Genomic DNA, 144,179 nt, shown 5'->3' on the forward strand with positions numbered 1-144,179 from the left:
TGCGAGGCCTGGGGCCTTCCGTGCAGGCGGCGTCTGTGGCCCAGGAAATGGCTGCCCTCTCACAGGAGGCCATGAGCCAGTGCCAGCGCCAGATGGCAGAGGCGCTCAACACCATAGCCCAGTCTCTGCAGGCCATGGCCCAGTCTCAGCAGGCCATGGCCCAGTCTCTGCAGGCCATGGCCCAGTCTCAGCAGGCCATCGCTGAGGGCATCGGCGCCAGTGGCCATGTGCGAGCCGGCGTCGCACTGTCACAGACAGGGTTGGCCAACCCCCTGGGCTCCATGGCTGCAAACCTGCAGACCCCTGTCGATACCAGCACGGGCCTCCAGGACTGGCAGCGCCAGATGTCGGGGGGGCGTCGGATGGCCAGTCCGTTCGCATCCCCCACCCATGTAGAGGCCTGGGGGCCATCGGGCACCCCGAGGGAGGAGGAGGTGGTGTGGTCCGTCCCGGCTCCCTCTGTAGGGGAGGTCCCGGTACACCGCGACACCTCGGACTCACCCCCCCCCCCCTTCCGTCCCAGGTGCATCGGGTGGGCAACGGGCAGGACAGGCTGGCAGCTCGCCATCCCAGTCGCCCGGGCCGCAGCCTGGCCCATCTAGGCCAGGACGCCCCAGGAAACGGCCGCCAAAGGGATCCAGTGTCAGAGGGCAGGAATCACAGGAGTCCACCTCCAGTTCTGCTGTACCATCTGGGGAACCACGTAGACGTAGTCAAAGGGCCCGTAAGGCCAAACAATTAGACACTGAGTAAGTTGGCACGGGTGCAGGGCACAGATGAGTTTTAGGGGCTAGGGCACGTGCATGAACTCCTTTGGTTATTAAAGTCAATGTTACACCTACCGAAGCTGCCTTTGTGCTCAGTCCAAAGTGTGCGGGCGTGTCATGTACGTTGAGCGCAAGTGTGTGTGTGAGGGGTGGTCTTACCTCAGCCCCAGGTGAGTCTGCCCCCTTCCCCCTGGGCCGCCATCAACATCCCCCGGGCAGAGGACGGGACCGTGCGCTGCAGTGTCACAGCCGCATGCAGGGATGGTCCGGGTGGATGGTGGTACTGTGGCCATGGGTCAGACACAGTCCAACGATGTAGAGCCAGGAGCTCATCGCAGGGCGGGTTGTCATCATCCTCCATGGCCTGCGATAGACACGCGTCCACCCGCAACTGTGAGAGCCCGGCCCGTTGTGCCGCCGGTGGATCGGCAATGGGGGGTGGTGTGGTGTGCATGCGGGTGGGGTGGGTGGGGTTGGGGAGGGGGGTGAGGGTGCTGGGTGGGTGGATGGGTGGGGGGTGTGGGTGGTCGGCTGTTGCCATGGTGTGCGGTCTGTGGCCATACTACCCGATTCCCACGCCCATCTAGTCAGTGAAGCGGGCGGCTATCAGTCTGTCCCGTGCCCGCTGGGCCAGCCGGTAACGGTGGATAGCCACCCGCCTGTGTCTACCCCGTCTGCCCTGACCATTGCCCCCATCCCCCTCATCTGGGGAGGACTGTGCCTCTTCCTGCTGCTCCTCCACTCCGCCCTCCTCTGCCTGCGGCACATCGCCCCTCTGCTGGGCTATGTTGTGCAGGACGCAGCACACCACAATGATGCGGCCGACCCTATCTGACCGATACTGGAGGGCGCCCCCAGAGGTCCAGGCACCTGAAACGCATCTTCAGCACGCCAAAGCACCTCTCGATCACTCCCCTTGTCGCTACATGGGCATCATTGTAGCGGTTCTCCGCCTCATTGCGTGGCCTCCGTATAGGCGTCATCAGCCACGATCGCAATGGGTAGCCCCTGTCGCCCAGCAACCAGCCCCTCAGCCGGGGATGTCGTCCCTCGTACATGCCGGGGATGGATGACCGCGACAACACGAATGAGTCATGTACACTGCCTGGGTGACGGGCGCAGACGTGCAGGATCATCATGCGGTGGTCGCAGACCACCTGTACGTTCATCGAATAGATCCCCTTCCTATTAGTGAACACGGCCCTGTTATCTGCAGGTGGCCGCACGGCGACGTGCATCCCATCGATCGCGCCCTGGACCATGGGGAACCCGGCCACGGCAGAGAAGCCCACGGCCGGGCATCTTGGCTGGCCCGGTCCACGGGGAAGCGGATGTAGCGGTGCGCCATGGCATAAAGGGCATCTGTCACTGCCCGGATGCACCGGTGCACCGATGTCTGCGATATGCCGGACAGGTCCCCACTCGGTGCCTGGAATGACCCCGTTGCATAAATGTTCAGGGCCACCGTAACCTTGACGGACACGGAGAGAGCCCCCGCCAGTGCCACGCGGTGACAGGTGTGCCAGCAGGTGGCAGATGTGTGCCACGGTTTCCCGGCTCATCCGGAGTCTCCTCCTCCATTCCCGGTCCGTGAGGTCCTGGTATGACTGCCGGGGCCGGTACACACGGGGCGCCCTCGGGTGCCTCCGTTGCCGTGGGGCCGCGACGTCCTCCTCCCCCTCCTCGTCCTGTCGGTCAGGTGTCCCTCCAGCCTGGGCGGCTGCCGCCTGCCCCTCTGCGGCAGCCTGCGCCGCCTCTCTGGCACGCTCCTCCTCCTCCTCATCCAGGGTAACATAGACATGAGCGGCTGCCACCACGGCGGCCAACATCGCTGGATGATCTGAAAACATGACGGCCTGGTGGGGGGAGGGGAACGACGACATGTCATCATTGCCCATATCCCCTCCTCCCCCCAGCCAGGTGGCATGGACCGCATGGGTCCAACTGTTGGAGGCTGGCACCTGGCCAGGTGGACCAACTCATTTGCCCTCCCATCACCCTCCTCGGCACGGACCCCCTCCCCAACCTCCACCCCAGCACGGACCCCCCCCCCAACCTCCACCCCAGCACGGACCCCCCCCAACCCCCAACCTCCACCCCGGCACGGACCCCCCCCAACCCCCAACCTCCAACCTCCACCCCGGCACGGACCCCCTCCCCAACCTCCACCCCAGCACGGACCCCCCCCAACCCCCAACCTCCACCCCAGCATGGACCCCCCCCCCCAACCTCCACCCCGGCACGGACCCCCCCCAACCCCCAACCTCCACCCCAGCACGGACCCCCTCCCCAACCTCCACCCCAGCACGGACCCCCCCCAACCCCCAACCTCCACCCCAGCACGGACCCCCTCCCCAACCTCCACCCCGGCACGGAACCCCTCCCCAACCTCCACCCCAGCACGGACCCCCCGCAACCCCCAACCTCCACCCCAGCACGGACCCCCTCCCCAACCTCCACCCCAGCACGGACCCCCTCCCCAACCTCCACCCCAGTACGGACCCCCCCAACCCCCAACCTCCACCCCAGCACGGATGCCCCCCAACCTCCAACCTCCACCCCGGCACGGACCCCCCCCACCCCCAACCTCCACCCCAGCACGGACCCCCCCCAACCCCCAACCCGGCACGGACCCCCCCCCAAACCCCCAACCTCCACCCCGGCACGGACCCCCCCCAAACCCCAACCTCCACCCCAGCACGGACCCCCTCCCCAACCTCCACCCCAGCACGGACCCCCTCCCCAACCTCCACCCCGGCACGGACCCCCTCCCCAACCTCCACCCCAGCACGGACCCCCCCAACCCCAACCTCCACCCCAGCACGGACCCCCTCCCCAACCTCCACCCCAGCACGGACCCCCCCCCAACCCCCAACCTCCACCCCAGCACGGACCCCCCCCAACCCCCAACCTCCACCCCGGCACGGACCCCCCCCAACCCCCAACCTCCACCCCGGCACGGACCCCCCCCAACCCCCAACCTCCACCCCGGCACGGACCCCCTCCCGGCACTCCCCTGGAGCCCAGCCTACTCTAACCACCCCCCCCCCCCCCCCCCCCACCGCACACACACATGCCGAGACACACCTCTCCTCACGCAATCAGTCTGCGGCCACGCCATTTCCTGCCCAGAGCCAACCCCCCAGGCCGTCACTCACCTCCTCGCTGGTCGGCGTGAGCCTGGAGCACCGGGTCACGCCGATGAAAAGGTTTGATTCACGTTGACGTGAACGGTCATCACGTCGACGGGACTTCGGCCCATCCGGGAGGGAGAATATCGGCAGGCCGAAAATCGGCTGCCTTGCGCAGACCCGTGACATTCTCCGCGGCAGCGGCGCCATTAATGCCCCGCCGACTTTTCTCCCTTCGAAGACTTCGGCAACCGGCGGGTGCGGGATTCACGGCGGCCAACGGCCATTCTCCGACCCTCTGGGGGGTCGGAGAATGATGCCCAACTTATTCCTGTCAGGAATTCTGGCTGTATGTCTTCAATAGCTGTTTCAACTGGCTTGTTTCAGCTCTCCCTTGTCCTCAGACACATCTGCACTACTTTAAATACTGTTAATCTATTTTAACTAACTTAGTGAGAGAAGAACTGTTTCACTGTGCACAGCTTCAGCCAGATCAGAACTGAACTGAAAATGCTTTCTCAAAAAGCCGATGCCGGACCTCCACCCACCAAGCTGAAAACAAATTAACTCCCCAGGGAATCTCCTTAATCAAAACAAAATGGCATTAGCCAAGCTTTTTACAATGGTTAATTGCACCTCTGGCTCCTGAAAGCTTTGTTATCTTTCAACCTAAGAATCTTTTAAAACATGACTTCAACAGTCAAACACATTCTAACCCAAGGCTTTTTCCCCCATAAATTTAGAGTACCCAATTCATTTTTTCCAATTAAGGGTCAATTTCGCGTGGCCAATCCACCTACCCTACACATCTTTGGGTTGTGGGGGCGAAACCTATGCAAACACAGGGGGGAAATGTGCAAACTCCACACAGACAGTGACCCAGAGCTGAGACCGAACCTGGGACCTCGGCGCCATGAAGCAGCAATGCTAATCACTGCACCCCTAACCTAGGCTTTTAACCTTTACTTCATCAAATACTTATAATGCAATATATCTGAAATGCCTACATTCATCACACTCTCCTCCGGCGAGCTGTACGGCTTCGAAGGGAAGGTGAGGGGGAATCACTGTAAAACTACAAAAACTAGGCGGAGTTTACATAGTATATTTCTGCTCATGTTTTCAACCTAAGTTTTACATTTAGGTGGGAGGCCACTTGTTTCTATTAAAGGGACCGTACACCTATTTTAGATCCCTTGGCTCCATCCCTTGTGGAGGTGATTGCTATATGCACTGCACAGGCTGTCAAATTATTTCTTGTCTGTAAAGGCCCCCTGTGGGACCCCCGGAAAAGGCGGCTGTGGAAATGCGAGCCCCCTCTGGATCAGCTCTGACCTGCTGCAGTTATGGTGAAAAAAATCCTGTTGCCGCTTGCAGCGTTAAGGCTGGGAGGTCTTTGAATTCAGAAATTCAGAAGTTAGTTCTGGGAGTAGGGTGAGATTGAGGACTCATTAATGTACAGCTCGTTCTGCAGAAGACATTAAATTTCAATTCACATCAAGGCTAGAATTGCGATGGGAAGATCGGGCAGGTAATAGTAAAAGACAATTTTTAGAACGGATAACTCTGACCTATTATCAACTTTGTTCATTCTACTTAATGTTTAATATTTGTACTTGATTATATTTGCTTTTCCCCAATTTTAGATTCCTACCCATCTCCAATTGTCACTTCACTACGAGTGGACATACCTTCAGCTGCCAAGGCCATAAGCTGTGGACTTCCCACTCTATAACCCTCTTTGGCTCCCTTGAATTCTCTCTCTACAAGATGCTCATTGTAGCTTTCTTTGGCATAACGTTTGGTCATTTCCCCCGAATATCTCCTTAAGGCATCGGAATGTGGCGAACGAGGGGTTTTCACAGTAACTTCATTGCAGTGTTAATGTGAGCCTACTTGTGACAATAAAAGATTATTATTGTGCTCAGTGTCAAATGTTGTTTGATAATCAGTCATTTGAGATGTTCTGCTACATTGGAAACACTGTACACATGCAATGATGCTCATCAATGGTTCAAAGCTCCGTGATTCCAATTAATATTTTCATTTTATTTGCCTCTACTCGTATATTTACCAAAGGCAAAGGGAATGAGCAGAGTTGAATGAGATTATGTTTAACTTACTAAAAGGGTAAAGTCATAAAACGATTAATAAAAAGTCACTTCTACTTTTGTTCAATATCACAGGTGGGCCAGACCAGGTAAGGACAGCAGATTTCCTAAAGATGTTTTTTTTTTACAACAGTTGACAATGGTTTCACAGTCATCATTAAACTTTTAATTCCAGCTTTTATTAGATTCAAATTTCACCATCTGCCATGGTGGGATTCGGACCAGGTCTCTGGGGATGGTGATGGGATGGCAGATGGTTACTAGTAATGACAATATAACTGCACCACCATCTCCCATTCATTTGTGTTTTAAATTTTTTTTAGTTCACACTGCCAAGCTCTCAAACGGCTTGGTGAGCTTATTCAACGAGGGGCTCCATATATGTAGTATATATAGTTCAATGATATGCAGGTTAGGTGATTTGGCCATACTAAATTGCCCTAGTGTCCAAAAGCTTAGGTGGGGTGTGGGCCAGCGTAGGGCCGGTGCAGATTCAATGGGCCGAATGGCCTCCTTCTGCACTGTAAGGATTCTATTCCATGATATAGACCATGAGTAGCTCTCACTTGATTCTCTGAATCAAACTAACCCCAGCCAGAGCTGGGGAGGGGGGAAAGGGAAGGTTCGCAGTGTTTCCAGTTCTCGATTACCATCCGGTGACTCCAGCTGGAAAGCGGAGGATGGTCGTGGGGTGACTCTGCTGTCTTTTCCCACTGCCAACATGCCATTCCTCACTGCTAAAGACCTTCTCACCGACAAGGGCAGTTGGGTTGCTGAGGGCCCAACTGGCAGCCACAGAACTGTGTAAGGAGTTAACGCCTTGAAACCCAAAGAGAAATTCCGCAGAGTGAATCGTAAGAGATGAGGTTAATAATTCCTCAAGGCCACTGGCTTTTCTTAAATAATCGTTAAGGACAGAGAGGCCTGAATTTGGCTGGAATGGAATCAGGAAGTGAATGTAACCGCATAGTGGTCCAAGCAGGTGGAATTTAATAGGACGGTGGGTGGGAAGAAATCAATTATTCAGAACAGCTTTTTATTGTAGTCTTGTAATAACTCACTGTTATATTAATCAGCAGAACCTCTCTGACTAGATTAGGATTTAAATCTGACTGCAAGGCAAATGAAACCATAATTAAGTCAACGTTTATTGGATGGGAGTAATTAATTTTACACATGTACGTGATATTATCATCAATGGAAGAGGCTGTGATTTATAACTTGAGACAAATGCTATTTTCAAGGATCATTAGCGGCTTAGCTCGCAATCCATTGCAACCAGATGTCCAGATCGTACTGCATATGAACTCTCCTCCTCACTCTCGTGTGTTTATGTATAAGAACATAAGAACTAGGAACAGGAGTAGGCCATCTGGCCCCTCGAGCCTGCTCCGCCATTCAATGAGATCATGGCTGATCTTTGTGGACTCAGCTCCACTCTCCGGCCCGTACACCATATCCCCAAATCCCTTTATTCTTTAGAAAGGTATCTATCTTTTTCTTAAAAACATTTAAAGAAGGAGCCTCAACTGCTTCACTGGGCAAGGAATTCCAGAGATTCACAACCCTTTGGGTGAAGAAGTTCCTCCTAAACTCGGTCCTAAATCTACTTCCCCTTATTTTGAGGCTATGCCCCCTAGTTCTGCTTTCCCCGACCAGTGGAAACAACCTGCCCGCATCTATCCTATCTATTCCCTTCATAATTTTATGTTTCAATAAGATCCCTCCGCATCCTTCTAAACTCCAATGAGTACAGTCCCAGTCTACTCAACCTCTCGTCATAATCTAATCCCCTCAACTCTGGGATCAACCTAGTGAATCTCCTCTGCACTCCCTCTAGTGCCAATATGTCCTTTCTCAGGTAAGGAGACCAAAACTGAACACAATACTCCAGATGTGGCCTCACTAACACCTTATACAATTGCAGCATAACCTCCCTAGTCTTGAACTCCATCCCTCTAGCAATGAAAGACAAAACTCGATTAGCTTTCTTAATCACCTGTTGCACCTGCACACCAACTTTTTGCGACTCGTGCACCAGCACACCCAGGTCCCTCTGCACAGCAGCATGTTTAACATCTTACCGTTTAAATAATAATCCATTCTGCTGTTATTCCTCCCAAAATGGATAGCCTCACACTTGGCACATTGAATTCCATCTGCCAGACCCTAGCCCATTCACCTAACCTATCCAAATCCTTCTGCAGACTTCCGGTATCCTCTGCACTTTTTGCTTTACCACTCATCTTAGTGTCGTCTGCAAACTTTGACACATTGCACTTGGTCCCCAACTCCAAATCATCTATGTAAATTGTGAACAACTGCGGGCCCAACACTGATCCTTGAGGGACCCCACTAGTTACAGGTTGCCAACCAGAGAAACACCCATTTATCCCCACTCTCTGCTTTCTGTTAGTTAACCAATCCCCTACCCATGCTACCACTTTACCCTCAATGCCATGCATCTTTAGTTTATGCAGCAACCTTTTGTGTGGCACCTTGTCAAAAGTTTTCTGGAAATCCCGATATACCACATCCATTATCTACTGCACTGGTAACGTCCTCAAAAAATTCTACCAAATTAGTCAGACACGACCTACCCTTTATGAACCCATGCTGCGTCTGCCCAATGGGACAATTTCCCTCCAGCGCTATTTCCTCCTTAATGATAGATTCCAGCATTTTCCCTACAACCGAAGTTAAGCTTACCGGCCTATAATTATCTGCTTTCTGCCGATCTCCTTTTTTAAACAGTGGTGTCACGTTTGCTACTTTCCAATCCTCTGGGACCACCCCAGAGTCTAGTGAATTTTGATAAATTATCACTAGTGCGTTTAAAATTTCCCTAGCCATCTCTTTTAACACTCTGGGATGCATCCCATCAGGGCCAGGAGACTGGTTTACCTTTAGCCCCATTAGCTTGCCCAATACTGCCTCCTTAGTGATTACAATCATCTCAAGGTACTCACCTATCATATCTTTATTTCCATCAGTCACTGGCATGTTATTTGTGTCTTCCACTGTGAAGACTGACCAAAAAACCTGTTCAGCTCCTCAGCCATTTCCCCGTCTCCTATTATTAAATCTCCCTTCTCATCTTCCAAAGGACCAATATTTACCTTAGCCACTCTTTTTTGTCTTATATATTTGTAGAAGCTTTTACTATCTGCATTTATGTTCTGAGCCAGTTTACTTTCATAGTCTACCTTACTCTTCTTTATAGCTTTTTTAGTAGCTTTCTGTTGTCCCCTAAAGATTCCCAGTCCTCTAGTCTCCCACTAATTTTTGCCACTTTGTATGTTTTTTCCTTCAATTTGATACTCTCCCTCACCTCCTTAGATATCCAGTCGATTTTTCCCCTTTCTACCGTCTTTCTTTTTTGTCGGTATGAACCTTTTCTGAACACTGTGAAAGATCGCTCGAAAGGTTCTCCACTGTTCCTCAACTGCTTCACCATGAAGTCTTTGCTCCCAGTCTACCTTAGCTAGTTCTTCTCTCATCCCATTGTAATCGCCTTTGTTTAAGCACAAAACACTAGTGTTTGATTTTACCTTGTCATCCTCCAACTGTATTTTAAATTCCACCATATTGTGGTCGCTCCTTCCAAGAGGATCCCGAACTATGAGATCATTAATCAATCCTGCCTCATTACACAGGACCAGATCCAGGACCGCTTGTTCCCTTGTAGGTTCCATTACATACTGTTCCAGGAAATTATCCCGGACACATTATATAAACTCCTCCTCAAGGCTGCCTTTACCAACCTGGTTAAACCAATCGACATGCAGATTAAAATCTCCCATGATAACCGCTATACCATTTCTACATGCATCCGTTATTTCTTTGCTTATTGCCTGCCCTACCATCCTGTTACTATTTGGTGGCCTATATACTACTCCTATCAGTGACCTTTTCGCCTTACTATTCCTGATTTCCACCCAAATTGATTCAACCTTGTCCTCCATAGCAACAATATCATCTCTTACTATTGCCCGGATGCCATCCTTAAACAACAAAGCTACACCACCGCCCTTACCGTCCATTCTATCCTTTTGTATAGTTTGATACCCTTGGATATTTAACTCCCAGTCGTGACCATCTTTTTAAAAATAATATATTTTATTCGAGTTTTTTGGCCAAACATAACAATACGTAGTGTTTCTTTTACACAACAATAAAGCAATATAAATAGCCGTGGCCAGTTCGAAACAAATAAATAAATAATATATATAAACAAAAACAAAAGAAAAACAAAACTAAATGGCAACTGCCTTGTCCAAAATACATACTCTCCAAAATTACAGTCCAACAGTCCAATATACAATTACATATACCAAATACCTATACATGTACAATAACATCCCTGAGAGTCCGTCCGATTCCTCCTTCCCCCCCCCCCCCCCCCCCCCCCCCGGGTTGCTGCTGTTATCTACTTCTTTTCCATTCCCTCTATCTTTCTGTGAGGTAGTCGACGAACGGTTGCCACCGCCTGGTGAACCCCTGAGCCGAACTCCTTAACACGAACTTAATCCGTTCTAACTTTATGAACCCTGCCATATCGTTTATCCAGGTCTCCACCCCTGGGGGCTTAGCTTCCTTCCACATTAACAATATCCTGCACCGGGCTACAAGGGACGCAAAGGCCAACACGTCAGCCTCTCTCGCCTCCTGCACTCCCGGCTCTTCTGCAACCCCAAATATAGCCAACCCCCAGCTTGGTTCGACCTGGACCCCCACCACCTTCGAAAGCACCTTTGCCACCCCCACCCAAAACCCCTGTAGTACCGGGCATGACCAGAACATGTGGGTGTGATTCGCTGGGCCTCTCGAGCATCTCGCACACCTATCCTCTACCCCCAAAAATTTACTAAGCCGTGCTCCAGTCATATGCGCCCTGTGTAGCACCTTAAATTGTATCAGGCTTAGCCTGGCACACGAGGACGATGAGTTTACCCTACGTAGGGCATCCGCCCACAGCCCCTCCTCAATCTCCTCCCCCAGTTCTTCTTCCCATTTCCCTTTCAGCTCATCTACCATGATCTCCCCCTCGTCCCTCATCTCCCTGTATATGTCTGCTACCTTACCGTCCCCCACCCATGTCTCTGAGATCACTCTATCCTGCACTTCCTGCGTCGGGAGCTGCGGGAATTCCCTCACCTGTTGCCTCACAAAAGCCCTCAATTGCATATACCGAAATGCATTCCCTTGGGGCAACCCATATTTCTCAGTCAGCGCTCCCAAACTCGCAAACGTCCCATCTACAAATAGATCTCTTAATTGTACTACCCCAGCTCTTTGCCATGCTCCAAATCCCCCATCCATTCTCCCCGGAACGAACCTATGATTGTTTCTCATCGGGGACCGCACCGAAGCTCCCGTCCCTCCCCTATGCCGTCTCCACTGCCCCCAAATTCTCAATGTAGCCACCACCACCGGGCTTGTGGTGTATTTCTTTGGTGAGAACGGCAACGGCGCCGTCACCATTGCTTGCAGGCTAGTCCCCTTGCAGGACGCCCTCTCCATTCTCTTCCACGCCGCTCCCTCCCCTTCTCCCATCCACTTACACACCATTGAAACATTGGCGGCCCAGTAGTACTCACTTAGGCTCGGTAGTGCCAGCCCCCCCCTGTCCCTACTACGCTGCAAGAATCCCCGCCTCACTCTCGGGGTCTTCCCAGCCCACACAAAACTCATGATGCTCTTCTCAATTCTTTTGAAAAAAGCCTTCGTGATCACCACCGGGAGGCACTGGAACACAAAAAGGAATCTCGAAAGGACCACCATTTTAACCGCCTGCACCCTACCTGCCAATGACAAGGACACCATGTCCCATCTCTTGAAATCCTCCTCCATCTGTTCCACCAACCGTGTTAAATTAAGCCTATGTAATGTACCCCAATTCTTGGCTATCTGGATCCCCAGGTACCGGAAGTCCCTTGTTACCTTCCTCAACGGTAAATCCTCTATCTCTCTGCTCTGCTCCCCCGGGTGCACCACAATTAACTCACTTTTCCCCATGTTCAGTTTATACCCTGAAAAATCCCCAAACTCCCCAAGTATCCGCATTATCTCTGGCATCCCCTCCGCCGGGTCCGCCACATATAGCAACAAATTGTCCGCATATAGAAATACCCGGTGTTCTTCTCCCCCCCTAAGTACTCCCCTCCACTTCCTGGAACCCCTCAGTGCCATGGCCAGGGGTTCAATCGCCAGTGCAAACAATAACGGGGACAGAGGACATCCCTGCCTCGTCCCTCTATGGAGCCGAAAATAGTCAGACCCCCGTCCATTCGTGACCACGCTCGCCATCGGGGCCCTATACAGCAACTGTACCCACCTGATATACCCGTCCCCAAAGCCAAATCTCCTCAACACCTCCCACAAATAATCCCACTCCACTCTCTCAAATGCTTTCTCGGCATCCATCGCCACCACTATCTCCGCTTCCCCCTCTGGTGGGGGCATCATCATTACCCTTAGCAGCCTCCGTGTATTTGTATTCAGCTGTCTCCCCTTCACAAACCCAGTTTGGTCCTCATGAACCACCCCCGGGACACATTCCTCTATCCTCATTGCCATTACCTTGGCCAGAATCTTAGCGTCCACATTCAGGAGGGAAATGGGCCTGTATGACCCGCATTGCAGCGGGTCTTTTTCCTTCTTTAGGAGGAGCGATATCGTTGCCTCTGACATAGTCGTGGGCAGCTGCCCCCTTTCCCTCGCCTCATTAAAGGTTCTCATCAGTAGCGGGGCCAGCAAGTCCAAATATTTCTTATAGAATTCAACTGGGAATCCGTCTGGTCCCGGGGCCTTCCCCGCCTGCATGCTTCCAATCCCTTTCACTACTTCCTCCGTCTCAATCTGTGCTCCCAGCCCCACTCTCTCCTGTTCCCCCACCTTAGGAAATTCCAGCTGATCCAGAAAGCACATCATTCTCTCCTTCCCGTCCGGGGGCTGCGCTTCATATAATCTTTCATAAAATGCCTTGAACACTCCATTCACTCTCTCCGCTCCATCTCCCCCTCCTCATCTCTCACCCCCCCTATCTCCCTCGCTGCTCCCCTTTTCCTCAGTTGGTGGGCCAACAACCTACTCGCCTTCTCCCCATATTCGTACTGTACACCCTGTGCCTTCCTCCATTGTGCCTCTGCCTTACCCGTAGTCAACAAGTCAAACTCTATATGTAGCCTTTGCCTTTCCCTATATAGTCCCTCCTCCGGTGCCTCCGCGTATTGTCTGTCCACCCTCAGCAGTTCTTTCAACAACCGCTCCCTTTCCCTACCCTCCTGCTTTCCTTTATGTGCCCTAATAGATATCAGCTCCCCTCTAACCACTGCCTTCAGTGCCTCCCAGACCACTCCCACCTGTACCTCCCCATTATCATTAATTTCCAAGTACCTTTCAATACACCCCCTCACCCTTAAACACATCCCCTCATCTGCCAATAATCCCATGTCCATTCTCCAGGGTGGAAGCTGTTGTTTTTCTTCCCCTATCTCCAGGTCCACCCAGTGTGGAGCATGATCCGAGATGGCTATAGCCGTGTACTCCGTCCCCGTCACCTTTGGGATCAGTGCCCTTCCCAAAACAAAAAGTATTTTCACAAATAGATTTTTATGTACATAGGAGAAAAACGAAAACTCCTTACTCTTAGGTCTACTAAATCTCCAGGGATCTACTCCTCCCATCTGCACCATAAAATCCTCAAGCACCCTAGCTGCAGCCGTCCTCCTTCCGGTCCTGGACCTCGATCTGTCCAGCCCTGGGTCCAGCACCGTATTAAAGTCTCCACCCATTACCAACTTTCCCGCCTCTAGGTCCGGGATGCGTCCTAACATACGCCTCATAAAATTGGCATCATCCCAGTTCGGGGCATACACGTTCACCAATACCACCGCCTCCCCTTGCAGTTTGCCACTCACCATCATGTATCTGCCCCCACTATCTGCCACTATAGTCTTTGCCTCAAACATTACCTGCTTCCCCACTAGTATGGCCACCCCCTTGTTTTTTGCATCCAGCCCAGAATGAAACACCTGCCCCACCCATCCTTTGCGAAGTCTAACCTGGTCTGTCAGCTTCAGATGCGTCTCCTGAAGCATAACCACATCTGCCTTAAGTTTCTTTCGGTGTGCGAGTACCCGTGCCCTCTTAATCGGCCCGTTCAGCCCTCTCACATTCCACGTGATCAACCGGGTTGGGGGGCTCTTTACCCCCCCCCCCCCTTGACGACTAGCCATTTCCTTTTCAATCCAGCTCCTCACCCGGTTCCCACGTAGCTGTATCCCCCCCAGGTGGCGCCCCCCCGCCCCGACCCCCCCCTCCCATACCAGCTCCCCCTTCTCCCAAGCAGCAGCAACCCAGTTAACCCCCCCCCCCCCGCTAGATCCCAAGCTAGCGTAATTGCACCCCCCATGTTGCTCCCAGAAGTCAGCAAACTCTGGCCGACCTCGGCTTCTCCCCGTGACCTCGGCTCACACTGTGCGAGGCCCCCTCCTTCCTGCTTCCCTGTTCCCGCCATGATTACCATAGCGCGGGAACAAAGCCCGCGCTTCCCCTTTTGGCCCCACCCCCAATGGCCGGCGCCCACAGCTCCTCATCCTCCCTCACCCCCTCCCCCACGACATGGGGAAGAGAGAGAAGTTACAGGGTCGCAGGTTTAACAATCTGGGAAGTCTTCTCTTCCCCCTTTTCCCCCCTTCATCCCACAAATTCACCCCCCCCTTTTGTCCCAAACGTTCTTTTTCTTCTGGCCCGCTCACTCCAGCTTCTCCCCGACAATAAATGTCCACGCTTCGTCTGCCGTTTCAAAATAGTGGTGTTTCCCTAGATGTGTGAGCCACAGTCTCGCCGGTTGCAACATTCCAAATTTGACCTTCCTTTTATGCAACACCGCCTTGGCCCGATTAAAGCTTGCCCTCCTTCTCGCCACCTCCGCACTCCAATCTTGATACACGCGGATCACTGCATTCTCCCACCTACTGTTCCGAGTTTTCTTGGCCCATCTGAGGACCATCTCTCTGTCCTTGTATCGGAGAAATCTCACAACTATTGCTCGAGGAGTTTCTCCAGCCCTCGGTCTTCGCGCCATAACGCGATAGGCTCCCTCCACATCCAGCGGACCCGTCGGGGCCTCCGATCCCATTAACGAATGCAGCATCGTGCTCACATATGCCCCGACGTCCGCCCCCTCTGTGCCTTCGGGAAGACCAAGAATCCTTAAGTTCTTCCTCCTCGCATTGTTCTCCAGCACCTCCAGCCTTTCCACACATCTTTTGTGTTGCGCCTCGTGGATCTCCGTTTTCACCACCAGGCCCTGTATGTCGTCCTCATTCTCAGCAGCCTTTGCCTTCACGACTCGAAGCTCCTGTTCCTGGGTCTTTTGCTCCTCCTTTAGCCCCTCAATCGCTTGTAATATCGGGGCCAACAGCTCCTTCTTCATCTCCTTTTTGAGTTCATCTACGCAACGCCGCAGGAACTCTTGTTGGTCAGGGCCCCATATTAGACTGCCTTCTTCCGACGCCATCTTGCTTTGTGCCTGCCTTCCTGGCCGCTGCTCTTGAGGATCCACCGCAATCCGGCTACTTTCCTCTCTTTTTTCCATCTGTGTCCGGGGGGGATTCCCTTCTGGATTACCGCACAGTGTTATTTGCCGTTAAAATTGCCGATGGGGCTCCTATTAAGAGCCCAAAAGTACATTCCACCAGGAGCTGCCGAAACGTGCGACTTAGCTGGTCATCGCCGCACCCGGAAGTTCCGTGACCATCTTTTAACCATGTTTCAGTAATGGCCACTAAATCATAGTCATTCACGATGATTTGCGCCATCAACTCATTCACCTTATTCCGTATACTACGAGCATTCAGGTAAAGTACACTAATGCTGTTTTTTATGTCTTTGTTATGAATCCTAACACCTTGATCAGTAACTTTTTGCAAATTATTTTTCCCCTTACCCTTTCTCCTAATTTTCCTTGTCTTTGAACCCATATCTCTACATAATAACCTGTCACGTAACCTGCTGCCTTGCTCTCCATTAACCATTATACTGTCCATAGCTTTACCCTTCCCTTGCCATGATCATTGACCATGTTCCCTGGGCAGCTCAGTTTGAACACTCAGCTGGTGCGTTTGAACTCTGATATACCAGATTAAGATTTCCCACAGGCACCTATGCTCAATACATCCTTACTTGATCAAATTTAAAGAGTGCAAGTGATGAGGACAATGATGGTGCGTTCTGTGACATTGTTCAGTCTCTCACTCTTGCCTCAGCCAATTTGCCATTGAAATCCTCATGCATATTTTTATTCCTTCCAGGTGTGATAATTCCAATGCCATCCTGACTGACACCACCACCAGTCACTCCCCTCTGCCCTGCCAACAACAATTTTCCTCCTTCCCCAATCATCAGCTCATCCAAAACTACTGCCTGTATCCTGACTCACACCGAACCTTGTCCGCCCATCACCCCAGTGCCCTCTGACCCACATTGGCTCCTGGTTCACCAACATCTCTTCTCTTTTTATTAACTTTTGTTCTCATGCTCAGACCTCTCAGGGCACTTACCCCTTCCCCAATCTTAAATCCCCTCCAGCCCAACAAACACTCTGCATTCCTCCAATGAACTCTGCATCCCAAACTACATCTGGCCCATCACCGTCCATCGTGTCCTCAGCCATTTTGTCATCAAGCTCTGGAATTCTCTTCTTAAATTTCTCCCGTCCCTTCCCATCCTTAAAATCTGCCTCTTTGAACAAGCTTTATATCAATCCTCCTAATAACTCCTCTGATGATGCTCCGCTGAAGCAAGTTTTAAGGATGTTGAAGGCACTAAATGCAGAATGGTGTATTCCTTCCTCTACCTTTCCCTCTTCAGCTGCCACATTGCACCCATTCCAAAGTCTAGCAGATGTGAGGGGGGCATGCACCGAGTATCCAATGGAAGTTCAGAAGCCTTAACCTGTCAACAACTAAGCGTGTTCCAGAATCGGAGCTGCCTTCTTATTTAAAACACTCTGGGAGGTGGGAGCTCCCATTTAAATCTTTCCAAAGTTTCCAATCAGTTCTTGTCTCCTGACTATGGCTCAGTGGTAACACTCTCGACTCTGAGCCAGGAGGCATTGGGTTCCAGTCTCTACCCTGGAGGCTTGAATATGTAGTATTGATGGAGTTGCTGCGCAGTCAGGGCTGCTGACTTACAGAGGAGGAGTTACAATGAGATCTTGTCTGCTCTGTGCATAAAAGATCCCATTTTGAGGAAGAGCAGGAAAGCTGTCCCCACTATCTGACACAATATTTATCTCTCAGTCAGTGGCTAAAACAATTATCTGCCGTGCTCACAATTTTCTGTACCAGAGACCTTGCTGCCTGCACATTACAACAGTGATTTCACTTCAAAACTGGCTGCAAACAGCTGTGGGATATCTTGAGGTTGTGAAAGTTGCGACAGAAATGTAAGTTCCTTTTCTCTCTGGGTGGCGACACTCAAGTGCGATGGTTCCCTCTGCCAGCTGAATCCAATTATAATCTCGGAAATAAAAACAGCAGAGGGGAAGATCTTCATACTCACGGACAGTAGCAAACCCCCCAGCACGGAGCAACCAGGGGAAATCTCACTTCCACGGTCACCTTATTTGAAGGGTTCAGCCCCAGAGGAGGAAGAACCTCTGGATTTGCAGCATATTGGCTAAATATGCTCTCCCATCCTCACGCTTTCCCTGCCAGCCATATGGGCATGGGATATTATCACATAACCAATCCTATTTATTTTGGGAGAGGATAGGAAAGGGAATTTGAAAATGAAACCCAAAAATCAGCAGGCTCACAGACAAAGCAATTGCACAATACAAATTTAATGATGAGACACAATGTAATCTATGCAGGTCACAAACAATTATCATACACAATAAACAGTTTTATGTACACACAGCCCACTGACACACTGCAGTACGTGCACACAATGGCCAGTAGAAGGTTAACTCTGAGTTTTAAAAAGCCACGGTTACTACTCTTTGAAAATTTTAAACTGTTGACTGTATATATCTTGGCAGGGAGATCTTTTCAATGCCCTGTGGAAGCTTCAAACCCTTGCAGATCAGCAGCAAAGCTCCCTCATAGTCTGGCCTCGGGCCCAATGTCAGGAAAGAGCCCCCAGTTATAACCGTTCAGGCATTTCCCCACACCAGTCACCCTCTGTCACGCTGTCCTTGCGCCCACTGGCAGAAGAAATATCTTTCACCAGCTCGTGAAGGTGATTCATTTTTATCAATTTGGCTTGAAAGGACCATGCACTAATAATGGGCCACATGGCCTTGACTGATCTTGTTACCCTCGTGGCATCACAAGGGTCTGGTTTACCAGTCCACACGATTTGCTGGAGTGGTTACATTATCAGAGAAAATACTGTTGTAATATCTAAAGGAGCACTGTCATCCTTCAATGAGCATTGGGTGAACTTTCATTTAAATGAACACAAACACATAAATAGGTTGTCAATACTATTTGTAGAGAGAACTCCTTTTCAGCTTTTCTTTTTGAAAAACACAAATCCTTTCAGTATTAAAATAATCTTGAATAACCGTTATCATTAATTCCAGGCTCAATATTTAACCTCCTGGTGAAGGGAATGGGGTGGAATTTTCTATATCCCAAGCCTTCACTGCAGTCAAGATGAGTATCTTGGTTGATTTGTATGGGGCATTATCAGTGAATGTGCAAAGTAACAAGTGCTCTCTAAGGGTTTTATTTCAGGAGCTAATCTAACAGTTAGATATAATTACGCATGGCCGTAACGGGTTGAAGTGTTGACTCGGGTTGGGTGGTTAACATCAGTGTCACATAACTCACAGTTGTACAATATTTACAGGCGGTGCTTTGCTGCATTTAGAAGTGGAGCGGTAGCTATCTCAGCATCAGCCTTGAATTTTCTATGATAGATTAGAAGGGGGTGGGGGGGCTTGGGGAAGGGGAATGTGCTACCCAGTTACTCACCATTCCTATTCAGGTAAACATAAGGGCATCAACTGTGGCGTTCATGGATTGAACTTTCCAGCACCTTCTCCCACCCATTCTTATCCAGCGTCACTGTGAGAGGTGATAGATCTTCCCTTCCCACTGAAAGAATACTGCTGGCGTCCATCTTCTTCCCCGCCTGAGGGACAGGTGTGCGCATCCAGAAAATAACACTATCTGGAATAGTATCAAAGGACTGTGATGCCCCACATTGTGGTGTCGGATAGTTGTTAGCTTTGCACCAAACTCCTAGTTTCAGTAGCAGCATGGAGAGATGAAAGGAAGGAATATGAGGGAGAGAGAAGCAGCAAAAGAGAGTGTTGCATGGGGGGTGAAGAGTGAAGACGGAGAAATTGCGAGAGGGAGAGAGATGCAGGATGGAGACAAGCAGCTCATGTGAATCAAAGAGGACCACTGAAGAGAGAGACGCAAGGTAAAGGACCTTTAAGGTGCAGGGGGTTAGCGAGGAATGTACGTGTTGGATAGGATTGAAGGAATTACTTTCTCACAGCCCTGAAATGATTTACCTCGGGGATTAAATCTGACATATGACCCCATCTATATCGTGAATGTGGTCACCTGGTGCGTAAAGCTCCTTTATCCTCCAATTGCGCCCCTCTGATGCACCTTAGGATGTTTTTCTACATTACAGGTGCTATACAAATGCAAGCTATTTACACTAATTTACGGTCATTTGATACTAACGAGGTTAAAACGCAGCGACAGGGAGACCTAAGTGGCTGCGAGCGTCCATTCGCCTCAAAAGCCAGACTCGACGCTCAGACTCCTCCTGTTGACGTGTTCGATCTTGCCTGTGATATAGTTATCAAAACGAGTCTGGTACTTGGCTAACATCTTCAGCAAGGGCCGCACTCTCAGCCACCACTGCTCCTTCGGCATCCGATGCCTGTTAGGAGAAATGGGAGAGAATTAAAAGGGTTAAACCTCGCCGTGGCGTCGCAGAAGGCAAACTCCAGCCCAGTGTCTTGAAAAAATTTCAAAAGATTTACACCCTGATCCCCAACAATCTCCACCCACCTCCCTAATCTCCACCTCCATTCATCAGCGTCCTTGTACAATAAGTAGCCTTTTATCCTTCATAAGATCCTTAAAAAAGGATGTGAAGGCAATAGAACGGGTGCAGAAAAGACTTAAAATAATGGTTCCATGAAGAGGAAACTGCCGTTAAGTAGATAGATTGGACAAACTGGGGCCGTTCTCCTCAGAGAAAGGTGATTTAATGAAGGCACTCAAAATCATGAGGGGTCTGGACAGAGCAGATAGGGAGAAACTGTTTTTAACAATTCATTTGTGGGATGTATTCTCATTGGTGGAAGGATTGAGAAGAGAGAGTCACCGATTTAAGGTGAATGACAAAAGAAACCTAGCTGGCAGGGGGAAAATGTCTTTATGCAGCGAGTGATTAGACTGAATACACTGGGGGAGTGTGTGGTGGAAGCAGATTCAATCATGGCTTTCTACAGGGAATTGGATAACATCCGAAGAGAAAAGAAAAATTGACAGGACTTTGGGGAACGTGCAGGGGTGTGGGACTAGCCGAGCTGGTTGTGGACATGATGGGCTGAATGGTCTCCTGCTGTACTCTAACTTTTCTCTGATTGTATGAAAGGGTGGCGAGCGAATTTATTTCCAGAACTTAACCAGGGCTTAACCTGAACATTATAGTTAGGCTTATGGTGTTGTCAACAAATTATTAGCGAAAGGGGACTGGAACCCTGGAACTCTCTCTCCACCAAAGAGCTTTTGAGATTGGGTTTCAAAACTAGGCTGATCGATTTTTGTTAGGTACGAGTGTTAAGGACATGGCATCAGCCGCAATCTAACTGAATGGCAGAACAAGCTTGAGGGGTTACATGGCCTTCACCTGCTGTCCCTATACTCCTCACCTATTTAATGCCTTCATCAATGATGTACAGGATAGGATGACAAGTTAAAGTAGAGGCATGATCCAAACAAGGTCTGAAAGTACCGGAGCACTTTGTGCCAATGATGACATCAATGATGCCGGAAGACTCATTTCTGGAGCTGAGGGCCAATTCCAAACTTTGGAATTATCCATTGGGTGAGCATGGGTTCAGAGGAGGTAGACAGCAGTGCCTTCCACACTCTCTGAGCGTGCCTTGCACACTGGAGTGTGGATCATACTCTGGTGACGTCTAATCACCATGTTGAACAATGAGACAAGCTGGTGGGCCTATTGTGCTAGTCTGGCCTTTCGCACATCACCAATTATTTTCACTCACCCATGGCAAGCTATGCTTTCAAGATTCCTTGGCCCCAAATTCTGGAATCCCCTCTCAAAAATGTCTTCTCCCCCCCCACCACCACCACCTTCCTCCTGCTTGCTGACTAAGCATTTGGTCATTTGTCCTAATATCTGCTTATGTGATTTGGCAACATTTTGTCTGATTACTATCTTGTGACTTGTCTTGGGATGCGTTATGATGTTGTATGAAGTGTTTTATTATTCATTCTCAAAAAATGTCAGGTTATAGATTTACTGGGTGAAAAGGGAATCTTTCACAGACAGTTTTTTAAATATAAATTTAGAGTGCCCAATTCATTTTTCCAATTAAGGGGCAATCCACCTAGCCTTCACATTTTTTTGGGGTTGTGGGGGCCGAAACCCACGCAAACACGGGGAGAAATGTGCAAACTAAACACAGACAGTGACCCAGAGCTGGGATCGAACCTGGGACCTTGGCGCCGTTTCTGGGACAGTTTTCACCGCACCCCCAAACCCCATCACAGCTGTGATTTATTTGCTTTAGTTCTGTACTTCCAGGGGTGAATGACGCTTGATGTCGCAGCAGTGTTACACCTTGTCCTATTCACTCCTCCCCCACACTCACCCCCCCAACCCCGTACTTACTCAAAGTCCGTTTCTGCCTTCAGTTCGGTAACTGGTCGGAAAACCAGTGCCTTCCTGTTCATTCCCAGGACACAGGCCGTCTCAGGAGAGTTGGCAAAGACTTGCCCTATCCAAGAAAAGGAAACAGGGTTACAAAAAGGGCAATGAGAGTGGATACCCTTTTGAAAGCCCTGCAACCCCCGACTTCTGCCATAAAGAATGTTGCTGGTCATCCTGCAGACTCCAGCCACCTCGTCTTTCTTTATTGGGGCTGGAGCAATATACTGCTCAGGGAGTCTGAAAAGCACTTTCCAAATTTGGTGGGCACGTCAAAGCTACTCTACTCCCAGCTTCAAAACTATCAAGGCCTTTTCACGCCACCCCAATGTTTCAGAGGGCTTGCCTGAACGCCCCTTTCTCTCAATCCTTTTGAGATTGACGAGGGTTTTGCTCCCTCCCCAATTGTTTGTGCAGGATGTCTTCCTCATTCCTCACTAGCCCAGTCTTCTCAGTAATTCTGACTCCTCAATGGGATTACAAGGTTTGGATTCGGATTGACTTGGGACAACTCTCCCCTGCTTTGCTGATCACCTCTTGAAGTCCCTGGTCCCGCACTCTCAGCTCCGACAGCATACCTTTCCTGTAGGATTCCAGGAGTTTCTCCGTCAGCCACTGAACAGCCTTCACACCCAGCTTTGTCCCAAAGTTCCTATCGAATGGTGTTGGCGCACCTCCCTGGCAACAGAGTGGAAAGAAAGTTAATGGAGTGGCTTGTGTGTGAAGCAAGGGATTCAAAAGCGTTAAACTACCAACTCTGATGGGACATAATGCCACAGTTGTAACTCCTTCCCACACCAGTTGCACGGTCAAGATCGGAGCCCGGGATCCACAACGGTCAGGATCGGAGCCTAGGATCCGCAACGTTCAGGATCGGAGTCTGGGATCCGCAACAGCCATGATCGGAATCCGGAATCCACAACGGTTAGGATCGGAATCCGGGATCCACAACGGTCAGGATCGGAGCCCGGGATCCACAACGGTCAGGATCGGAATCCAGGATCAACAACGGTCAGGATCGGAATCCAGGATCCACAACGGTCAGGATCGGAGCCCGGGATCCACAACAGTCAAGATCGGAATCCAGGATCCACAACGGTCAGGATCGGAATCCAGGATCCACAACGGTCCGGATCGGATTCCGGGATCCACAACAGTCAGGATCGGAGTCCAGGATCCGCAACGGTCCGGATCGGATTCCGGGATCCACAACAGTCAGGATCGGAGTCCAGGATCCGCAAAGGTCAGGATCGGATTCCGGGATCCACAACGGTCCGGATCGGAATCCGGGATCCACAACGGTCAGGATCGGATTCCGGGATCCACAACGGTCAGGATCGGCGCCCGGGATCCACAACAGTCAGGGTCGGAGTCCAGTATCCACAACGGTCAGGATCGGAATCCGGGGCCCGCAACGGTCAGGATCGGAGCCCGGGATCCACAACAGTCAGGATCGGAATCCGGTAGCCACAACAGTCAGGATCGGAATTTCGGGATCCACAGCAGTCAGGATCAGAACCCGGGGCCCACAACGGTCAGGATCGGAATCCGGGATCCACAACAGTCACGATCGGAATCCGGGATCCACAACAGTCAGGATGGGAGCCGGGGATCCACAACGGTCAGGATCAGAATCCGGGATCCACAACAGTCAGGATCGGAATCCAGGGTCGACAATGATCAACAACGGAGTCTTGCGTCTGAGTGTTTAGTCAGTGCATTGAAGTCTATCGGAAAGCCCCTTTGTGTTTCACCCTTGTTCAACCTTTACCTGTGACTCCCGAGTCTGCCCAGGGTGGCTCTTACCTGCTGCATATGGCCCAATACGTTAGTTCGACAGTCAAACACACCCTTTCCTTCAGCAGAGTACAGGTTGTACAAGAATTCGGTGGTGTAATGTTGGTGGCATTTTTCATTTCTAAAGAGAGAAACAAATTTCACCTCAATATTCATGGAAACATGACAGCTAATGGTCTCCTAGATCTCACCCAGTCCTCCTAAGCAGTCCTCTGGTGAGGGAACGCAATCCTCCTGCTCTCCCCTCTGTGGCAAATTCTTCCCCATTGCCTCATCCCCAAAGCCAAGATAGGCAACACACTGGGAAATGATTCACCGGCATAGTATGCTGGAGCACTGACTGGGCAATAATCGGGCCCAGTGTGCTGGAGCACTGACTGGGCAATAATCGGGCACAGTGTGCTGGAGCACTGACTGGGCAATAATCGGGCCCAGTGTGCTGGAGCACTGACTGGGCAATAACCTGTCCCAGTGTGCTGGAGCACTGACTGGGCAATAAACAGGCCCAGTGTGCTGGAGCACTGACTGGGCAATAATCGGGCCCAGTGTGCTGGAGCACTGACTGGGCAATAACCAGGCCCAGTGTGCTGGAGCACTGACTGGGCAATAACCAGGCCCAGTGTGCTGGAGCACTGACTGGGCAATAATCGGGCCCAGTGTGCTGGAGCACTGACTGGGCAATAACCAGGCCCAATGTGCTGGAGCACTGACTGGGCAATAACCAGGCCCAGTGTGCTGGAGCACTGACTGGGCAATAACCAGGCCCAGTGTGCTGGAGCACTGACTGGGCAATAACCAGGCCCAGTGTGCTGGAGCACTGACTGGGCAATAACCGGGCCCAGTGTGCTGGAGCACTGACTGGGCAATAACCAGGCCTTTGTTGGAGAGGCAGTGGGGATAACCTCTGCAGTAAGTAATTCTCGAGAATCCAGTGTGTGAGACTCGAGTTGGGAGCTGTGCTGAAGCAATTAGACCAGGCGATGTTGAGTTAACTGATCTTGCTTTTTGGGAGTGGGGTGTTTGGCAGAAAATTGCGGCCGCTTCAGACAGCAGAGGAGCCGCTGAGACAATGATAGGTTTTTGACGAAGAAATGAATGGAGACGGGAGGAAGGGGCTGGAAATGTCTTGCCAAAACCCGATTACTGCCAGTAAAATCTGCCGGTGGAAAACAGCTTTGGGGAAGACTGGTCACTTTGTCAAAGGGACCAGTCTGTAGGAATGATGAGAGCAGCCCTGTCCCTGGAACTCGGCAGTCCTTTCATCTCAGGTCTAAAAACAGAAGACATCTGTCACTGAACAGGAAGAGACAAATGCAGCACAATCCTATTTAAAAAAAACAAGTAAAATTCCCGTGTGGTGAGTTACTCCCGAGGTGAAACAGAGGGAAGCACACAATTCCTCGGCAGCTCACTGGCATCTTCTAGTGGCTAACTGGAGAATTGCACCAGTGGAGCCTGAGTGCAGCCACACCATTGCTGGTGCTAATGTGGAATTCAGGTTTCGCAGCAAGGCTGAGAGCTTAGCTTAACGTTGGAGGTGGGAAAGCAGCTTTGGGAGTTTCACCGACTCATTCATAGTTTAACACCGGGGAAAAGGCCCTAGTTTAAATTGCAGGTTTGAGATCATTACATAGACATAGAATATGTTTCACCGACTCATTCATAGTTTAACACCGGGGAAAAGGCCCTAGTTTAAATTGCAGGTTTGAGATGTCCGAGAGCCGGTTGTCTCACTCACCTCTCAGCAAAGATGGGCAGAGGGGTAGGGTAATTCCCTGTCCATGAAGAAAGACATGTATTTATATAGCGCCTTTCACAACCTCCGGACACCCCATAGCACTTACAGCCAATGCAGTGCTTTTGAAATGTGGTCATTGTTGCAATGTAGGAAACACGTCAGCCAATATGCATTCAGCAAATTCCCACAAACAGCAGTGTGATAATGGCCTGATAATTTACTTCAGTGATGCTGCTGAGGGATAAATATTGAGGAGAGTCTCCCAGCTCTTCTAAGTGGTCCCACGGGATCTTTTACAGCTACCTGAGGGCAGGTGGGACTTTGGTTGAAAGTATCATAAAAAATGAGAGCCAGAGTAGGCCATTCAGCCCATCGAGCCGGCTTCATCATTCAATAAGATCATAGCTGACCCGACTGTGGCCTCCACTTCACATCCTTTGACTCATTTGTTGGTCAATATTCTGTCTAACTCAGCCTTGAAGATATTCGATGATCCAGCTTCCACTGCTCTCTGGGAAGAGAATTCCAAACACTAACGATCCTCCAAGAGAAGAAGTTCCTCCTCATTCTCCATCTTAAATGGCAGACCCCTTAATTTTAAACTGCGCCCTCTAGTTCTTGATTTCCCCACGAGGGGAAACATGCTCCCAGCATCTCACCTGTCAAGACCCTCAAAGTCGGCCCACTGAATATCGGCCCACTCTGCTCAACCTTTCCTCATAAGAAAACCCCTTAATCCCAGGAATTAGCCAGTGAAACTTTCCTGAACTGCTTCCAATGCCTCCTTTTTTCCTTAATTAAGGAGACCAAAATTGTACACAGTACTCAAGGTGTGATTTAATTAATGCCCTAATTGTAAAAATTGTAAATTTATAGGGAGACGTCCCTACTTTTATATTCCATTCCCTTTGCAATAAAGATCAACATTCTATCTGCCTTCCTAATTACTTGATGTACATGCGTGTTACGTTTTTGTTATTCATGTATGAGACACCTGGATATCTCTGTACTGCAGCTTTCTGCAGTCTCTCTCCATTTATATAATATTTTGCTCGCCTATTCTTCCGAACAAAATGGACATCACATTTTTCCACATTATACTTCATCTTCCAATTTTTTGCCCACTCACTTAACTTATCTATATCCTTTTAAGAGACTCTTTGTATCCTCCTCACAACTTGCTTTCCTACTTATCTTTGTATCATCAGCAAATTTGGCCAGAGTAGAATCAATACCTACATCCAAGTCATTATATAGACTGCAAATAGCTGAGGCACCAGCACTGATCCCCATGTGGGATTCCATTAATTTACAGCCTGAAATTTGACCCAAGTAAACTCGGTTTACTTTTATCATCCATAGAATCCCTACAGTGCAGGAGTCCATTCAGCCCATGGAGTCTGCACCAATCCTCCGAAAAAGCAGTCTACCTATGCCGACTACACCGCCTTATCACCATGCATTGGTTGTGGCCAATCCATGTAACCCGCACATCTTTGGACACTAAGGGGCAATTTAACATGACCAATCCACCTACCTACACATCTTTGAACTGTGGGAGGAACCAGAGCACCCGGGGGAAACCCTTGCAGGCACAAGGAGGACGCTCAAACTCCACACAGTCACCTGAGGCCAGAATCGATCCAGGTTCCTGGCGCTGTCAGGCAGCAGTGCTAACCACTGTGCCACCGTTACTTTAATTAGCCAATCCCTTATCCATGTTAATCTATCACCCCAACACCGTGAGCTCTTATCTTGTGCAGTAACCTTTTACTTGGCATTTCATCAGATGTTTTTTGGCAATCCAAATACATTACGGGCTGGATTCTCCGTTTTTGGGACTATGTTCCCACGCCGTCGGGAAAACTGTGGTCTTTTACACCAGGAAAACTGGTGTCAAAAGGCCACAGATTCCCTGTTTTGCTGGGGGCTAGCAGCCGTAGAACTCGCAGCTCTAGCTGCTGATACGGCCCCCCGCATATCCAGGTAGAGGCCATGCACCATGGCGGACCTGGACCGGCGAAACAGTGCACCGCTTCGGGCACTTGCGCGCCCCGGACCGCCCGCACACATTGCCCCAGCCTCAAATGAAGCCCCCCCCAGCCCGCCGATCGACCCTCCCTCGACAGTGGTGACCCCGATGAGTCCGCAGCCGGACTGAGTCCACGCGAGGATCACGGACGGTGGGACCATGTTAGAACCACGCCGTTGGGAATTCAGCTGGTCGGGGACGGAGCATCATGAAGAGGGCCTCAGGCAATGGCCTGAGGCGGTGGATACTCGGCGCCGATTTTTGGGGGGCGGAGAATTGCGAATCTGCCCCCGAAAATTGGTCCCAATTTTGTGCGCCAAGGGGAGGAGAATCCAGCCCTATATCTACCGAATCTCCTTTATCTACACCGTTTATTACATCCTCAAAGAACTCTATTAAATTAGATAATCAAAATTTCCCTTTCACAAAACCATGTTGACTCTGCCCAATTGTATGATGATTTCGAAATATCCTGCCATGACTTCCTTAATATAATCCCCAATGATTATGTTAGACTAACTTCCTATAGTTTCCTGCTTTCTGTCTACCTCCTTTCTTGAATAGCGGTGTTACATTTGTGGTTTTTCAATCCGTTGGGTCCTTACAGAATCGAGGAAATTTTGGAAGATTACTACAACCAATGCATCCACTATCTCTGCAGCCACTTCCTTTAAGGCCCGAAGATGCAGGCCATCAGGCCCAGGGTACCAGCCTTTAGCCACATTAATTTTCCAGGTTATTTTTCTCTGGTGATCGTAATTAAGACCATAAGACATAGGAGTGGAAATAAGGCCATTCGGCCCATCGAGTCCACTCCACCATTCAATCATGGCTGATTTCAACTCCATTTACCCGCTCTCTCTCCATAGCCCTTAATTCCTCGAGAAATGAAGAATTTATCAACTTCTGTCTTAAAGACACTCAACGACCCGGCCTCCACCGCCCTCTGTGGCAATGAATTCCACATACCCACCACTCTCTGGCTGAAGAAATTTCTCCTCATCTCTGTTCTAAAGTGACTCCCTTTTATTCTAAGGCTGTGCCCCCGGGTCCTAGTCTCCCCTGCTAATGGAAACAACTTCCCTACATCCACCCTATCTAAGCCATTCATTATCTTATAAGTTTCTATTAGATCTCCCCTCAACCTCCTAAACTCCAATGAATATAATCCCAGAATCCTCAGACGTTCATCGTATGTTAGGCCTACCATTCCTGGGATCATCCGTGTGAATCTCCGCTGGACCCGCTCCAGTGTCAGTATGTCCTTCCTGAGGTGTGGGGCCCAAAAGTGCTCACAGTATTCTAAATGGGGCCTAACTAATGCTTTATAAAGCTTCAGAAGTACATCCCTGCTTTTATATTCCAAGCCTCTTGAGATGACAACATTGCATTTGCTTTCTTAATTACGGACTCAACCTGCAAGTTTACCTTTAGAGAATCCTGGACTTGGACTCCCAAGTCCCTTTGCACTTCAGCATTATGAATTTTGTCACCGTTTAGAAAATAGTCCACGCCTCTATTCTTTTTTCCAAAGTGCAAGACCTCGCACTTGCCCACGTTGAATTTCATCAGCCATTTCTTGGACCACTCTCCTAAACTGTCTAAATCTTTCTGAAGCCTCACCACCTCCTCCATACTACCTGCCCCTCCACCTATCTTCGTATCATCGGCAAACTTAGCCAGAATACCCTCAGTCCCGTTATCTAGATCGTTAATATATAAAGAGAACAGCTGTGGTCCCAACACTGAACCCTGCGGGACACCACTCGTCACCGGTTGCCATTCCGAAAAAGAACCTTTTATCCCAACTCTCTGCCTTCTGCCTGACAGCCAATCGTCAATCCATGTTAGTACCTTGCCTCGAATACCATGGGCCCTTAATTTACTCAGCAGTCTCCCGTGAGGCACCTTATCAAAGGCCTTTTGGAAGTCAAGATAGATAACATCCATTGGCTCTCCTTGGTCTAACCTATTTGTTATTCTTCAAAGAACTCTAACAGGTTTGTCAGGCACGACCTCCCCTTACTAAATCCATGCTGACTTGTCCTAATCCGACCCAGCATTTCCAAGAATTTAGAAATCTCATCCTTAACAATGGATTCTAGAATCTTGTCAACAACCGAGGTCAGGCTAATTGGCCTATAATTTTCCATCTTTTTCCTTGTCCCCTTCTTGAACAGTGGGGTTACAACAGCGATTTTCCAATCCTCTGGTACTTTCCCTGACTCCAGTGACTGTTGAAACATCATCACCAACGCCTCCACTATTTCTTCAGCTATCTCCTTTAGAACTCTAGGATGTAGCCCATCTGGGCCAGGGGATTTATCAATTTTTAGACCTCTTAGTTTCTCTAGCACTTTCTCCTTTGTGATGGCTACCATATTCAACTCTGTTCCCTGACTCTCCGGAATTGTTGGGATATTACTCATGTCTTCTACTGTGAAGACTGACGCAAAGTACTTATTCAGTTCCTCGGCTATTTCCATGTCTCCCATCACAAAATTACCAGCGTCATTTTGGAGCGGCCCAATGTCAACTTTTGCTTCCCGTTTGTTTTTAATGTATTTAAAGAAACTTTTACTATCATTCCTAATGTTACTGGCTAGCCTACCTTCAAATTTGATCCTCTCTTTCCTTATCTCTCTCTTTGTTATCCTCTGTTTGTTTTTGTAGCTTCCCAATCTTCTGTCTTCCCACTACTCTTTGCCACATTATAGGCTTTCTCTTTTGCTTTGATGCATTCCCTAACTTCCTTTGTCAGCCATGGCTGCCTAATCCCCCCTCTGATAACCTTTCTTTTCTTTGGGATGAACCTCTGTACTGTGTCCTCAATTACACCCAGAAACTCCTGCCATTGCTGTTCTACTGTCTTTCCCACTAGGATCTGCTCCCAGTCGATTTTCATCAGTTCCTCCCTCATGCCCCTGTAGTTACCTTTATTTAACTGTAACACCTTTACATCTGATTCTACCTTCTTTCTTTGAAATTGGAGATTGAATTCGACCATATTATGATCACTGCCTCCTAAGTGCTCCCTTACTTTAAGATCTTTAATCAAGTCTGGCTCATTACATAACACTAAGTCCAGAATGGCCTGTTCCCTCGTGGGCTCCATCACAAGCTGTTCCAAAAAGCCCTCTTGTAAACATTCAATGAATTCCCTTTCCTTGGGTCCACTGGCAGTATTATTTACCCAGTCCACCTGCATATTAAAGTCCCCCATGATCACTGTGACCTTGCCTTTCTGACATGCACTTTCTATTTTGTGGTGCATCTTGTGCCCCTGGTCCTGACCACTGTTAGGAGGCCTGTACATAACTCCCATTATGTTTTTTTTGCCTTTGTGGTTCCTCAACTCTACCCACACAGACTCCACATCATCCGACCCTATGTTGTTTAGTGCTATTGATTTAATTTCATTCCTAATTAACAAGGCAACCCCGCCCCCTCTGCCCACCTCTCTGTCTTTTCGATAGGTTGTGACTCCCTGGATGTTTAAATGCCAGTCATGAACCCCCTGCAACCATGTCTCTGTGATGCCTACCACATCATACCTGCCAGTCACAATCTGGACCACAAGCTCATCTACCTTGTTCCGTACACTGCGCGCATTTAAATATAGCACCTTTAATTCTCTATTGACCGTCCCTTTTTGTTTTCTTAGTGTGGTGGACCTTGGTTTACTGAGCCTTTCCATACACTGTGTCATATTTTGTGGGATGGGGACTATTGTAACCTCTCCTGAGTTCTGTCTTTTTGTGCTTTTTTGTATTCCTAAGCAGCTACGCTTCCCACTGATTACTTCACCTCTGGGTTCCCTGACTTTCCCTTCCCCCCCAATCTTTAGTTTAAAGTCCTATTGACCACCCTATTTACTGTTTTCGCCATAACACTGGTCCCAGCTCGGTTCAGGTGGAGACCATCCCAACGGTATAGGTCCCCCCACACTCTGCAACTGGATACTCGACGTTCTGACCCACTGACCACAATCAGTAAGAATACACAGCACCTCTTTCACAATAGTCCTCAATACCGGGGCCCCGCAAGGCTGCGTACTTAGCCCCCTACTATACTCCCTGTATACACCCGACTGCGTGGCAAAATTATGTTCAAACTCCATCTACAAGTTTGCTGACGATACGACCATAGTGGACCGGATCTTGGATAACGATGAGTCAGAATACAGGAGGAAGATAGAGAACCTAGTGGAGTGGTGCAGCGACAGCAATCTACCCCTCAATGCCAGCAAAACTAAAGAGATGGGGCGCGAATCTCCGACCCCCCCGCTGGGTCGGAGAATCGCCGGGGGCCGTGTGAATCCCGCCCCCGCCATGTCCCGAATTCTCCGCCACCGGAGATTTGGCGGGGGCAGGAATCGCGCCGCGCCTGGAATTGTGCCGGTCGGCGGGCCCACCCCCGGTGATTCTCCGGCCCGCGATGGGCCGAAGTCCCGCTGTTGTCAACCCACGCCAGCTGGCGTGGATTGAACCTCCTACTGTACCGGCGGGAGCAGACGGCGCGGGCGGACTCCGGGGTCCCGGGGGGGGGGGGCCCTATGGTGGCCTGGCCCGCGATCGGGGCCCACCGATCCGCGGGCGGGCTTGTGCCGTGGGGGCACTCTTTTTCTTCCGCCTTCGCCATGGACTCCACTATGGCGGAGGCGGAAGAGACCCCCTCCACTTCGCATGCGCGGGGATGCAGTGAGCGGCCGCTGACGCTCCCGCGCATGCGCCGCCCGGCGAAGTCCTTTCGGCGCCGGCTGGCGTGGCGCCAAAGGCCTTTCCCGCCGGCTGGCGGGGCGGAAATCACTCTGGCGCGGGCTTAGCCCCTCAAGGTGAGGGCTTGGCCCCTAAAGGTGCGGAGAATTCCGCATCTTTGAGGCGGCCCGACGCCGGACTGATCCGCGCCGTTTTTGGCACCGGGTAGCGGACATTGCGCCGTTTGCGGAGAATCCCGCCCCTGGTCATTGACTTCAGGAAGCAAAGTACTGTACACCCCTGTCAGCATCAACGAGGCCGAGGTAGAGATGGTTAGCAGCTTCAAATTCCTAGGGGTAGACATCACCAAAAATCTGTCCTGGTCTACCCACGTCGACGCTACCACCAAGAATGTACAGCAGCGCCTATACTTCCTCAGGAAACTAAGGAAATTCCACATTAACTCTTACCAACTTTTACAGATGCACCATAGAAAGCATCCTATCTGGCTTCATCGCAGCCTGGTATGGCAACTGCTCAGCCCAAGACCGCAAGAAACTACAGAGAGTCGTGAACACAGCCCATCCATCACACAAACCTGCCTCCCATCCATTGACTCCATCTACACCTCCCGCTGCCTGGGGAAAGCGGGCAGCATAATCAAAGACCCCTCCCACCCGACTTACTCACTCTTCCAACTTCTTCCATCGGGCAGGAGATACAAAAGTCTGAGTACACGCACGAACAGGCTCAAAAACAGCTACTACACCCTGCTGTTACCAGACTCCTAAACGTCCCTCTTATGGACTGACTTGATTAACACTACACCATTGTATGCTTCACCCGATGCTGGTGTTTATGCAGTTACATTGTGTACCTTGTGTTGCTCTATTATGTATTATGTATTTTCTTTTATTTTATTTTCATGTACTTAATGATCTGTTGAGCTACTCGCAGAAAAATACTTTTCACTGTACCTCGGTACACGTGACAATAAACAAAATCCAATCCAATTCAAAGTTCCTGCCGTTTTCTTGTTTCCCGTTATTAATTCCCCAGTTCATCCTCTAAGTGACCAACATTTCCTTTAGCTCCTCTCTTTCTTTTTTATATACTTGCATAAGTTTTTATTTCTGTTTTTTTTATTTCTGGAATGATTATTCCTATACTCCAATTTGTTACTTTTTAGTAATTGTTCTCTGATTTCCAAAATGCTCCCATGTCCTGAACTACTACTTATCCTTGCAGCATTGTAAATTGATGAATTCTCCTTCACGCTACTTTTACCAATTTGATTTGTTCAATCTATATGAAGATTAAAATCTCCTCTTATCTGAATGACAGCACCCCTGACACTGTAGCGCTCCCTCAGCCTAGATTGTGCACTCAAGTCTCTGGATGGGATTCAAACCCATGACTCTCCGACTCAGAGATGAGAGCTACCTACTGAGCCATGGCTGGCAACTAAGTAGGTGAGCAGGACAGCAGAGAAGCACGCCCGTTCCTTGGCATCACCAGCCCCATACCCTCCTCTCAGATTTTCCAGTGAGATCATACCTCAGCACGAGACCCCTCTGGATTGTCGTCTTCATTTTCCCAGTTAGATGCTCCACGTTAGCCTGCAGTTACAAAGCATCAGATGAGGAGCAAGGAAACTGAGTGCTTTCCGACAGATCCCCCTCCCTGATGGCGCAGCCCAGATGGGAAAACCACAGAAGTTTGATGGGGTTTTAACAGAGTCTTGGGAACAACTGCTTCCACTGGCATGAAGGTTCGCAACCAGAGGGCACAGACTTGATATAATTGGTGGAAGAACCAGAGTGTTTTTGTTTTTAACATACTCCAACGAGTTATTCAGATCTAGAATGTGCTGCCTGGAAGGATCATGGAAGCAGATTCAAAGAACAAAGAAATGTACAGCACAGGAACAGGCCCTTCGGCCCTCCAAGCCCGTGCCGACCATGCTGCCCGACTAAACTACAATCTTCGATTGTATCTTTCCAAATCGAACAGAATATATACATAAAAAGAAATCAATATTCAGGAGTTATGAGGCAAGATCAAGGGGAGTGGGATAAATGGTAGCTCTTTCAAAGTGTCAATCTGAGCAAGGACTTTTCATGAAATTGGGTGGGGGGCAGGAAATGGAGAAACTACAATTTGCCACTGGCGGCTAGAAAGGTGAAGAAACCATCATGTAGGGTTTTGTCTCATTCGCAATCAACTGAGTTCCTGATACAAATGCCTCAGTGCTGATGTTAGGTTGGCTGTGATGCCTCATGCAGTCAAATAGTTTTCTATCATAGCATTGCCACTCAGATGGTGTCGCAGATGGGAGCGGACTGTAGAGGGTCTACAAATGTCCTCAGGGGAAGATACAGCAAACACAGCAGCAGGTCCAAAGGAATTACTTCACCCTATCACATCTCTTCCGCCTCCGTCACCACATACCTCTTCACCCAGTCAGGTTTTGCATCTCACAAACGTACCGTCAGGTCATGAATATTAATGGGGTCTTCGTAGATGTAGGCGGCATCAGCTCCAACAGTCAGGGCAGTCGCGGAGGCCAGGTAGCCACAATAACCTCCCATGGTCTCCACGATGAAGACTCGCCGCTTGGTTCCTGATGCAGACTGCTTGATACGGTCACAAGTCTAGCGAAAGACAAACATAGATCAGTAACACACAGGTCAAGAAGCTTGGACCAGACATCCTTCAGATCCAGAATTGATTCAGCTCTTCCCCACTGCCCTACATTCTCCCTGGTTAACCCTACTCCAAATGTTTACCTTCTCTCCCTTTGAAGGGTGCAATGGGATTTCATTGGGTGAAAAAACTGGCAGCAACTCAATCCCCTTTAGATGATAATATCAGGCACTTGGATGCAGGGAGCCACCACTGCAAGTGGCAGGTAATTGTGTGAGCACAAACATATCTGGTAGATGTGGTGGGGACTGAACCCACCATGTACTTTATCCCAGTTATGATCCTTACCAGCTCCATCCCAACTCTTTCCAAGGCTGTGGCGATTCACTGCATTCTCCATCCCTTCAATCCCAGGCCTCGTTCCCCCATCCCTCCAATCCTAGGCCTTGTTCCCCCATCTCTGCAATCCTAGGCCTCATTCCCCCATCCCTCTAAATCCAGGCCTCATTCCCCCATCCCTCTAAATCCAGGCCTCGTTCCCCCATCTTTCCAATCCTACGCCTCATTCCCCCATCCCTCTAAATCCAGGCCTCGTTCCCCCATCCTTCTAAATCCAGGCCTCATTCTCCCATCTCTCCAATCCTAGGCCTCGTTCCCCAATCCTTCTAAATCCATAACTCGTTCCCCATCCCTCTAAATCCAGGCCTCATTCCCCATCACTCCAATCCCAGGCCTCATTTTCCCCATCCCTCCAATCCCAGGCCTCGTTTCCCCCATCCCACCATTCCCAGGCCTCGTTTCCCCCATCTCACCAATCCCAGGTCTTGTTACTCCATCCCTCTAATCCCAGGCTTTTTTTCTCCATCTCTCTAATCCCAAGTTTCATTCTTCATCTCTCATATCCCAGGCTTTACCTCCCCATCACTATGATCCTTGGCCCTGTTCCCCATCACTCAGATCAGCCATGATCTAATTGAGGTTATAAAGGTCTCCTGCTGTTCCTATGCAATGGGCTCAAGGTGTTGAGTGCCCTCCTCCTATTCCCACCCATGCTCCATTGAACCACTCTGCTTACCTCCATTGCGGCATTGACCGCAGTGTCGCAGCCGAGGCTGAAATCGGTGCCCGGTACATTGTTGCTGATGGTTGCCGGGATGACACACATGGGGATGCAGAGCTCCTCGAATTGTCCTCGTCCTTCGGTTAGCTGCAGGGCCGCTACGTAGGCCTGCCGAGGAAGGAGAAGATCATGCTGGTGAACGCGCCTGCCCAAGTCACCGCAGTGAGAGCTCCACTTTAGCCTCAGAAATAACTACATGGGCCTCTGCTGTAAAAAAACAAGATGGCAGCTCTGGGCCTTGTGCTGGAGGAGGCCACTGTGGTTCATAAAGAGGGAGCGAAGAAGAGACAGGCATAGATAACACCAAGTTTTGAATTTTAATTAACGAGGCTTGTAGGCGAACAGGTAGGTTTGATGGTTCCTTGAGAATGAAGCAATCAGGTTAGAAAAGCCTGATAGTTTTGATTTCAGTAGGGTGAGAAATGCCAAGACGGAGGGGATTAAAAATCTGCGAGCTGAATGGTTGATGTTATAATTATATGACAGCCTCAGTGCCAGCCTAATTTACGTGCTCTGGTCCCTGGAATGGGGATTTGAAACCATCTTGTTATAACCTGCCTGCTTACCATTGGCTGGGGACTAATGACAATCCCACAATCCTGTGGGAGTATGAGCTTCCCCAATGAGGGGGGGCGGAGAAACCATTAGTAAACTCCAAGTATAAATAAAGCTGGCCAGTTTAGGAACCAGCAGGAAGAAGTGTGCAGCAAGGGAAGTTCCTGCTGCTGTTATATATATATGTTATTGCAAATAAATGTTATTACTTTGTATCCTTAAAACTCGTGCTGGATTCTTCGTGGCCCTCACAAAACTGGCGACGAGGGTTAAAGTGAATAGCTGTCTACACTGCTGAAGCCACCTCCCTGGATTTTTGTTGGATACAGGTTGGAAGTTGTTTTCTATTATACCATGCCTCTGTACGGACGTTTGGATGTTTTTGATGCTGCGCTGGAAAGCTGGAACCAGTACGCACAACGGATGCGTTACTATTTCCGGGCAAACAATATCACCGAAAATGAGCGCCAGGTGGTCATATTGCTCACCGCCTGCAGCCCGCATACGTTTGCGGTGATCAGGAGCCTTACGTACCCAGCTGCGCCGGACACCAAAACGTTTGATGAACTTGTGAATATAGTGGGGCAACATTTTAACCCAACCCGTCCACGATAGTCCAGCGTTATCGGTTTAATACCGCTGAGAGGACCCCTGGAGAATCCCTTGCCGATTTTCTATCCAGGCTACGCAGGATTGCGAAGTACTGTGACTATGGTGAGACCTTGTCAGAAATGTTACGCGACCGTTTGGTTTGCGGTATTAACAATGCGGCCACCCAGAGAAAGTTGTCAGCTGAGCCAACATTGACTTTTCAACAGGCAATTCAAATAGTATTGTCCCGAGAGAGCGCAGAACGAGGAGTGCAGGAGCTACAGGGAATGGAAGTGCATGCCTTGGGACGCAACCCCTTCCGTCCGAAAACGTCCCCCCGCACTCCTGCGGTACCTTGGGCGAGGCGACGTCCGGACCGACGGCAGTGGCCGTCGGACATTCCTCCCCGAAGGGAGCCTTCTCCAGAACCAATGGATGAGGAGCCATGTCCGTGTCAAACTTGTAGGCGCCGACCCCGTCGCCGGTCCTGGGGGCGCCAGAGGCGCCGTCGTTCCCACCGAAACTGGGACCAGCCCAGGGGCCGTAACTGGGACCAGCCCAGGGGCCGTACCTTCCATGTGGATGAACCTGCGGCGACTACTCATGAGGACGTGGAGACGGATGACGACTGCCTGCAGCTGCATTGTGAGGCAGCTCCCCGTATGGCCCCCATTAAGGTGACAGTACGGGTCAATGGTCACCCGCTTGAGATGGAGTTGGCCACTGGCGCAGCGGTCTCCGTGATCACCCACAGGACATTCGACCGCATCAAGCAGGGTATACAGACCCTTACATTAACCGACTCACAGGCCAGGTTGGCCACCTACACGGGGGAACCACTGGACATTGCAGGAATTACAATGACCCCTGTTGTTTATGGACACCAGTAGGGGCGTTTCCCACTTATCGTGGTGCGAGGCCATGGGCCCAGCCTGCTGGGTCGGGACTGGTTGCGCCATTTGCAGTTGCAATGGCAGCACATCCTCCAAACAATTTCTGAAGGGTTGACTGAGGTGCTCGGACGATACCCAGATGTATTCCAGCCTGGATTGGGGAAAATAAAAGGGGCCGTAGCCAAGTCGAACCAGGAGCCACGTCGCGCTATTTCCGGCGCGCTTACGCCTTGCTCGAGAAGTAGAAGGGGAGCTCACTCGTTTGGAGAGTTTGGGTATTATCAGGCCCGTCCGTTTTGCTGATTGGGCAGCACCAATTGTACCTGTAATGAAGCCAGATGCCACAGTTCGCTTGTGTGGCGACTATAAACTTACAGTAAATATGGCTTCCCGACTCGACCGATATCCAATGCCTCGCACAGAGGATCTCTACGCGAAGCTTGCAGGCGGACTCTCCTTCACAAAATTAGATATGAGTCACGCCTACCTACAGTTGGAGCTGGACCTTGCCTCCGGACCATATGTAACGATTAATACACACCGCGGCCTGTATGAATATACACGGTTGCCCTTTGGAGTCTCCTCTGCCTGCGCAATTTTTCAACGTGTTATGGAGGGCATTTTGAGAGGTTTACCACATGTTGCTGTCTACTTAGATGGCGTTTTGATTACAGGGACGTCGGAGCAGGAACATTTGGAAAATCTGGAGGCTGTCCTTAGACGCTTTTCAGAGGCTGGAGTCCGTTTACGTCGCACAAAGTGCGTATTTCAGGCATAGGAAGTAGTCTACCTAGGTTATCGGGTGGACCGCGAAGGTTTGCACCCCATCGCAGAGAAGGTGCGTGCGATTCAACAGGCCCCCGCCCCGACTGACACTTCGCATCTTCGTTCTTTTCTCGGTCTCGTAAACTATTACGGGAAGTCCCTCCCCAATCTGGCAACTACGCTGGCCCCGTTGCACCTTCTGCTAAAGAAAAATCAAACCTGGGTTTGGGGTCAGCCGCAAGAAACCGCTTTCCGGCGGGTAAAGCAACAATTGTCGTCGTCTGGGTTGCTAACCCACTATGATCCTGGAAAGCCTTTGCTCGTCACATGTGATGCATCCCCGTATGGTATTGGGGCCATCCTGTCCCACAAGATGGAGAACGGGGCTGAGCGACCGATAGCTTTCGCCTCCCGCACATTGACTGCAGCGGAGAAAAAGTACGCGCAGATCGAGAAGGAGGGCCAGGCAGTGGTTTTTGCGGTGAAACGCTTCCACCAGTACGTGTATGGCCGCCATTTCACTATCGTGACTGATCATAAGCCTCTGCTGGGACTTTTCAGAGAGGATAAGCCAATACCGCCCATTGCTTCCGAACGGATCCAGCGCTGGGCTTTGTTGCTTGCTGCATACGAGTATTCTCTGGAGCACAAACCAGGAACGCAGATAGCAAATGCCGACGCACTGAGCCGATTGCCTTTATCGACCGGCCCCATGTCGACCCTCACGACCGGTGAGGTGGTTGCAACCCTAAATTTTATGGACACCTTGCCTGTCACGGCATCACAGACCCGTGAGTGGACCCAGACGGAGCCAGTCCTGTCAAAGGGTCGGCACATAGTCCTGTATGGTGGGCAGCATAGACAGCTCCCAGGCGAGTTGCGGGCATTTTCCTCCAAGCTGTCAGAATTCAGCGTGGAAGACGGCATCCTCTTGTGGGGGACGCGTGTGATTGTCCCGGAAAAAGGCCAGGCGCTGATACTAAGAGACTTGCACAATGGGCATCCAGGTGTGACCTAAATGAAAATGTTGGCCCAGAGTTATGTCTGGTGGCCAGGCCTCGACACCGACATTGAGAAGGTGGCCCAAAACTGCTCCATTTACCAGGAGCATCAGAAGCTTCCGCCGGCCGCGCCCCCACATCACTGGGAATGGCCAGGGCGGCCTTGGGCACGCTTGCATGCAGATTTCGCAGGCCCTTTTCAAAGATCCATGTTCCTTCTATTAATCGACGCCCAGTCTAAATGGCTAGAGGTGCATAAGATGCAGGAGACAACGTCCTGCGCAACAATTGAAAAGTTGCGTTTGTCCTTTAGCACGCATGGCCTCCCCGAAGTGCTGGTCACGGATAACGGCACTCCATTCACGAGTGAGGAGTTTGCGAGGTTCATGAAGATGAACGGCATACGCCATATCCGCACTGCCCCTTACCACCCGGCTTCAAATGGGTTGGCAGAGCGCGCAGTGCAGACATTCAAAAGAGGATTAAAGAAGCAGTCTTCCAGGTCAATGGACACGAGACTGGCTCGCTTTTTGTTTACGTATAGGACCACCCCCCATGCGGTGACTGGCGTAGCTCCCGCAGAACTCCTAATGGGCTGGAGACTTCGCACCCGCCTTAGTATGGTTTTCCCGGACATTGGCGCAAAAGTACGCCGCACACAAGAACGGCAGGGACAGGGATTTTCTCGGCATCGGCCGATTCGGCAGTTTGCGCCCGGTGACCCAGTGTTCGTTCGGAATTTTGCTGGTGGTGCCCAGTGGGTTCCTGGCGTAATCTTTCGCCAAACGGGCCCTATATCTTACCAGGTGCAAGCCCAGGGTCGTCTCCAGCGCAAACATGTAGACCACGTTCGGTCTAGAAGACTATCCCCTCAAAAGATTCCCCGCCCCCGTAGCTCATTTCTACAGCCGCAGAGACCAGAGACAAGGGAAGGTAGTCCTCACAATCTTCCACTGGTGCCTCACTCAAAGTCTGCGCAGGTCGTTACAGAACCGAATGGAGATAGAGACGCTGACATGACGGAGGCAGCAGGCTCTGACTCCGAGATGGAGACACAGGACGCATCAGAGGGGGCATCCTCGGGTCCACAGGCCGTGGATGTACAACCGTTACGCCGTTCATCACGGAAGCGCCGGTCTCCGTCTCGTTACACGCCGCCTGATCCAGCGCCGTGTGCAAATGGTGTCCGGCCTGCGGCAAAACGAGTCCGACGCCCTCCTTCGCCAGGGTCTTCGGTGGATTCCTTGGACTTTGGGGGGGGAGGGATGTTATAACCTGCCTACTTACCATTGGCTGGGGACTAATGACAATCCCACAATCCTGTGGGAGTATGAGCTTCCCCAATGAGGGGGGCGGAGGAACCATTAGTAAACTCCAAGTATAAATAAAGCTGGCCAGTTTAGGAACCAGCAGGAAGGAGTGTGCAGCAAGGGACGTTCCTGCTGCTGTTATATATATATATATGTATATATGTTATTGTAAATAAATGTTATTACTTTGTATCCTTAAAACTCGTGCTGGATTCTTCGTGGCCCTCACAAAACATCTCCACCGACACTACCACTGACACCGCAAGTATGGACTGTGTAAAGATCAGGCTCAAGCTTGGTCAATCAACCATATCTCACGGTCCAGGCAAATGTCACTCGTTGCATGCGCTGGTGTTTCTGGATTTTCTGCACAAAAAAAGTAAAATGCAACTCTCATGTCATTCCTGTCATTGTGGCTGCAGTACTAGTCTAGGTCAGCAGGTGGCAATGCTGAACAATGCTCACTGCGAGCTCAGCATCACCCCCTGTCAGCCGCTTCATGTGCTGCAAGAGTGAGGAATGGGCAGCTCGGCAAAGCCGAACAGGACAGTGAGCAAATGCCCGTGAGCGCTGGCAGGATTTTGTCTGAGCTGCAGGGAAGAGCGCCTGGAGGTTCTCTGACTCTAACAAAAACGTGTAACATCTCACCTCGAATCCACCAATAATGAGGATGGCGTGAATACGATAACTGCGGATCTGTTTCACGAGTGGTTCCATGCACTTTTCAGGGAGTGTCCTGCAAACAAAAGGGATGAAAAGGCGGAAGGTAAATTTGGACAAAGGAAGTGTAAATTAAGTCGAGAGGCGAATGTTGAGAAACAGCTGGTTCTGGCTGTTAGAATGGTACCAGCGATGAGGGACATGAATAGAAACACAGCACAGAAGTGTTTATGCTCCACACCAGCCCCCTTACAACTTCCTTTATCTAACACTTACACCTTATCCTCTATTTCTTCTTGTACTCCTTCATGTAGTCATCCAGCTTCCCCTGAAATACATCTACGCTATTTCCCTCAACCACTCTCTGTGAGAGGAAGGAGAAGGCCATTCAGCGTTCAGTCTGTTCCACCATTCAATGTGATCATGGCTGATCGAACACTTCAATACCTTTTACCCTCACTATCCCCATAACCCTTTACGTTATTGTTGATCAGAATCTATCAATCTCGGCTTTAAACATACACAATGGCTGAGCTTCCACACCCTCTGGGGTCCCAATGATTTATAGCCCTTTGAGTAAAGACATTTCTCCTCATCTCGATTCTAATCAGCATCCCCCTTTATTTTGAAATTGTGCCCCCCCCCCCCCTCCGCCCCTAGACGCCCCAACCAGGGGGAGCGTCATATCTGCATCTACCCTTTCTATTCTTTTAAGTATTTTGCAGGATTAAGTATTTTGTTTTTTGATCATTCTAAGCATTCTCTCTGGATAAAATTGTCTCTCTTCAATTCATTGTGGGATTTCTTACTAATTATTTACCACCATGGCCCCTGGTTTTGGGTTCCCCCCACATGGAAACATCTGCCCTGGTGTCTAGCCTATTGCACCCCTTCATAATTTTAAAGATGCTTATGTGCATGTGGTCATTAGGTGAACACTGACAGGGCTGAGCTAAGATGATTCTCAAGGCGGAATTTGCTGCCGCCACACATGTGCTTACAGAGAATGTAAAACAAAGGAGGAAGAAAAGAAGCACTTCATCATATCTCTCACTGCATCCCAGTATGATTCATTTCTTCCTGTGTAGGGGAATGTGCCTCCAATTTGCAGACTGTAAGCTCCCACAAGCAGCCAGATAGTCCAGTTTCAGCAGTGAAGCACCATTGAGGGAGACCCTCCCTGCTGTTCAAAATAGTACCCCAAGGTCTTTCACAGTCACCCGAGGGGACAGAGAAGGCCTGGGCCTCATTCAGCATCTCTGGCAGTGCAGCACCCCCTCAATATTGCACGAGGACAGGCTTGTGTCCCTCGTGTGGAACTTGACCCCACAATCCTCTTACTCAATAAGTGAGAGAGTGTTCCAAGACAAATATGATACCATGCTTCTTGTAGACATATAGGTGTGTTAAAAAGACAATGCTACCGTTTTGTGCCCAGCAGTGAGCCACCTTGTCCTGTCCAACCTCCAACATCACGCCAGCTCACCTCCTTAATCTGTAGGAAAAGACAAGGAGTACACGTTGCTAAAATATCTTAGAATTCTGCTGGATGCTTTATGCAAGTGTCACATTTACATCCTGAAACATTTCCCATTACACTATGGTGATGACACACTCATTCAGAGCATGCCACAGGAGATTTGTTGGCACGTACATAAACACATGGCATCTTGCAATGCTGTGAGCAATGCCACAGGAGATGTGTTAAAATTGAACTACATCTTAACTCACCACATCTGAAAATTTGTGAGCATGCCACAGGAGAGCTGCACCTTCCATGCAGACTGGGCAGTGCCTCCTGTCACTGTGAGCAATGCCACAGGAGATCCGCCAATGTCCACCTGGACATAGTTAATCATCTGCCACTGCCTTGTTGATCCCATTCCTCCCAGCATTCACATGAACCAGACTGTAGGGCTGGCTCTTCCCGGAACAATGGAGCCACTTACCTGCCCTGCAGCAAATCCTTCCAGCCCATCACTAACGGCGTAGACGGTGTGACCCGCCGACAGCCCAACTCGAACCGCCGAACGCACAGCTGCGTTCATCCCCGCTGCCGGCGCTCCAACATTCACGATGGCGAAGTTGAAATTACTCTGTCGGGGAGGCGAAAGACAGAGACATATCAACAAGGGCATTGCACAGCACTGTCTCGGGCACGAGCTCACTGCTTGGAGGGAATGCTGCGTTGCGTTATGATGGTGAGGAGGATACCCACAATTTGAGACTTCTCAATTAGAGGCCAGTCTACTACTAGACCTACAGATCTACTGTAACAGGGTACCTCCGGTACAGGAGCTAGGATAGCCACCATAGCACTGCCTTGCTGCCTTGATTGGACAGCAAAACGTTGAGATGGAACAGCGCACTGCTATTCAGTAACAGAGCAGGAGATTGAGTACCAGAGGACACTGATTTAAGTTGATTGACAAAAGAAGCGTAGGCAACATAAGTCCATAAGATGCGGGAACAGAAGTCGCCAACAGGGGTTTTCCTGCTGAATGCACCCCTCGTCTCGGGGAAACCCATGGCAGGACAGCAGGAAAATTCCAGTCTAAGTCTCCATTACCAAGACATGTAGATAAAGAAACTCTATCTTCCCATCTGTGCTGGAGGAAATGTGAGGGTGTATCCTAGCTGGTCTCAGGTAAGGGCAACAGAATACTGACCAAGGTTCCTATTTCTGAACCTTAAAAAAGTAAGTAGGTGGAATTGGGATGCACCATGGAGGGGTGCGCCCTCAACTCCGGTTAGCTTATGATGATAGGAACAAGAAAAGGCAACTTAGCCCCTCAAGCCTGTCCTATTCCTATTCAATTAAATCATAACTCATCTGTATCTTAACTCCATTTACCTATCCTGGTTCCCTTGACACCTTTACCTTACACAAATCCATCAATCATGGTTCTGAAACATTCAATTGAACCCTTCCTCCAGCCTCAATTGCTTTTTGGAGAGGAAAAAGTTCCAGATTTCCAGGACATTTTGTGTGCAGAAATGTGTCCCAAAATCACCCCGAAGCAGCCTGATGTTAAGGTTCTGTCCCCTTGTTCTGGACTCACTCACCAGAGAAAATAATTTCTCTCTACCTGCCCTATTAAGTCCTTAAATCCTCTTAAACAACTTGATTAGATCACACCTTAATCTTCTATACTCAAAGCTATACAAGTCCTGTCTATGCAACCTGGTGCCATAATGTAACCCTTCTGGCGGTGAATGTGCACCGCATGCACTCGAAGACAGTTATATCCAGGGCGGTGTCCAGAACTGAATGCAGAACTCCAGATGGGAGTCTAACCAGAGCTCAATCCAACTGTAAAGTAACTTTCACTTCTTTGCAAAACTCAGAAATACTGTGCATGAGACCAGGTATAGGATAATATAATCACTTAGTGAGGTGTGCTGTAGCAGTACTTTATCCAACCCCACCCCTGTACCCAGCACTTTATACCCTCGCTGTGCCTGCCTGTTAGGAAAACAAAAGTAATTTTAAGGAATTTATATTTGCATTAGTAAATAATAGAAATAAGGTATAGTTTTAAGTGCGTTTAATGTAATGTTTCTGAGCCTAGAAGGGAGAAACCTACAGTTAGATTCATGTTGGACAAAGGTGTTTGTATGTATGGGGGTTGGTTAAGGTCCCACTGTGATTCTATTATGCTTAAAGAGGGTTGCAGCGTGAAGAGTAAATAAAAGCCTAGAGAAGGATAAGTTGTTCCTTAACAACAGGCGGCCACTTTCCAGAGGGAAGAGATTTCCTTTGTTCTTAGTTTTAGCTGAATTTGTTAACAGTTGGAGGCAGGACACCAAGGAGTGAGCATCTCTCAACTCTGCCAGGAGAAGCTAGATAGGACAAGGGAGCGTCAAAAAGGCAAGCTTCCCAAGGAACCAGTTACAATCCAGATAACCAGGGAATTGGGACAGAGAGAATGTCTTAAGACGACTGAAGTTAAGAGAACATAGACCAAAGTATTGTTCAAAAAATTCAAAGGATAGTAAACAAAGTGTTCTGAGTTAGAGACAATTGCAGTAACCAGATTTAAAGTGATAAAGCAGACTTCAGAGGTAAATCAAAAGTATGATGCATTTTAATAGAATTTGGGGATCAAGAGTTAAAGCAATTATGAACAGATTGTACAGCAGTCAAGACAAGAAAATCCAAAAGGGAGTGGTGTAAAACCTGGATACTGGATTCACTGTAGTTTAAGAGGCATCTTGACAAATACATGAATAGGATGGGAATAGAGAGATATGGACCCCAGAAGTGTAGAAGATTTTAGTTTTTATAGACCATTTAGCATGGTCGGCGCAGGCTTGGAGGGCTTAAGGGCCTGTTCCTGTGCTGTACTTTTCTTGTTCTTTTCTTTGTTCACTGCTAAAAAGGAGCAGAACCGTCGTTTAAAAGAGTTATTTGGAAAACCTGGGGCGAGATTCTCCGACCCCCCGCCGGGTCGGAGAATCGGCGGGGGCTGGCGTGAATCCCGCCCCCGCCGGTTGCCGAATTCTCCGGCACCGGATATTCGGCGGGGGCGGGATTTGCGCCGCGCCGGTTGGCGCCCCCCCCCCCCCGTGATTCTCCGGCCCGGATGGGCCGAAGTCCCGCCGCTAAAATGCCTGTCCCGCCGGCGTAGATTAAACCACCTACCTTACCGGCGGGACAAGGCGGCGCGGGCGGGCTACGGGGTCCTGGGGGGGGGGGGGGCGCGGGGCGATCTGGCCCCCGGGGGTGCCCCCCACGGTGGCCTGGCCCGCGATCGGGGCCCACCGATCCGCGAGCGGGTCTGTGCCGTGGGGGCACTCTTTTCCTTCCGGCTCCTCCACGGTCTCCACCATGGCGGAGGCAGAAGAGACTCCCTCCAATGCGCATGCGCGGGAATGCCGTCAGCGGCCGCTAACGCTCCCGCGCATGCGCCGCCCGGAGATGTCATTTCCGCGTCAGCTGGCGGGGCACCAAAGGCCTTTTCCGCCAGCTGGCGGGGCGGAAATTAGTCCGGTGCCGACCTAGCCCCTTAAGGTTGGGGCTCGGCCCCCAAAGATGCGGAGCATTCCGCACCTTTGGGGCGGCGCGATGCCAGACTGATTTGCGCCGTTTTGGGCGCCAGTCGGCGGACATCGCGCCGTTTCTGGAAAATTTCGCCCCTGGACTGGATTTCAGAATGCAAACAGCTAATGGGAAACATTATTGTGGAAGAAGATTTTAGAGCATATTTTTGGGAGTGGAGTCAGGAAACTATCATGTGATAATCATCTGGGAGATTCTAAGGAGACAACAACAGACGTTCATTTGATGTTCAGAGTGGAGTGTGTGTATTTGACCACGGCCAATTTGTCTGCTTCAAGGGACTTTGTGTTACTGAGACAATTGTAGCTTAAGATGTATTTTGGAATCCGTGTTAATCTTATCTATGTGTATTTGTCAAGCTAAGGAGGGGGGCGGGAAGTATCGTGATACAATTTTTCATGTTTAATAAATGTTTTTTCTTGTTGCGAAAAGTAATTACGGACCTGTGACTCTGTTCCTCCGCGTTTTCAAATAAAAAGTAAAAGTTACAGGGCTGGATTCTTCGCATTCGGCGGCGGGGCGGAGAATCCCCGATGATGACGAAATCGGGGGAGGCGCCGCTTTCGCGATGCTCCGCCCCCTGAAAAGTGGCGTAATCTAAGAGTACGCTGCACGCCGTATCCACAGCCTCAGGCCATTGCCTGAGGCCTGCACCACAATGCTCCGTCCCTGACCAGCCGAGTTCCCGACGGCATGGGACATGTGTGGTCTTACCCGTCGGGAACTCACGTTGCGGCTGCAGACTCAGGCCAGCGCCGCCACAGTTGGGGGGAGGGTCGATCCGCAGAAAGGGGGGCATTATTCGGGGTTGGGGGCACTGTGAAGGCGCAGTCTGGGGCGCGCAAGCCGGCCAAAGTGGGGGACCATTTTGGCGGGCCGGGACCCCGGGCTGTGTCCGCCATGAAGCACGGCGCGGCCACTGCAGGCCGCTGCCTTGCGCTTGCGCGGTCACGGACCTGGCAAAGCTCCGGGAGCTCTACGCTGCCTGTCTGCCAGCCCCCCCACCCCAGAGCAGGGAAACGGTAGCCGTTTTGCACCAGTTTTCCTGTCGTAAAACACCACCGTTTTCACGCAGGCGTGGGGACTTAAGTCTCCCAAACGGAGAATCGAGCCCGCAATCTTTTGAGCCAGTATTCCATTCTTGGATCTTCCCGTCCAGTTATAGCACCAACTGTGATCGTAACATTCCATCCCACCTCACGTGGTGGATTTCCTTCAGTGTAGGATTCAAATGTCAGCTGAATATGAGGGCTACCTGGGGTTTCCGTAGTGAGGGCTGCACCAAATGTAAGAGGCCCAATGAGGTGGGAATATAAATGCTTTGAACTTGTAAGCTTACCTTGGTCAGAGCAGGTTTCTGGTGTGCCAGCAGCTTGTAGATGTTCCAGTTATTCTCAAAGCTCCTGTAGGAAAGGGAATAATAGGGTCCTCCATTAGGATTTCGGGTCCACTTGGATTGTGTCCCAAAACATCTGGTGTGACGGTAGTGCTGCATTTCTTTACTTCTTTAAATTCACTGGGCAAAGTTCAGGTACAGTAAAGCAAAGCCCTATATACATCACCCCAGCAAGCAGTCTGAGCTCAGGAACAGTAAAGGAAGAATTCCTTAAATGTCCCAATTTATTGGAAAGTGGATCTTCCTACTTGAGTGTGTTGGGTTAGCTTACTAGCATGCACGGTGCGTCTTGAGTTTTCACTTCTATCCACAACCTCATTCTATTTTTGTCGACGGGTTATTGTCATTTTTATGAGTGCGTTTTCTGGCTAATCATTATGCTCAGTTACAGGAGGATCTGGTCTTTAGCCCCAGAAAGTTCAATATCCCAGATACAGGATGCATCCCCCTCTATATTGCTGCATCAGGTAATATAGAAAATCCAGCCATCAATTTGTGCTCAAACCACAAATAGCAGTGTGATAATGTCCATTTTGTGGACATTTTGGCCAGCACAGCCCACTGGGGAGACTGCTTCTATTCAAAACAATCCCATGGGAAATTTTGCACCTGTCTCAGAGGAGAAAGTGCCTCAGTTTTCTTCTCTGAAAGATAACACCTTTGGCTGGACAGTATTCCCTCAGCACTGGGAGTTCCAGCTTGGATTTTGGCTCCAGTCTCCTGAGTGGGACTTGAACCCACAATCTTCTAGATTTAGAGGTAAGAGTGCTACCCATTGAGCCATGTTGAGATATGGAGTAAAGCTCTCTTTATACTGCCTAAGGGAGTAGTGTTCTCCACCCACTGGTCCCCGAAGTGTTAATTAGACAGCAAATGTTGGCTACAGTTGCTTAAAAAGGAATCACAATCTTCATAAACCTGTGTAAATAGTCTGTCACTGGGGATGGAGTTGGGCGAAATTACTGAGCTCAATGGGCCAAGAGGACGTTGTGTTACATCAGCTTCTTCACGGGACCTGACTCAGAATCTATCCCGGGAAGTTCTGTTTCCTGACCCAGAATATAAAATTTTAAACTTAAAAAAGGTCAAAGCTGCTCAATATTGTTTCAAATCAAATCATGTGAATGGTGCCTTTTCTAAAGTTAAAACGTAAAAAGAAAATATGTTGCAAACCAAGAGACAGTGTTGAAAGGAGTCGCTGACTGAACCCTAGGGGCTTCGGATGGAGGGGAAAGGAAAGTTCTGTGTTTCAGATGAGGCATTAACTTGAGGCTTCACCTGCTTTTTCAATGTGGATCTACTAGATTCCCCAACACTATTTTGAAGCATGATAGGGGACTTCTCCAAGGGCACATGGCCAACATTTATCCTTCAATCAACATCATCAAAAAAGATGATCAGATCACTATTTGTGGGATTTTGCTGTATACAAATTGGCTGCCACGTTTGTGCCTGTCTGAAGATACCCAGGATATGGATAAGGAAAATCAGAACCGGAACTCTTACCTGCCACGCAAAACGATGGCTTCATCAAACCTCTTCTCATTCATTGCTTTTTGAACGTCCTTGGTCTTCAAGCAAAACAAAATGAAGAAATTGAGAAATCGTCTTCTTTAGCCAAAGTGTTAAAAATTAAACTCCAACAAAAACAATCCGAGTTTATGCAACCTCTCCTCATAGCTAACAGACTAGGCAATAGCCTGATAAACATTCTTTGCACTCTCTCAAAAGCATCCACGTCCTTCTGGTAGTGTGGTGACCAGAACTGCATGCAATATTTCAAATGTGGCCTGACTAAAGTTTTATACAACTATAACATAACCTGCCAACTCTTGTACTCAATGCCCCATCTGATGAAGGCTTGCATGCCGTATGCCTTCTTGACCACCTTATCCACCTGCATTGCCACTTTCATGGAACTATGGACCTGAACGCCCAGATCCCTCTGTATGTCAATGCCCCTAAGGGTTTTACCATTTACTGTGTACTGTATAATTCACACCTGAATTTGATCTTCCAAAATGCACCATCTCGCATTTGTCCGTAATGAACGCCATCTGCCATTTCTCTGCCTAACTCTCCAATCTATCTATAATTTACTGTCCCATTTACTATCTGCAACCCCACCTGTCTTAGTGTCATCTGCAAACTTGCTAATCAGACCATTTACACTTTCTTCCAGATCATTTAGATATATTACAAACAACAGTGGTACCAGCACTGATCCCTGTGATAAACCACTTGGTGATTCAGAAGGCATATGGCAAGCTTGCCTTCATCAGCGTGGTCATTGAGTACAGGAGTTGAGAAATCATGTTGCAGCTATTTAAAACCTTATTTAGGCCGTCTTTGGAGTATTGCATACAGTTCTGGTCACCACATTATCACAAGGACGTGGAAGCTTTGGAGAGAATGCAAAGACGGTTCACCAGGATGTTACGTGGTTTCAAGGGTGTTGGCTATGAGGAGAGGTTGAATAAACTAGGATTGTTTTCACTGGAAAGATGAGGCTGAGGGGAGACCTGATAGAGGTCTACAAAATGATGAGAGGCATAGATTGGGTGGATTGTCAGAGGCTTTTTCCAAGGGTGAAGGTGTCATTTCCAAGGGAGCACAGGTTCAAGGTGAGAGGGGGAAAATTTAAGGGAGATGTACGTTTTTTTAACACAGAGTGGTGGGTGCCTGGAACGCGCTGCCAGAGGATATGGTGGAAGCAGGCACATTAGCAACATTTAAGAAGCATCTGGATGGGTACACGAATAGGGAGTAAATAGAGGAATACCCACCGAGTGAGGGCAGAAGGTTTTTCTTTCATAATCGGCACAAGCTTGGAGGGCCTAAGGGTCTGTTCCTGTGCTGTACTTTTCTTTGTTCTTTGTTACAGATTTCCATTCTGAAAAACTCCCTTCCACTGTTACTCTCTGTCTCCTGTTGCCAAGCCAGTTCTTTATCCATCTAGTTTGCACACCCCGAATCCCATGCGACTTTACCTTTTGCACCAGTATTCCATGAGGAACCTTGTCAAACGCCTTACCTTAAAGTCCATGTAGACAACATCCACAGCCTTTGCTTCATCAATTAATTGTCACCTCATCAAGTTGGTGACACATGACCTTCCCCGCACAAACCCATGTTGCTTATCACTAACAAGTCCAAATGTGAATTAATCCTGTCTCTCAGTATCTTCTCCAACAGCTTCCCCACCACTGACTTCAGGCTCACCAGCCTATGATTACCTGTGATTATTCCTGCTTCCCTTCTTAAATAAAAGGGATAACATTGGCTGTTATCCAGTCCTCTGGAATCTCGCCTGTAGTTAAAGATGATGCAAAGATATCTGTCAAGGCCCCAGCTATTTCCTCTCCTGCCTCCCACAGTAACCTGGGATATATCCCATCCGGCCCAGGGGACTAGTCTACCTCAGTGCATTTTAAGATACCCAAAACATTGTCCTTTATTATGCTGACATGTCCTAGAGTATTCACACACCCATCCCTAACTTAACATCCGTCATATCCCTCTCCTTGGTGAATACCGATGCTGGTACCTCATTGATGATCTCCCCCACTTCCTGACTCCACGCATAACTTGCCTCCTTTGTCCTTGAATAGGCCTACTCTTTCCAGAGTTACCTTCTTATTCCTTATGTATGTATAAAAGGCCTTGGGATTTTCTTTGACCCTGCTTGCCAATGACATTTCATGGCCTCTTTTAGCCCTCCGAATTCTCCGTTTGTGTTTGTTCCTTCTTTCTCTATATTCTTCAAAAGCTTTGTCTGTTTTTAGTTGCCCAGACTGTATGTAAGCTTCCTTTTTCTTTTTGATTAGTCTCATAATTTCCCATCATCCATGGTTCCCTAATCCTGCCATTTCTGTCCCTCATTTTCACAGGGACATGCCTGTCCTGCACTTTAAAAGACTCCACATATCAAATGTGGATTTACCCTCAAACAGCCGCTCCCAATCTCATTCTCCAGCTCTTGTCTCTGTCCGAACGTCTGGCACTAAGGGAATCCCAGTCAACATGGGGGAAATTAAAATCACCCACCACAACAACCCTGCTATTTTCACATCTTTCCAGATTCTGACTACATATCTGTTCCTCAGTATCCAGCTGGCTGTTGGGAGACCTATAGTACAACCCCAACATTGTGACTGCACCCTTCCTATTTGTGAGCTCTACCCATAGTGCCTCACTGCAGCATCCCTCCAAGATATCCTCCCTCATCACAGCTGTGATATGTTCCCTAACGAGCAATGCAACTTCCCCACCCCCTCTGTCTCGTCTAAAACATTGATATCCCGGAACATTAAGTTGCCAGTCCTGTCCCTCCTTTAACTATGTCTCCGTAATAACAACAATATCATAATTCCCCACATTAATCAAGCTCTAAGTTCATCCGTCTTACCTGTTATACTTCTTGAGTTGAAGCAAACGCATCCAGACCTCCACACCTACTGAGATCAGAGACTTCTCTCTGCCTGCTCTCCCTCTTTGCTATATTTGTCTTAAGTCTCAAGCTCATCCCCAGTCTCTACACTTGCTGGCCTGCTGCTCCAGTTCCAGCGCCCCCTGCCGTACTAGTATAAAGCCTCCCGAACCATATTAGCAAACCTTCTGGCCAGGATATTGATGCCCCTCCAGTTTAGGTGCAACCCGCCCTGCTTGTATAGGTCCCACCTTCCCTGGAATACATCCCAATGATCCACATATGAAGCACTCCTCCCTACACCAGCTCTTTATCCACATGTTCAACTGTAGTATCTCCCTGTTCCTAGCCTCACTAGCACATGGCATAGGGAGTAATCTGAAACGACTACCCTAGAGGTCCTGCTTTTTACCTTACTACCCAGGTCCCTGTAGTGTCTTTGCAGGACCTTGCTGCTCTTTCTGCATATGTCATTTCTAACAATGTGGATAATGCTATTGTGTCACCCGTGTGCCCTCCCATTTCAGGATGTCCTGTACCCGCTTAGAGACATCCATGACCCAGGCACCAGGGAGGCAATACACCATCCGGGAGTCTCTTTCACGACCACAGAAGCACCTATCTGTGCCCCTGACTATTGAATCCCTAATTAGTATTGCTCTAATATGCTTTGCCCCCTTCTCTGTACAGTCGGCCCAGCCATGGTGCCCCGCTCTGGCTATTGCTGCTGCTGCCACCTGATGGGCCATCCTCCTCATCAAAAGCTCCGGTATCATTCAGTGAACCTCCCATCGCACCACCTCCAAGGGCAATAAATTCTTCCTGAGGTATGGTGCCTAGAACTGAACACAGTACTCCAGAGGCAGTGTAACCAGAGTTCCATAGCATTGTAACATGATCTTCAACCCTTTTGAACTCCAGCTCCCTTGAAATACAGGCGAACTAGTAGATCTCCACGCATGCACTCCTAAATCCCTCTGCTGCTCCACAGTTCCGAACTTCTCATCATTTAGAAAACACTCTGATCTATCGTTCATTGGTCCAAACATTGGTGGTTGGCATCAGGCGAATGGGATTGTGATTTACCAAGGAGGTGAATGGAGGGAGGAGGCGCTGACTCAAAATAAAGGTTTACAGGAATTGCCTGCCTGCTCTCAGCAAGAAACTCTGACAGGGAGACGATCAAATACCTACCAGCTGCACACACTCCATCAGCGGCAGCCGCAAGGCCTGGTTACCAGAAAGGCTGACAACACAGGCCGAAGTCTCTGGCGAGGCATCCAGGAGGGTGAGTACAGCCTCCATGCCCATCTTGCTGCTCTGGGAATGGAATAAAATGAGACCATCAAGCAAGGAAAAAGCAAAAGGGAGGAATATATCATGGAATTTACAGTCCAGAAGGATGCCATTCGGCCCATCGAGTCTGCACCGGCCCTTGGAAAGAGCACCCTACTTAAGCCCACACCTCCACCCTAATCCCGTAACCCAGCAACCCCACCTAACCTTTTTGGACACCAAGGTCATTTAGCATGGCCAATCACCTAACCTGCACATCTTTGGACCGTGAGAGGAAACTGGCGCACCCGGAGGAAACCCACGTAGACACGGGGAGAAAATGCAAACTCCACACAGACAGTCACCCGAGACGGGAAATGAACCCGGGTCTCTGGAGTTGTGAGGCAGCAGTGCTAATCATTGTGCTACCGTGCCGCCCCAATAAATGGATACGTAGACTGGGAGAGAGAAAGCAGGATGAGGAAGCACGAACACCAGCTGGGCAGATTGGCCTGTTTGTATGCTGCAAATCAAATACAAAGACGCAGAAATACAATGGGCTTTCCCACTCTAGAAGGCTGATAAGATTATGAAGCAATGCGAACTATATGAAGTATATCTGAAGAGCCGTGGAAATGACAGCTATGCTATTAAAAGAAAACACTGAACGTATCACAAATAATGGTTGCAATTTAATGAATATTCAACGATGTTCAATTCTAGTACTGTTCCATATTTCAGCAAAATTTTACATATATATTTTACAATCAAAGGAGCTATCCAGGTCTCATTCTGTACCCTCTAGCAGAAAGCTGGAGAAGCAGAAGCATCTTTCAAACCTATGGCCACTGTCATATAGAAGCACAGAGACAGCAGACACATGGGAAAACACCACCTGGAAGTCTTCTTCCTAACCACTCACTATCCTGACTTGCAAACATCATCATCGAATCCCTCCAATGCAGAAGGAGATAATTTGGCCCAAGTCTGTACTGATCCTCCAAAAGAGCACTCTACCCATGCCCACTCCCCCGCCGTACCCTATAATCCCACCTAACCGTTAGACACTATAGGGCAATTTACAATGGCCAATCCACCTAACCTGCAAATCTTTGGACTGTGGAGGATACAGGAGTACCCAGCGTTCTTCACTGTCGCTGGGTCAACATCCTGGAACTCCATCCCTAACACCACTGTGGGAGTCCCTACATGGATTGCAGAGGCTCAAGGTAGCTCACCACTACCTTCTCAAGGGCAATTAGAAATGGGCTATAAACACTGGCCTAGGCAGCAATGCTCAAATGAATAAACAAAAAAGCACTTAATCGACTTGCCATGCATTTTCGTTTTCTCTCTCCTCACATACAGAGAATCATAGAATTCCTACAGTGCAGAAGGAGGCCATTCAGCCCATCGATTCTGCATCAACCCTCCGAAAGAGCAGCCTGCCTAAGCCACTCCTGTGCCCTATCTCCGTAACCACACCTAAGTTTTGGATTTGCATGGGGAGATTGTGCCAACTCCACAGAGTTACCCAAAACCTGAATTGAACAAGGGTCTTTGGCACTGCGAGGCAGCAGTGCTAACCACTGTGCCACCGTGCCGCCCTGTCAGCTGTACATTCAGTGGGTAGCTCACTTGTCCCAGGGTCAGAAGGTGGTGGGTTCAAATCTAACTCTGGGGCAAGTGGGTGTGCCTTCTGGCCAATATACAATAATCAGCCAACATCACTACAACTAATCACCTGGTCATTATCACATTGGTGCTTGTGGGAGTTGCCGTGCACACTTTAGTTGCTGCATTTCCTACATTACAGCAGTGATTACACTTCAAAAGTACTACATTGGTTGCAAAGCATTTTGAAACATATCATAGGTGTTTTCTATTATGTTATTCCAATGATCAAAGAAACAAAAAGAAACTGGGTTTTTACATAGCACTTGTCACACTTGAGACCTCCTAGAGCACATTCCAGTCAATGGAATTTTACATGCAGGCACTGTTGCTGGGTTGGCAAACATTGCAACAAATTAATAGCAGCATAAGGATGAATAATCTGTTCTGGGGATTTGGGTGGAGGGATAAATATTGGCCAGGCGTGTCGAGAGAACTCCCTTGGCTCTTCTTCAGAACAGTGTCAAGGGACGGGGCATCGGTTCAGTGTCTTATCTTGAGAACAGCACATTCAACAGTGCAGCACTCCTACAACAGTGCAGCACTCCTATAACAGTGCAGGCGTTGATTATATCCAGGAGTGACTTTCACCCATGGCCTTCTGTCTTGAGACAGGAGAGCGTTACTGACTGAGTGCAGCTGACAATAGGTTGAAAGCATTGTGCCGCCTGCCTTCAGATGTGCCATACCACTCATACCAAGGGCTGGCTTAGCACACTGGGCTAAATCGCTGGCTTTGAAAGCAGACCAAGGCAAGCCAGCAGCACGGTTCAATTCCTGTACCAGCCTCCCCGAACAGGCGCCGGAATGTGGCGACTCGGGGCTTTTCACAGTAACTTCATTTGAAGCCTACTTGTGACAATAAGCGATTTTCATTTCATTTCACTCTGTCATACTCCAAAGCAGTAGTGCCATAAACAAGGCGAGCTTCCATGCCACTCTTTCTCTACCGTTCACCAGTTTTCTCTTCCCTCTCTGCTTAAAATACTGAGGTGGTGTACAGATACAGTTCCAAGAGTGGCTCTGACAAGCACCCATTTTTAATGTGTGAGCCTCAACCATGAACGTGAACAAGATAATCAACAACCAGGGGCAGCTTCGCTACATCTAATCCTGTCCTCGGCCGCCATTCGCACTTGCCAACAGCAGTTAGCAACCAGATCATAGTTCCAGGTTGTTGTTTCCCCCCCGCCCCCCCCACTTTTTGAACCCGTCTCGAATGATCTAACACAGTAAAGGCTGGGAATGGAGCTGGGAACCTCCTGATTGCATGGCCGGAGTACTCACTGAGCAGTTAGGGGAGCTCCATGGTGAGGTGCCATTCACAAAGGCCCAGAGTAAACACGTGCGCTTACCAGAATTCGATCAAAGGCAGAAGGTGTCCCTCCTCGCTGGACATGTCCCAAGACAGTGACCCGGGTGTCAAATCCGAGGCGCTTAGAAACAAGCTAGGAGAAAAAAAAACAGTGAGGGAGGAAGGAACCAAAGAGACAAGAATTAAGGAAATAGAGAGAGGCATTTAGTGCAACTCTGACTCATTGAAATTCAGTTAACACACAAGACCTTCTGCACTGTAAATTCTATGATAATCTATGATGACAAAGAAGAAGAGATCTCCTTTGCGTATCATCTTGAGAACAGGTTTGTAATTTTGTTACACAAAACCCAAGGAGAGAACCTATTGCCACTGAAGGTACTGAAGGTATTTTTAATATGAACTGTGTGCTGTTTTGAAAGATAAGAAATAAAAACTCACCAGCCGCTCTGAGTCAGAGCAGGTTAGTTGCACACGCTTGTGAGCGAGGTTCCAGTGCAAAGTGTAAATCTCAGACCCAATATGTGAATGGGAAGAGACTCTCACCTTTGCCCAGAAATTGTCTTATGTAAACTGTGATGTGTCAGAGAGAGAGACGGGCGTTGGTTTCTTCCCCCCCCCCCCACCACACGGCGAAATCCTAGCAATAATCTGCACCAGAGACCAGCTGAAATGTCCCTAGTCACTTCCAGAGTGTGCCGTGCCAGATGCATTCGCAACACGATCGGATCATGACACAGCATTTTGCTGTACTGTACTTCAAGTAATGTGATGGATGTTCCATGTGAGCTTCCTCCAGTTTAACAATCTGATGTGGTGAAATATGGAGAGCAGAAAAAGCCCCTCCCACTTAGGATGCACATTCACATACATTCAGACAATTAAAAATCGACCTCTGATTGGAATCTACATCTAAAATACCCTTGACCTGGGATTTAAATAGAAATTAGCCAGAGACTGGAATCGACATATTAAATAGTCATGAGCCGGAAGCTAAATAGTCAGAGGTTTTACGCTGTTCTTCACTGAATCAATAATTTGATTAGCACCTGAACCTAGGCTTCTTCATTTTGTCTGATTTATGCAAAAAATTACTTGCCTCATGTCTTAAACAGTTCGACTCTGGTCTTTGTTTTGCGGTCCAGTAATTAAAATGACAAGCACACACAGGAACACATCCTGGGAGCAGACATATCTCATACCACGTCAATGCAACTCTCCCTGTCGGACTCACATGCTGATAATTTCATACTTACCTCTTTAACATAGTTAGAGCTGATAGGATTTCCCTGCCAATCAATTGCCCCCTCTGCAAGGATGATGATGTTCAGCCTGGAGCCTCTGCTGCGACTCTGGAGAAAGGATGTGCAAGTTCAGTTAGTGTGGCTTTGATACCAGCAGGGTCAGCCATGGTTAAATGGGCTGCACTTTCACCTCCGACTCAAAGTCGTGAGTTTCAGTCCCATTCTAGGGACGTGAGCACTAAAACCACGTTGATGCTCCGACAGTGCAATTCTGAGAATTGGGTTGCACTGTCAGAGGTGAGGTCTTACAGCCCTGTCTACTCTCTCAGATAGATGGAGAAGATCCCACTGAACTACTTCTAAAAAAGAGTAAAGGAGTGCTCTCCAGTGTCCTGGCCAACATTTATCTCTCAACTAATATAACTAACACCAAATATTTGGTCATTGTTGTTTGTGGGACCCTACTGGGTACAAATGGGTTCCTGGTTTCCTACATTCCAACAAGTGACTGCATTCCAAAGAGCAATTGGTTGGCTGGAAAGATTTTTTGGGAAATCCCAAAGTCATGAAGATGCTATATTAATGTAAGTCTTTCTTTGTTGGGTGTACTGCATCCAACTGGAGGGTTGTTGTTGGGTAGTCATATCCTTTTCAGAGTGTCAGTGCATTTCATCTAATGGAATACCTAATGTTTGTAAAAACTGACCAAAGTCTCAGAGCAGCTAAAATCCGGCCGACCAACGTTTCTGCAAGTGGCTGAATATGAGTCAGTAAAATGGAAATCTCTTTTGCTGAAGCTGCTTTACAAGGATAAGAAGATTTTCCTTCACCAAGCTACTGATGGATGCTCCTTGTGTAATCTACTGTGAACAGTGGAAGCTGATGTCTTTCCACCTGTATTGCACTCCTTGCATGACATAGCACAAAAGCAATATCAAATGTCTCGCTAATTCTTCAGGGTTAGGGATTTCAATTAGTCACCACAAGCAGGATGGGAAGGACCCTCTGTATCCTCCTTCAGCCCTACATCTCAGGGCACACCCTCTGCTCTCCTGACTCTGGTCTATTGAGGATCTCCCAATCCTAGGCTCCATTGATAACATAGTCTTCCCTCTGTATTCCCTCTCCAAACGTGCACTTACATAGCACCTTTAATATGGCAAAATACTCCAAGGTGCATTTCAGGAGCATTAGCAGAGAAATTCTGGCACCAAACCACATAAGGGAATATTAGGACAGGTAATCAAAATTTTTGTTACAGAGGTGGGTTCCAAGGAGTATCTTAAAAGGAGAACGAGGTAGAGGTGGAGAGATTTAGGGAGGGAATTCCAGGGCTTAGGGCCTGGTTGGAAAGCCTTCCTTACTGCGTCTGGGAAAGTAACTAACTAGATGCCCGTTACTTTCTCGGAGACAGACAATTAAAAAATAAAGAGACTTACTCTTATAGTTAGTATGTGGAATTCTCTTCCCCAGAAAGCGGTGGAGGGTGGGTCATTGAATTTATTCAATTAGATCAGCCATGACCTTATAAAATGGCGGAGCAGGTTCGAAGGACTGAAAAGTATGCTCTTCCTTTTTTCTTGTTTTAAAAAAAATTTAGAATACCCATTTTTTTCCAATTAAAGGGCAATTTAGCGTGGCCAATCCACTTACCCTGCACATCTTTGGGTTGTGCAGGTGAGACCTAAACTCCACACACCAGTGACCCGGGGTCGGGATCAAACCCGAGTCCATGGCGCCGTGAGGCAGCAGTGCTAAACACTGCACCACCGTGGCGCCCCAGGCCGACTCTTCCTAAGGCCCTATAGTCAATAAATACTCTGAGCAGAACTCGTCTGGTCTTTGAATTGTTGCATGGAATCCTTTGAACCCACCTGAGAAGGCAAGCAGGGTCTTGATTTAATCTCTCATGTGAAAGACAGCAATTTGGGAGTGCAGCACTCCCCTCAGTACTGCACTGGGGTATCAGCCAAGATTCTGTGCTGGGGTAGGTCACTTTTGTCTTCTGGTTACAGGGGCCTGCAACTAGATCCTGTGGATGATCTCGTAAATAGAAAATGGAGCAATGAAACTGGGGACAGAGGGGATGGGAGCAACAACTTGAACTTCAAAGCAAATAAGGTGTTGAAGCTCGCTGGTTATGGTCCTGGATTAGTGGCCTAAAGGCCTGAACAATTATTGCAAAAGATGTAAATTCAAATCTGTATTCAAATATCTGAGATTAATATTTGACATGAAGCCATCGATTGTCATAAACACCAATTAGTTCACTAATGTCTTTTAGGTAAGAAAAGCTATGGGAGGCTAGCCGAGCAGTCTGTCAACAAAGTGGTTGGCTTTTAACTGCCCTCCGCAATGATCAAACGACTGGCAATTAAAGATAAATAACAAATGCCAGCCTTGACACTGGCGCCCATCCCCCAAGAATAGTTCATATTTACAAAATTAATATATTGGAGTCCGGAGCCATTTGTTGCAAACTGTAAACTGGTCAGGGCATGTTGCTGCCTCTCTTATTGAGCCAACTGATGGTCGGAGCTGGGAATGGAAGAAATCGCCTGTCACGTTCAGAGATTTCCCAACGTCAAAGTGGCACCACAATCCTTACTTCTCCAAGTCTCTTGCACATGAAATCCTCCCAGCCATCTTCTGGAGGGGCCTCTGGTATGAAGAGCCAGTCCGCTCCAGAGGCCAATGCAGACACCAGAGCCAGATATCTGCATAAACAACACAACCAGCTTGGTTACATGGCCAACGAGTAACAGGCAAATCTCTGCTGTTGAGTGAGCTATCTGTGATTATATATTACAGCACATAAACAGGTCATTCAGCCCAACTGGTCGACGACATAATATGTTCCATACAAACCTCCCCGTAAATGCATCTCTGCCTCACATAGTCCAAAGATGTGTGTATACACCCCCTCAGACCCTCCAGTGTAAATAACATAAACAAAAATAAAATAAACCCCCCCGAGCTGCTGCTGCCATTGACCAATGTCTATCGTTCTGCCAGAAAGTCTAAGAACGGTTGCCACCGCCTAAAGAACCCCATCTCAACTATTCTACATGGCATCGAATTCCACCTAGTAACCACTCTCTGGGTACAAGACGTTTCTCATGAGTCCTTTATTGGATGCGTTAGTGACTACCTTTATATTTTTAGGCCCTACTTTTATACTCTTGACATATGTAAAAACATTTTCTCTACATCTACTCTAACAAACCCCTTCGTAATCACAGCATTCTTATGGTGCAGAAGGAGGCCATTGTGTTTGCCCTGGCTTTCCAAATGAGCATTATGACTTAGTGCCATTCTCCTGCCTTTTCCCTGTACCCTTGTACATTGTTTCTTTTCAAATAATCATCTAATGCCCTCTTGAATGCCTCCACTGAATCTGTCTCCACCACACTTCCAAGCAGTGCATTCCTGACCCCAACCACTAGCTGTGTTAAACGTTTTTTTTCACATCACATTTGCTTCTTTTGCAAATCACTTTAAATCTGTGCTCCCTTGCTCTTTATGAACGGGAACAGTTTCTCCCTGTCTACTCTGTCCAGCCCCCTCATGATTTTGAACATCTCTATCAAATCTCTCAGTCTCCTTCTCTCCAAGGAGGACAGTCCCAACCTCTCCAATCTATCCTCATAACCGAAGTCTCTCATCCCATTCTTGTAAATCCTGCAATTTTAAAGACCTCGATCAGGTCACACCTCAGCCTTCCTCGGTTTTAGAAAAATGAGCCACAATTTGTTCAATCTTTCCTGATAACTGCGACCTCTCTATTCCGGTATCATTCTTGTACATCTGTTTTGCATTTTCCCCAGTGCCTGTATAGCTTTCTGTAATATACAGCACAGCAAGTGTGGTAGAATTTTAAAATAACTTCTCTGCTTTTCTATTCTATCTCTCCAGAAATGAACAACTGCGTTTTTGTTTTTTGCATTGCAAAGTGAATACAGATAACACCATAAGGCATAGGAGGAGTAGGCCATTCGGCCCATTGAGTCTACTCCACCATTCAATGAGATCATGACTGTACATGTTCTGTGCAGACAGCCTTTCTGTCTTCCTTAGCTTAATGACCAGGAGAATTGTCTCCAGCTTCATTGGCACACGGATGTGCCGCCATTCTGAAGTTCAAGGCACTGCTGCAGTGGCAAAGTGCCTGGGACCATACCATAAATTCCAAATATGTGACAGCACAAACATACAATGATGCCATTTTTGGCTCTCTGGTTGCGCTCTTGCAAGGTCTTCCCTTTCTTTTAAAATGAATACAACATAACAAACTTTATTTGTTGTTAATTTAGTTTTATAAGAGTTTGAATGTCATAAGAATCTGTAACTCACCCACAATGCCTGCCCATGACTTCAAGCACAAAGGTTCTCTGGTGACTGCAGAGTGAAAAAGAGGCAGATTACAAGGTGAAAGGTTACTTTGCCAGCTTAGACCTTAATTTGAATTCAGCCCAAATCAACAAAACTTGTGCTCTCAGGCACAAGGGTCCGAAGTGAAATGGATGCTTCCAATCCCATACCAATTCGTTGACGCTTAACTAAACCTCAAAAAGCCAAGCCAATCTGGAGGACAACTGCTGGATGGACAATAAGTGCAGGCCATCTCAGCAATACCCAAAACAAACACTGCCATTTTGAGGCTATCTTGTAACATAATTTTATCCTGATCCAGAAGTGCCTGATGGATTGGATTACAAGGCGGATTCAGACATCCAGGACCAACCTGGAGACCTCTTCACACCATTGGCCTGGTTCCCACATGTTTCCAGTATTTGGCGTGCACTGGCTGACTCATAACTAACAGTATTCTGGATTTACTCTCACTGCACAGAAAACAGTCAAAGCAAAGGCATTGCCATTGAAGTGCAGAGAGGACATCCTTATGCTGACAGTGGTCATTAACGTGTTCCAACCATTCACCCAAATTCAGGCTTGAGCAAACATGATCATGGGATCATAGAAGCCCTACAGTGCAGAAGGAAGCCATTCATCCCATCAGGTCTGCACCAACCTTCTGAATACCCACTTCCTATAACCCCTTAATCTAACCTACACATTCCTGGATTCTAAGGGGCAATTTAACATGGCCAATTCACCTAACCTGCACAGCTTTGGCATGTGGGAGGAAACCGGAACACCCGGAGAAAACCCACGCAGACACGGTGATAAAGTGTAAACTCCATACAGTCACCCGAGGCAGGAATTGAACCCGGGTCCCTGACGTTGTGAGGCAGCAGTGCTAACCACTATGCCACTCCTAATAATGTTACTTTAAAACATCCAATTGGATTAAGCCTCAATGCCAGAGAAAGGGAACATTTGTTTTCCCATTATATACCAAAGGAAAGTTTAAAGGCTAGTTTTCGGTCCCTCTCCCCCAGCTTTGTCTGCTGGCCCTGTGCTTTCTTTAGAGACACACGAAAAACATCCGAGAGATTGTGACTGGCAAAGCTACCATGTTACAAACGGTACCTGTCTGCCCAAGTTGGTTTGTAAATAAATAAATATTAGCAAGAAGAGCATGCTGCAGGCGAGACTAGTGGCTGTTAATCCAGTTACCAAATGCATGCACCTAGATGCCGAAAGCTCACCCACATAATATTAGGTTGGACTTGGGCCTCGCGATTCAGATGCTTGCTGGCTGCACACCATTGGTTATACACCAGGATAGGAGCCATGCCCAATTTCATTAAACCCCATTTCTCTCGCTTTTCCAGCAACAACCCACTCCCCCAACTACCCTAGTTCACTCCCTGGGTTTATTCTCTTGCTTCACCTTTTCTTCCCACAATTCAGGGGCCTCAGCTCTTAATATGTGGCACCAAAATAAGAAGATATATAAAGACTGTGGCAATATTTTCTCTTTGAACGTTTAGTTCAATCCCACTCTTAGCGACTTACTCCACTTATCCTATATCTTTAGATTGAGCAACGTTAGTGAGGAGGGGTGAGGAAAAGACTATCCTGACAGTTTAGCTTGAAGTGCAAAAGAAAAAAATATTTCAAGAGAAGCCTCAGCTGTTTAAATAACTGGTTAAATATGAACTCATGGGGTTATAATTGAGAACTCTAGTCCTTCAACCCCAGTCACCATATTTAGTGTCTTTTTAGATTGAGACTGGTGTGTAGCCTTGAACTAGATGACCACATCTCATATATTTAGGGAAACACAGACTGCAAAACAGCTCACACCAACAAAAATCAATCCATTTAATATTAGCCTCAAATTAGATGGCAGTTCCTTGCACTGGCAGAGATTGCTTGCACCCACAATTGTCACCCAGTTTAGTTTTTATGTTACAGATGTGGGCTTAGTTGGACTGTCTTAGCCATGATAAGTGCCTTGTTAACAAATTCGTTGAATCACAGAATTTACAGTGCAGTAGGAGGCCATTCGGCCCACCGAATCTACGCCGGCCCCTGAAAGAGCACCCTACCTAAGCCCATACCTCCACCCTATCCCCGTAACCCAGCAACCCCACCTAACATTTGGAAGCTACAGGGCAATTTAGCATGACCAATCCACCTAACCCGCACATCTTTTGACTGTGTGAGGAAACCGGAGCACCCGGAGGAAACCCATGCAGACATGGGGAGAACGGGCAGACTCCCACAGACAGTGGTCCAAGCAGGGAATCGAAGCTGGGTCCCTGGCGCTGTGAAGCAACAGTGTAACCACTGTGCTACCGTGCCGCCTGTTAGATGATTTCTCCCTTTTGAAGATTTCGGGTCAACTCTGAGACTCAAGCACAAAATCTTTGCCGACTTCTCAATGCAGTATTGAAGCAGGGTTGCACCGTTAGAGACACCGGTGTGATTTTGCGACCGAGTTCGCTGTAAGTCCAAATGGCGACGTGGGCTCAAAATATCACCAGATTTAAAAAAGAGAATCTTGTTTTCGGTTTCTCCACACCAACCCCCCACCCCAATAACATAATGAGGTACCGGCTGAGAAAGGGTGGGGACCTCATTTCAGTAAGTTGTAATCAAATTAAAAGACTCTGTCGCCATATATCCCCCGCCCTCGCTGTTACAAGATTTTTATTACGTAACCAGGCAGAGGGAACCCGCTGGGAAGCACAGGCAAGTTTAGCCCCCAAGAGGAGAGGGTCATGGCCAGGGTGCCATGCCTAGGGGGTCTGATCTGGGGAGCTTCAATGGGAAGGGGGGGGGGGGGGGGAATTGTTTCCCTTGCCCATCTGTGAGGATGCCTGTTTTTTCTATCGGAGATCGGAGCGCCCTTTAAAACCGGCGCCCCGATCTTGGGATTCCTGGCTCCCGCAAGTGTGACAGTGTGGGTCACGCCTGCAGATTTCTTCTACACTAAGTGCTGGATTATCTGCTGTGAGAAATCGGCTGAGCAGCACGCCTCATCCAGCACTGTACAGATGGAAAATTCCACCCACCATTGCCCTCAAAGCAGTCATAGAAGATACTACATTAAAGAGGAGCCGGGGAATCAGCCCCAGTGTCCTGGACAATATTATCTCTCAACCAACATCCAGAGATCAGTTTAACCAATCATTTAACACACGGACGTATGTGAGAGCTTGCTGTGTGCAGAAATATAGGTATCTTCTACATTACAACCACGTTTTCACTTCAAAACGTACTTCACTGGCTGCAAAGTTACTTTGGGTTGTCCTGAGGATGTGAAAATAACTCTTAAAAATACACATTTGGCTTTACTGAACTATCCACCACAGTAACAAAGAAGATAGAACACTTCAGGAGAAAAAAAAGGGAGTAGATGTAAAAATGAACAAAATATGGTGATTTGGGTGCTGGAATAGTAGCTTTTCCATTACTCTTTTTGTAATCCTTCTTTACCCCGTTTGTGAGGCACATGCTTGCCTAATCCAGGAGTTAATAAGAACAAACAAAGAACAAAGAAATGTACAGCACAGGAACAGGCCCTTCGGCCCTCCAAGCCCGTGCCGACCATACTGCCCGACTAAACTACAATCTTCTACACTTCCTGGGTCCGTATCCTTCTATTCCCATCCTATTCATATATTTGTCAAGATGCTCCTTAAATGTCCCTATCGTCCCTGCTTCCACTACCTCCTCCGGTAGTGAGTTCCAGGCACCCACTACCCTCTGCGTAAAAAACTTGCCTCGTACATCTACTAAAGAACTTCGTAGTATGTCCCTAGAAAGATTTTGGATGAGTATTTGGGGAAAAGTGTTGATGAATTCTAAGAAATCTGGCGCTAAAAGTCGGATGCGAAGGGAGTGGGGCAGCCTTGGCAATATGGTGACCTGATCTTCGAACGGTCTCTCTACCTGGCGCTTGCAGAGGCACTGAAAATGATGATCATAAACATTATCACCAATATCAGAGTACTTGATGACAAAGTTGGCTTGTTGACACAGAATCTTACTGCTCATGAGACTGAGCAGCAGGAGACTAATAAAAGGCTCAATGAAACTAAGCTGTGTCGTATTTCAGAAATCCTAGAAGATTTGGAGAACCGAGGCAGGAGAAAGATGTCCGGGTTGTCAGTCTGCCAGAAGGTGTGGAGGGTAAGACACCTTTTAAGTTTTTTGAGAGCTGGCTACCATTTTTCCTTAAGCTGGATGTGAAGGCTAGGTGTTTCAAGTTGGAAAGGCTGCACTGTATCCGGTCTTTGGGGCCTAGGGACAATCAACATCCCAGGCCTGTAATCATTCACTTTCATAATTTCAAAGATTGACAGACGGTTCGAGAGGCGGTGAGGCTTGGCAGGACCTGGCTCCATGGGGAGGCGGGAATCTTCTTTTTCCAGAAATTATAATAATCTTTATTAGTGTCACAAGTAGGCTTACATAACACTGCAATGAAGTTACTGTGAAAATCCCCAGTCGCCACACTCCAGCGCCTGTTCGGGTACACTGAGGGAGAATTCAGAATGTCCAATTCACCTAACAAGCACATCTTTCAGGACTTGTGGGAGGAAACCGGAGCACTCGGAGGAAACCCACGCAGACACGGGGAGAACGTGCAGACTCCGCAGACAGTGACCCAAGCGGGAATCAAACCCGGGTCCCTGGTGCTGTGAAGCAACTGTGCTAACCACTTCTTGACAGGGACACAGCTGAAGCATAGAGGCTTCGATTAAGTTAGAAAACTGTTCAAGGCAGCTGGAGTAAATTATGCCCTGCTTCATCCTGCGACCTGGAGGATGGTATCAGACAACTACGTTAAGTCTTTTCACAATCCGGGTAGCTATTATTACTGGGCGGCGAATGTGGAGAAGGTACGTAGCTGGGTCAGAGGGGTTGACTCCCAATGGGTCAGACTGGAAGAGGGTTTGGGTAGGGGGTCAAGATTGAAGGCTCTAGTGATTAGTGGAAGGAGGTTTTTAGGGTAATCTCTAAAGTGGTGCACGTGAAACTGGACCCGGGCCCTCGGGAAGCCATACTCGGGGTGTCGGACCAGCCAGGGTTGGAAACGGGCGCGGAGGCAGATGTTGTAGCCTTCGCCTCGTTAATCGCCCGAAGGCGGATCCTGTTAGGGTGGAGATCAACCTCTCCACCCTGTGCCCTGGCATGGTGGGGGGGACCTGTTGGAATTCTTGACGCTTGAAAAGGTCAAATTTGAACTGGGGGAAGGATGGAGGGGGTTCTACAATTCATGGGCGTTATTCATTATGCACTTTCAAGAATTGGATCACATCGAACATTGCAGGTTAGGTGGATTGGCCACACTAAATTGCCCCTTAATTGGAAAAAGAATTATTGGGTACTCTGCATTTATTAAAAATAAGTCTTTTAACAATCCGGCCACTGCCTTGGTCTTAGTAAAGTCCATAGAAGGGAAGGCTTGGACTGACAATCTGCAGCTCGCTGAAATTTGGTCTGTCCCCCGTTATATTATTTTTTGTCAGATCTAATATTTTCATGTATTTGGTTTGTCGGGAGGTGTTTGTTAACATTTGAGCACTATACTGAATGCCTTATCCTTAAGAATCTCTGAGACTTTTATTTGTCGTGTTAATTATCCATTGTTTTCTCTTCTTATCCGTATCTTTGTGATGGCAATACTGGTTGTTTGGCATCCTCTCTTTAATCATGATACAATTGAGTGGCGCGAATTCCAGGTGAGTGGAAGGTTTAGATCTTCATGGATAGGTCCAAAATATGGGAGCGACATTTGGCTCCCATTCCTGGTTGACTTTTTTCTTTTCCTCTGTCGAGGAGTATGTCTCCTGATGGTAATGATAGTATAGCCATAGGGTTAGCCTTACAAGTCCTCACTTGTGTTGAGGAATGTACCCTTAGAACTATTGTGGTCGTGAATCTTTTGTATTTTTGTTGCGTTGGGGTTTGTTATATATTGACTGAATCCTGTAATGGTAGACAGGTCTCTTATTCGAGATAAGAACGTCATAAGAACATTATGGTGCCTCAGGTGTAACTTGAGATGGGGAAGGTTTTTTTTGGTGCACGCCCGAATGTGGCGTGAAAATCTTATCCTATTTTTCTTCTGGTGGTCTGTGCAACAGCGGTAGCTAATTTTAAACTATGTTCCTGGAATGTATGGGGAATTCATCATCCTATCAAAAGGAAAAAAAACCTGTCTTTTCTTAAGAAAGAGAAAGTGGACATAGCTGTTATGTTCTTGTACAGAGACAATTACTGAGTCGGCATACTAAAGAACATCTAGTTCAAGATTAGTTATTTGTATTACAGGGTAATAAATTGTGGGTAGGAAACTAATGATATAAAACTGGAACTAATACAAACCCGACTGACCACGATGGTTTCTCCTCAAGACTCCTCCCCCCTCCCACCCCAAGGCTACAGTGTCACGTGCTACTACTTGCCTGACACCGACTGGTCGGAGGCTATACATATTTACACATACACTTGTTCATGCATATCACTACAATAGCCTTGTTACAGGAGACTCATTCTCATTTGGATGACAAGGAGCACTCAAAGTTAAAGCAGGAATGGGCGGGGCTGTTCCTCTTCATCTTGTTTGTGATCAGTAGTAGGGGAATAGCAATTTTGGTCAACAAAAATGTTCCTTTCAAGATGGAAAATTGTGTGAAGGATATGGGGCGGGGGGGGGGGGGGGGGGATAGAAATGTGATTATTAAGGGACTTGAATACAGAGCATTTATCTTGATAATGAATGTGTATGGCCCTCCAAATCAAATCACTCCCCAGAGTTTGTGACTAATGTCTTCATGGACTTTGCAGTGCTGGTCTAGCCCAATCCTTTTGCAGACTGGGAATTTAATTGCCATTTGAATTCCTTGATGGATAAGTTCCCAGTAACCAGAAATGCCCCTCCCTACAGGCAAGAGCATTGGCGTCAGGATGAGGAGCCCCCCTGCCCCGGATCTAGATCACGACCTTTCGACGCATCTCTGCTCAGAGATCAATCCTTTATTACGTTTTATAAAAAGGAGTTCGAGTTTTTTTGCTCAACCAATTCCCTTTCATATGTGACATTCTCCATTTTGTGGGAGACCCGCAAGGCTTATGCTAAGGAGTTGGCTAATTTTTTCCAGTTAACAAAAGGTGTAGTATGCTAGAAAGCCAGCGCCAGTTGAAGGCTAGATTGGCTGAAGTGGAGGAAGAGTATAGAAGGAATCCTAAGTGGCAGTTGTTGAGGGAGGTTAACGCAACTCAGTTGGCTTTTGATTCCCTGCTGACCCAGCAGGCTGCAAGGAGTCCAAAGTTTGTGAAGCAAGAATTGTATCAATTCGGGAACAAGCCGAGTAAATACTTAAGTTTTTTTGAATAAGAGGGCTGATTCTAGGACTATCCTGGTGTGATTCTAGGGGTGGCACACTAATTAAAACCAAAGACGTTAATAGGCATTTAGGGATTTTTATACTGACTGTACAAGTCGGGCCAGTCTGGAGATTTTTGACACGCGTGTAATACTTCTTTTCTTCCCTTGAGCTTCCTACTGCTTTGAAGGATCAACAATTGATCCTTAATGCTCCTATTTCTAAAAGAGAGGTGGCTGTGGTCATCTGGGTGCTCCAACGGGTAAGGCCCCTGGGCCGGATGGTTTTGGGTGTGAATTTTACAGGGAATTTAAGGACATGTTAATAGATCCATTAATTGTATGCACTCATTCATTTGAGGCAGGTCTGTTACCACCAACGCTCCAGGAAGCAAATATTTCCCTGATTTTGAAGGCAGGCAAGATCCCGGAGGAATGTGCTTCGAATAAGCCAATCTCACTTCTGAATGTTGATTTGAAATTGTTGTCTAAAGTGTTGGCACGACATTTAGAGGGCATTCTCCTGGTGATCATTCGCGGGGACTAGACTGGGTTCACAAAAGGTTGGATTTCTAGCAAAAATGTCAGATGGTTACTGAATGTGATCAATGTTTTGCAAAAACGGGAGTTGGATGGATACTGATCTCCCTGGATGCAGGGAAAGCTTTTGATGCTTTTGACAAGGTGGACTGGAACTACTTGGTTTGTACATTGCAGAGACTTGGGTTGGGTGAGGAATATTTTAAGTGGATTCAGGTGTTGTATCAAGGCCACGAGCAGCAGTGCTCACAAACGGTTAAAGATCTGAGAATTCTGGCTTTCAGAGAGGAACGAGGCAGGTCTGCCCCTTATCCCCCTTTCTGCTTGAATTGGCCATAGAGCCTCTAACAGGGGCTATTAGAAAAGATCCTTTGATATTTGGGCTGCGCTGTGTGTGTGTGGAGGGGTGCAGCATAAGATCACACTTTATGCCGATGATGTGCTGCTGTTTGTATCGAAGCCGGACATTTCAGTTCCCGCTATTATTGAAATGGTACATAGAATTAGTACCTTCTCCAGTTGTAAGATTAACTTTACAAAGTCTGAGGTTATGTCGGTGGGTGGGTTGAGAGGTAGACCACCTCCCCATGCTAATTTCCCGTTTAGGTGGTCCCCGTCGGGGTTCCCTTATTCGGGTGTTGTAATTACAAACCCCAACAACTCGGAGTAAAGACGTTTCTCCTCATCTCACTGCTAGCTCTCTTGTTGACCATCTTGAAATTGTGACCCCTAGTCACTGATATACCAACTAGCGGAAACAGAATATCATTCTTTACCCTGTCAAAATTGTTCAGAATTTTGAACACCTCAATAAGGTCACCTCTTAATCTTCTCTGCTCCAAGGAGAACAAGCCCAATTTCTCCAATCTTTCCATGTATCTAAAATTCCTCATTCCTGGTATCTCCAGGGCTTTAACATCTTTCCTGAAATAAGGTGCCCAGAACTGAACACAATATTCCAAATGTGGTCTGACCAATGATTTGTCGAGGTATAGCATCACTTCCTTGCTTTTATTCTCTGTGCTTCGATTTGTAAACCCAAGGATGCTATAAATCTTCTTAACAACTGTTTCAACTTGCCTGGCCACCTTCAGAGAATAATGCACTTGAACCCCAGGGTCCCCCCGATCCTGTACTCCTCTCAAAGTTGAGCCTATATTGTCTCCCCTTGTTTCTTCTACCAAATGCATTTTGCTGTATCGAAGTTCGTCTGCCAGGTGTCTGCTCATTTGACCAACTTGTCAATGTCCCTCTGAGGTCGCTCAGCGTCATCCTCACAATTCACTATTCTCCCTAGCTTAGTATCATCTGCAAATTTAGAGATTTTGCCCTCAACACCCACTTGTAAATAATTAATATAAATCAGAAAAAGCAAGGGTCCCAACACTGAGCCCTGGGGAAAACCACTTTCAACTCATCTCCAGTGTGAGAAATATCCATCTATACCTACCCTCTGTTTCCTATCTCATAGAATTTACAGTTAAGAAGGAGGCCATTTGGCCCATTGAGTCTGCACCGGCCCTGGGAAAGAGCACCCCTCTTAAGCCCACGCCTCCACCCTATCCCCGTAACCCACCTACCTTTTTGGACACCAAGGACAATTTAGCATGGCCAATCCACCTAACCTGCACATCTTTGGACTGTGGAAGGAAACCAGAGCAACGGGAGGAAATCCACGCAGACACAGGGAGAAAGTGCAGACTCCGCACAGACAGTGACCCAATCCGGGAATTGATTCTGGCACCCTGGAGCTGTGAAGCAACAGTGCTACCCACTGTGCTACCGTGCCGCTAAAACTCTAATAAAAATGTTTTTTTAAATGATCTAAACAGGCAAACTGTGGTATCTTGGGCTGCAGTGAGATCAATTCATGAGCTATGTATACGTTGAACTAACAAGGCTTTATAACTTGGGTGCAAAGGTTGGATAAACACCAAGGGTCATAATGTCCTTCAAACCCACTGAGACTGCTACAACTGTTCACTTAAGTCACAGTAGACAGCAGCTTGAACTAACAGGAATTCAGTTTATTATCGCTGATAATATCTGATGACTCGCTGGGCTCAGCGTTAATTTCCTGTGCGAGAGAAATATTACAAAATGTGAATGATAACACAACGTATAGGGTTACTGCTGATAAACTGTTTGATCAGGTTTATTTGAAATGCCATTATAGGGCGTGTTCTGTTCAGGGTATAACTATTTGGATTAACCTTTGATGGGGTGAGCACTTTCACAGTGCATATACAATGTTCTGCCCTAAGGGTGCAGGGTCCAATAATCAAATTTGAGACTTCACACCCGCAAAAGCCCAAAACTAAAGCTAACCGGAAATGGTGAGTGACGAAGCAGAGGTTAAATAGGTCCCATGATTAATGAGTATACGCTCCCACACTGCCTGTGACAACAATTCTTGGGACTCACAACAACGACTTGCCTTTAAAAGTAGCCTGACTATAATAAAAGATTCCAAGTGCCTCAAAATCTGACCCTGACCCACAAGGCAATATTAGGCTGGGTGACCAAAAGCTTGATCAAAGCGGTGGGCATTGTGGAGGGTGTTGAGGGAGGAGACAGAGGCAGAGAGGTCTAGGAAGGGAATCCCACAGCTCCAGGCCGACGCAGTTGAAGGCACAGCCACCAATCATGCAGAGATGAATATCAGGGATACTCAACAGGTCAGCATTGGAGGACTGCAGACATCATGGGCAGTTGTAGGGATAAAGGAGGTTCCAGCAATAGAAAGGGGCAAGAGGTTTGAACACAAGGATGAGAAGACAAAGAATTAACCCCCAATATAGATACGTGCCTGCTGGAGGGTGTATCATGGGCAGGGTATCTGAAAGGTAAAAGCAACAGGGTCAGCGTGTTACTGGAGTTACTTCATTTCATTTCTAACTGGACTTGCCATCAGCAGCGAAGCAGTGTGTGGGCCAGATCTTGGTTGTCACTCTGGCACTGTGTTTGGTGATATGGGACTCAGTTTTACCTTTAGAGTATTATTTTATTGAAGCCTGTTGTCTGAAGAAATTAGAGTGTGTTTTCAGACAGCACTCTTTAACGGAACATGCTTGTTGTTAAAAGTGGCTTCAGAGAAAATTGTCTTATTTCCCTTTCTTCTTTTTGGCAACTCTGTCAATCTCTTGAAATAAAGCCACCTCGTTCGGGATGTTCAAGAAAAACCTGCAAACTTAGTGAGTAAGGGCACCGCCCAGGCTAGTACTGAGCCATACTCACCAGAACTATCTCAGATTGACTTTTATTCTGTGCCAAGTACGACGACCTCAGATGGGCAATAGTTGTGCTTGGGATTGCATACTAGAGCCTTTGCACTAAGGAAGGAATACATTGGATGTGTGCAGAACTTTGCTCAGCTGATCGCATTCTTGCTTCTGAGTCATAAGATTATGGATTCAAGCCCCAAAACCAAACTTCATGTGTTACTTTGGGCTGACACTTCTGTGCAGTACCGAGGGAATGCAGCCTTATCTGACGAGTTGTCAAACTCTGTTTAGATGGACTTCCGGCATCGCCGCACGTTTCGGCAGCTCCCGCGTCAACGGACTTTCGGGCTCTCCAGAGGAGCCCCAACGGAGCTTTTTTGAATTAATCCCGGGTGGGAATGTGCAGTAAGGTCCCCCCTTACAATTTATGGCCGAGATCAGCGGTGGAACGACGAGAAAAGAGGCCCTGGGGCAGAGACCAAAACGAGGGGAAAAAAAGCAAGATGGTGGAGGGCGCAGAGCGACCAGCGTGGGGGCCAGACCAGCAGGAGTTCCTCATGCGATGTGTGGAGGAGCTGAAAAAGGAGGTGCTGGCGCCAATGCTGTTGGCGATCGAGGGGCTGAAGGAGACCCAGAAGACCCAGGCGGTGGAGCTTCACGAGGTGAATGATAAAGTGAATACCAACGAGGACGAGATCCTGGGCCTAGCGGTAAAAATGGAGGCGCACGAGGCGGTGCACAGGAGGTGGGCCGAGAGAATTGAGGTCCTGAAGAACAGGTCGAGGAGGAAGAACCTCCGGATTCTGGGTCTTCCCGAAGGAGTGGAGGGAGCTGATGCCGGGGCGTACATGAGTACGATGCTCCATTCGTTGATGGGGGCGGAGGCCACTCCGAGCCCCCTGGAGCTGGAAGGGGCCCACCGGGTCCTGGCGAGGAGACCCAAGGCCGATGAGCCGCCAAGGGCGATAGTGGCAAGGTTCCATCGCTTTGCGGACAAAGAAAGTGTGCTGAGATGGGCCAAGAAGGTGCGGAGTAGATGGGAGAACGCGGTGATCCGAGTTTACCAGGATTGGAGCGTGGAGGTGGCAAGGAGGAGAGCTGGCTTCAACCGGGCCAAGGCGGTGCTGCATAAAAAAAGAGTCAGGTTCGGCATGCTGCAGCCTGCGCGACTGTGGGTCACTTATCAGGACCGACACCATTATTTTGAAACGCCAGAAGAGGCTTGGACCTTTATTCAGTCGGAAAAGCTGGACTCGAACTGAGGGGATGTGGTTGCGGGGGGAGATGTCGGTTGTATATATGGGCAAAGAATACTTCATGGGTGGGATGATGGATGGGGATGTGGGTAGAGTTCCGGTTAAAATTCCTAAAATTTCCCTTTTTTCTTTTCTGTAGACGAGATGATGGTGATGGGGAATGAGGGAGGGAAGGGGGGGGATTTTAGGGTTGCTGCTGCACTGTCCGAGGGGGAACTGAAAATGGAAGAGGTGGTCAGGACGGGGGTTCCCCGCCTCGGGGACTGGAGGGTGCGGGAGGCGCGAGCATGACTCTGGCCTAAGATAGGAGATGGCTAGGACAGGGAAGAAGCCGGCTGCGGCCAAGGTGTTTAGGGGGTTTATGGACCAGATGGGGGGAGTAGATCAGTGGAGATTTGCCAGGCCTTTGGCCAGAGAATTTTCTTTTTTCTCCCACGTCCATAAGGCCTACTCCCGGATAGATTTTTTTGTTCTGGCCAGGGCATTGATCCCGAAAGTGGAGGGAACGGAGTATTCGGCCATAGCCGTTTCAGACCATGCACCGCATTGGGTGGGGCTAGAGCTGGGGGAGGAGAGGGACCAACGCCCGTTGTGGAGGTTGGATGTGGGACTGCTGGCAGACGAGGAAGTGTGCGGGAGGGTGCGGGGGTGTATCGAAAGGTATCTGGAGGCCAATGACAACGGGGAGGTGCAGGTGGGATTAGTATGGGAGGCGCTGAAGGCAGTGGTCAGGGGAGAGCTAATCTCCATCAGGGCTCATAGGGTGAAGAGAGAGGGCAGGGAAAGGGAGAGGTTAGTGGGGGAGATTCTAAGAGTGGACAGGAGCTATGCAGAGGCTCCAGATAAGGGACTACTCAGGGAGAGACGAAGTTTCCAGACGGAGTTCGACCTGTTGACCACAGGGAAGGCAGAGGCACAGCGGAGGGAGGCACAGGGGGCGATATATGAATATGGGGAGAAGGCGAGTCGGATGCTGGCACATCAGCTCCGTAAGAGGATGGCAGCGAGGGAAATAGGCGGAATCAAAGATGGCAGGGGAACTACGGTGCGGAGAAAGTGAATGAGGCTTTTAAGGCCTTTTACGAGGAGCTGTATAGGTCCCAGCCCCCAGGGGGAAAAGAGGAGATACGGTGATTCTTGGACCAATTGAGGTTCCCAAGGGTGGAGGAGCAGGAGGTGGCTGGTTTGGGGGCGCCAATTGGGGTGGAGGAGCTGGTCAAAGGACTGGGGAGCATGCAGGCAGGGAAGGCCCCGGGGCCGGATGGGTTCCCAGTGGAGTTTTATAGGAAGTACATAGACCTGTTAGCCCCGTTGCTGGTAAGGACCTTCAATGAAGCAAGGGAGGGGGGCCGTATAGACCGATCTCGCTCCTTAACGTAGATGCGAAGTTGCTGGCAAAACTGATGGCCATGAGGATTGAGCACTGTGTCCCGGGGGTGATTCACGAGGACCAGACGGGATTCGTAAAGGGTAGGCAGTTAAACACTAACGTGCGAAGGGTCCTAAAAGTGATAATGATGCCATCGGTGGAGGGAGAAGCGGAGATAGTGACAGCCATGGACGCGGAGAAGGCCTTTGATCGGGTAGAGTGGGAGTATCTCTGGGAAGTGTTGAGGAGGTTTGGGTTCGGGGAGGGTTTATTAGTTGGGTTAAGCTCCTGTATAAAGCCACGGTGGCGAGTGTGGTCACGAACCGGCGGAGGTCGGAGTATTTCCGGCTGTACCGAGGGACGAGGCAGGGGTGCCCCCTGTCCCCTCTGCTGTTCGCTTTAGCAATTGAACCGTTGGCCATGGCGTTAAGGGAGTTGGGGAAATGGAAGGGGGTGGTTCGAGGGGGAGAGGAACATCAAGTGTCGCTGTACGCAGACGACCTGTTGCTGTATGTGACGGATCCAGTGGAGGGGATGATTGAGGTAATGCATATCCTACGGGAGTTTGGAGACTTTTCGGGCTATAAGCTCAATGTGGGAAAGAGTGAGCTCTTTGTGATCCAGCCGGGGGACCAGACAAGAGGGATAGACGACCTACCGTTGAGGAGGGCGGAAAGGAGCTTTCGATACTTGGGGATTCAGGTAGCTAGGAGCTGGAGGGCACTGCACAAACTTAATTTGACGCGGCTGGTGGAACAGATGGAGGAGGATTTTAAAAGGTGGGACATGTTGCCACTCTCGCTGGCGGGTAGGGTACAGTCGGTTAAAATGGTGGTCCTCCCGAGGTTTCTTTTTGTATTCCAATGCCTCCCAATTGTGATTACTAAGGCCTTCTTTAAGAGGGTAAGCAGGAGCATCATGGGATTTGTAAGGAGGGAGTTCCTGGAGCGTAGCAGTGATAGAGGAGGGTTGGCGCTGCCGAATTTGGGTGGTTACTATTGGGCAGCCAACGTGGCAATGATTCATAAGTGGGGGATGGAGGGAGAGGGGGCGGCGTGGAAGAGGTTGGAGATGGTGTCCTGCAAAGGAACGAGCCTGGGGGCGCTGGTGACGGCATCGCTGCCGCTCTCGCCGACAAGGTACACCACGGGCCCGGTGGTGGCGGCAACGCTAAAGATCTGGGGGCAGTGGAGACGACACAGGGGTGCGACGGGAACCTCGGTGTGGTCCCCGATCAGAGACAACCATCGGTTTGCCCCAGGAAGGATGGACGGGGGGTTTCAGAACTGGCATCGAGCAGGGATTAGAAGAATGGGGGACCTGTTCATTGATGGGACGTTTGCGAGCTTAGGGGCGCTGGAGGAGAAGTTTGGGCTACCCCCCGGAAACGCTTTCAGGTACATGCAAGTGAGGGCGTTTGCGAGGCGGCAGGTGAGGGAATTTTCGCTACTCCCGGCACAGGGGATTCAAGATAGGGTGATCTCGGGCGTGTGGGTCGGAAAGGGCAAGGTGTCGGCGATATACCAGGAGATGAAAGAGGGGGAGGCTTTGGTAGAGGAGCTGAAGGGTAAATAGGAGGAGGAGTTGGAGGAGGAGATTGAGGAGGGACTATGGGCTGATGCCCTAAGTAGGGTTAATTCCTCTTCCTCGTGTGCCAGGCTTAGCCTGATACAATTTAAGGTGGTTCATAGAGCGCATATGACGGGGGCGAGGCTGAGTAGGTTCTTTGGGATGGAGGACAGATGTGGGAGGTGCTCAGGAAGTCCAGCGAACCATGTCCATATGTTTTGGTCATGCCCGGCACTGGAGGGGTTCTGGAGGAGAGTTGCGGGAACAGTATCTAAGGTGGTGAAAGTCCAGGTCAAGCCAAGCTGGGGGCTAGCACTATTTGGAGTAGTGGACGAGCCGGGAGTGCAGGAGGCGAAAGAGGCCGGTATTCTGACCTTTGCGTCCCTAGTAGCCTGGCGAAGGATCTTGCTAATGTGGAAGGAAGCAAAGCCCCCCAGTGTGGACGCCTGGATAAATGATATGGCTGGATTTATCAAGTTGGAAAGGATAAAGTTTGCCTTGAGAGGGTCTGCGCAGGGGTTCTACAGGCGGTGGCAACCGTTCCTAGACCATCTCGCGGAGCGTTAGATGAAGATCGGACAGCAGCAACCGGGGGGCATCTGAGCAAGAAAACACATGAATGATCCTGAAACTGACATGTATGGGATGAATTCAATGTACAAAGTTCTGTATCGTATTGACTTGCCATAGAACATGTTCATGTCTTGCCACGCGAGTTCTCTTTCTTTTCTTTGTTACGGGCGGGGGGGTTTGTTTGTAAGGTGGAAAATATTGTTGAAAAATTGTTAATAAAAACATATTTTTTTCAAAACAATGTTTTGATAAGATCCTTCAACACTATCTGAAGAGGAATAAAGGGTTCTCCTATAGTCCAAGCTGACATCCATTCAATTGCTGATCATTGTGAGGCTTTGCTCTTAGCAATATGATTGTACGAGTATGGCTCTAAAGTCTCTGACTGCTGACTACGATCAAGTCTATTCACGGTTAGACATACCTCTGTGCCGTGGTCGTTATGGCATCAATCACTTCCATAATCCTGTGCAAGGCTGAGTCTGTACCAATAGTCATGTCTGTCCCACAGAAGTCATTGTCAATCGATCCCACCATCCCAACAATGTTCAAGTGGGAAAACTGCTGGGAAACTTCTTCTGTGATTTTACCTGAAGGACAAATAGGAAATATACCAGGATTTTCTTTTTAAATGTTTATCCAAAGGCACATGATTGCATAACTATTTGCAATTACCATTTTTTCAGTTACCAACTCGGTAACTCTGTGGGGTTTCTGATTATTCAACAGTGTAAGAAGGATTACTCACAGTGCAAGATTATTTAATATCTTTAGTCAACAGGGAAAACCCCCTGCTGTTCTGAGCCAGAAGGGTAAATAATGTGTGTGTGGTGTCTATGTCGATGCAGGATTGAGCTAAGTTGGGAAGAATCCTGTGCTCGAATTGTCAGTCAAGACCCATGTATCATTTGAAGGGGATACCCAAGGGAAGACTGCACCCAGCAAGGAATCGATATTCAAGAAAAAAAGGTCAGGAAATATATAGAAAAACAAAACAATAGTTGAATAGCCAGGAACTCCACACGGTTACGCTGTGAGTAGTGCTTACCCTGCTGGAAAGAGTTTATGGTGCTCGCCGATATTAACAGGACTTCACTTGCACAATATCCTATCCACAGAAACATTCTGCAGGATTCTCCGTCAGCGGGATCCTCTGCTTCGCCAGCAGCGCACCCACGCCCACGGGTTTCCTGATGCCGTGGAGGTGGCCACAATGGGAAACCCTATTGGGGGAACGGAGAATCCCGCTGCCGTCGGAGGCTCGCTGCGCTGGAAAACGGGGCTGGCGACGGAGAATCCCGCCCATTTTTTAAAATGTCTTTGGAAAGAAGTGTCATCAGTACATCTGCTCCCACTCTTTGAGGCAGCCTTACCACCATGCAGCTGTTCTCAGACAGCTATCCTTTGACTATAACTGCAACACTCCCTTTGACTATGCCACTGTCCATTGACTATGTCCCTCCAAAATAAGGCAGCTCATTCTGGGTTTTGGGTTTCCTCACTGTTGCCGCAAACAGGCAGCATTCACGGTATGTCATCTCGTATTGACACAATCCAGAAAGATAAGAGGAGGGAGGCACAGCGGTTAGCACTGCTGCCTCACAGGACCAGGGTTCAATTCCCACCTTGGATCACTGTTGGTGTGGGGTTTGCACGTTCTCCCCTTGTCTGCATGAGTTTCCTCAGGGTGTTCCAGTTTCCTCTCACAGTCCAAAGATGTGCAGGTTAGGTGGATTGGCTATACTAAATTTGCCCTCAGTATTAAAAAAAAGGTGTGTAGGTTAAGGGGTTATTGAGATAGGGCGGGCGGGGGAGTGAGTTTGGGTCGAGTAGTCTTTCAGAGGATCAGTGCAGATTCGATGGGCCGAATGGCCTCCTTCTGCACTGTAGGGATTTTATGACTCTATGAGGGAGAGAGGCTGTACAAGTGCTGATATTTCATTTGTAAGCATAAAAAAAAGAGTGCCAGCAGGCCTTCACTCCCGAGCCTAAACCGGTCCTCACCCAACGTGTGATATTCTCGACCACAAACCCGAGTGGAAGCAAGAGTCTTCAAATTGTTAGAAAATAAACTGAAAACACTTGCATGTGAAAGAGGAATATTCAAATGGCATGAGGAGAATGCAGGGAAAGTGAGAATTACAATAGGTTGCTCACCTTGTCGGCATAGAGGTAATGCGGAAAAGGGTCTGTTTCTGTGCAAGATAACTTGATAATGATCAGGAGCAGGAATTCAATCCCCAATATCCTAGTATTTTAACTTTGGCCCTAGTTTAGATTAACAGAACACACCACAGACCCTGTGGGTTACAAAGTCCATGCCTATGAGATCTACCTACTATCCTAAGGGATTATATTGACAGGTCATTCAGACATACTTTTATAGACATGTTTTTGAATCTCTTTAATCAGAATGGTGAGAATTTGGAAATTGCGACCAGTGGACTGGTTGAGGTGAATAGCATTTTCGAAGTGGCTGGACAGTACATGAGCGTGAAAGAAATAGGTGAGGATGAGAAGAGTGAAATGAAGTGGGATAGGAGAAATGAAATGAAAATCACTTATTGTCACAAGTAGGCTTCAAATGAAGTTACTGTGAAAAGCCCCTAGTCGCCACATTCCGGCGCCTGTTCGGGGAGGCTGGTACGGGAATTGAACCAAATTGAACCAGGCTACTGGCCTGCCTGGGTCTGCTTTAAAAGTCAGTGATTTAGCCCAGTGTGCTAAACCAGCCCAGGCTTGTGTAAAGCAGAAACACCATGCTGAATGGCCTGTTTTGAGTAAATTATGGAATGTTTTGAGGCTCTAACTTCTCCGCACTCCCCAATAGAACTACACCGACGGTGACACTATTGACAAGACATTAATGCAGATAATTGGACTCCCTCAAATTGCCAAGAAAGTCAGATAAAATATTAACTGTGTGCCTTTATTGCATCTTCATTCCCATATATATTTCATAAGTGCTTGTGGGAGGTGTAGGTCAATACGTTAAGGCACTTACCCTCTTCAACAAGACTGGCCAGCAGGTCACTCCACTCTGTGCGGAAGATGTTGGCCCCAGTTAGACTGCCATCTCCCCCAATCACGCACAGGTTGTTGATGCCATGCTTCACCAGGTTGTAGGCTGCTGCCTGGCGACCTTCACGAGTGCGGAAACTCTTGCATCGGGCACTGCCAATGATCGTTCCACCCTGCCCAGCAGGCAAAAGAAAGATTCCCATGACAACAGTGGGCTATACCTGCCCATATTAAAGTCTGAGACTTGGCCATTCATTTGTAGAAGGTGCATCGGAAGCCGATGAGATTCTTGCAAAAAAAGAGGTGCAACAAGCTGCTCTCGCTCCAACTTATGGACAATATTACCTGAAATTACCGTGGATCATCCCAGGTCACCTGTATCTCCAAATTCAGGAATCTGAGCAGCTGATATGGGATGTTCATCAATTGATTGGAAAGCTTGTTTGGGATACTCTAACTTCTAATTTTCTCAATCCACATTAAAGCATTTCTGCGTCTATCTTTCAATTTTATTCATCTTTTTCTCTTCTATGAACAGAGATCTTGAATACATACTAAATATTTATAAGTTTTACATTAAATATTTGAGAACTTATCATATAGATAACGTATGATCTGCCATTCCATGTTCTCAAACTCTGTCCTTTTTCCCTTTTCTTCTCTCTCCCTTAATCCATCCCTCCTTCTAGCTGCAAATTCTTCCCCTTCTCATTTTCTGTGTATGCCCTTTCTCTCTCCTCTTCCTTCCCTGCCTTGGTGACGATGACGGCCGCGGCTTTGTATCAGATCAATAACAACAGCTGCGTTCCCACTCCGCCCCCCCCCACCGCCCAGATTCCATTATTTAACCAAAGCCTCAGAAGTTCACTCTTTTATTTGCACCAATGGTTTACATTAGGACAATGGACTGGATTCTCCTGCCCCACCCACCGCAAGAACGCCACGGGCGAGCCACGTACAACGGAGAACTCCATTGACCTCGGGCGGGATTCTCCGGTCGCACGGCAAACGCAGGCGGAGAATCCCGCCCAATGTCTTTCCACTCTTAAACAAAGGTGAGTTTTGAAGGTACGGGCAGGTCATTTTTGACCGAGCAGCAGTAAGTTTAATTTGCTATCCATGAAGTGCCATATTTCACAGATATACTCAACAGCTTCTCCATTTTGGCACCAGGCACCTTCTAGGCCGTTTCACACTGGACAATACATGCCGTGCAGTCCCATATAGTTCCTTTAAATGGATGCCAGCAGTGACTTCAAAGCATTTCTAGTGCAAAGCAGCATTCTTACAGAGACAGGGATTAGATGTCCATCCACATTCTATTTAAAAACACAATGTCAACTTGGTCACCAAAGAGAAGGAATTGGTAGATGTTGAGTCTGGAGAAGGGTGTGTAGATAGCCTGGGTCACATTGAGATCCAAAAAGACGAGGTGTTGTGCGTCTTGAAAAATATTACGGTAGATAAGTCCCCAGGGCCTGATGGGATCTACCCCAGAATACTGAAGGAGGCTAGAGAGGAAATTGCGGAGGCCTTGACAGAAATCTTTGGATCCTCACTGTCTTCAGGTGATGTCCTGGAGGACTGGAGAATAGCCAATGTTGTTCCTCTGTTTAAGAAGGGTAGCAAGGATAATCCAGGGAACTACAGACCGGTGAGCCTTACGTCAGTGGTAGGGAAATTACTGGAGAAAATTCTTCGAGACAGGATCTACTCCCATTGGGAAGCAAATGGACGTATTAGTGAGAGGCAGCATGGTTTTGTGAAGGGGTGGTCGTGTCTCACTAACTTGATAAGAGTTTTTCGAGGAGGTCACAAAGATGATTGATGCAGGTAGGGCAGTGGATGTTGTCTATATGGACTTCAGTAAGGCCTTTGACAAGGTCCCTTATGGTAGACTGGTACAAAAGGTGAAGTCACACGGGATCAGGGGTGAGCTGGCAAGGTGGATACAGAACTGGCTAGGTCATAGGAGGCAGAGAGTAGCAATGGAAGGATGCTTTTCTAATTGGAGGGCTGTGACTAGTGGTGTTCCGCAGGGATCAGTGCTGGGACCTTTGCTGTTTGTAGTATATATAAATGATTTGGAGGAAAATGTAACTGGTTTGATTAGTAAGTTTGCAGACAACACAAAGGTTGGTGGAATTGCGGATAGCGATGAGGACTGTCAGAGGATACAGCAAGATTTAGATTGTTTGGAGACTTGGGCGGAGAGATGGCAGATGGAGTTTAATCCGGACAAATGTGAGGTAATGCATTTTGGAAGGTCTAATGCAGGTAGGGAATATACAGTGAATGGTAGAACCCTCAAGAGTATTGAAAGTCAGTGAGATCTAGGTGTACAGGTCCACAGGTCACTGAAAGGGGCAACATAGGTGGAGAAGATAGTCAAGAAGGCATACGGCATGCTTGCCTTCATTGGCCGGGGCATTGAGTACAAGAATTGGCAAGTCATGTTGCAGCTGTATAGAACCTTAGTTCGGCCACACTTGGAGTATAGTGTTCAATTCTGGTCGCCACACTACCAGAAGTATGTGGAGGCTTTAGAGAGGGTGCAGAAGAGATTTACCAGAATGTTGCCTGGTATGGAGGGCATTAGCTATGAGGAGCGGTTGAATAATCCCAGTTCGTTCTCACTGGAACGACAGAGGTTGAGGGGCGACCTGATAGAGGTCTACAAAATTATGAGGGGCATAGATAGAGTGGATAGTCAGAGGCTTTTCCCAAGAGTAGAGGGGTCAATTACTAGGGGGCATAGGTTTAAGGTGCGAGGGGCAAGGTTTAGAGTAGATGTACGAGGCAAGTTTTTTTACAGAGAGAGTAGTGGGTGCCTGGAACTCACTACCAGAGGAGGTGGTGGAAGCAGGGACGATAGTGACATTTAAGGGGCATCTTGACAAATACATGAATAGGATGGGAATAGAGGGATACAGACCCAGGAAGTGTAGAAGATTGTAGTTTAGTTGGGCAGCATGGTCGGCATGGGCTTGGAGGGCCAAAGGGCCTGTTCCTGTGCTGTACTTTTCTTTGTTCTTTGGTCCTGGAGATGCCCACAGATCGGGCTCTCAGCTGTTTAATCAGTAACTATTTCACACGCTCTGCAACAAAAGCAATCTGTTCACCATCCCATCTGGTACAATGGATTTCTCCAGCTGATATGCTGAATTAGTGTGCGGCCACAACTCATCACTGAAATCGAGGTCACCAGTGATCCATGGTTCCGGAAACTGTCTGAATTATTTTAACTTCTTATTTGTAATATTTTGCTGAAGGACATTAGATGCCATCCTGTGATGAATAGAGCTGCCAAATCAAGAACTGTGGAGCGAATTGCACTCAGGTAATGAAAGCATGCATTCAAAAAGCCAGCCTCAACCTACCAGCTGTTCTAGCAGAGTGAGGTTGGATTGCAGCCACATTTAGACATATCTTACAAGCAGCATCAGCCCTGCCCCACCAACTCTGCAATGGCACAAAACAACCAATGCCAGGAAAGGGAAAGCCTTACCCCACAGATGGCAACCCCTCACTACGAGAGAGAATGACTCAATTTCGTTATGACGGCAGCCTGAGGCAGAGATAGATTATAAGATGTACAGAAAGAGGATGAAATACACAAGGGGACAAACATATACATGCACACGGGTTTCACACATACATGAATATACACACCAGTGTGCATTTCTCACACACACACACACACCTGCGCACATCCACACGTGTGCGTGCACACATGCTGCATGTACACATGCCTATGCATGGGCACACACATGCTTATGCACACACACCCACCTGCAAGCACCCACATATCTGCATGCACAAACGTGCACACATACACATGTGCATGCACACGCACGCATGTACATACACACTTGCATATACTCCTGTGCGTACTCACGCGCGCACACATACTCACGCGCGAGCATACAGACGTAAACCAGAGCACTCAAAAGGAGATCTTGCCAGTTAAAGAGTTGATCATTTATGTTCTGAGTGAGGTTCAGTGTCAACCCTTGATCAGACATTTCTCCAACTCCCTTCACCATTTAGTTGAGGGAGATTCATCAGCTGGTAAGGAGATAGACAACATTAACCGTGAATACTCCAACATCTATCTATGGTCGTGCCACCCAATATACACTGTGCCCATCACAGGATGTGCCACCTGATGACAGATTAATTAATTGCACGATTACTGGAGAATGCTGTACAGATTGTTCTCTCGACATAATCCCTAAACTTGTCTAAGACATAGCCCACATGGCCTGCAGTAATTTGATTATGTTTTTTCCCCCCATTTTCTTTCTTTGGCACAGGCTCCCATTGTAAACATCTAATGTTGAGTATCACGGTTAGAACCTCATGCAATCCTCCAACATGGTGAGTTTCTGGTCTCAGAGGCTGGCTGGTGAGACAAAGAGTTGTCAAGCGGAGATAAATAATTTACCGGAGAGATTGCGGATAGGTGCGAGAATGGAGCCCAGCAGGACGTCAATGCTCATACCACGTAATGCCCCTGGATTGAACGTGACTCTTGTAAAGGCTAAATTTCATGTTTCGCCACTGCCGGTGAAAGACAGAGTATTCGGAGGGCCTTCTTGCCAAGACTGGCGGCCATGTTAGAAGCATGTTAGGGGCAAAACGCCACTTCATTTTTGAATCTGAGTTTCAAATGTCACGGGAAAGCGTTTCTAGCTGTGCTTTCTAGTTTATTTTTAAAATACTTTCCATTGCAGAGGTTAAAAGTGACCAATGAATAAACAAAGTAATGTTAAACCAAAAGGCCACTCACAGAAACTGCACAAGACTTGGCTTCTAAGTCAGGGTTGATTTGTGCAAAGCTTGAAGGGGAATAGAATAAAGAGAAGCTTACAACTTACCAGCTGGATGATATTTGAAACACTGTCCCAGTCTGCCAACTTCAAGAATTCTGAGCCACCAACCAATCCCTCGTAACCCTGCAAAAGGAAAGAAGACATGCCCATTACAATTGGGGGCATCTGCCACTCTGGTTCAGCCTCAACTGAAGAATTGTGTCCAATTCTGGGCATCCCACTTTAGGAAGAATGTGAAAACTTTAGAGTGGGTGCGGGAAAGTTTTACGACAATGTCTGTAGGGATGAGGAATTCAGTTATGAGGATAGACTGGAGAAGCTCAGACATTTCTTTGGGAAAAGGAAAGGTTGAGAGGGGATTTGTTAGGTGTTCCAAAATCACGATGTATCCGGACAGAGTGGATAGGGAGAGACTGTTCAGATCGGGTGGAAGGATCGAAACCAGAGGACACAGATTTAAATTGACCAGCAAAATGGGACTGGATAAACTGCAGTCCAACATTATGAGGGGCCTGGACAGGGTAGATAGGAAAGACTTGTTTCACCTAGCTGAAGGGTCATTGATCAGGAGGCATAGATTTAAGGTGATTGGTAGTAGGATTAGAGGGGACATGAAGAAAAACCTTTTCGCCCAGGGGATGGTGGAGGTCTGATGTTCACTGCCCAAGTTGGTGATTGAGGCGAAAACACTCAACCCATTTAAAAGATACCCAGACCGGCATCTGCAGTGCTGTAACCGGCAAGGTTGGATTAAAACAAGTGGCAAGTTTCGTTTTTCTCTTTTTGTGGCCGGCGCAGGCATGATGAGCTGAATGACCGCTTTCTGCACCATAACTTTTTAATGTTTTCTAACCAAAGGCGATATGGAGAAAGGGTAGCTTAACGCAGTGTAGCCATCTGGGATGGCCACTTACAAAGAAACATGAACATTTGCAAAGACTCAAGGGAAATATGGCCAATACAAGATTCAGGCAAGCTCAGAGCCTAAATATATATTTCTAAGCAGAGAACCAGGCAGTATTGAAACCCCCAGCACAATAAGCGATTTTCATTTTCATTTGCATTCTATTGACACATCTCCCTAAGACAAAGGACTGACACTCAGGTATCCGATACAATTCCAGACACATCGCCGCCACTCCCTTTACTCAGGAAGGTCAATGACCGCTTAGGACACACCCAGCCATCAAGGCACCCGCCCCTTTATTGGCTCAGATCGAAGGCAGTGATCGAAGTCTGCCGAATTATTGGGTCCAAACCGAAGGACCGCCCAAAAGAGCGCAAAATCCCCCAAGGATAAAGAGAGACACTGCGATGTGTTCGATCTCTTTTGGACCTGGCGCTCCGGCAACGTCTATCTCCAGCTGCAGCACCACGACCAGAGGCAAGTCCAAGTTCAAAGCTCGCTACCAGACGGATAAGCCTAGCTGAACCGCAGTTACTTCTCCAGACCCAGCAGATCCAGATTTGAACAAAGGCAAAGTTCCTCTGACCTAAGCCGGGTGCCTGAAGTTAAGTACAGGTTGTCATACTGTTAGGTGTAATTTAGCTCGTAGTGTTTATGTTGCATATCGAAGCTAATCTTGTTTGTTAACTAACTGGTTGTTGGGTCTTTGATCGATATCCGGTTGAACCTTGCGGTGGTATCATTTGATACCTGGCGACTCTGAAAGCAATATAATATCAATATCTAGACAAAAGAAGGGCAACCTCATTGACTGCCATATTTATAGCGAGTAAATATAGCAACAGCAGCCAGTGGTTGGGAGCCAACATGTGGCGTCTGAGAGGATTTGTTGGGCTACAGAGAAAATGCAGGGGAGTGGGGTGAGTTGAGTTGCTCTTGAGGCGAGCTGGTATGGACATGACAGTCCCCTTTCTGTATTGTAACCATAGAATTTACGGTGCAGAATGAGGCCATTCTGCCCATCGAGTCTGCACTGGCCCTTGGAAAGAGCACCCTAAGCCCACACCTCCACTCCATCCCCGTAACCCAGCAACCCTACCCAACATTTTTTGGACACTAAGGGCAATTTAGCATGGCCAATCCACCTAACCTGCACATCTTTGGATTGTGGGAGGAAACCGGAGCACCCGGAGGAAACCCACGCACACATGGGGAGATCATGCACACTCCACACAGGCAGTGACCCAAGCTGGAATCCAACCTGGGACCCTGGAGCTGTGAAGCAACTGTGCTAACCACTGCACTACCGTGCTACCCACTCTATGATTTTCTTTGTGCCACCATTAGCAGCTGTGAAGTTAACTATTTAGGCCCTACGTTCTGGAACTCCTTCCATAAACCTGTCTTTGTCTTCGCCTTTACGAAACTCCGTAAAATCTAGTTCTTTGGTTACCCTCCCTAATACCTACTCAAGTGGCCGAGTGTCAATTTTGTTTGATAACACCATGCAAAGCCCATTGGAGATTTTGCTACGTTAAGGTGCTTTATAGACAACAGGTTGTTGTTGTCACTCCCAGTGAGCAGTGACAGTTCCTGTATTCAACCCATGAGCTAGAGCCCAGCTACACGATGACTGAACCAAGAAGTCTCCATTTATTGTTATTTTGTGGGATTCTGGGATTTCTACAGAATCTGTGAGAATTGTGATGTGAATGTGTCTTGTTTGTCGGTGAAAATGGAAAATCAGCCCTTGACCATAACTCTTACAACTTGCACCATGGTCTTAGTTAAGGAGGTTGATTTTAACGCACGTCTTAAAAATAGATAGGAAAAGAGGCTTATGGAAGGAATTTCAGAGCTTATGGCCAAGATAGCTAATAGCATAACCGTCAATAATTGTGGCGATTAAAACCAACGAGAAGAGGCCAAAATTGGAAGAGCGCAGAGATTTTGGAGAGTTGTCGGGGTGCAGGAGGTGAGGGCACAAACTGATTTGAAAACAAGCATGAGGGTTTTAAAACTGGAGCATTATCGGACGGTCATTGATGGCCAACAAGCGCAGTGGTGATGGGTGAGTGAGGTTTGGAGTGAGTTCAGATACGGGCAGCAAATATTTGGATGAGTTCAAGTTTATATGGGTTTTCAGCTGGGAGGCTGACCAGGAGAAAATTAGAAGTCAAGTCTAGAGGTGACAAAGCCATGGATGAGGGTTTCAACAACAGTTGAACTGAGAGATAGTCTGAGTCAAGAAATGTTACAGAAGTCCGAAGTGATACTGCAGTTTAGTGGCTGAACACTGAATCCGTGGTTAAACAGCGGATCAAAGTTGCAAACAGTTTGACTCATCTTCCGACAGCTCTCAAGGATGGAAACAGTGGACAAGAGCTTGTGGTGGGAACCAAAGACAATGGCTTTAGTCTCCCAACATTCAGTTGGAAGAAATTTCTGATTATCCAATATTGGATGTCGGACACGTTGTGCAACAAATCAGAGAGTTAAATGGTCCAAGGTGGCAGTGGTAAGCCGAGTGTTGTTGGGGTATGTGCGAAACCTGGCACTGTGCTTTCAGATCGGCAGGTAAGTGAAAAATAGATGGGGTGCAAGAATAGATTCTTAGTGAGCTCCAGAGGTAAGAGAACAAGAGTAGGAAGTGAAGCTATTTTAGGCTTTTCCATGTCTATGATTAGAAAGCTAAGAACGAAAACAAGCTAGGGCAGTTCCATCCTCCTGATGATGGCAGAGAGACATTGGAGGATGACAGTGTGGTCAACTACGTTGAAGCTTGCAGGTAGGTCAAAAAGGACGAGAATCACCGTCAGTCACAAAAAATGTAATTTGTGACTTTAACAAGGGTAATCTCATTACCATGGACAGCCTGGAAATCTGGGGATTCATTCCCCGCCAACTCTTCAGCTTGCCATCCAAAAGAATTCTGCCCCAGGTTTAAATCCCTCCGGAAACGAGCAGAGATTTGGGAAGTGACAACACGGTCAAGAATTTTGGAGGAAAGGGAGGTTGAACATGGGGTGGTAATATGAAGGTGCAGAGGAGCCAAGAGTATTTATATGAGGAGGTGATTAAAGCAGATTTGTAGGGATGAGATGAGGGGGGAGTGGAAATGCACCTTAGGAGAATATAGTGTCACAAGGTCAGCTAACGTTTGGCCCAATAACAGAAGCTAAAGTTTAACACATCAAACAAAATAAAACAGAGGAAGCAGGAGGTACTTTGCATGGAGAAAATGAGGTTGGAGAGGTCATTGCAGGAGTTGGGATGGAGTCTAGAGAAAGATGTGGGCTCAGGGCTAGGACAGCGGACAATCTTTTGGGCAAGTTTGTTCTCAAGGGCTATGGGCAAGAGGGAAATGGCAAAGGCAGCAGATCAGATGGTCTTGCTCTTTGCTTCCTAAAAGTCCATGAGCTCCTCACATTTACTTTCAGAGGTAAGGGTGGTTTAAAATGACAGTTGGTAGTAGAGAGAACTTGCATTCCTGGATGAGCTTTGAATGGTGAGCTGTTTTATTGATGGAGAGCATTGCCTAATGATGCTTTAAAGTCACCTAGTCACCTGAATGGGTAAACCAGTCCGTGACCCTTGTGTTAAGGGAGCAGAATTGACGTATTTACCAGCATCGATGAAAGTCACAGAAAGTTACTGTTCCAGTGGGGGCAAGGGCATTAACTGGGGCTAGAGAAGGTGTGATTTAGTAAATCAATAGCTGCTGAGGCGGCAAGATGAATTAATGGCAAAAATGTTTGAACTTTGAAGGCCAAGGAGTCCTTCACAACTTTTCCCCACTCTGGCCCCATTGAAGCTTGAAAATATTTGCAACCTCGGAGTGGGAGATGCGAGAGCCGGAGAGGAATCTTTGATGGGGATTGGGGGTGGGGGAGCGAGTGGGGAAAGACGTTTGAGGTCAGGGCTGAGGGAAACGGCAAAGTGCTTGAACTTAAGGGATTTTTAAAAACCTAGCTTTTCATCGGCAATTTGGCGCAGGAAACAGGCCTTAGGCAACAATTTAGTCAAGCCGCCATTAGAAAATTGCAAGGATTTGAAGGGGCCTTGCGGCTGTTGAAATTTAGTCAGAGCTCCACAGCCACCTTTGTTGCCTCAGAGCTCGCGACCCGAGAAACTTATCTCACGGACCCACTGTGAGTTGCATCCCACAGTTTGGGAAGCCTTGGGCTAGATAGTTGGGAATTTAAGAGTGTTAGTTTCCACCAAGAGCTGTCCCGGGAGAATTGGTTAAGGGTGTAAGGATCAAATGTGGGAGATATGTCGATTTATCACATATATTCTTAGAAAGAGTGATCTGGGGGTTATAATGGATAACTGTTTGAAACAATCAACCCAAAGTTCAGCTGCAATTACAAATAATTGCCAGCATTAGCAGAGGGATTGCTTGCAAGGGGCTTTCATTGGTGTTGTATTCGGCATTGGCTCAACTCACATGGGAGTGGTCAGTGATCCCATCAAGGGTGACGGTGATCTCGAGGCGAGAAAGGTCAAAATGCCAAGATGATTCCCAGAGATCAGGGATTTGTTGTCAGGAAGGTGTCAAGCTGACTGAATTGAGGGTTTTTTCAAACCTAAGGAGGCATTAAGAATATTGATTTGTTAAAGTTCAAACAGCAGGGTATACAAGCTAAAAGAAAACTAGGAAATTAGGAATAAGGAAGAACATGATTTTTTATTACAGCTTTAATGCCCTGAACACCTCTTAAAGCATGTCACAGCCAACAAGCTTGTTTAAGTGTAGGCACTATTATATAGGGAAAGTTGTGATGCAGTTCTTGATCGCTACCTTGGAAGATCTTGTGTAGCTTTGCTTAATGATGCAATCAGGCTTAGTTGTTTATGCATTTCGTAGATAAACGTTGGCAGGCTTTAGAATGGTTTCACAGGTCGGCGCAACATCGAGGGCCGAAGGGCCTGTACTGCGCTGTAATGTTCTATGTTCTATTGCGTTCCAGGCTCACAATGAAAAATGGTCATTTGGCCAAGATGCTGGAGATTGACGAGCACCTCGGAAACTTCACCCTAATGAGAAGAATGGCAATTGAAAAAAAGACTGATCAGGATCAGAAAATCTTTTCCAACTGAACTGTTCACGGTGTATTATGATGAATGTAGAAATTTATGCACTGGGTGGCAGGGTAGCACAGTGGTTAGCACTGTTGTTTCATAGCGCCAGGATCCCAGGTGCGATTCCCGGCTTGGGCCACTGTCTGTGTGGAGTCTGAACGTTCTCCCTGTGTCTGCGTGGGTTTCATCCGGGTGCTCCAGTTTCCTCCCACAAGTCCCGAAAGACGTGCTGTTAGGTGAATTGGATATTCTTAATTCACCCTGGGTGTACCCGAACAGGCACCGCAGTGTGGCGACTGGGGGCTTTTCACAGTAACTTCATTGCAGTGTTAATGTAAGCCTACTTGTGACAATAAAGATGATTATTATATGTACATAATATAGTTCATATTTATGGCAGTAAAGTTATTAAAAAACCTGGTTTAAAACACATACAGGCAGTATGTCTGCTAAAGCTGTAACTAGGGTGTTGTAAAAGGGGAGGTAATCATTCATTCCAACTACTTACTTGGTTGCAAATAAAGGGCAAATGGAATAATGTTTTGATTGCTGGAGATTTCCTGGAGTATAGATAATTTCTGAGGCAGTGTGTTTAGTCCCAGTTAAGCAGGTCATGGAACTTAGTGGGATAAGGGAGGAGCCAGGTATGTCTGTTGTTCTTAGTCTATTATAGGATTCGAAGTTGAACAGCAGTTTTGCCAAATGCTGTTAGGTTGAGCAGATGTGTACTGGATCTGCTCTTGAACGGATCTCTCTCCAAAGGTCTACGCGGATAAGCAAGTAACCTGTTCTGTTAACTTTATTCAGAAGTGGCATTTGAACTGTATTGGGTTGATTAATTGGAATTAGTGGTAGAAGAAGATAGTATGTTCAAGTTTTTTCTTTTATTTAAGAACTGTTAATTGTAAAACTATTTCTTTGATATTAATGTAGTTTAATCGGTATTTAAATTAAAATTTGTCTGAACATACAGGATACCTATTGGTCAGAGTCATCACTGTTAGAGTGAAGTATCCTTTCCTCACAGTTTTACAAATTAAAAAATTGTTTGGGGTTCTCGTCCGGTACGTTGAGGTCTGGTCGGGTATCCTAACAGTTCCCAGAGGGTTCCTGAGTGACTCTCCTCTCAGGTTTGAATTGCCCTGTAATCATCTTCGATAGATAAAATGCCTCTCGACAAACCAGAGAGATAGAGAGAGCAAGGCCAGACCACGCAGACTCCTCATTGAAAGAAAATACAGTCAGATAGATATTAGATCATCAATATTAAATGACTAGAACAAAAAAGGCACTAACCTCATACACAAAATAAACATCAGCTCCAACATAGATCCCCATCCGCACCACTGCTCGCACCGCAGCATTCATACCTGTCGATTACAATATCCATAATTAGAGCAAAGAAGGTTAAGAGGGGATTTAATGAGAGCGTTGGAATTGGGAGGGATTTTAATTAATAATCTTTATTGTCACAAGTAGGCTTACATTAACACTGCAATGAAGTTACTGTGAAAAGCCCCTAGTCGCCACATTCTGGCACCTGTTCGGATACACAGAGGGAGAATTCAGAATGTCCAAATTACCTAACAGCATGTCTTTCGGGACTGTGAGCGGAAACCCACACAGACACGGGGAGACAGTGCAGACTCCGCACAGACAGTGACCCAAGCCGGTAATCGAACCTGGGACCCTGGCACTGTGAAGCAACATTGCTAACCACTGTGCTACCGTGCTAGATTTGGACGCAGTAAAGAAAAAACTATTTTCACTGGCAGGAGGGTCAGTAATCAGAGGACACTGTTTTAAGGTATTTGGTACAAGGAGCAAGGGGAGATGTTTTGTGAAACAAATTGTTATTGAATGAAATGCACTACCTCAAAGGCTGGTGAGAGCAGAATAAATAACATTCAAAACAGAATTGGAGAACTACTTGAAAAGGAAAAAAAAATTCTGGGTTTTGGGAAAAAGAGCAGGCATAATGGGGTTAAAATACATCATTCAAAGAACCAGAACTGGTAAGAGAGGCTGAATGGCTTGCCTGTGTTATACAATTATACATGCAGTAACTATTATGTTCAGTGCATTGGTATATTGGCACCAGTATAATATAGGAAATTGCATTTAAGCCAATATATTTTGAAGTGCTACCTACACAATGCTTTCAATTCATGGTCTCAAATTGTGAACACCAGCCTAGCCCTATTAGTACTTCACCTGATCTTATACAACTCAAAAGTGCTCTCTCCAGACTGAATCCAGAAGGCTTCACTGTACTGTTAACAATCATAAAAACCATACTGCAGTGAGGAGGGAAAGGAAGATTTACATTTCGACAGTGCTTAAGCCCTTCTCAGAAAGTGTTTCCAACATACAAGAACCACAGTGAAGTTAAATGACAATGTAGAAAAACACCGCAATCTTTGCCCACAGCAAAATCCCACAACACTTAATCAAATGTTTTGCTGTTGTTGGTTGAGGGAAGAATGTTGGTCAGGATACAGGGGCACCTCCCTGCTCATCTTCTAATACTGTCGTGTAATCTTCTATACTCACCTGAACAATCGTTAGGAAGCAGTTTGACATTGCATCCCAAGGACAACGCATCCAATATCACAGTACTTATGCTGACACAGATTATGTGTGGTTAAATAAAACACAGAATAATAGATAGTGTGCGGTAAATGCCTGGTCATGATCTGTGGAGACCAACAGAGCAGGAATTGGACAAATTATTATGGGTCTGACATTTGTGTTCACAGGTCACACGGACTACACAAATTTAACATTTACCGTTCTTAATGAAATCTTGTGATAACTCTATAGGAGCCAACCACTGGTGCATTATTCTGTCAATGTTTGCTGTCAAAAAGCACGAACTATCCAACCGTCACCCAGCCCAGATTCTTGCACACAGTAAACAGGGGTGATAACTCTGCTGGGAGTGGCACTAGAGAAGGCCCATTTTAGTGTAGTAGCCATCACACTGTAGCCAGTCTTTTAGCAGGAATGCATTCAATTAAATAGAAGCTAACAATGGAAGCTGAAAAAATGGTACTGCAAAGAAAAGGACCGATTGTCATGGACAATTTTCAGAAGTTGGCCAGGTTTCACGTCCCAGCATTCCACAGGATCTTGGAACTGGATTTAAAAAGTAGACTTTGAAGCAAACACAGACACAATGAAGTGACTTCCTGAATATACTAGCCAGAAGGTGGTAGAAGCCATCAGACCACACATTTATCCAAGATTTAAATGATTTGTCTCAACCATTGAACTCCCGTGGTCAAAATGTAGAACTGTAAATAGTACTCAGAAGCTGGCGATCTTTGGGTTCCAGGGTGTTTGGGTATGCACCCACATTCCTTCGAAATGCTAATCCTGAAAACCGTTTCATTGGAGTCAAAGTCATTGACCAATTTAGTAATGCTGATAAGCTAGAATCTTCCCCATCCAAACACCTCATATGTTAATGGACTGTTCATGAACCCAGGATACGAGACCGTTGCAAGATGGAAGAAGGTACAATTAAAAATGAGACGTTTGCAGCAATAATTATCACAGGTATGATTTTTGCACTAAGAGTGCGATAAGGGACAGAGACTTGCAAGATTAAACACGAGTGGGATTGATCATCCGCACACATGGGAACTCTAAGGGATCAACAGGGTGTATACTGTTCGGAAGTTAAGGTTTGTAAGTATTGATTTAACTTGAAGGAAGCAGGCTACTAGAGTTTGTCGGTTTTTGGATGGTACTGATGTTTGCAAGTTACTGGTGGTACAATAAACTGTTAAAAGGATACAAGGTGTACTGAGTTGTGAACCCATCTGATTCGGTTCAGGTTGGTCTTTTGAGTTAAGACTGCATGAGAGAGGTGGAATTTCACCTGCCACTCAAAAAGGAGAGTGGAATGAAGAATGGATGGCCCTGAAAGGTAAGATGGATGGCACTGAAAGGGAAGAAAATGGATGGAATAATAGGGAGAAATGGATGGCAAAAGAGGGAGAATCGATGGTAATGAGGGTTAAGGGAAGTGAGTAATAGTGCCCTGATGAGGAAAGAAATTGCTGGCACTAATGTGAGGAGAAAGGAGGTAGGGAAAGATGATCAACATGAAGTCTGGGGTGAGAAAGTGCCAGCTTCAAATCGGAAAGTAGAAGAATAATTTTTTTTAAATTGGACACTGCTGAATGTAGGAATTTCAGATATATTATATTCGATGTATTTGGTGCAGCCAGGGTTAAAAGCCTTGGTTCGAGTGTGTTTAACTGCTGCAGTCATGTTTCAAAAGAATCCTGGTTCGAAAAGCAACTAAGATTTTGTGAGCCAGGGACGCATTTCAACCATTGTTCAAAGCTTAGGCTAATTTTGTTTTGTTTGGATTAACGGGATCCCCTGCGGAGTTAATTAGATTTCAACTTGATAAAATTATGTTGTTACTGGGTGGAGCTATGGTACCAGGCATTTTGCTTGGAAAGCACGTCAGTGGAGTTCTAGATGAAGCTGTGACCAGAGGTCAAGCAGTTTGCTCTCACTGCAGTTCAGTTAATAGAGATTAACAGTCTTTCCAAGCAGTGTAGACTTGTCTGTGAATAAGGGGGAGCTGAAACAAGTTGAGAAGCATCTCCTGAGGGCATATAGCCAGAGTTTCTGCATGGTTCTGACGGGATTCAGATTTTCTTTTCAAGCAAAGAACATCTATGCAACGCAGGTGTTCTTACGTGCTATGGTACAACTGAATTGAGAGCTGAGATGGTTTATTTTCTTGTTGTTTAAGTGGAAATAAAGATAGCAATTAAGGGTATTAGAACATAGAACATAGAAAATACAGCACAGAACAGGCCCTTCGGCCCACGATGTTGTGCCGAACCTTTGTCCTAGATTAATCATAGATTATCATTGAATTTACAGTGCAGAAGGAGGCCATTCGGCCCTTTGAGTCTGCACCAGCTCTTGGAAAGAGCACCCTACCCAAACTCAACACCTCCACCCAACATCAAGGGCAATTTGGACATTAAGGGCAATTTATCATTAGCCAATTCACCTAACCCGCACATCTTTGGACTGTGGGAGGAAACCGGAGCACCCGGAGGAAACCCACGCAGACACGGGGAGGACGTGCAGACTCCGCACAGACAATGACCCAAGCCAGAATCGAACCTGGGTCCATGGATCTGTGAAGCAATTGTGCTATCCACAATGCTACCGTGCTGCCCTTAAGAACAAATAAATCTACACTATATCATTTTCCCGTAATCCATGTACCTATCCAACAGCTGCTTGAAGGTCCCTAATGTTTCCGACTCAACTACTTCCACAGGCAGTGCATTCCATGCCCCCACTACTCTCTGGGTAAAGAACCTACCTCTGATATCCCTCCTATATCTTCCACCTTTCACCTTAAATTTATGTCCCCTTGTAATGGTGTGTTCCACCTGGGGAAAAAGTCTCTGACTGTCTACTCTATCTATTCCCCTGATCATCTTATAAACCTCTATCAAGTCGCCCCTCATCCTTCTCCGCTCTAATGAGAAAAGGCCTAGCACCCTCAACCTTTCCTCGTAAGACCTACTCTCCATTCCAGGCAACATCCTGGTAAATCTTCTTTGCACCTTTTCCAGAGCTTCCACATCCTTCCTAAAATGAGGCGACCAGAACTGTACACAGTACTCCAAATGTGGCCTTACCAAAGTTTTGTACAGCTGCATCATCACCTCACGGCTCTTAAATTCAATCCCTCTGTTAATGAACGCGAGCACACCATAGGCCTTCTTCACAGCTCTATCCACTTGAGTGGCAACTTTCAAAGATGTATGAACATAGACCCCAAGGTCTCTCTGCTCCTCCACAATGCCAAGAACTCTACCGTTAACCCTGTATTCCGCATTCATATTTGTCCTTCCAAAATGGACAACCTCACACTTTTCAGGGTTAAACTCCATCTGCCACTTCTCAGCCCAGCTCTGCATCCTATCTATGTCTCTTTGCAGCCGACAACAGCCCTCCTTACTATCCACAACTCCACCAATCTTCGTATCGTCTGCAAATTTACTGACCCACCCTTCAACTCCCTCATCCAAGTCATTAATGAAAATCACAAACAGCAGAGGACCCAGAACTGATCCCTGCGGTACACCACTGGTAACTGGGATCCAGGCTGAATATTTGCCATCCACCACCACTCTCTGACTTCTATCGGTTAGCCAGTTCGTTATCCAACTGGCCAAATTTCCCACTATCCCATGCCTCCTTACTTTGTGCAGAAGCCTACCATGGGGAACTTTATCAAATGCCTTACTAAAATCCATGTACACTACATCCACTGCTTTACCTTCATCCACATGCTTGGTCACCTCCTCAAAGAATTCAATAAGATTTGTAAGGCAAGACCTACCCCTCACAAATCCGTGCTGACTATCCCTAATCAAGCAGTGTCTTTCCAGATGCTCAGAAATCCTATCCTTCAGTACCCTTTCCATTACTTTGCCTACCACCGAAGTAAGACTAACTGGCCTGTAATTCCCAGGGTTATCCCTAGTTCCTTTTTTGAACAGGGGCACGACATTCGCCACTCTCCAATCCCCTGGTACCACCCCTGTTGACAGTGAGGACGAAAAGATAATTGCCAACGGCTCTGCAATTTCATCTCTTGCTTCCCATAGAATCCTTGGATATATCCCGTCAGGCCCGGGGGACTTGTCTATCCTCAAGTTTTTCAAAATGCCCAACACATCTTCCTTCCTAACAAGTATTTCCTCGAGCTTACCAATCTGTTTCACACTGTCCTCTCCAACAATATCGCCCCACTCATTTGTAAATACAGAAGAAAAGTACTCATTCAAGACCTCTCCTATCTCTTCAGACTCAATACACAATCTCCCGCTACTGTCCTTGATCGGACCTACCCTCGCTCTAGTCATTCTCATATTTCTCACATATGTGTAAAAGGCCTTGGGGTTTTCCTTGATCCTACCTGCCAAAGATTGTTCATGCCCTCTCTTAGCTCTCCTAATCCCTTTCTTCAGTTCCCTCTTGTATCCCTCCAATGCCCTGTCTGAACCTTGTTTCCTCAGCCTTACATAAGTCACCTTTTTCCTCTTAACAAGACATTCAACCTCTCTTGTCAACCATGGTTCCCTCACTCGACCATCTCTTCCCTGCCTGACAGGGACATACATATCAAGGACACGTAGCACCTGTTCCTTGAACAAGTTCCACATTTCACTTGTGTCCTTCCCTGCCAGCCTATGTTCCCAACTTATGCACTTCAATTCTTGTCTGACAACATCGTATTTACCCTTCCCCCAATTGTAAACCTTGCCCTGTTGCACGTACCTATCCCTCTCCATTACTAAAGTGAAAGTCACAGAATTGTGGTCACTATCTCCAAAATGCTCCCCCACTAACAAATCTACCACTTGCCCTGGTTCATTACCCAGTACTAAATCCAATATTGCCCCTCCTCTGGTCGGACAATCTACATACTGTGTTAGAAAAGCTTCCTGGACACACTGCACAAACACCACCCCATCCAAACTATTTGATCTAAAGAGTTTCCACTCAATATTTGGGAAGTTAAAGTCGCCCATGACTACTACCCTATGACTTCTGCACCTTTCCAAAATCTGTTTCCCAATCTGTTCCTCCACATTTCTGCTACTATTGGGGGGCCTATAGAAAACTCCTAACAAGGTGACTGCTCCTTTCCTATTTCTGACTTCAACCCATACTACCTCAATAGGGTGATACTCCTCGAACTGCCTTTCTGCAGCTGTTATACTATCTCTAATTAATAATGCCACCCCCCCACCTCTTTTACCACCCTCCCTAATCTTATTGAAACATCTATAACCAGGGACCTCCAACAACCATTTCTGCCCCTCTTCTATCCACGTTTCCGTGATGGCCACCACATCGTAGTCCCAAGTACCGATCCATGCTTTAAGTTCACCCACCTTATTCCTGATGCTTCTTGCGTTGAAGTATACACACTTCAACCCATCTCCGTGCCTGCAAATACTCTCCTTTGTCAGTGTTCCCTTCCCCACTGCCTCATTATATGCTTTGGCGTCCTGAATATCGGTAATGCTGATAAGCTAGAATCTTCCCCATCCAAACACCTCATATGTTAATGGACTGTTCATGAACCCAGGATACGAGACCGTTGCAAGATGGAAGAAGGTACAATTAAAAATGAGACGTTTGCAGCAATAATTATCACAGGTATGATTTTTGCACTAAGAGTGCGATAAGGGACAGAGACTTGCAAGATTAAACACGAGTGGGATTGATCATCCGCACACAGGTATTGTATTCACTATATTGAGTAGTATTGTTTAAGGGGTAATTGTAACTATTTTCTCATGTGATGTTAAAGTTATTTTAATATTGTATTAGTAATAAAGTTTGTTTTAAAATACCGCATCCCTATTTCTTTGTGAAATTGCTCCTGGAGCGACGTATTCTTTCCTCAGTCTTACAAAATTAAAACAAAATATTGGACTTTCGGTCCAGTATCCTAGCCACTGTTTGGGACCGTAATAACAGGGGTGGAGGTGGGATTTGAAAAGTATCCTCTCCAGTATCGTTTTTCATTTTTTTCCACTTGTCCCATTATCACTCCCTTTTAATCATTTAATCAGAGACCTTCTCCTTTGCTGCTCCTCATCCATTCGAAGGCACTGGTGTAGTTTCTACAGTCTTCCCTTACCTTTCATTCCAATCCATTTTCCCTTTCCCTGCTTCTGTACTCATTTAAAACCTTTTAATCTCTAATGTCTTCAAGTTCTCATGAGAGCTCATCAACGTACACATGGGCTGGGTTTTCCCACGGGCTTCAGGACCCGGAGGTGAGACAAATTGGTGGTTCTGACACCGCATTTGCCTACAGCACGACCTTCTTGGAGCCGACCCCCTAATTTGCTGCCTCTGAACTCACTTTTGGGCTCTTGGATGCTGCTGATCCACTCAGAAGGCCAGCAGCTCTGGAGCCTTGGCAGCCCCACCAGGGGAGGTAGGTGCTGCTGCGGCAGGTTGGATACTGCAAGGGCCTACGAAATGTGTATGGAAATAAAACATTATCAGGGCTGAGGTTGGTTGGGCCCTTGAGGTGGAAGGTAAACCCCTCCTAAAGAATCATTTCGACTGAAAGTGCGGCATTTCCTCCCCGTGGTCCTGTCAATGGAGCATGGAGCCTCTGACTTCAGTGCCATCTCACCAGCCTGCCACAGGGAGGATACCCCCATTGAGTTGGCAGATTCCGCAAGCAGCAAAATGTCAGCACGCCTGCAAAACTCACCTCTAATTGGGGCCTTGACCATGTTAATTGGCTACCCATCTCTGTGGAATGGACAGCTCATCCTCAGGAAAGATCCCCAGCAGTGCTCAAATGCACCGGGGAGCCACCCCGATGCAGCTACCCCCTATTTTTTATTCAACCCCACCTCCATGCCTACCATCACAACACCAGAAAAATTCAGCCCATTAACTCTGTTTCTCTCTTCACAGATGCTGCCTAACTTGCTGAGTATTTCCAGCATTTTCTCTTGTTTTCTTTCAAGCATCCAGCAGTATTCCATTTTTGGAGGAAAAGAGCATCGTATTGAATTGACGGAAGGGCAGGTGTAGTATCAGTCAGAACTGGAAGGATTAGAGAAGAGCGACCCCAAAAGATTGCCGTGCTGGACTGGGTGGAGCATTTCTGTGAACATTGGGTTCAGAGCGAGTAGAGTGCCTTTGTGACGATGATTGGATATGAGAGTATCGAGATAAAGTTTGGGCAAGCGACAGCCTAGTAGGCCTGTTTTCAATCCAAATGCTACGTTTAAACCATTAATCATAAGGCATAAAATTAGGCAGGAAGTATCATATGAATCTAAAATGTCCCTGGACACTTCTCACATGATTCCACTAAATCTGTGCCTTAAAATCAGAATCACCCATTCAGGTTTTCATATAATTAAGAGCTATTGAGTCATTATGACACAGAAGGAGCCTATTTGACCCATTGGGCTGGATTCTCCGTCCAGCCGCGCCACACTTCAGGTTCACCCCGCCGGCGGGATGCTCCGTTACGCCGGCTGGTCAATAGGGTTTCCCATTGTGGGGAAGCTCCACGCCGTCGGGAAACCCCCGAGCTGCTGGCAAAACGGAGCATCCCGCCGGCGGAGAATCCAGCCCATTGAGTCTATGCTGGCTCTCCGTAGAGTCATCCAACTCAGTCCCACTCCCCTATTTACGGCTGTTTGTGATTTTCAATATAATTTTACAATGGGAACCGAGTACAAGTGAAGGAGAAAGAAGAACACGAAGACTACTTGGGCCTTGTGACAGATGCAGGTGGCTGATTTTAATAGGACTGGAGACCTCAGATATATGATTCACTATTAAAAATCTCATACCGTGGTACTTTTCAATCATTATTGCTCGGTTATTATCTGAACCCATCAAGGCATTTCCGGCCCAGCCGTACAATGTGACCATGCATTTCCATACACCTAATATTTTAAGGTCTTGAGGAAATGTTTTGTTCAGGAATTATAAAAATAATTAGTGCTTTTTGTAAGTAATTTAGAAAATGGCTAAGGCTGTTATTATTCGGATTTAGCAAAGGGCAATGCATTTTGTCCTTCAGATCTCAATAGTATGTCTACAGTGAATTAACGGGTTGAAAACCATAACTGGACTATCACTAGTGGTGCTGGTATTGATGAGAACCATCTGAACTGATGAAATAAAAGGAGGAATGCCACAACATTGAAGTCTGTGGGTGATAGTTCCTATATTACAAATCCCCTCCTCTAGGTTATACTGTTTTATATGCTGCTAAAGTTACTGGTTGATGACACCAAGGGCTGATTCTATAGCATGTTTGAAGGCGGGAGGGCTTGTAAACTGCACCTCATGGTTTGCTCACTGTATTCCTGAACTGTCTCCCATTTTACAGGGGGGCAGTGAAGACATTCAGGTGGCCAGCCTGCCTTTGAGCATTGAGGCCCTTTAATTGGTCAATTAATAGCTACCCTTTTTAAAAAATGGACCCAATTCATTTTTTTTGCCCAATTAAGGGCATTCAGCCCTTATTGCCTGCCCTACATATCTTAGGGTTGGCGGGGGGGGGGGGGGGGGGGGGGGGGGGGAGAGGGGGGGGGGGGGTTTGAAATCCACATAGACAAGGGGAGAATGTGCGTTGATGGCTACTTAAGTGCCTCATTCCACTCCCGCTGCTATATTACCTGCAGCTGGGAAGGGTGCTTTTACTGGACGAGCTGCTGTCAGGCGAAGGATGCCCTGTGTCCATTGGAGGTGGCACCAGGGCAATTTCCGACCTTTAACCCTCCCTGGCCTCTCAAACGCGGACCCCCCCCCCCCCCTCAAACCCAGACCCCCCCCCAATTGGGGTCTGCTCACCAGTCCTATCCAAAATCCCAGATTTAGCAAATCCAGCCTCCATATCCTCCTTTGATAGGTTTGTCGGGGACTGCCTGTAATCCCAGCAGTGGCCAACATTCAAATCTGGGACTACAGAGCAGGCAGCTGGAGGGAGGTGGGGTAGGGGGGCTCACGTCTCACCCTGAACCGCTTAATCCCCCCCCCCCCTCCCCGGCTGTGTGTAAAATAGCTGAGGGGCGGGCAGCTTTTTGATAGGCAGCTGCCAACCAACGTTTTAGTTGGAGTAGGAGGTGATAGAAAGGGGTGGGTTTAACAGGGAACATGGCGCCCTGTAAATTCAAGCCCCAAATTAGGGGTTTTCAAACCCATTGTCCAGAAGGCAGATTTTGAAACTCCGTTCCACATAATCCTTTCTCCGACTTTTCATGCCAACCCCCTATCCAGTCCTAATCAAACTGTTTACCAATTAGATTTTGTGTTAAAAAGTGCGGGACAGCAGGTTGCCACGACAACTGCTAAACTTACTGCACCCGATTGCTGCTACCTAATGAATCACTGCAAAAATGTAACATGCTTGTTACTTAAATTAACATTTGGAAAAAAAACTGAAAAGATGAAAGCCGTTTTTGTGCCCTCATCTAGTGAGGCAGTTGAGAAAAAATATTCTGAATGGAGGCAATGAACCTTAATGGTGTGAAAGTAGGGCACGGGCACTGAATTTAATGCTTCATTTGCATTACATTGTAGCCCAGGATGCAAGTCCAAGGCACGTACTTAGTTTTGCCTGGAGGAAAATCAACCTCTCAGCCTGCTCATGGATTCTTGCAGTTCTATGTTTACTATTAACTTTATTTTTATTCTTTTGTAGGATGTGGGTGCCACTGGCTGGGCCAGCATTTATTGCTCATCCCTAATTACCCTTGAACTTGCATGGCCATTTCAGAAGGCAGTTGGGAGTCAACCACACTACTGTGGGGTCTGGAGTTGCATGTAGGCCAGATCAGCTAAGGATGGCAGATTTCCTTCCCTAAAGGACATTAGCAAACCCAATGGTTTTTTACGACAATCGACAATGGCCATCGCTAGATCTCTACTGAATTCATCTAGATCTTTATTAAATTCAAATTTAACCATCTGCTGTGGTGGGATTTGAACCCCAGTCCCCAGAGCATTAACCTGGGTCTCTGGATTGCTAGTCCAGTGACAATACCACTATGCCCACCTCCCCCGAAACATAAAAATTTGCCAAAAGGAAGTGACCAATTAACAACATTTCAAATGAAAATAACCTGGATTTAAAATTTAATGCCCTACGGCACAAGGAGTAACTGTAGTGACTCAGTTGGTAGCACTCATGCCTGAGTTAAAAGGTTGTGTGTTCAAGTCCCACGCTAGTGTTTTGCGCACAAAATCCAGGTTGACACTCCCAAGTACCGAGGGAGCACTGCAATAGCGGATGTGCCACCCTTTGAGTGAGATGTTAAAGCAAGTTCCCATCTTCCATCTCACGTCGACCTTTAAAAAAAATCCCACTTACATTTATCCCCAAACAAGCATCACTAAAACAGGTGATTCTTTGGTCATTCTCTCATCACTGCATCTGGAATCTTGCTATTTGCACATGTTATGGGCCAGGTTTTAGAGAATCCCAAAGTGTATCATGGAGTTCACCTGACCCACAACTTTTAATAGATTGTGGTATGGGGGGCACACGGCTCACTTTACAGGTATGGTATAGCAGAAAATGGACCAGTGGCTTTTTAAAACAAAACAATGTTAATTCTATGAACTCAAGTTAACCTTTTTAAAACAAAGTGATTATCTTAGCAACCAGTAAATCAAATACAACCCCCAAAGAATACAACACTAAATAATCTGTATGCTGTCCTTTTAACATCCAAAAGGCTTAACACACCTCAAGACTGAAAACATTTATAATTCTTCTGAATTCACCAAATGATTAAGAGATAGTCCTTCATGGCAGAGATCAACAGCAGTGCAGCAAAGACACTCCCAAGCTTTCTCAAACTGAAACTAACAAAGCAGAAGTAGAGCTCAGCTCCACCCACACTCTGATATCACTCCAGTAACATGAGCAGCTCCATTTCTTAAAGGTACATTTCTTAAAGACCCATTTCATAAAGGGTACTCCCACATGACACACAGTATGTTATGCTCCTGACATTTTAAAAAGTATTTCATTGACTGTGAACACTTTGGGTTGGTTGTGAAAAGTGCTTTATGGGAGCAAGTCTTTTTCTTTCTTTGGGTGGAATCTAATGAGGGCAGTGGAGGCCCGATGTGTACCAACAAACTGGCAGCATTCCTGGCAATCTGATCTCCAGGAGCTCGGAGGGAAATATTTCCCCAATTGGCAGTGGGAAACCTGTCACCAGGGTTCCTGACTCCGTGGAGACATTTAATTGCTGCACTTCCCGAGTAGGGTGGAAACTCCATCTCCAGCAAGCTGCCGGCAGCAATGAGCCTGGGCTCCCAGATCATTGTCAGATCCAAAAGAAAAGTAAGTGGGGAGGGGAGCAAGTGCCCCCAACTGACATCCTACAGCCTTCCCATCTGGACTCATTGAATTCTGTAGGTCAATGAGGACGAGACTGACAGGTGAGCAGAGGTGAGCGGAACGTCGGGAACATAGTGCAGTACAGAATGCAGGCACTTAGTCAAGTATAGGGAGGGAGGAGGAAAGTCGCCAGGGAGGGTGGAATCAAGGGTACCATTGGCAATGGTAGGGGAAAGAGGTGGGGATATGAAGATGATTAAAAGGTAAATCACATCTATCTCGTCCACTGAATCTTTTAAGCAGGTCACTGATACCGTGGATAAGAGCTGTGTATTGATGTTATCTTTGCAAAATAGGTGGCACGGTAGCACAGTGGTTAACACTTTGGTTTCACAGCACCAGGGATCCGTGTTCGATTCCCGGCTTCGGTCACTGTCTGTGCGGAGTCTGCACGTTCTCCCCGTGTCTGCGTGGGATTCCTCTGGGCGTAATGGTTTCCTCCCACAAGTCCTGAAAGACGAGCTTGTTAGGTGAATTGGACATTCTGAATTCTCCCTCAATGTACCTGAACAGGCGCCGGAATGTGGTGACTAGGGGATTTTCACAGTAACTTCAGGTGGGGTTACTGGGATGGAGTGGAGGTGTGGGCTTAAGTAGGGTGCTCTTTAAAAAAAAAAGGGCCGGTGCATATTTGAAGGGCCGAATGGCCTCCTTCGGCACTGTAAATTCTATGATTCATTGCAGCGTTAATGTGAGCGTACTTGTGACTTTAATAAAGATTATTATTATTATATGGGGATGTTTGGAACTCTATTTCCCCAAAAGGTTACGGATGTTGGGACAAAAAGCAGTACACTGGTTGCAAGTTGCTTTGGGATGCCCAAGGATATGAAAGGCAGTATATATTTTTCTTGCTTCTACAGGAAGTGTGAAATGAGTGTGACACGTGCTTTACCACATTGGTAGACTCATCAATAACCGTTTTCAGAATGTCTGCATCTTAGAAGTTTCTGGAAAGCTTGCTCAAAAAATATACAGGTCAACCGAAGGTTAAACCCAGAATTTATGCGACAGTCCTCGCATAGTTGTCAGAGTTGGCTCATTTAGCAGCAGTCAGATTTAGATTGGGAAGGTTTAAAAGATAGGTGAGAGATGCAACGGACTGAAGGGAGCTCAGTGGGCATCAGGAATTAACATTCATGTTACAGCTTGCTTGTAGTGCCCAGATTGAAACCACAGAGCAAATGATGTAAGGAGGAGCTGAGATTACAGCTCGAGTCCCGATTTGAGCAGTCAACCTCAAAGAAACATTGGAAATCTGAAATAAGCCACATTGGTGCTTTATATGGGCTTTGTTAAAATAAGCAACAAAATACACATAACACTGGTTCCCAAATTTCAGAAGTTTTCGGATACACCACTCAAGAAAATCAGAGAGCTTTAGAGTCAGAGTTTTACAGCACAAAAAGAGACCCTTTGGACCATCGTGTCCTTGTTGGCCATCAAACACTTCTATTCTAATCCAATTTTCCAGCACTTGGTCTGTAGCCTTTAACCTGTGGGTTTCAAGTGCTCATCTAAATGCTTCTTAAACGTTGGGAGGATTCCCGCCACCACCACCCTTTTAGGCGGTGAGTTCCAGATTCCCACCATCCTCTGGGTGAAAAACTTTTAAATTCCTGGGAGTTACCATCACCAACAGTCTGTCCTGGTCCACTCACATTGATGCAACAGTCAAGAAAGCCCAACGATGTCTCTACTTCCTACGGAAGCTAAAGAAATTCAGCATGTCTGTATCGACTCTCACAAACTTCTACAGATGTGCCATAGAGAGCATCCTATCCGGCTGCATCACAGCTTGGTATGGCAACTGCTCGGTCCAAGAGTGCAAGAAACTGCAGAGTACGGTGAACTCAGCCTAATGCATCACACAAGCTTGCCACCCTCCCATTGATTCTGTCTACACCTCCCGCTGCCTCAGGAAGGCAGACATCATTGTCAGAGACCCCTCACACTCAGACTTTGCCCTCTTCCAGACCCTTCCATCAGGCAGAAGTCTGAAGACCCGTACATCCTGACACAGGAACAGCTTCTTCCCCACAGCTACTAGACTCAACGGCTCTCCCTCGGACTGATCTGTTCCCTGTAAGACATTATTCACGACGCCCTATGCTGCTCTTGCTCATGTATTTGTTGTTTGGCCCCTTGTTCCGCACTGCAACCAATTATTTATTTGTCGATGTACTTTGTTAATTATTCTTTTTGTCTACTGTGTAAGTTCCCTTGGCCACAGAAAAATGCTTTTCACTGTACTTCGGTACATACAACAATCAATCAAATCTCTGCCCCCTGGTTATTGATCCCTCTAATGAGGGGAAAGTTTCTTCCTATCGACCCTATCTATATCCCTCATAACTTTATACTCCACGATGAGGTCCCCGCTCAGCCTTCTCTGCTCCAAGGAAAACAATCCTTTCTAACCAGCCTCTCTTTATAGCTGAAACTCGCCAGCCCAGGCAACATCCCAGTGAATCTCCTTTGCACTCCCTCTAGTCCAATTACATCCTTCCTATAGTGTGGCGACCAGAACTGCTCACAGTACTCTAGTTATGGCCTAATGTGCGGATTACACAGCTCCATCGTAATATCCCTGCTCTTATATTCTGTGCCTCAGGTAAAGGCGAGTATACCATATGCCTTCTTAACCACCTTATCTACCTGTCCTGTTGCCTTCAGGGATCTATAGACATGCACCCCAAGGTTCCTCTGATCCTCTGCATTTCCTCGTGTCCTACCATGCATTGTATATTCCATTGTCTTGTTAGTCCTCCCAAAATGGATCACCTCACACTTCTCAGGGTTAAATTCCATTTGCCACAGTTCTGTCCATCTGACCAGCCAGTCTTTCAGGTCCTGTAATCCATGGCTTGCATCCTCGCTATTTACACCACCACCAATCTTCGTGTCATCTGCAAACTTACTGATCATACCCCCCACATTCACATCTAGATCATTAATGTACACTACAGACAGCAAGGGACCCAGCACCGATCCCTGCGGTACACCGCTGGACACATGCTTCCAGTCACACAAATAATCTTCGACCATTACCCCCCGCCTCCCATCACTAAGCCAATTTTGGATCCAATTTGGAAAATTGCCCTGGATTCCATGGGCTCTTACCTTCTTGATCACTGTCTCATGCAGGACCTTGTCAAAAGAATTACTGAAGTCCACGTAGATTACATCAAATGCACTGCCCTTATTTACACACCTGGTCACCGCCTCGAAAAATTCACTGAAATTTGTTACACATGATGTTCCCTCTGACAAAGCCATGCTGACTATCCTTGATTGATCCTTGCCTCTCAAGTGCAAATTAATTCTGTCCCTCAGATTTTTCTTCCTCCCAATAAATTAGACTCACTGGTCAGTAATGGTTTTCCCTACTTCAGTAATGGTACCACATTAGCTGTCCTCCATATGTCTGGCACCTCTCCTGTGGCCAGAGAGGATTTGAAAATTAGTGTCAGAACCCCTGCATCCCATGCCTCACACAGCAGCCTAGGATACATCTCATCCTGGTCTGGGGATTTATCCACTGTTCAGCCTGTTAGAACCGCCAACACCTCCTCCCTCTCAATTATATCACATTCCCCCTCCCTGCTTTCTGTACCTTCATCGTCCTTCTTTATAGTGAACAAATGCAAAACATCTGCCAGTGTTTTTTTTCACTCTCCCAATTTATTTTTTAACTACCCCCTGCATTTTTTATACTCCTCTTGGCCAGGACATCCACTGTTTTGAGCTCCCCAAATCTACACAAGCCTTCCTTTTTTTTTCCTTATCCAGTGCTGTATATCCCTTGACATCCAGGGTTACCGGAGTGTGTTGGTCCCACCCTTTGCCTTTACAGGAACATGTTGGCATTGTACTTTCTTTATTGCCTTTTTGAATGACTCCCACTGCTCTAATGCAAATCTTCCGACAAGTAGCTGCCGCCTGTCCACTTTGGCCAGATCCTGTCTTGTCCTAAGAAAACAGGCCTTCCCCCAGTTCAGAAACCTTATTTCTGGTTCATCTTTGCACTTTTCCATAGCTACTTTAAATCTTACCGAGTTATGGTCACCATCACCGAAATGCTCCTCCACTGACACCTCTACCACCTGCCTGGCCTCATTCACTAAAATTAGGCTAAGTACCACCCCCTCTTTTGTAGGACTTTTAAAGTCAGGGTTTTTCAAAGTGCAGGTTGCGACCTGTGGGAGAGTCGCGGGCAAGTGTCAGGAGGGTCCCAAAGCGATCAGTCGCATCGCTCCGTTGGTGGTCCTAATTGCAGGAGAAGCGCCCAACAGCCGCTACCGGCTTTTAAATTTAGAATGGCGCCCACTGTCGTCTTTCAAATAAGAAGGAAATGAGATGGTGTGAAGTCTTCGGCCAGAAGCGCCAGCAGAGAGCAGGTCACATGCCCTGCACGTACACTTGACGTCAAACGCCCTCCATGTATGTGCTCTTGGTGCCAAATTACAGAACAGAGCTGCTTCCATTTTCTAACTGCTGGCAAGAGGACTGTGAAGGTGGATCGTTTTCTTAAGAGAAGGCCGGAGACTCAAATAGGCAGTGTACCTACTGGACAGGATCTCACAACAGAACCTTTAGAAGAGGTTAGAAGAGATGCTCAGAAGAGTCCAAAGCTAGTGTTAGCTCTATACAGAGCTCCAGGGCCTCCGATAACAGCCTACAAAGAAGAATCTTAACTCGGGAGCAAAGCAGTATAAAGAGGATTTTTTTTTTTTTTTTAAGTAGTGTTTTGTCAATTGACCCAATGCAAATAAGGGTGCAATGCCCATGTGTGTTATATGCACGGAAGTACTGGCAAATAAGAGAAGTTTCAGATTTTGAAACAGTAGTGGGTGAAAACTTTATTTTGAGGTTGAGACTCCAGGTCAGTTAACTTAAGCGTTGACTCCAAATTAAAAGACTATGCTGCTGTACCTGACCTGTGATACCAGATTAAAACACATCAATACACTGTCAGCATTCTGGAGTAGCATCTCCCAGGAGTATCTAGTGCTGAGTAAAACAAGCATTTTGTTGATACACAATGATCTACAAGTGTGAGGTTGGAATTTCCATATTCATAAAGATGAAGACAGCACAAAGGAAATCAATGAAGTCTGCATCTGATATGCGCACTGTCCTCTCCTCCTTTGAACCTGATTCAAGTGAGGTCGTGAGGGCCAAGCATTAAAGGTAAGCGAATGTGACACATGTTGCGAAGGTCAATAAATCGTAGAATCCCTAGTGCGGAAGGAGGCCATTTGGATTGGATTTTGTTTATTGTCACATGTACCAAGGTACAGTAAGAGCGGCAAAGAAGCTGTTTTTGAGTCTGTTCGTGCTTGTGCTCAGACATTTGTATTTCCTGCCCGATGGAAGAAGTTGGAAGAATGAGTAAGCCGGGCGGGAGGGGTCTTTGATTATGCTGCCCGCTTTCCCCAGGCAGCGGGAGGTTCTGCCCATTGAGTCTGCACCAACCCTCTGAAAGAGCACCCAACCTAGGCCCACACACCCGCCCTATCCCTGTAAACCCACCTAACCTTTGAGCACTAAGGGGCAATTTAGTATGGCCAATTCTCCTAAACTGCACGTCTTTGGACTGTGGTGGAAACCGGAGCACCCGGAGGAAACCCACACTGACACGGGGAGAACATGCAAACTCCACACAGTCAATCAAGGAATCAAGCCCAGGTCCCTGGCACTGTGAGGCAGCAGTGGCTGGTGTGGGTTGTGAAGGACCCAGGAAAAAAGGTTTGAAAAACACTGTTGTAAGTGCTGGCTCAAAAAGCTCTCCAGGGTGCAATTTAAGAATTTCACCCCTCTAAGCCTTTCAGTCAGTCGTTGCCCATCTCAAATAATGTCATGAAGTTGAAATCCCCTACTATTATTACCCTATTAATTTAACAGTAGGGGATGAGAGGAATCAAAATACACGACAATGCAGATTGGTATTGCATTCTAAACATTTTTAAGTTTGGGACTAAAAATATGCCAAAGCAGGCGAAATGTTTTCCTTTGAACATCATTCATGCACGCATGGCATGCCTGAACAGGCAGCAACTTTGAATAAAATCTACGGAGACCAGTGCTGAAGTGTGTCCCTAACTGATTTGCAATCTCCACAACCCCCCCCCAACTAACCAAGGACTCTCTCCTCTTCCACCCCCAACTAACCATGTTCTCTCTCCTCTCCCCGACCCCCCACTAACTAAGGTCTCTCCCTCTCCCCAAACCGTACGAAGTCTTACAACACCAGGTTAAAGTCCAACAGGTTTGTTTCGATGTCACTAGCTTTCGGAGCGCTGCTCCTTCCTCAGGTGAATGAAGAGGTCTGTTCCAGAAACACATATATAGACAAATTCAAAGATGCCAAACAATGCTAGGAATGCGAGCATTAGCAGGTGATTAAATCTTTACAGATCCAGAGATGGGGTAACCCCAGGTTAAAGAGGTGTGAATTGTCTCAAGCCAGGACAGTTGGCAGGATTTCGCAGGCCAGATGGTGGGGGATGAATGTAATGTGACATGAATCCCAGGTCCCGGTTGAGGCCGCACTCATGTGTGCGGAACTTGGCTATAAGTTTCTGCTCGGCGATTCTGCGTTGTCGCGGGTCCTGAAGGCCGCCTAGGAGAACGCTTACCCGGAGATCAGAGGCTGAATGCCCTTGACTGCTGAAGTGTTCCCCGACTGGAAGGGAACATTCCTGCCTGGTGATTGTTGCGCGGTGTCCGTTCATTCGTTGTCGCAGCGTCTGCATGGTCTCGCCAATGTACCACGCTTCGGGACATCCTTTCCTGCAGCGTATGAGGTAGACAACGTTGGCCGAGTCGCACGAGTATGTACCGCGTACCTGGTGGGTGGTGTTCTCACGTGTAATAGTGGTATCCATGTCGATGATCTGGCACGTCTTGCAGAGATTGCCATGACAGGATTGTGTGGTGTCGTGGTCACTGTTCTGAAGACTGGGTAGTTTGCTGCACACAATGGTTCGTTTGAGGTTGCGCGGTTGTTTGAAGGCAAGTAGTGGGGGTGTGGGGATGACCTTGGCAAGATGTTCATCGTCATCAATGACGTGTTGAAGGCTGTGAAGAAGATGACGTAGTTTCTCCGCTCCGGGGAAGTACTGGACGACGAAGGGTATTCTGTCGGTTGTGTCCCATGTTTGTCTTCTGAGGAGGTCGGTCCGGTTTTTCGCTGTGGCGCGTTGGAACTGTCGATCGATGAGTCGAGTGCCATATCCCGTTCGTACGAGGGCATCTTTCAACGTCTGTAAATGTCTGTTACGCTCCTCCTCGTCTGAGCAGATCCTGTGTATACGGAGCGCTTGTCCATAGGGGATGGCTTCTTTAATGTGTTGAGGGTGGAAGCTGGAGAAGTGGAGCATCATGAGGTTATCCGTGGGTTTGCGGTAAAGCGAAGTGCTGAGGTGACCGTCCTTGATGGAGACGAGTGTGTCCAAGAATGCAACTGATTTTGGAGAGTAGTCCATGGTGAGTCTGATGGTTGGATGGAACTTATTAATGTCATCGTGTAGTCGTTTCAGTGATTCTTCGCCGTGGGTCCAAAGGAAAAAAATGTCATCGATGTATCTGGTGTATAACATCGGTTGAAGGTCCTGTGCGGTGAGTAGGTCCTGTTCAAACTTGTGCATGAAGATGTTGGCGTATTGGGGTGCGAATTTGGTCCCCATGGCTGTTCCGTGCGTCTGGATGAAGAACTTGTTGTCGAAGGTGAAGACGTTGTGATCCAGAATGAAGCGGATGAGTTGCAGAATTGCGTCCTGAGATTGGCAGTTGTCGGTGTTGAGTACTGAGGCTGTTGCAGCAATGCAGTCGTCATGGGGGATGCTGGTGTAGAGTGCCGAGACGTCCATTGTGACGAGGAATGTTCCTGGTTCAACTGGTCCATGGGTGCTGAGTTTCTGTAGGAAGTCCGTTGTGTCGCGACAGAAGCTGGGTGTACCTTGTACGATGGGTTTCAAGATGCCCTCGATGTAGCCAGAGAGGTTCTCACACAGGGTCCCATTGCCTGAAACGATAGGGCGGCCTGGTGTGTTGGCCTTATGTATTTTTGGGAGGCAGTAGAGATCTCCAATGCGGGGAGTACGTGGGATGAGAGCACGTAGGGTGCTCTGAAGATCTGGATCCAAGGTCTTGATCAGTCTGTTAAGTTGGCGGATGTGTTCCTTGGTCGGATCTGCGGGTAACTGTCTGTAGTGTTCTTGGTTGTTCAGTTGTCGGTATACTTCTTTGCAGTAGTCCGTTCTGTTCAGTACGACAGTGGCCCCCCCCCTTTGTCTGCTGGTTTGATGACGATGCTGTGGTTGGTCTTGAGAGGGCGGATGGCATTGCGTTGTGCTTGGGTGACGTTCGGGGTTGTCTTGTGAATGCGACTGATGAATCTGGCATTGACGCGACTCCTGACGGCTTGAGCATACATGTCGAGTCTAAGGCAGCGGCCTTCCGGAGGGGTCCAATTCGATTCTTTCCTCTTCGGTTGCCGCACCGCAGATCTCTCGGTCTGCTGTTCCGGTCGGTCTGCTCCCCAAACCAACCAAGGTCCCTCTCTCTTCCCCCACAACCCAACCCAACCCCAACCCCAACCGAGGTCTATATCTCCCCCTATCCTCACACACCCACCCAACAACTCTTGACAGACGAATGCCCAGGGACAACCTGCCAGACTGCACGTCCTCCACCACGTGACCCCACATTCGCCGCCGCCATCATTGAGACTGGCAGAAAAAGGTGGCGGTGGGGGGGAAAGAGAAAAATTAACCATCGCCATTTTCAAACCCACAATGTTATTCTTCGCGCGTTTGTCGAAAGGGATTGGAAAATAAGAAAACTTCCCGGAGCTAAAAATGAACAACCCACGCCCTCAACCGGCCGTCTGCCCGTATCAATGATGGCGGCGGGTTGATTTTTTTTTTGGATTTCCCCGTTGGGCTCGAGCGCTTTCCGTTATAGAGAAAAGAGCGGCGCGCGGGGTCGGGCCAGTCACACATTCAGCAGCGTTCACTCACACTGAGAGATTAAAGGTCCAAATCTGACATGCAATGTTGAAAAAACAAGTCAAATTTTCCATTATCTCTAATAAATATCGCGAACTAAATCCGACCAACATTCCACTCGGAGAAACAGCATCGAATAGTCTATTGATCGATAAATGAAAGAAAGCCCCTTTCACAGAGAGCAGCAATCGCTTTGGCGGCGACCACCTCCCTTTGACCACCCGCAATCGCTTTTTAAAATTGCTTCATTTAAAAAAAATTCCACCACTTTAAATGTCTCATTTGGTCACTTATTTATAAGCATCTGAGAAATTAATCCTCGCTGTGCTGCCTTCTCCCCTCATGTATTACAAGTGGGGTTGGTGAAATGCCGCAGTGTTTATATGCTCTCCGTTCCCGGAGATCGCAGCTGCTGGCTTATCTATATCCAAAAAAATCTAAAGGGAGAATGTTACCTTGTGCATCCCCCCCGCTGGTCAACACCGCGATGGATTTCCCAGCGCCTCTGCTCCTCAGTTGCTCCATGTCCACTTGTGCCATGATGTCCTCTTTATTGTGCACCTGATTCCTCCTTCCTCCCCTTGCAAGCTTCCTGCTTTTTTGGGTGGGTGTGTTGGAGAAAGTGGGGGAGGGGAGCGGGGTGGGGTAGATGTTACCTTTGCCCCCTGATCACCGTGTCTCACGACTCAAGCAGAGAGCCTTCCAACTCAATAACTAAAGACAAAATGACCCAGTCAAGGCATGCCCACATGCAATCTGTGTCTCATAACTCCGCCCTCATATATCCCTTCAGCTTATTTAGTTTCTTTCTGACACAGTCATTTAACCAAGGGTACCCCACCCTGCAGCCCCAGATAAGCCTTTAATCTGTGTCACAATTCGTGCCCGCAGGGGTGAACTTGCAGGTTCGTTTTGGGGCTCATTTCCTCCTCTTGCATGTTTGCGCATTCGCCCTCCTCCTTGCAAAAGCCAGAAACCATTCTGATGCCAAACACAGAGTTGAAGCGTGAGAACCTGAAAAGCAGCATTACCTCGCCCCGCCTTTCAGTTCAAGCTGTGGATTTTGCCCTTGACTGATTTGGCCCTCCACGCTCTGGTTTTATTTCAGGGATAAGAAATAAGACTCCCGCTAAACATGAAGGACACTTCAACGCTCATTGCACGTTAATAAAAAATAACGTGCGTTCATCTAGGGTCACGACACCACTCAGGCATTCCAAATGAAATACTTGGAAGCATTTTCATTGTTGTTTTGTAGGTAAGCGCGGCAGCTGTTCGGTGCATAGCAAGATCCCATGAACAGCACTGAGTTGAACGATGAGCAAACCCTGAGTGGTTTTGGTTGGGGTGAGAAATATTGGTTCAGGGAATAGTGAGGAAACAAATGATATGAATCCTGCAGAAAAACATATTAAGGAAGGGGGGAAGAACGAGAGGGGAGATGAGAAGAAAAAGGAATGGGGGAAAGCAGGGAGTGAAAGGGAGGAAAAGATGACAGAACAGGAAAGGGGTGAGTTTATGCACACGGAATGGCTGTCTGAGCTTTTCAAACAGAAGGAAGCCATTGAAAAATGTTGGCATTTCCACTTTCCCCAAGGAACCTTTGGGAAATGTTCAGAATGGAGTTCAGTTACAAGTGGAGTACCACAAGGATCTGTTCTGGGGCCGTTGCTGGTTGTCATTTTTATCAATGACCTAGAGGAAGGCGCAGAAGGGTGGGTGAGTAAATTTGTAGACGATACTAAAGTCGGTGGTGTTGTCGATAGTGTGGAAGGATGTAGCAGGTTACAGAGGGATATAGATAAGCTGCAGAGCTGGGCTGAGAGGTGGCAAATGGAGTTTAATGTAGAGAAGTGTGAGGTGATTCACTTTGGAAGGAATAACAGGAATGCGGAATATTTGGCTAATGGTAAAGTTCTTGGAAGTGTGGATGAGTAGAGGGATCTAGGTGTCCATGTACATAGATCCCTGAAAGTTGCCACCCAGGTTGATAGGGTTGTGAAGAAGGCCTATGGAGTGTTGGCCTTTATTGGTAGAGGGATTGAGTTCCGGAGTCAGGAGGTCATGTTGCAGCTGTACAGAACTCTGGTACGGCCGCATTTGGAGTATTGCGTACAGTTCTGGTCACCGCATTATAGGAAGGACGTGGAGGCTTTGGAGCGGGTGCAGAGGAGATTTACCAAGATGTTGCCTGTCATGGAGGGAAAATCTTATGAGGAAAGGCTGATGGACTTGAGGTTGTTTTCGTTGGAGAGAAGAAGGTTAAGAGGAGACTTAATAGAGGCATACAAAATGATCAGGGGGTTAGATAGGGTGGACAGTGAGAGCCTTCTCCCGCGGATGGAAATGGCTGGCACGAGGGGACATAGCTTTAAACTGAGGGGTAATAGATATAGGACAGAGGTCAGAGGTATGTTCTTTACGCAAAGAGTAGTGAGGCCGTGGAATGCCCTACCTGCTACAGTAGTGAACTCGCCAACATTGAGGGCATTTAAAAGTTTATTGGATAAACATATGGATGATAATGGCATAGTGTAGGTTAGATGGCTTTTGTTTCGGTGCAACATCGTGGGCCGAAGGGCCTGTACTGCGCTGTATCGTTCTATGTTCTATGTTTTCATTCTGCTGCTCGTTATGAGGGGCATAGACAGAGTGGATAGTCAGAGACTTTTTCCGAGGATAGAGGGGTCAATTACTAGGGGGCATAGGTTTAAGGTGCGAGGGGCAAGGTTTAGAGGAGATGTACGAGGCAAGTTTTTTACACAAAGGGTAGTCGGTGCCTGGAACTCACTGCTGGAGGAGGTGGTGGAAGCAGGGACGATAGTGACGTTTAAGGGGCATCTTGACAAATACATGAATAGGATGGGAATAGAGGAATATGGACCCCGGAAGTGTAGAAGATTTTAGTTTAGACGGGCAGCATGGTCGGCGCAGGCTTGGAGGGCCGAAGGGCTTGTTCCTGTGCTGTACATTTCTTTGTTCTTTTTTATTGAGGCGGAGAGGGTGTCATAGTGGTAATGTCGCTGGACTAGTGATCCAGTAAACCCAGCCAAATGCTCAGGGGATATGGGTTCAAATCCCACCATGGCAGTTAATAAATCTGAAATATAAAGCTGGTGTCAGTAATGATAACCATCGATTGTCCCCCTGGTTCACTAATGTTCTTTATAGAGGGAAAATCTGCCATACTTACAGATGACTCCAAATCCTCAGCGGGAGGTGGCCATTCTGATGAGCAAGAAAATGAGGTTTGTGAGCTTGAAGGAAGTGAGGGACCCAGGTGATGTGATGGTGAGTGGGGTATTGGAGGGGACACCGGTGGTGCTGGTGAATGTGTATGCACCGAATTGGAATGACGTAGGTTTTATGAGGGGGTTGCTGGCAACGATCCCAGACTTGGCCATGCACCACTTGATCATGGGAGGAGATTTCAATTGTGTCTTAGAGCCGAAGGTAGATGGATCAAATCCCAGGTTAAAGGAGTTGTGTGGGTTTATGGGAAAGATGGGTATGGTAGACCCATGGCGCTTTAAGAATCCAGGGGGAAAGGAGTACTCCTTTATTTCGCATGTTTATAGGGTGTATTCAAGAATCAACTTTTTTGTGGTGAGCCGGGAGATTTTGGTTGGGGTGTAGGGAGCAGAGTAAGCGGGATAGAAATCTCGGATCATTGGTTGGATATTCGGCTTAGGCTGGGACGGGAGCAGAGGCAGGGGTGGAGGCTCGATTCGGGGTTGTTGGCAGAGAGAGTTTTTTTGTGATAAAATGCAGGCTGTGATTAAAGACTGTAGCATTGAACCAAAATGGGGAGGTGTCAGCGGCCGCATTTTGGGAAGCATTAAAAGTGGTGATCCGAGGGGAGATTATCTCGTTCAAGGTGCACGTGGATAGGGAAAGGAGGGAGGAGTATGAGCGGTTAATGAATGAGATAGTTGAGATAGATAGGGAGTACTCAAGGGTACCCACCACAGAGGGATTGGCGAGGAGGAAAATGTTGCAGGACAGGGGCAATTTGATAGTTTGACGATGGGGAGGGTGGTAGGACAGCTGCGCAGGGCAAGAGGGGTGCAGTATGAATATGGGGAGGAAGTGAGTTGAATGTTAGCGCATCAGTTACGGAGGCAGGCCGCATCCAGGGAAATATTGAGGTTGACTGAGGCAGGGGAGGTGGTATCAGAGAGGGGCAAGATAAATGAGGCATTTAGGGATTATTATAAGGAGCTGTACAGGGTGGACCTGGGGGTGGGGGACTTGGGGCGGTTTTCAGACAGACTGGAGTTTCCATAGTTGGAGGAAGGAAGAGGCAGGCGCTTGAGGAGCCTTTAGGGCTGAGGGAGTTTTTGGACAATATGAGGGGTATGAAGTCGGGGACGGCTCCGGCACCTGATGGTTACCCAGTGGAATTTTATAAGGAGTTTGCGACTGAACTGGCACCACATCTCTTGGGAGCATTTAACAAGGCACTGGAAAAGGGGGAGCTGCCGGAGACAATGATACAGGCAACGATCACACTGATACCAAAAAAGGGGAAAGACCTGTTGGAATGTGGGTCATATAGGCCCATATCACTGTTAAATACAGATGTGAAAGTACTGGCGAAGTTGGAGGCAGGAAGGATCGAAGGCTGTGACCTGGCGGTCGTTGAAGAGGACCAGACAGGCTTCGTGAAGGGCAGGCAGCTCTGTAGTAATATAAAGAGGCTGTTAAATGTGGTTATGAATTGTGATGAATGGTTACTGTACCGTTAACACCATGTAGGTGATGCCCCTTTAAGACTGGGTTTGGAACCCTGGGGGACTCTGCCTCCGGCTCCGCCCACCAGGGAGCCGTATATAAGGTGATACCCTGTAGGCGGCACTCAGTGAGCACTCATCTCTGCAGCTGGCTAGTTCTCTGCTTATTAAACCATTCTACACACTCGTGTCGTTATTGAGGGTACTACAATTTAATAAGCAGAGTACGTTAGGATGGACGCCGGTCTCAAGCCAGAAAAGCTCAACCTGGAAGCACGAACACCGGAGGCCAAATACATTTTTAAGTACTGGCTCCGCTGCTTCGAGGCCTACCTGGAATCCTCGGCAGCTCCCGTCGAAAGGCCTCGCAAGCTGCGCCTACTCCACGCCCAGGTGAGCCATAGAATCTCCGCCATGATCGAGAAGGCGACCACTTACGGCGAGGCGATCGAGATCCTGCGAAAGCGTTTCGTCAAACCCATAAATGAGGTACATGTACGGCACCTGCTCTCTACCTGCCGGCAGTGCTCAGGGGAAAGGCTGGACGAGTACGTGAAAAAGCTCACCGCACTCGCCAGGAACTGCAACCATCAGGGTGTGCCGGGGGAAGGTCCACATGAACCTGCACACCCGAGACGCCTTCATGTCCGGCATCCCTTCGACCTGTATCAGGCAGCGCATCCTCGAAAATGGAGCTGAAGACCTTCAGGACACGGTAACGCTTGCCACCTCACTGGAAGTGGCCCTCCACAATCTAGGCACGTACCCTGCGGACCCTGCGAGCCCCCCTCGGACTTCCCCAGACTTGGCCACGCTACGGGCCTGCGCCGCGCGGCGACCCACCCAGACCGGGGACACACCATGATATTTCTGTGGGCAGGGCCAGCATCCATGTCAACGCTGACCAGCCCGCTCCGCCATCTGCAGCGACTGCGGAAAGAAGGGCCATTTCACAAGGGTCTGCCTGGCCAGGCCCAAGGCCCAGAAACAAAAAGCTCACCAGGCACAAAAATCGAGCTCACAGGCCCGCAGGCCCAGCAACGGGGCTGCACACCGGCTGGACACGTCCCTTTCTGACGCATCATCAGCCTTGTGCGAGTCATGGGGGTGGCCATCTTGGCGGCGGCCATCTTCTAAACCCGACACGTGCGACCGACGGCGGTGGCCATTTTGTGAATCCGACTCGGCTGAGGACTCAAACTACCCGCAACTAGGAGCGATCACCATCGCCCAATCACGGCCAAAGCACCTGCGGAACTCCATGATGCAGGTCCAGATCAACGGGCGCGACACTCCCTGCCTCTTTGACTCCGGGAGCACAGAGAGCTTTGTCCATCCAGAAACGGTAAGGCGCTGCTCCCGCTTCCCAAACCATAGCCCCCGCCTCTGGGTCCCACTCGGTCCAAATCAAGTGATATTGTATTGTGAATCTCGCGATCCAGGGCGCCGAATACGCTTGTTTCAAGCTCTACACCCTCCCTCACCTCTGCACTGCACCCCCCTGATGCTCGGTCTGGATTTCCAATGCAGCCACCGAAGCCTGACCCTGAAGTTCGGCAGACCCTTGCCCCCCCTTACGGTATGCAGCCTTGCAACACTGAAAGTTGCACCCCCCTCACTATTCGCGAACCTCACCCCCAACTGTAAGCCCGTCGCCACCAGGAGCCGGCGGTACAGTGCCCAAGATATGATAGGTGGTGTTTGATGAGATGGGTGAATGAGACACTCTGGAATCTGCGCTCTCTTTCCGCTGTTTATTCTTGGCCTCCGCGTGCTCCACCCTGCGACGCACGAGGTGATTGGCGCCTTTGTGGATGCTTCTTCCCCAGTTTGTACATTCTAAGACAAGCAATTTTCACGTGTCGTTGGGGATGTTGCATTTATTTAGGGAGGCTTTCAGAGTGCCCTTGTAGCATTTCTTCTGCCCTCCTAGTGATTGCTTGCCATTGCGGAGCTCAGAGTAGAGCACTTGTTTCGGGAATCTTGGGTTGGGCAATGTGGCTGGCTCATCATAACTGCTCGAGCGTGACCAGTGCCTTGATACTGGAGATATTGGTCTGGGAGAGGAACTCATGTTGTTAAGCCTACCCTGCCAGTGGATTTGCAAGATTGCAGGTCTGGGTCTTAACTGGTTAAGTACGTCACAGCACCACATATTCTAAATTCAGTCCATCAGCTTTGATTCTAGCACCCTTTCCTGTCTTAAATAACATATCACCACAAGATGATATGTTTCAATGTTTGGAAACACTTGTACTTATGTTGCGCCTTGGATGCCCACAGAGCATCCCATAATGCAAAAGAGCCAATTTGGAAGTCTAGTCACTGTTGTAATTTGAGAGACTTTCTCTTTGAAAAGATACCATTGGATCTTTTATGTCCATCTGAAGGGGTAGAAAGAACCTTGATTTCAACTCATCTAAAAGATGGCATCTCATAAGAGTCTCGCAGGACAGTTCGGTTCAAATTTTGTGCTAAAACCAATGGAGTGGGTCTTAAATGCACGTCTGAGATGACAGTGTTACCACTAAAAAATTGTGGGATTTTGCTTCACCCAGTTTGATCGCGAACCGAAACATTGCCCAAAGATGTTCAGGTTAGGTGGATTGGGCATGCCAAAAAAATTGCCCGTTAAGTGTCCAAAGATGTCTAGGTTAGGTGGGGGCAGGGGAGTGGACAAGGAAGGATGCACTTTCAGAAGGTCGATACAGACTCGATGGGCCAAATGGCCCCCTTCTGCATTGTCGGGATTCTATATGATTATGATTGGGGAGCCAAAAGACAGTATAAAATCATCTGCATGTTTCTGACAGTCATTTAGATAAGGCTGTGGAGCAGTAAAGGTCATTTTCGCCTGGCTAGCAAATTTTTCAGTGTCATTTTTGACGATTCGTCTTGCCTCAGTAACAGATTACCATATCCACAGGCAAAGCAAACACAAAGTGCACTCAATAATTTTAACATGCTTCTCAAAATCAACAAAGGACAAGGCTCGACTAAAAACTGCAGCAATTTTAAGTATTGATCGTGGGTACTTTAATTAACGAGTAAATCCACTGTCTGACATTTGTGTCTGGGGCCTAATGTATTTCATGTTGACCTTCTGCAAAGGTCATTGCAGAACCTCCTCTGTTTGGCAATGGAATTCTGGCTGCTGCATAATGTTATAGTATTACTGGGATATTTATTCATAGTTAACACAAATGCAGGAGAAATATGAGGAAGATTGCAATCCAGATTCAATACTAATGCAACACAATAATAAGAATAAAAAACTGCACAATAACATTACTCAGCACAGTATATGAATTTAGAAAAATAAACTCCAAATACTGCAGATGCTGGAAGCAGCCAAACAGGTCTGTCAGTGCCTGTGGCGGGAGAATGGAGAGGTTAACATATCAGGTACGGACCCTCTGGCTCTGAGAGTTGACCAATCCATATCCCGGCTTTCCCAACCGGCAAGCTATCCAGAGTGCCGTTTTGGAACCAGCTTAGGGTGGCAACTCTGGTTGGATGTATTCCTGAAGCTTTCATCGTATGACTTCTGGCTTCAATTGTCTGCTCCCACCATTGGTAACCAATTATGTCCAACTTCGCCTTTTGAAGACAGTTTGGGAAGCAAAAATACTCTTCCATTTTGACTCTCAGTTCACCAGCCCCTTTTACTTCTACTTCCAATATTTTTTATAACTACACAAATAAGCTTTAAAAGAAAATGTAAAACAAACACCCTCTGGTTATTTTCATAGGATCATAGAATCCTTACAGTGCAGAAGGAGGCCATTCAGCCCATCAAGTCTGCACCAACCCTCTGAAAGAGTATTCTACCCACGTTCACTTCCTCAATCTTTTTTGAACACTAAGGAAAATTTAGCATAACCCATCCACCTAACCTGCACATCTTTAGACTTTCAACATCTTTGGACATTGTTGTGATATCATGGTTGTGTTGTAATTCACTGACTGACCACTAGGAGTCTCATTAGTATATAAGTGAATGTTAGAGTCAGGTGACCTCAGACTGACTAGGGAGCTGGGAGCAAGGTTGCTTGTGCACGTTCATACTGATACTGTTGTTTTCTATGTATTTGACCCACAGTTAATGTTAATAAATTGCTTATAGCTTTCGCCACATGTGTGTAGCTAAAGTACGGCCTCAACCGGGACCTGGGATTCATGTCGCATTACATTCACCCTCTACCATCTGGCCTGGGCTTGCGAAATCCTACCAACTGTCCTGGTTTGAGACAATTCACACCTCTTTAACCTGTGATTATCCCTCTCTCCAGTCGCTCCGTCTGGACCTGTAGACTTAATTGATGTGTTGGGTGTTCTGGATCACATACAGGTCACCAACACTTGAAATAGTGCAACACAATTTTATTGAATCATTAACTGTTTAAACATACTCAGACTGGGGGGTAATACGATACTAGCTTTAACTAAAGACCTTTGCCTTGTCCTAACCAGTCGATGCACTCAGCACATGGTGAATGTCTGTGCTGCAGGCTGTGAGCTCTGTCCTCCTAGCTAGCTGTTACTCGAATGAGCGGGAACTCTGATACCCCCTGTCTTTATAGTGCGTGTGCTCTCACTGGTGATTGGCTGCGGTGTTGTGTGTGTAGATTGGTCACACTGTGTGTCCATCAGTGTGTGTCTGCACCATGATATACTGGTGTATATTATGACATCCCTCCTTTTATAAAAAATGTACCTGTGTGGCAATAAATAGTGTGTGGTGAATGTTCCTGACTACGTGTGTGCGAAATATTTACGGGACTATGTACATGAAAACTAAGCTATTTACATGGGAAGGTGCCTGGTGCAGAAAAACAGTGTGTCACAAGAATAACGAGATGAACACTATATACTAACCACTTGAACGATTAAACAGAAGAACAGAACAAATCAGAAAGTCCATAAGTTCACAAAGTTCACAAATTAAGTCTCTGAGGTGGGCGATGAATTCTGGTTGACCGTCAGGGTGGCACACCACTCATCGTCTGGATCGATGCTGTATACCGACAGCGGCTGGTGTCTTTGCTTCGGGGACAGCCTGTTTGTCATTACGACACTGACTCGAAAAGGCGCCTTCGGGTCCTCGGTATCACTGCTGTGTGGGAGGTCTGCATCGGACTCGGTGACCATGGGTTGAATTGCCCGCACATTCCTGCGAGGCTGGCTGAAGCGATATGAATTGGCAGGCTGAGCTGCTCGGCAAAAGGCAGCATAGTGGCCAAGTCTGCCACATCGTAGGCATTGTCGAGATTTTGCTGAGCATTGCCACTTTAAATGGGCGGAGCCACAGTTGCCGCACGTCGTGACGTCAGCACGTTCACTGCGCCACTGCGCATGCGCGGTGCGGTCATGCGTGGTGCGCGCCTGCGCATTACGTTCCTCAACGTCCCCTCGTTTGGTGCGTACAAGCACGGGGGTCCGCGGAAAGTGAGCGAAATGGCCGCCCTCATCCAGGCTGAGGCCCTAGAGGTGCTCAATCACTTGGACCCATTCCACCTCATGGGGACCTTGCCACGCTGTTTCATGTAAGACACAGGTCTCGATGGCGGTCGCTTGGGTGAGTTGCTTTACTTTGAGGAGCTGCTGAAGTAGGGGGTCTGACTGAACGCTGAAAACGATCTGGTCGCATATCATGGAGTCGGAGGTGGGCCCGTAGCTGCAAGACTGCGCAAGGATGCGGAGGTGCGTGAGAAAGGATTGGAAAGGTTCATCCTTATCCGGCAAACGTTGCTGGAACACTTAGTGCTCGAAACTTTCATTCACCTCTACGCCGCAGCGAGTGTCAAATTTGAGGAGAACCGTCTTGAACTTTGTTTTATCTTCATCATCCGCAAAGGTGAGAGAGTTGAAAATGTGGATGGCATGGTGCCCGGCCGTGGAGAGGAGAAGAACAATCTTTCTGGTATCCGAGGTGCCCTCCCTGTCTGTGGCTTCGAGGAAGAGCTGGAAGCGCTGTTTGAAAATCTTCCAGTTGGTCCCGAGGTTGCCGGCGATGCGGAGATGTGGCGGCGGGCTGATGTTGTCCATGTTGCAGGATTACGGAATGCTGGCAGAAGGCAGATCACTTGCAGGTAGGTCTAAGAAGTGCTAATATCCCACCATTCCTGGTATCATGATGTGTTGGGTGTTCTGGATCACATACAGGTCACCAACACTTGAAATAGTGCAACACTATTTTATTGAATCATTAACTGTTTAAACATACTCAGACTGTGGGTTAATACGATATTAGCTTTAACTAAAGACCTTTGCCTTGTCCTAACCAGTCGATGCACTCAGCACATGGTGAATGTCTGTGTTACAGGCTGTGAGCTCTGTCCTCCTAATTAGCTGCAACTCGAATGAGCGGGAACTCTGATGCCCCCTGTCTTTATAGTGCGTGTGCTCTCACTGGTGATTGGCTGCGGTGTTGTGTGTGTTGATTGGTCCCACTGTGTGTCCATCAGTGTGTGTCTGCACCATGTTATACTGGTGTATATTATGACATTATTTACCTGCAAAGTCTCGCATTCAAATATTGTCTTGTATCATTGACTTTGCCCATATATATGTTTCTGGAACCCACCTCTTCATGAGGAAGGAGCTGTGCTCCGAAAGCTGGTGATTCGAAACAAACCAGTGGGACTTTAACCTGGTGTTGTAAGACTTCTTACTGAGCTATATGTTTTCTTGTAAATAAAGCAGGCCATCCAACAAGAACATTACATGGTTTCAGGGTTGAATGGTATTAAACACTGAGAAAAAACAAGCCTGCCACAAGTCCACAAAGGTTTGAAGATTTTGCAGATTGCGCAAATGAACTACATGGAGTCACTGAAGCCACCAATGAGTCTTAGATTTCATGGCAATGTGGACAGCAACCGGTGTGTGTTTAAACAGCAATTTAATCTGTTTCTTACTGCAGTAAATTGAGGAGATCAATCAGATTCACGTAAGGTAGCAATACTCTGAACAACGGCAGGGTCCGAAGCAATTGCTGTGTTTAATACGTTTAAATTTGCAAACGATGAAGATAGTAAAAATTTTAACAAAGTAGTTTGAAGATTTGATGAACATTGCACCACCAGAAAGTATGAAATTTATGAACGCTATGTGTTTAGATCATGTTTACAGAATACAGAAGAGTCCATAGATCATTTCATCACTGATTTAAAGTTAAAAGCTAAATATATAATTTTTCTTCGGCGGAATCTTCCATGATTCGGGACCAAATTGTGTTTGGTGTGAATGAAAATAAGCTGAGGGAACGGTTGCTGAGGAAATCGGAGCTGTCTTTGGAACAAACAGTTAAGATTTGTCAGGCTCACGAGCCTGTTGGATGGTAGCCACTTGAACCTCACTGGCTGGCCCCTGCTCTTCTGGGACAGGTTCCTCTTGTGCAAGGTCCTCAGGTAGAGTGCCTTTAGCTTTAACTTATTTCTGTTGTCCCTGATATAACCTCAGTCATTAATGCCCAATTACCTTTGTTAAGCTGCCTGAACCTTCCTGACCTACACAGCTCATCTTTAACCAAATCGCTACTCTCTGCTTTTCAGCAAGATACTCCTCTTACTGTTTTGGAATTTATCCTTTCCTGTATCCTTCAATCCTCTTTATTCTATTATTCGATTATTATTTGATTCACCAGGACTCCAGTCCCAGGTTGGTTTAAGTGGAGCCCAACCCAATGGTAAAGGTCAGTCTTTCCCTGGTATTGGTGTCAGTGCTCTGTCTCCCACACGCTCATCCAGCCAGGCATTTATTCATTTAGAAGAGTGGGGGAGAGTTCCCCTGCCCCCAACTCCCGATGTCCGAGCCAATATTTATCCTTCAGCTAACATAACTAAAATAGATTATCTGGTCCTATGTAATAATAATAATCTTTATCAGTGTCACAAGTAGGCTTACATTTACACTGCAATGAAGTTACTGTGAAAATCCCCTAGTCGCCACACTCCGGCGCCTGTTCAGATACATTGAGGGAGAATTCAGAATGTCCAAATTACCTAACAGCACGTCTTTCGGGACTTGTGGGAGCACCTGGAGGAAACCCATGCAGACACGTGGGAGAACATGCAGTCTCCACACAGACAGTGACCCAAACCGGGTATTGAACCCAGGTCCTTGGCGCTGTGAAGCAGCAGTACTAACCACTGTGCTACCGTGATTACTGTTTTGAGGGAGATTGCTACATGCAAATTGCTGCTGTGTTTTTCTATATGGCAACAATGACTACACTTAAACTAGTGCTTAGCTGACTGCAAAGCACTTTGAGATATTGTGCAAGATGCTGCATGAATGCAAATTCTTTCTTTTCTCAGTGAACTCGATTCCGCTGGCAGGAGGATCAGTAACTAGGGGACACAGAGTTAAGACAATTGACAAAAGAACCAGAGATTTGGAGAGTTTTGTTATGCAACAAGTTCTAATGTTCTGGAATTCACTGCCTGAAAAGATGGTGGAAGCAAATTCAATCGTAACTTTTCAAAGGAAAATCAGGTACGTACTTGAAGGGAAAAGATTGCACATCGTATGGGGAAAGGGCAACAGAAATGGAAGTATTTGGATGGTTCATTCAAAGAGACAACACAGGCACGATTGGCTGAATGGCCTTCCTCCGTGCTGAACAATGTTAGAATTCAAAGAATAATGAGGCAAACATCTATTAATATCCCTGCTATTTCAGGATCATTGCCTATGAGTTTATCTTGCTAATCCCTGTTTTAATTCTCCTTTTGCTATTTACATGCATTTTTCTTTTAATATTGTTTAATATTCATTCACTAGTACTGATGGAGCCATGAGCCAGAAAGCGGCGGTGCTTTCACAGGAGGAGAAAAGACCAGGATAAAGCAGCAGAACTAGTCCTGGCTTACTGAGAAACACACAAAAACGCTGCATAAGGCTGACTGGTGCACCACATAGTGGTCAAACTGGTATTACAGCAAAGTTTATTGGGCAAGGCTCTTCCATTTAGATGAAACACACACACATATGATTACATGATGCTTGCAAGAGGAGTACATTGGTTATATTTGAGCTGAAGAGGAAAGCAAAAGATTTAAAGAGTTGAAATAACTTGTTGATTAATAAGAGGATCTTGATTAATAAGGGGATCGGGGTTATGGGGAGAAGGCAGGAGAATGGAGATAAGAAAAATATCAGCCATGATTGAATGACAGAGCAGACTCGATGAGCCGAGTGGCCGAATTCTGCTCCTTTGTCTTATGGTCTCATGGTTGTATTAATTTTGGTTGAGAATAAAGGGATTGATGTCCAATTGGTTTGAGATCACTAAGGCTGGAATGTTTTGCTCCCGCCCTCATTGGGCAGGTTCGGCAATGAGTGTGGGAAATATGGTCAGAACAGACAAATTGTGTTTCACGTTGATGTAAACGCGTGACGCGATTGTCCCCTCAACATCATTGACATTCATTAACATATCAGCTTCTACGCCTGAATCATCCCCCCCCTCACCTCAGAAAATCCATTCATGCTGGCATGACAGCAAAATGGCGTGAAACCTGACTCATCTCCCATGACTCACACCTAGCAGGCAGACCTCCCAAGGAAGCTCAGGTGAGTGCAGCGCTCAAAGGGGCAGTGTCAAGAGGCAGTGCCAGGGAGGGGGGGAGTTCCTGATCCTTAAGGGACTAAATTGCTGGCGGGGTCAGAGACCGCTCTGCCAATGATCCGTTGTGGGATTCGCCCCTTGATTTTTTTTGTATGTACTGGACTATGTGGCGGAAAAAGCTGGCGTTGTTATCGGCGGCTTCAATGCCGCTTTTCCGGCCTACCATTGACCTTTGCCGATTTCCAGGAAAATCTCGCCCTCAGAGTTCTGCTAGCTGACCTGTAAGAATGAGGGCTGGACAATGTGGTATTTGTTCAGTGGCTGATCATCAGATCGGAAAGTGTCAGATGAAAAGTGTCTCTGGCAACTTATTATCAGCAAGCGTTTTGCTAGCCTGAACAGTGTGGGACGTTTGCTCTCTGTTCAGCAAACCCATCAAACACTGCACTGAGTCCTCTGGAAATACAGGGCCAATTATGGACATGTGCTCCTCCACACTGATATCCAAAATGTCTAATACTGGACGTGATAAATTAAACGGCTCCAATAAGCTATTTTCTTGGTATCTGAGAAGCATTTTTTTAAATAGTTAATGATCGTGATGAAAGTCATTGTCCCTTCACTCCAGCTTACTAAACCACATGAAAAACTTTCTATAATTCGTGTTGTAATTTGGATACTCAATCAGAATCAGCATTCTATGATCCTGTTATTTTCTAAATGATGAGAAGCTAGAAACTGTGTTGGAACTGAGAAAGTTAGGGTTTGAAACACAGAAATCACTAAATCTACTGGGACGGTACGATAAATAATTAAATAGACAAATGTACAAAGAAGAAAAAAACAATGCAGCACAGGAACAGGCCCTTCGGCCCTTCAAGCTTGCGCCCCGACCATGGTACCTGCCTAAACTAAAACCGTCTGCACTTACGGAGTCCGTATCCTTCCATTCCCACCCTATTCATATATTTGTCTAAATGCCCTTAAATGCCGCTATTGTACCTGCTCCCACCACCTCCCCAGGCAGCGCGCTCCATATATTTACCACCTTCTGTGTAAAAAATTTGCCTCGTACATCTGTTCTAAACCTTTCCCCATGCACTTTAAACCTATGTCCCCTAGTACTTGACTCTTCTACCTTAGGAAAGAGCATCTGACTATCCACTCTGTCCATGCCACTCATAATCTTGTAGACCTCTATCGCCTCTCAACCTCCATTGTTCCAGTGAGAACAGATCGAGTTTATCTAACCTCTCCTCATACCTAATGCCCTCCATACCAGGCAACATCCTAGTAAACCGCTTCTGTACCCTCTCCAAAGTATCCCCATCCTTCTGGTAGTTCAATATTCCAAATGATGCCTAACTAAGGCCCTGCACAACTGCAACATGACTTGCCAATTTTTATAGTCAATGGCCTGACTGATGAAGGCCAGCATGCCGTGCGTCTTCTTGACCACCTTATCCACATGCGTTGCCACTTTCAGTGATGGGTGGACATGCACACCCAGATCTGTCTGCCTGTCAGTACTCGCAAGAGTTCTAACATTTACTGTGTAATTCCTACATGCATTGGACATTCCAAAGTTCATTACCTCACAATTGTCTGGATTAAACTCCAACTGCCATTTCTCCGCCCAAGACTCCAACCAGTTTATATCTTGCTCTATCCTCTGACAATCTTCTTCAGTATCCACAACTCCACCAATTTTTTTGTCGTCTGCGAATTTACTAATCAGACTAGCTACATTTTCTTCCAAATCATTTATATACACTACGAACAACAAAGGTCCCAGAGCTGATCCCTGTGGAACGCCACTAGTCACAGCCTTCCATTCAGAAAAGCACCCTTCTACTGCTACCCTCTGTCTTCTGTGCCGAAGCCAGTTCTGTAACCGACTTGCCAGCTCTCCTCTGATCCCATGTGACTTCACCTTTTGTACCAGTCTACCATGAGGCACCTTGTCAAAGGCTTTACTGAAGTCCATGTATACAACATCTACTGCCTTTCCCTCATCTATCATCTTTGTCACTTCCTCGAAAAACTCGATCAAATTAGTGAGGCACGAGCTCCCCTTCACAAAACCATGCTGTCCATCACTAATAAGTCCATTTGTTTCCAAATGTGAGTAAATCCTGTCTCTACGAATCTCCCTACCACTGACGTAAGGCTCACAGGCCTATGATTTCCTGAATTATCCCTGCTGCCCTTCTTAAACAATGGAGCAAAATTGGCTAACTCTCCAGTTCTCTGGAACTTCACCTGTAGCCAATGAGGATACAAAGATTACTGTCAAGGCCCCAGCAATTTCTTCCCTTGCTTCCCTCAGTATTCTGGGGTAGATCCCATCAGGTCCTGGGGACTTATCTACTTTAATGCTTTTTAGATGCCCAACACCTCTTTATTAATATCAACATGACTCAGAATATCTACATATTTTACCCTATACTCCTCATCCACCAAGTCCTTCTCTTTGGTGAATACTGAAGCAAAGTATTCATTTCTTATCTCACCCATTTCCTCTGATTCTATACATAGATTCCCTCCAATATCCTTGAATGGACCAACCCTTTCTCTGGCTACCCTCTTGCTCTTTACATATATATAAAACGCTTTAGGATTTTCCTTAATCCTGTTGGTCAATGACATTTCATGACCCTTTTTAGCCTTCCTAACTCCTACCTTAAGTTCCTTCCTACTTTCTTTATATTCTTCAAGGGCTTCATCTGTCCTAAGCCTTTTAGACTTTACGAATTCTTCCTTTTTCTTTTTGACAAGGTTCACAATATCCCTCGTTATCCAGGGTTCCCTAGATGTGCCACCCTTATCTTTTGTCCTGTTGCTAACTTTTGGTTGGTTCAATTGGCTCTGTTTTATAACCTTTGCTCTAGAGTCGGCAGGTATCTTTCTGATACCGCCACGAGGTTCAAGTTCAAGTAATGATCAATAACTCAATACACCAATTAGTAAGATTCAAATCAAAGCACATTTATTATACACAGTAATCGCTACTCATGCATAAATTCTACTTTCTAAGCTATTTCTACCACTAACAGGCCAATACTTAGCTTCGGACTGGCCCACCAGGTCAGGGGAACAAATGGCCTTTCGTTCGGGTCCTGAGTCTACGGGATTCAAAAGCTGGTATAGACTGGTAGCAAGGAGCTCCTACCTCGTAGCGAGCGTTGACTTGAGACTTACGTTCTTTGGAGGCAGCTGGACAGGTCACTGTCAAGGGTTGGTTCGTGTTGCTGAGTGACCCTGTCAAGAAGGACAATTTGAACTTGGGGGCTTTACTTTATAGTCCCCAGGGGCTTCCTGCCCTTCGGGGCGGACCCCGTACCTGGTCCCAAGTGATTGGACTTCGTTCCAATCGGTTGGTCCGATTTCTTCAACACTGGAGCGGTTCCCTGATCGATGGGCGGTCTTTAAGTGTCCGTTAACCTCTTTTATGTTGGCTCCTGCTGGCGCCGAGGAGTCTGGCTTGGCCTTGTTTACCTCAAATGTTTTGATTGTTCCCAGGGATCGCTCATTACTATGTAGATGGCTGCTACATTACTATGCAGATGGCTGCTTGTATCGATGCTGTCTGGGCTTTTGCAGAGTCTAATACACAGTAAACTTGCACCTGCTAGTTTCTGCGTGTGTTGGCTGAATTTCCCTTCAGCCTTTGCTGTCCTCCATTTTAAGTTGGGAAGTGGCCAACTCAGGTGGCTACAGTCCTCACAGGTACATGGCGGTCCTGACTTCTAATAACTGACATTTGAAAGCCTCCCACATGCCGGATGTTGATTTTCCCTCAAACAACCTCACCTAGTCAACACTCTCCAGATCCTGCCTAATGCTGTTGTAATTAGACTTCCCCCAGTCTAACACCGTCACCTGAGGACCACTCTTGTCCTTATCCATAAGCAGCTTAAAACTTACAGAATTATGATTACTGCTCCCAAAATGATCTCCTACTGAAACTTTGATTACCTGGCCGGGCTCATTCCCCAGCACCAGGTCTAATATGGCCCCTTCCCGAGTTGGGCTATTTACATATTGTTTCAAGAAACCCTCCTGAACGCTCCTTACAAATTCTGCTCCATCCATGCCTCTAGCAGTAAGTGTGTCCCAGTCAATATTGGGAAAGTTAAAATCACCCACCACAAAACCCTATTGTTTATGCATGTTTCCAAGATCTGTCTGCAATTCTGCTCCTCTATGACCCGCTGGCTGTTAGGAGGTCTGCAGTAAACCCCCAACATTGTGACAGCATCCTTCCTATTCCTGAGCTCTACCCAGATTGCCTCGCTGACTGAATCCTTCAAGGTGTCCTCTCTCAGCACAGCTATGATATTCTCCTTAACCAATAATGCAATTCCCCACCCCTTTTGCACCCCTCTCTATCCTGCCTGAAGCATCTAAATCCTGGAATGTTTAGTTGCCAATCCTGTCCCTCTATCAACCAAGTTTCTGTCATCGCAACAATGTCATAACTGCACGTAGTAATCCAAGCTCTAAGTTCATCTGTCTTACCTGAAATACTCCTCGCATTGAAACTAATGCACTTCAGCCCACCAGCCCCGCTGCGTTGACCAACCACTCCCTGCCTGCTCTTCCTCTTAACCTTACCGGCCTTAGTCTGCAACTCTCCCTCAATTATTTCTCCCTCTGACTCTCTGCTCTGATCCCACTCCCCTGATGATGGTCTTTATCTCAGGGATAATACCTCTGGATAACAAAGGGATGGAAGGTATATTGCAGTTATATAAGGCTCTGTCGAACCCTATTTAGAGGGTGGCAGTCAGTTCTGGACACTCCATCTCAGAAAGGATATAATAGAACATAGAACATACAGCACAGAACAGGCCCTTCGGCCCACGATGTTGTGCCGAACCTTTGTCCTAGATTAATCATAGATTATCATTGAATTTACAGTGCAGAAGGAGGCCATTCGGCCCTTTGAGTATGCACCGGCTCCTGGAAAGAGCACCCTACCCAAACTCAACACCTCCACCCAACACCAAGGGCAATTTTGGACATTAAGGGCAATTTATCATTGGCCAATTCACCTAACCTGCACATCTTTGGACTGTGGGAGGAAACCGGAGCACCCGGAGGAAACCCACGCAGACACGGGGAGGACGTGCAGACTCCGCACAGACAGTGACCCAAGCCGGAATCGAACCTGGGACCCTGGAGCTGTGAAGCAATTGTGCTATCCACAATGCTACCGTGCTGCCCCTAATGTAGCATAATGGTTAGCACTGTTGCTTCACAGCGCCAGGGACCCAAGTTCGATTCTCGGCTTGGGTCACTGTCTGTGCGGAATCTGCATGTTCTCCTTGTGTCTGCGTGGGTTTCCTCCGGGTGCTCTGGTTTCCTCCCACAAAGTCCCGAAATACATGCATGTTAGGTGAATTGGACATTCTGAATTCTCCCTCAGTGTACCTGAACAGGTGCCGGAGTGTGGCAACTAGGGGATTTTCACAGTAACATTGCAATGTTAATGTAAGCCTATTTGTGACTCAAATAAAGATTATTATTATGGTTGGGATTCTCCGTTAGCCAAAGCCGAAATTGGGAAAGGCGATTGGGCGGAGAATCGGTTCTGACGCCGATGTGGCAGGTGCCGATTTGACGCCAAATCGCAATGCTCCAGCACCTCGACAGCAGTGTCAATGCATTCTGGAACACAAGTACAGTAGACACCGTTTGCATATCATTAGCCGGCCCGGCCCGGATTCTCCAGGGGCCTACACGATTCTCAGCCTTCAATGGGCCACATTCTCGACGGCACGGTTCACTTGTGCTTTGAAAAATCGCGAAACCGGCGTGGCAGCTGAGGGAAAGAGAGGGGGTACGGAAAGTGTCCAACATCGCAATAGTGTCCTGACAGTTGTGCCGCTGGCCGGGAGGGACTTCTGCAAGGCGGGGGGAAGTAGTGGGGGGTGGCCAGGAGGTGGGCTGTGGGGTCGGGGTGGACGAGCATGGAACACCAATGCCGCAGCCTTCAAGACATCCATGCAGCTGCGCACAATGCTAACAGCCCACTTTTAACTTAGTGCCACGGGTCATATAGGGCCCCCCCTAGGGCAGCCCCTGGGTGCCCTCTGGCCCCAGCCGATCCAACAGCTATATGGGTGCGCTCCAGCACAACCAACGCCATCTTTTTGGCTGGGTTGAGTGTGTGTTGGGACCGGGTAAAGCCCACACCGTTTTTCATTAAAATCGATTGTGTTCCATGCAGCATTGGTGTTAGCCCCTCAACTGTAGCGGAATCGGTCCAGGTGTGGCGCCAGTTTTTCTGTCGTGAAAGTTCACGAATTCTGTGTTGGGGTCAACACTTCGCCTCGGAAACGGAGAATCCCGCCCAATGTTCTTGAAGGTGATGCACCTGAGATTGACTAGACTTTATATCAGGGCTGAAAGGTTAATTCATGAGTACCGATTACATGGATTAAACTTGTATTTCATTGAGTATAGAAGGTTGTGGAGTGATCTAATTGAGGTATTTAAGATGATTCAAGGGATCTCACGGGACCCGCGGGGACATTCCAATTGATCTCTCCGTGGGACTCGTGGAATATGAGCTCCTCTGCGAGAGGGTGGAGGCAATCGGCAGGGGCTAGTGGAAATTGCCTCCTTGGACCTTGGAGCTGTAAGCTACGTTGTGGCCTTTACTTTTGTTGTTGAATTTATCTTCTTGGGACTCCTGAGCTTTTATGGCTTTGATAGAAAGAAACTATTTCCTGTGGCGACGGAGTCCAGTGCAGGAGGGCACTACCTTGAAATTCGACTGCGTCTTTTGGGGGTGCTGTCAGGACCCACTACTTCACACAAAGGGGAGTGGAAATCCAGAACTCTCTCCCGCCAAAAAACAGTTGAGGCTGGAGATCAGTTGAAAATGTCAAAACTGAGATTGACAGATTTTTTTGTTTTGTAAGAATATTAAAGGGTATGGAACCTTGACGGGTAAATGCAGTTAAGAAATGGATCAGTCATCTAAATGAATTGTGGAATAGACTCAATGGGCTGAATGGTTGCCTCTAATTTCTACGTTTCTGTGTTAAATATTGAAAATTGTGTTTGAGTGTCAGAGTATGAGTTCACCCCTGTGCACGGGCTTCTGATGACCAGAATGTGAAGTGATTTTGTTTGGCCTCATTAATGGCACCCATCTTTACAATTCACAGATGTGGAAGAGCTTCCTCACCATGGAATATTTCTTTTCTGTTTTCTGCAGCTGGTCCCCAAAGCTGAAATGGACTCTCCCATATGTTTCCCTCATCATCACTCTGGTGAGTTCAAGCATCGTTATAAGTCTCTCTTCAAGAATCAATAGCTGTCTCGCAGGGATTAGTGCTATGGAACCCAGAGGCCCTCAACATGTCAGCTATAGCATTTCCGATAGCTTTTGACACAGCTGATGCCCCATGCTCAGAAGGGTGCCAGTATGAGTGTGCCATGCTACCAACACAGAATGGACAGATTGTGATATCAAACATCTCTGATTTGATGCACGTTCTTCAAACCCGACTGTGCATCCTATGAATGCTGTGTCCTAATTATTCTAAGATAAACCTGCATTCAGCTGCCTGTGGGACCCCTCCTCTCACTAGTGCTATTGAAAGGCCAAGTCTTTCAACTTTCAGGTGAGATGCTTTTTGACTTATTTTTCCTCGAACAAACTTTGTGTAGTACTGTGGAGTGGTTTTGATTGACGACTGTGTTGCTGCAACCTGACAGACAGGTCAGAGAAGTTAAATGACCTGTCCCAGAAAGGTTGATTCACTTATGGGTACTGTAGTTGTAGTTTCTCTTGGTCTCCAAACATGGCAGAGCGAGGAAGCTTTGCACAAGAGTAGGAGGAGGAGCGCTATCCACAGAAGGTCCTACCCAATAAGGGTCCTTCGGTTGCATTTCACCCTTTCTCACCTCAGCCAGTGTGTGAGGAACCTGATGATGACTGAACAGTGTAAGCTCCTTCAACAGGCTTGCGCCTCATCGCCAAGTGAGGTTGTGGTCCTAAGGCAGGAACTTCCCATCACCCTGAATGTTTTTGGTGGTGTAGGATGCAGTGACCTCTGTTGCCATCATCCCCACCTTGCTGAGAACTATCTTCTCCAACCTTGGTGGTGCAAGTGGGCCTGTCACCCTCCCATGTTGCTTTTCGCCCAGGAGTTATGGGCCACCTCGTCCTATAAGAGAGACGGAGGAATATCAATGAGTTTGAGTGACATGCCTACTCTAGCTGAATATCTGGAGATATATGGAGAGTGTGAAACTAGCATCTTTGGTGGGTGTGTGCTCGTGAGCTACAGCATCTGAATGTTAGGCCTGAGTCCTGGCTGTTGGGGGACTAGTGATAAGTAAGTAATGTGGATGTGGTGCAATGAGCAGCATGAGAGATAATGGTGTGGTAGGTAGATGTCATTTTGTATTCTTTAAAAAAATTAATTTACAGGAAGTGGGCATCGCTGGCTAGGTCAACATTTATTGCCCATCCCCAGTTGCTCGTCAGAAGGTGGTAGCGAGCTGCCTTCTTGAACTCCTTTAGTGCTTGGGGTGTAGGTGCACCCACAGTGCTGTTAGGGAGGGAATTCCAGGATTTTGACCCAGCAATTGTGAGGAAACGGTGATATAATTCCAAGTTAGGATGTGAGTGACTTGGAGAGGAATTTCCAGATGGTGCTGTTCCCATGTATCTGCTGCTCTTGCCCTTCGAGATGGTAGTGGCAGTGGGTTTGGATGACACTGCCTAAGGAATCCTGGTGAGTTCCTGCAGTGCACCATGAGCTGGTATACACGACTGCAGGCGGCACGGTAGCACAATGGTTAGCACAGTTGCTTCACAGCTCCAGGGTCCCAGGTTCGATTCCTGTCTTGGGTCACTGTTCTTGCGGAGTCTGCACGTTTTCCCGTGCCTGTGTGGGTTTCCTCCGGGTGCTCCGGTTTCCTTCCACCGTCCAAAGATGTGCAGGTTAGGTGGATTGGCCATGCTAAATTGCCCTTAGTGTCCAAAAAGTTTAGATGGGGTTGCTGGGTTATGGGGATAGGGTGGAGGTGTGGGCGCTTAGGTAGGGTGATCTTCCTATGGGCCGGTGCAGACTTGATGGGCCGAATGGCCTCTTTCTGCACTGTAAATTAAATGTAAATTCTATGCTACTGTGCTTCGGTGGTGGAGGGATTAAATGTTTGTGGAAGGGGTGCCAATGAAATGGGCTGCTTTGTCCTGTGATGTGTTAAGTAAGTTGGTTCAACGTTGACTGCAACCTCATTGAACTTCTTGATTGCTGTACATAGTCTGCTGTGAGTTGACACTCTATCAATCTAACTGATAACCTCCTACTGGCTTGACCAGACTAACTCTCTACCTCATGCTGATAGTGCTCACTGGCTTGTGCACTCTTACTATCTCAGTAGCTGTGTCCTGTAGAGAAAGGGAGACTCTTAATGCCCTGTGTGTTTTATAGTGGTGGTGTCCTGTCTGGTGATTGGTTGTTCTGTGTCGTGTGTGTTCATTGGTTATCCTGTGTGTCAATCACTGCCTGTCTGCATCTCATTATATACATGAGTGGATACTATGGCATCTCCCCTTTTTGAAGTAAATTTTGGAACGTGGCAATATATATACATGCATGATTATATACAAGTGGTGAGTGAATGAACATGTGTACATGGGAAGGTGTCTATCGTGCAGATACAGAGCAAATTGAACAAAATTTACAAGATTTAAGTCTATAGATTCAGTCTTTGTGGCGGGCGGCGAATTCTTGTTGATCGCCTCAGAGGTGGAGTGGGGGACGCTGGCACTTGGACAGGCAGGATTGCTGCCATGTTGGTGGCCTCATGGAGAGGCGGGATCGCTGCCAGATCGGTGGCCTCGCGAGATGTCCGGGAGAGGCATGATGACATGCGGAGAAGTGCAGCCAGGCGGTGGGCAGGGAACCTTTCGTAGCGCCCTCCTTTTGCGCCGTAGAATGGAGCCATCAGCCATTTGGACAACGAAGGACCTGGGGGCAGCCTGCCTGACGACAATAGCTGGGGCTGACCAACCTCCCTCAGGCAACTGGATGCGAACAACATCATCTGGAGCCAGCGCAGGTAGATCCTTGTCATGAGCATCATACGTGATCTTCTGCTGGTCCCTGGATCGCTGCACTTTCTGCAGCACCGTGAGGCGGTCAAGGTCTGGAACATGGATGGCTGGAACAGTCGTCCTCAGGTTGCGGTTCATGAGCAGCTGCGCCGGAGACAAACCAGTCGACAGAGGGGTTGCCCTGTATGCCAACAGCGCCAGGTTGAAGTCTGAGGCTGAGTCTGCAGCCTTGCACAGCAACCGCTTGACAATATGGACCCCTTTTTCGGCCTTCCGGTTTGATTGCGTTATGGGGACTGGATGTGATGTGACTGAAGTGGTAGGATCGTGCAAAGTTGGACCACTCTTGGCTGTAGAAACATGGGCTGTTGTCACTCATTACTGTGAGTGGTATGCCGTGCCTGGCAAACGTCTCTTTGCAGGCTTTAATCACTGACTTGGATGTGAGGTCCACTTCCGGGTAGCTGGAGAAGTAGTCGACCAAGAGCACGTAATCACGCCCATTTGCGTAAAAGAGGTCTATCCCCACCTTGGACCACGGAGAAGTCACGATCTCGTGCTGTTGCAGTATTTCCTTGGGCTGAGCTGGTTTAAACTTCTGGCATGTTATGCAGTTGAGGACCGTGTTGGCAATGTCCTTGCTGATGCCAGGCCAGTAGACTGCCTGCCGAGCACCATGGTCTGAGCACCATGGCTTGCATGCTTTGGGGAATGACGATTCTATCTAGTTTAAGAAGGATCCCCTCGACAACCGTTAACTCAAACGTTAAAGAATTGCGGACACTGCCCCTTTTGCCAGCCATGGGCAAGGTGTTGCATCACGCGCTGCAGCACAAGATCTTTGGCAGTTTCTTCACGTATCTGGACAATTCGTTCATCAGTGGCTGGGAGGTTGCTGGCACACAACTGCACCTGTGCCTCGATGTGGCGAATGAAGTTGCCCGGTTCACATGGCATGGTGATGGATCGGGATAGGGCATCCGCGATGATCAGCTCCTTGCCCGGTGTGTAGACGAGTTCTAAGTCATATCGGCGGAAACGAAGAAGAATTCGCTGTAGCCGAGGTGTCATGTCATTTAAATCCTTCTGGATTATGTGGTCTGTTTCCACCGTGAACTTCAGCAGACTGTATACGTAGTCATGAAACTTGAGTATTCCTGTCAGGAGACCCAGACACTCCTTTTCGATCTGGCATACCGTTGTTCAGTCGGAGTCATGGCCCTGGAGGCATATGCCACTGGAGCCCAGGACGAGGAATCGTCTCGCTGGAGGAGCACCGCCCCAATGCCGTCCTGGCTTGCGTCTGTGGATATCTTGGTATCCTTGGCTGGGTCAAAGAACACCAGTACTGGGACTGTGGTGAGCTTCGCCTTCAGCTCAAGCCACTCCGCTTGATGTGCGGGAAACCACTTGAACACTGTCGCCTTTTTAACAAGATGCCGGAGGGCCGTGGTGTGGGATGCCATGTTGGGAATGAATTTTCCGAAAAAATGTGTCATCCCAAGGAAGCAGAGGACCGCCTTTTTGTCCTCTGGTGTCTTCATGACATTGATTGCCAGCACCTTGGCGGCATCAGGTTGCACGCCTTGCTGTGAAATGTGGTCACCTAAAAACTTGATAGCGCACCGCCCAAACGAGCATTTGGCCCTGTTGAGCTGGAGGCCATTTTCATGAATCCTCTGGAAAACCTGTTTGAAGCGAGCAATGTGATCCTCGGGCGTCGTGGACCAGATGATCACGTCGTCCACATAGAATCGCACCCCCTCGATGCCCTCCATCATTTGTTCCATTATGCGATGAAATACTTCGGAAGCTGATATAATACCAAAAGGCATGTGTTGTAGCAATACCTGCCGACCGGAGTGTTAAAAGTGCACAGCTTCCAACTGGACTCGTCCAGCTGAATTTGCCAGAAGCCACGGGAGGCGTCCAGCTTGGTAAAGAATTTGGCGTGAGCCATCTCACAGGTCAATTCTTCACGCTTCGGGATCGGGTAAACCTCTCGCATGATGTTACGATTCAGGTCTTTGGGATCAATGCAAATGCGGAGCTCGCCAGAGGGTTTCTTGACGCAGACCATGGAGCTGACCCAGTCTGTGGGTTCCGTGACCTTTGAGATGATGCCCTGGTCTTGGAGCTCTCGTAGCTGTGTTTTCAGACGATCCTTGAGGGGAGCCGGCACCCGGCGTGGTGCATGGATGACTGGGGTGGCATTCGGCTTGAGCAATATCTTGTAGCGATATGGGAGTGTGCCCATTCCATCAAACACACTGTGGTATTGTGTGAGAATGTCGTCTATCTCAGTCTGGAGATTCACATTGGGCGAGGCCGTCGCCGGTGCCGAGGACATGGCATGAATTCGCTGTACCAGATTTCAGTGTTTGCATGCACGAGCACCGAGCAGGGATGCCTTGTCAGGTTGGACGATCTTGAATCTCAACGTTGCCTTGATTTCCTTGTGAGACAGCTAGCTGACATGACCCACTGGCAGCTATGGCATTACCATTGTAGTCAAGGAGCTGGCAGGTTGGTGGAAGAATGCTAGGGTGGTGTCGGATTCTGTCGAGGTCCGACTGTGATACAAGGTTCGCAGACGCGCCAGTGTCCAATTTAAATCGGATGCGAGACTGGTTGACTGTGATGACGGCACACCACTTATCGTCAGGATCCACACTGAGGATGGAAAGGCGGTTGTCAGGCATGGTAGAGACCCACTCGCATGTAGTGATGATGCCCACCTGATATGGAGACTTGAGGCAGTCAGCATTGGGGTCCGTTGGGCTGTCTGGACCAGAATCCTGCATGCCTTGTTGTATGCAGTGGACACGTCTGCGCTGCAGCTGGGATCGCTGGCTGTTGTTCGCTGGAGCGGACCTGCAGAAGGCCAGGATTTCCACACTGTAGACATCGCCTGCCTTTGGCTGGACATTGCCGCTTTAAATGGGCGGAGCCACAATTCAGACACGTCATGACGCTGATGTCAGCACGTTCTGTGCGCCATCGCGCATGTGCAGTGCGGTCGGCTGACTTTCGCGCATGCGCCTCAGGGTCTCCGGCCTCATCGTCCACCCGATCGTGGCGCGCATGCGTGGGGACCCGAGAAAAGCGCACAAAACGGCCACTCTCCTCGATGCTCAGGCCTTGCATTTTCGCTATGGCCTGCACCCTTTCTGCCTCTTGGGAGGCCAGTTTTGCAGTTTCTGCCTCCTTGATGCGGGAGTAGCGATTTCTGGCATGCTCATGGACAACGCACGTTTCGATGGCGATGGAGAGGGTCAACTGTTTGATTTTGAGGAGCTGCTCCCGCAGGGAGTCGGACTGGACCCCGAAAACGATCTGATCCTGGATCGTGGAATCAGTCGTCGAGTCATAATTACATGACTGCACTAGGATGCGGAGATGGGTCAAGAAGGACTGAAAAGGTTCATCCTTACCCTGAAGCCTCTTTTGGAAGAGGTACCGTTCAAAGCTCTCATTCACCTCAATGTCGCAGTGGCTGTCGAATTTCAGCAGAACTGTCTTGAACTTTGTTTTGTCTTCGCGAGTTATAGATGTGGATGGCGTGATCCCCCGCAGTCGACAGGAACAGTGCGATCTTTCTGGCATCCGATGCTGCCTCGAGGTCGGAGGCCTCGATGTACAGGAAGAACTTTTGTTTGAAACCTTTCTAGTTGGCGCCGAGGTTGCCAGAGATCCGGAGTTGCGAAGGAGGCTGGATCCTTTCCATGCCGCTGGATGGCTGCTTGCTGGTCATTGCAGATGCACTCGAGGTAGGTTCGTTAGGATTAATAGCACTCTGGTACCATGATGTGTTAAGTAAGTTGCTTCAACGTTGACTGCAACTGGATGCAGTGAAACTAGAAACAGGCTTCTGACACAGGAGATGGTCCAACACTGTTTTATTGAACTTCCTGATTGCTGTACATAGTCTGCTGTGAGTTGACACTCTATCAATCTAACTGATAACCTCCTACTGGCTTGACCAGACTAACTCTCTACCTCATGGTGATAGTGCTCATTGGCTTGTGCACTCTTACTATCTCAGTAGCTGTGTCCTGTAGAGCGAGGGAGAGTCTTACTGCCCTGTGTGCTTTATAGTGGTGGTATCCTGTCTGGTGATTGGTTGTTATGTGTCGTCTGTGTTCATTGGTTATCCTGTGTGTCAATCACTACCTGTCTGCATCTCATTATATACATGAGTGGATACTATGACAGGCTGCTTTGTCCTGGATAGAATCCATAGAATCCCTACAGTGTAGGAGGAGGCACATTTGGTCCATCGAGTCTACACTGACCCTCTGAAAGAGAATCCTGCCCCACTTCCCCTGGGTGTCAAGGGGGACACGATATCAAGCTTCTTGAGTGTTGTTGGAGCTCATCCAAGCAAGTGGAGAGTATTCCATTACACTCCTGACTTGTACCTTATAGATTGAGGACAGGCTTTTGGCAGTCAGGAGGTAAGTTACTCACTGCAGGATTCTAAGCCTTTGACCTGCCCTGGTAGCCACAGTATTTATATGGCG

General features: G+C 47.7%; 1 protein-coding gene across 1 annotated transcript; it reads right to left on the minus strand.

Moving 5' to 3' along the window:
- Positions 1-17,845: 17,845 nt before the first annotated feature.
- LOC140395356 (ATP-dependent 6-phosphofructokinase, liver type-like) lies at positions 17,846-116,021 on the minus strand. The gene is made up of 22 exons (XM_072483008.1): positions 115,718-116,021; positions 93,576-93,649; positions 86,333-86,410; positions 81,436-81,625; positions 78,856-79,021; positions 62,505-62,549; positions 60,760-60,868; positions 58,164-58,259; positions 56,948-57,040; positions 53,838-53,963; positions 49,721-49,785; positions 48,158-48,221; positions 43,706-43,852; positions 43,181-43,251; positions 41,745-41,832; positions 35,937-36,089; positions 34,705-34,869; positions 33,773-33,834; positions 23,758-23,869; positions 22,530-22,629; positions 21,916-22,021; positions 17,846-19,929 (listed from the first exon to the last, which is right to left on the minus strand). The coding sequence occupies exons 1-22, from the start codon at positions 115,800-115,802 to the stop codon at positions 19,782-19,784; spliced, it is 2,343 nt and encodes a 780-aa protein (XP_072339109.1). The 5' UTR covers positions 115,803-116,021; the 3' UTR covers positions 17,846-19,781.
- Positions 116,022-144,179: the final 28,158 nt, after the last annotated feature.

Source organism: Scyliorhinus torazame, chromosome 2 (assembly GCF_047496885.1).
Source record: "Scyliorhinus torazame isolate Kashiwa2021f chromosome 2, sScyTor2.1, whole genome shotgun sequence".
In the NCBI taxonomy this organism is placed as follows: domain Eukaryota; kingdom Metazoa; phylum Chordata; class Chondrichthyes; order Carcharhiniformes; family Scyliorhinidae; genus Scyliorhinus; species Scyliorhinus torazame.

What these genes read in the sequence shown, in the direction of transcription:
- LOC140395356 (XM_072483008.1), bottom strand. Translation starts at nt 115,802, where the DNA reads ATGGCACAAGTGGACATGGAGCAACTGAGGAGCAGAGGCGCTGGGAAA. An exon ending in CAGCGGGGGGGATGCACAAG is followed by an intron (nt 93,650 to 115,717) that starts GTAACATTCTCC and finishes TGTAATCGACAG; the next exon opens with GTATGAATGCTGCGGTGCGA. An exon ending in AAGGCAGAAACGGACTTTGA is followed by an intron (nt 19,930 to 21,915) that starts GTAAGTACGGGG and finishes TTCTCCTAACAG; the next exon opens with GCATCGGATGCCGAAGGAGC.